This window comes from Drosophila kikkawai, chromosome X, assembly GCF_030179895.1.
Source record: "Drosophila kikkawai strain 14028-0561.14 chromosome X, DkikHiC1v2, whole genome shotgun sequence".
Lineage (NCBI taxonomy): Eukaryota > Metazoa > Arthropoda > Insecta > Diptera > Drosophilidae > Drosophila > Drosophila kikkawai.
Window position 1 is genome coordinate 16,391,206 of NC_091733.1, and position 143,470 is coordinate 16,534,675.

General features: G+C 37.5%; 9 protein-coding genes across 19 annotated transcripts; 4 read left to right on the plus strand and 5 right to left on the minus strand.

The window, feature by feature from the left end:
* The first annotated feature begins 4,607 nt into the window (after positions 1-4,607).
* Positions 4,608-49,213, plus strand: kirre (kin of irre). The gene is made up of 6 exons (XM_017162652.3): positions 4,608-5,482; positions 43,152-44,188; positions 44,265-44,367; positions 44,442-44,569; positions 44,631-45,768; positions 45,845-49,213. Exons 2-6 carry the CDS (start codon positions 43,175-43,177, stop codon positions 46,363-46,365), a joined length of 2,904 nt encoding a protein of 967 aa, XP_017018141.1. The 5' UTR covers positions 4,608-5,482; positions 43,152-43,174; the 3' UTR covers positions 46,366-49,213.
* Positions 49,214-50,176: 963 nt separating this feature from the next.
* N (neurogenic locus Notch protein) lies at positions 50,177-90,663 on the plus strand. The gene is made up of 9 exons (XM_017162564.3): positions 50,177-51,139; positions 64,847-64,937; positions 73,481-73,743; positions 73,810-74,014; positions 77,048-77,178; positions 81,552-87,745; positions 87,821-88,133; positions 88,211-88,651; positions 88,712-90,663. The coding sequence occupies exons 1-9, from the start codon at positions 50,977-50,979 to the stop codon at positions 89,059-89,061; spliced, it is 8,151 nt and encodes a 2,716-aa protein (XP_017018053.1). The 5' UTR covers positions 50,177-50,976; the 3' UTR covers positions 89,062-90,663.
* Positions 90,664-92,307: 1,644 nt separating this feature from the next.
* Positions 92,308-93,023, minus strand: LOC108071716 (UPF0729 protein GD16342). 2 transcript variants are annotated; one of them, XM_017162539.3, is made up of 2 exons: positions 92,911-93,023; positions 92,308-92,851 (listed from the first exon to the last, which is right to left on the minus strand). In XM_017162539.3, exon 2 carries the CDS (start codon positions 92,825-92,827, stop codon positions 92,537-92,539), a length of 291 nt encoding a protein of 96 aa, XP_017018028.1. In that variant the 5' UTR covers positions 92,828-92,851; positions 92,911-93,023; the 3' UTR covers positions 92,308-92,536. The 2 variants fall into 2 exon arrangements, with proteins under 2 accessions (XP_017018028.1, XP_017018026.1); XM_017162537.3 differs by having other exon boundaries at positions 92,907-93,023.
* Positions 93,024-93,656: 633 nt separating this feature from the next.
* Positions 93,657-110,394, minus strand: LOC108071835 (uncharacterized). Of its 5 annotated transcripts, XM_070288108.1 has the most exons (10): positions 110,278-110,394; positions 109,296-109,412; positions 98,897-99,558; positions 98,690-98,809; positions 98,369-98,506; positions 96,822-96,930; positions 96,489-96,748; positions 96,136-96,192; positions 94,779-95,046; positions 93,657-94,722 (listed from the first exon to the last, which is right to left on the minus strand). In XM_070288108.1, exons 3-10 carry the CDS (start codon positions 99,468-99,470, stop codon positions 94,143-94,145), a joined length of 2,106 nt encoding a protein of 701 aa, XP_070144209.1. In that variant the 5' UTR covers positions 99,471-99,558; positions 109,296-109,412; positions 110,278-110,394; the 3' UTR covers positions 93,657-94,142. The 5 variants fall into 5 exon arrangements, with proteins under 5 accessions (XP_070144209.1, XP_070144206.1, XP_070144207.1 ...); XM_070288105.1 differs by lacking the exon at positions 98,369-98,506; XM_070288106.1 differs by lacking the exon at positions 98,369-98,506 and having other exon boundaries at positions 109,296-109,407; positions 110,278-110,370.
* LOC108071836 (rab-like protein 3) lies at positions 103,971-104,903 on the minus strand. The gene is made up of 2 exons (XM_017162748.3): positions 104,747-104,903; positions 103,971-104,680 (listed from the first exon to the last, which is right to left on the minus strand). The coding sequence occupies exons 1-2, from the start codon at positions 104,901-104,903 to the stop codon at positions 104,016-104,018; spliced, it is 822 nt and encodes a 273-aa protein (XP_017018237.2). The 3' UTR covers positions 103,971-104,015.
* A 645-nt stretch (positions 110,395-111,039) lies between the features above and the next one.
* spirit (Serine Protease Immune Response Integrator) lies at positions 111,040-113,668 on the plus strand. Of its 2 annotated transcripts, none has more exons than XM_017162517.3 (4): positions 111,040-111,358; positions 111,566-111,813; positions 112,218-112,535; positions 112,641-113,668. In XM_017162517.3, the coding sequence occupies exons 2-4, from the start codon at positions 111,744-111,746 to the stop codon at positions 113,507-113,509; spliced, it is 1,257 nt and encodes a 418-aa protein (XP_017018006.1). In that variant the 5' UTR covers positions 111,040-111,358; positions 111,566-111,743; the 3' UTR covers positions 113,510-113,668. The 2 variants fall into 2 exon arrangements, with proteins under 2 accessions (XP_017018006.1, XP_070144210.1); XM_070288109.1 differs by having other exon boundaries at positions 111,116-111,130.
* Positions 113,669-114,730: 1,062 nt separating this feature from the next.
* On the plus strand, positions 114,731-115,504 carry LOC108071778 (C-type lectin 37Da). The gene is made up of 2 exons (XM_017162634.3): positions 114,731-114,893; positions 114,947-115,504. The coding sequence occupies exons 1-2, from the start codon at positions 114,761-114,763 to the stop codon at positions 115,399-115,401; spliced, it is 588 nt and encodes a 195-aa protein (XP_017018123.1). The 5' UTR covers positions 114,731-114,760; the 3' UTR covers positions 115,402-115,504.
* A 2,040-nt stretch (positions 115,505-117,544) lies between these two features.
* On the minus strand, positions 117,545-124,949 carry Trf4-1 (Topoisomerase related function 4-1). Of its 5 annotated transcripts, none has more exons than XM_017162630.3 (5): positions 124,754-124,948; positions 121,196-122,435; positions 120,449-121,129; positions 119,608-120,332; positions 117,545-119,355 (listed from the first exon to the last, which is right to left on the minus strand). In XM_017162630.3, the coding sequence occupies exons 2-5, from the start codon at positions 122,193-122,195 to the stop codon at positions 118,636-118,638; spliced, it is 3,126 nt and encodes a 1,041-aa protein (XP_017018119.1). In that variant the 5' UTR covers positions 122,196-122,435; positions 124,754-124,948; the 3' UTR covers positions 117,545-118,635. The 5 variants fall into 5 exon arrangements, with proteins under 5 accessions (XP_017018119.1, XP_017018121.1, XP_017018120.1 ...); XM_017162632.3 differs by lacking the exon at positions 124,754-124,948 and adding an exon at positions 124,579-124,664; XM_017162631.3 differs by lacking the exon at positions 124,754-124,948 and adding an exon at positions 124,388-124,437.
* An 875-nt stretch (positions 124,950-125,824) lies between these two features.
* Rubicon (run domain Beclin-1-interacting and cysteine-rich domain-containing protein rubicon) lies at positions 125,825-129,510 on the minus strand. The gene is made up of 4 exons (XM_017162739.3): positions 129,163-129,510; positions 126,896-128,823; positions 126,684-126,837; positions 125,825-126,595 (listed from the first exon to the last, which is right to left on the minus strand). The coding sequence occupies exons 1-4, from the start codon at positions 129,376-129,378 to the stop codon at positions 126,398-126,400; spliced, it is 2,496 nt and encodes an 831-aa protein (XP_017018228.1). The 5' UTR covers positions 129,379-129,510; the 3' UTR covers positions 125,825-126,397.
* Between the last annotated feature and the right edge of the window lie 13,960 nt (positions 129,511-143,470).

Here is a 143,470-nt window from a genome sequence, read left to right on the forward strand (position 1 = left end):
TTAAATTTATTACCATTAGTCCCACTGTACCATGGCGCTTCCTTCCAATTTTCAGCTGTCATCGGACACAGAATAACAAAAACAACTGCAATCATAACAACACTAAAGAGGCAGAAGACAAACAAAAGCAACAATAAAAAAAAAAAAAGAAAAAGAAAATATATAGTGGGTAGAGGAGGAAGAATGGGAAGATGAAAATTCAAAGTCAAAAGTGCGGCAATTAGAGCAATTTCCCTCTCTCTCTCTTTCTCTATCTCTGCAACCTTTACTCCGCGGCGATCATTTCTCCAACGTCTTCTCTTTCTTCCCCAGCTTTTCCATCTCTTTCAGAAATGTTCGCCTTCTTTTTTTTTTATAGACAAGAATTCATTGGGCTCTTCCGCTTTTCCGCTCTCGATTATCCGCCGAAAGTCAGAGGCTTAACTAAGTAAAAACATAATAAAAGTTTTATTTTTTTGTATTTAATTCTAAAAAAAATAGTTTCTTTAAATGGAATATTATATGTCTATAATACAAAAAATAAAATATATATATTATAATATTGCAACCTTTATTTGTTATACAAGCTCTATTGTTATTTTTGAATGCCCTTAAAATTCCCAAGTTGGAATTCAGATATTTTCTAAACTTGACTTATAAGCTAAAATTAGTTTTGTTTTGTAATTTTTAAAGTGAATTTTTAAATTGCTTTAAGCTCAGCCTCGCAACCTCAAAATTCTGGCTTCCACTTTAAAATTTTTCTGTAAAGTATTCTTAATTTTAAGATTTAATTTTGCATATATTTTTTTAGAAAGTCGCTCTTTATTCCCTATTTACTGTATTGGTCCGCATTTTATTCATCTGGCTCATTGACATTTGAAGCGTCTCGTGTTTCCGCCTGCCGCGGCTTTCCTTTCCCATTCTCTCGTGCTCCTCCCGCTCCTCCCGCTTCACCGTTTGTCGTTTCCACTAAGTAAGTAATCCCGATAAACAAGAGGAAGAGGAACAGCATCCAAAATCCCAGGAAATATGCACAAAAATGTACATAAATTCGTTTGCCAGGCGAAGCAAACTGATCCACACGTGTGTCCCTGTGTCTCTTTCTTTAGACCCTCCCCCCTCTCCCCCTTTTCCTTTTCTCCCCCTCTTTCTCCGTGTCTCTTTACCCCATCCCTTTTGCTCATCTGCCGTTCTTGGTCATTCATTCCCATTCATTCAACGCTTCATTGCTGCGGTAATTGCTTCCAAATGCTTAAACGCTTGCATTGTAGCTGTTCAAAGACACTGCGAGAAATTTTAGGCAAGTTTATGATATATTATAAAAAAATATTAGGTGCTTAGATTAAAAAAAAAAAAGAAGAAAACAAGGCGTACATTTCATGAGAAATTAGTTTAAAATCTTATCAAAATTAGGGTTAGTGAAAGAAGTTATAAAAAGGACTCTTAAAATTCCCAAGTACCTTTTTGTCAAGCTGTTGCTGTTCAAAAAAATGCAGAAAAGTTAGCTATCTATAAAAATATATATATATATTTAATGCAGAGATTTTATTGTTGTTTATTATAATAAAAAAAGAATGAAAGATTTCCTGTTTAATATTATAAATCCCCCACATTTAGCTTAGTGAAAGAAGCTCCAAGTTGTTCCCCTTAAAATTCCCAAGCACAAATTCTGTGACATTCTTATGCATATTAATATATAAACATATATTCCATAAAACTAAAAAAACTTTCAATAATTACTGCCTGATTTAATTATATTTAATTTCCTATTCCAAAGCTTGAGTTGCCTTTTGTAATAAATATAAATTATTATAGATTGCATTTCATTTATTGTTTTTCTTTTCAGTGCACCATGATTCCTTGGTGTTCTCTGTGCCGCTGCAGCCCTCCTTCCTCTCCGGCAGACAGTCTTCCTCCTCGGTTTCAAGTTGGGATGTCCAACATGTGTCGTCGTCATTGATTTGTTGTTGATGGGCATGCGACGGCTGCTCTAGAGGAGGAGGAGGAGGAGGAGGAGAGGCTGCATGAGACGAGGCGCGCCCAGCAGCTCTGTCTGTCTCGCTCTATTGACATTCATCTGTCACAACCCAAAATTCAACTCAAAAATCCGGAAAGAAAAAAACAAAACAAAAAAAGAGATTCCAGAACGAACGAGATTTTTGTTGGTTTCACGTTATCTATCGTTATTAATTTTTTAGGAGGCGTATTAGAGCGTATTATCTATCGCAACTATTTGGGCTTGGAAATAGCTCTTAAAATGCAAAACTAATTCCAATATTTTATTAATTCATTTTAAAAGGTTCATAACTAATATTTAGAAATATAAATGCAATGATTGTTAATTTTAAATAAATTTTGTTGTAGAAATACATAATTTTAGGACCAAATACAAAGATCAATAGTATAACCAAAGACATTAGAATTATTAAGATGCGTAACGTAAGGAAGATTTAGGGTTGCCAAGGAAGCAGAGTTGCATTTTCTTAGGGCTGACAAAAGGTCAATGTTACCACTTTAATATGATTTATATTTCTGTTCTAAATGAGTTTTATATTTATATTTTTAATAATTTTGTATCTAAATGATATATTTCCAATTATGAGGTCAACAACTACGCTTTCAGTACAAATATTCCAAACTGAATATCTCTCTAGTGAGCTGCGCGGTTCTAATTTCCAAGAGCAGAACGGTATAAAGGGTATTATCTTTTATTTAAATGTGGAATACGAAAGGTTTCTGGGTGGCAGCCAGTATGGAAAGTTCTCAGTTTTCTCAGCATTCTGTGCCAGTCGAACGCTCGCTTTTAATTATGAGCCTGGTCTTTGTTGTAGACTTCTCTTTACAGTTGCTGCTGCTGCTGCTGTCTTCTGGAACTCTTTCTGCCTTTTGCCTTTTGCATGTGCATTTTATTTAAATTTTTAACCCCATTCCCAATCGCATGCAACAATAAAAGAGAGTGCGCGTGTTGCCAGCCAGCGGCGTGAATTGTCAATAGTTCTTCGAACTGTTGCAAGAAAGAAGGGGGGCGTTGGGATATGGAAAGGCGTTCTTAAAGTGCTTTGTCCCCGAAGATCGTTGGAGAAGAGAGAGAGAGAGAGAGAGAGGAGTGACTCAGGAGGTCACAGTGACTCGAACTGGGATGCTGTAAAGGCACACTTAAATGTTAAAATAAAAAATAATTAAATTTAGAATATTTTTTATATTTTTCATCAGGGTTTTAAAAATGAAATCTGCAAATATTTTAGCAATAGAATTAAAAAAAAAAAACAATTATTATAAAATTAAAATTAACAATATATATATTAAAGATTCTTCATTATGGTTTTAACAATGAAATCTGCAAATATTTTAGCAAAATAGGTCTAAAAAATATTTATTATAAAATTAAAATAAAATATATATGTATGTATATATTAAATATTTTTCATCAGGGTTTTAACAATAAAATGTGGTTTGCAAATAATTTAGCAAAATTAGTCTAAAAAAATTCATTAAAATAATTAATTATTAAGAAAAAATATTTTTAAGGAATTAATAGAGTAAATTTTCTTATCCTTTATTCATAAACATTTTAAAATAAATATCTTGTTTTGATATACAAATTTGTATAATTTATGTGACAATAGTTCATTTTTTAATAATTTTTTATAATTTTTATAATAATAGTTAATTATTATATATAAATCTTATAATATTTAATAATTATACAAAGGTTAAAGATTGAATCCTGAAAGGTTATAAGATTTTTAGACCAAGACCAAGGTTTAAAATTGTCTAGAAAATCTCTCGATAACCCCTGTTGGAGTCCTTGGTCTTCCTGAAATTTCCCTGATATATGTCACACATACTTACATATATACAAACGTATATGTACATAAGCACTATATATGCATGTTCAATCAGATGTGGGGCATGCCCGCTGTCGCTGTCACCTTTGTGTGGCACTTCCGGATCTTCATTTTTTTTTTTGGGGGGGGGGGGGGGTGGTAACGGGAATGGGAACAGTGACTGTTGCATCTGCCGGCCACCAATCAAGATTTTAATGCGTCGGGGACCCGATGGCTAATTTATGCCGGGCTATAATATCACTTAAGCCGCCCCCCGACTGCTGCTCCCACTACCACTACCACTACCACTCCTACTCCTACTTCTCTTTCTTCCCCTCTCCCTCCCCCCAAGATGCACTGTTAGCGGGTGCCTCTGCTGCTGTTAATATCCTTAACAGTTTGAACGAAGCGACCTGGTTTCGCCTGGCCCTCCGCCGAGGTTGCCTTTGTTCGTTTGACTTCGTTTAAATTTAGTACAAACACACAGAGTCGTCGTCCCCCCTCAAGTGTGGTGGTGGTGGGGGGGGCGGGGGGGATGTGGCTTCGTTGGGGCCTCGGCTGGGTTCGGTTTTTGATGTTCGGCTTCTTTTATTTTTAGCAGAGGCACGCGAACGCAGTTTCGGGAACAGTTTTTCCGCCTTGGCTTTTTTGCATGCGCGTGCCTCTGTTAACAGCGACCGAGACGCCGACGCAGACGGCGACGCTGGCAGAACTGCAGAGGCGAACGAAGAACGAGCGACGACGAATTCCCAGCGATTTTCCTATAACAAGTTTTTAGTACGTGTTCCGCCGTGTCAGCAGACAGTCGTGTGATTCGGTTGCATGTTGCTCCCCACCGCAACAGCCCGCAAGAACAACAACAACAATAACAATAACTACCAATAAAATCACAACAAAAATAAAAACGCAACCCAAAAAAAATTTAAAATAATAATTAATAATAATAAAAAAACACATAAGCAAGTAAAAATCGCAGAAACAAAAATAAGGAGCAGGAATACTAAAAAGGCTTAAAGGCAACCATTATTTTTTTAAGTGATAACCGAAAATGCAAAACAAAGCAGGCTGCATGAAAGCCGCACAACAACAGCAACAGCAAAATATCCCCGCTAAAAAAAGGAAAAGCCCAATTAAAATAAATTAAATCTTTTTTTTTTAGTTCATTTGTGTCTCTGTGTGTGTGTGTCAGTGTATGTGTGTGTGTGTGTGTGTGTGCATTTGTGTTGGCCAACTTCCTGTGCAACCGGTCTGCGAAAATAAAAGAAGAAGGCGACTAAGCATCCCATTCATCCAGCATCCGACACAAGTTGCACCTGCAGCAACAACAAAATATAAAAAATAACCAACTACAACAACAACAACAACAAGAAGAAGAACAAAATTCTAGAAGTAGGACCCCAGCCAGTAAACCCGTTTTCTTTTTTCGAGGGGCGGCAAAGAGCGCCTAGTCGTTGTCGTTTGTTGCCTCCAAGGCCAAACACAAAATCCACTTGGCCATAACAACAAAACACAACATCAGGTCCAGGACAGACCCACAAAAGTCGACAGCAACAACAACAACAACAACAACACATTAAGAAAGCATAAAAAAAATTACAACAAAAATAATACCAGCAAAGAGAAGAAGGCGAGGAGAAAATTCGGCGACATTTATACTTGGACATTTCCCTCTTATGGTAAGTTGTGTCTGGATTTACCAAGTGAAAAATTATCAAAAGAGTCAAGGCAAATATAAGAGTAAATATTATTTTTAATAGGTGTTGAGATTTGGGTAAATAAATATGAAATTTTGTGACATTTTCCTGTGGTAAAAAGAGACTAGGAGTTACCGGGCCAAACTTTAATTTACTTAACTTTTATTCACCTAATTTCTATACTTTTTTCACTGAACTAACAATTAATGGAATTCCTTTTTTTTTGACAAGCCTTTGACTTGAAGGCAGAGTTGCATTTTATGCAAAGAAAAATGCAGAGTTGCATTTTCTAAGGGTTTTTTTAGGGTTTCCAGAAGGTCAATGCTGTCACTTTAATATTGTTTATATTTCGTTACTTTTTTTTATATTTAATTATATATAAATTAATAATATTTATACTTAAAGTTTTTCATAAATATTAATCCAATTATATAAGCTTAACTATTATTATTAACCATTTTTTTTTTTAACCCAATTTCACCTTAATATTCCAAGCAATTCCATCAACTTTTCATTAGAAATTTGAAGTATATATTCAACTTTAAAAACCAACCAAGGCTCACAAGTAGCAAAGAAGGCTTAAAGAGGTTTTACAAAAAAAAAACAAATCAAAACATGTAGAACTTAGCTGCAGGACCTTTTTCCCCAAGACCAAGCAAGTTTTCGCTTTCATATTTCATGCATGCAGCTAAGTATGCTACGTTTTTTTTTGTTCTGCCCCAGGCACCCTGACTTCCATGTTTGTCTTGCATTTAGCGGCTGTTGCTTGAGTGCAAGTGAAATCCTAGCCAAGCCAATCAGTCCGTCCATCCAACCATCCATCCATCAATCAATCAATCAATCAATGCAAAATGACTTGTTCCTTTTGTTCCTTCTGTCCTGGAGAAACATGGAAAAAATGTTTCAAGTCAATTAGCAGAGGCGTCCACGTCATAAATATGGTAAAGAAGAGTGCGGGAGTGGGGGTGGGTGTGTGTAGCTACTGTTGGTGGTGTGAAGTGGGGTCAGAGGTGGTCGTATTCCGCTTCCGGTCTTTGTTAATGGAATGATGGCCAAAAAACGACGCCCTTAACCTGCAGAACTACGCAAAGTTCACGCTTATTGGGCACGTTTTTTTTTCCTAATATTTATTTTTAATTAATAGAAAACTTAATTAAAAATATATACAAATAAAAATATCTAATTTGAGTATATATATTAGTTTTTATTTATTAAAGTAAATTTATAAAGGTGTCATTTTTTTACAAAAGAACAAACGTTGATAATTCTTGCTGATAAAAAGTTGTAATTAATTGTTTCACATACAAAAAATGCTTTAAATATTTAATAATATTTATTGATTATTATTTTTATTTAATTCATAAAACTATTATATTCAAAAATATTCAAAGGATTTCTTTAAGCCGCAAATAATAATTTTTTATATCATTTTTTAATTACATATAAATATTTTTGAGCTCTAAATAATTCCCAAACTTTAATTTTTAACCTAATAATTTCCTTAAAATAGTTCTTAATTTAAAAATAAAATTACTACCATCAATTTGAAAAGTGTTCTTAAAAAATTTCAAAGACAAACTAAATTATTTTGCCTTACCTTGGACAGATTTGAATTTGTTTTGTCTCCGATTCTCTCACAATTTAGTTGTAGTTTCGAAGCGATTCACTTGAGAACTCTGTTAGTACCCCCCCTCCCCTCCCTCCCCTCTATTCTCTACTCCATTAACTTTTAGCCAATTGCCGAAAATGACAAAAACCAACAGGAAAACCAAAAGCAAAAGCAAAAAAAAAAAGCTGCAGCAAAAATCTTGTTTGCCAATCAAATTTTTCAAGTGGAGACCACAACAAAGCAACAAAGCAACTGAAAAGGAAGGGAGTAATAGCGAAAACAACAAGTGCGAGAAGAGGAGAAAAAGTGCGGAAAAAATGGTTGGAAAATTCGGAACAATATTTCTCCATCCATACAATTTTCCATCTCTCTCTCTCGCTTCTCTCTTTGGCCTTTTGTCAGTGGATTCTTAAATTTTTGGCTCTTGAAGTCATAAAATTTCAGATTTTTCTCGTTTATATATATATCTATGGATACTTTTTTTTTTAAGTCGAAACTTTTCTAATCAAATTAAGAGGGAGGCAGGCGGAAAGCCTGGCAGTGCGTTGCTGTGAAAGTGAAAATTATCTAAGTCAATTTAGAGACGGCTGTAATATAGAGTTTACAGTGCGGTTCATGATGAAAATATTGTTTAAATCTTGAAGGAAATAAGTCTAAAATTATGTCTAGATCTTTATATATGAGTTGTATATTTTATTATTATTAAATAAAATAATATAATTACCGAAAATTAAATAAATAAATAGAAAACCTAAAGCTAAAGTTAGATTTTTATAAAATATATACTTCTTTATACTATTTATATATATATTGAAAATTATATTTATATTTAAAATATTTATATTTTCTATTTAAAATATTTATATTTTATATTTAAAATTATTCTACAATAAACCAGCAGAAAAAACATAATTTTAATAGGTAATAAACTTCATAGTTAGTAAAAACTTGTATTTTAAATGAAAGTTTACATAGAAATAATATATACAAATTTCAAACAAGTCTTGAATTATTTAATAATTAATAAAATATACATTTCCCCTACAATGAAAAACCATAACACTTGGATCGATAATAAAATTGCTGAAATAAAATGCTGAAAAGTGAAATAATAAATCCACAGCCAAAGGATATCCATATCCGAATGGAATCCATGAAATTCGCACAACTTCACAGACTACTCAAACTCTGATCCCTTGCCAGTGATTTAACGATGTGAAACGCACTGTGCTGCTCCATAAAAATGTTCATCATCATTTGTTGCTTCGCCCAACTGCAAATGGGCAAAAGTTTACACATCTCAATGACCTTGGGTACTACTGAAACCTCGCAAACTCCCACAAACACCAGCAAAAGCCACGCAGAAAAAAAAAAGAAAAAATAAAGAACGAGAGAAAAACGAAAAAGATATTTATTTATAAATGTGATGCGAAAATGGCGAGAGGTGGGAAATGGGGGGGGAGGAAAAAAATAGAAAAGTTTGCTGCATAAAACTGAATTACCGGAAATTGGCCAACAAAATAAAAGGGAAATAAACGGCAATGCGAAAAAATGCTCTAGCTCTAGCTCTAGGTTCTGCTTTTGGCCAACTCTCTCAAGCTTTTCGGCCAAAAGTAGGTGGCCAAAATGGCGAAGAGGAAACGAAAAAGTTTTTACCTACTTTACAAAAAGCGAGAAGAGGCGAAGAAGCTTCGAAAAATGAGAGGAAAAAATGTATATATATACACATAGTACTTATACTTTTTTTATAAACAAGAAACTAGTGCAAAAACTTGGCTCAAAGGCATTGCCAGAAAATGTCAAATAAACCTTTAAAAGTTCCATTTTTGTAAAATATACATAATGTTACTTAAGGCAGGGACTGGCAAAGAGGTGTGAATATATTTATTAAAATATTTTAGGGATTTATTAAGGGGTAAATTGCTAAATATTCTAATGAAAATTAAGAAATACATATTAAACTTGATAATATTTAAAGAAATATACAAAATATGGGTAACAACTTTAAATTTAAGGCTGAAAAATGTTACCCCTTCCGGCTTTAACTTTACTCCCTTTTGGTCGCCAAAAAGTATGTCATAATTTTTGCATATGCTTCGGTTTTCATTTAAATATTTGCCTGACTTTTCTCTTTCCCTTTGCCCTTTGTTGTTGTAATTGCAAGTGCGCCACTTGCTTTTGACACCTGCTTTTAACCAGGGGCGGAGTTTCTTTTTTTTTTTTGGAGGGGTCATTTATTATGGCCAGCTTCTTGGCTTTTACCGAACTCTCACTCCACTCTTGTGTTTTTGCTGTCGCCGTTTGTAATTGACATGAAAATTTAATGCCATAATTTTATTTTGCACTTGGCCTACCACTCCTCAACCCCCCCCCCCCCCTTTTGCAAGAAAAACTTTACTTTTCACCCCCTTTTTGCCATAGCTTAGTGTGTTGTTTGCCTTTGTGCTTTTTTAGATTAGAAAAGTTTTGTCCTTGTTTGCAATTTTTATTTGTTGTTATTTTTTTATTGTATTTCCTGTATACATACTTCGTTTAAACATATATATGACCTACGCCTATGCCTTTTACACTTTTATGTATTTTCTTTATATTTTTCTTCAAGTGGAAAGTGTTTTGAGTGTAGCAAAAGGGCAGTTTTACGTTTATTATTCAAGCTTCTTACTTGATTTATAATAAATTCAATTTCATTTAATTTTTGTAAGGTTTAATTTAAGTAAAATATTTTTTTTACAATTTTTTTGATGAGTACATTTTGCTTTATTTAAAAACTTTGTTTTAAAAGGTTTAAAATTAATATTTAAAATTCTTTTACAAATTGTAAATATTCTATTTCAGGCTTAAAATACATATTTCATGAATTTAAATATATTTTTATAAAGATTTTGTGTTGAATATATGATGAAATGTTTTTAATAATTTAAAGAAAATATATTTTAGTCCCCAAAACACATTCTAAAGAGCGCACCTACAATTCTTTAGAAAAACCCCCTGAAAAAGATAAACCTATATTTACTTTATTTAGTTATTCTTTAAGGAAAAAACATGGCACTTTAGTTGAGCTGCAATTGAGTTGAGTTCTCCCCGCCCCCACTTTAGTTAATTTTCATTTATTTGCCGTCGAACATTTTCATTTCGTTTGGCCGCCGTGAAAATGTTTCGTTGAAAAACGCCGCCTCTATACGTTTTTCTTCTTATTTATATACCTTTTTATACATATATATATATTTTTTTTCCTGAAGTTTGTGCGCTTCCATTTGAGCAGAAAATCGCGACGCTCTTTTTGCATTTGAATGACCTGCCACGCCCACCAAAAAAAAGAAAACCCAACCAAACGCCCCTTTTTGGCAGCGAGAGAGCATGCTTAATAATTCAATTCATAGGCTCAGGCACGAGAAGGAGTCACGGAATACAAAACAAGACCAACAAAAAAAATAAAGAAAATAAAATATATAAAAAAATAAAGGCAGAACAAAATAATAAAAAAAAAGGCAGCACAAAATAATAAAAAAAAGGCAGCAAAAAACTAAGTTTCCCACTCATCCTTCGTTATCCCTGAAGGGGCATCCTTAAACAGAGTGACACCGTCCAGGAAGTGAGTCCTGCCCTTGTCCATTTCACCTGCCCCCTCCACTCCTTCACATTAGAAGCAAACAAAATGGGCAAAACGAGTAAAAAAAAAAGAAGAAAGTCTTGTTTTTTTCCACCGCTGTCTGTTTCTGTTGTTTGCCTTCATTTGCATATAAAATTTTTATACAACCTGCAAGCGTTTATATGTCTAACCGTCCCGGTTTTGGCCCCCCTTCTAGGCCTGCCCAACTGCCTGTTTCCATATCCTGACCATGTCCCTGTCCATCTTATTGCGCAACGCAGTTCGTTTTTTAGGCAGAAAACCCTGAAGGAAAATATATAGAAACTATGCTTGTGTTTTATTTTATTAATTACCAAAACACACTTAACAAATTTGTTAACAAAATCCTTGAAGTTAAAGTGTTAGCTTGTCTATAAATATTTCTAATGAAAAGCCTGAAAACATTTTCCAAATCATAACTCTCATTTGAGTACACACTGTAGTGCTCTTCTTTATAGTATATATTTTTGTTTTCCTGTTTTTTTTTTCTGTCTGGGAAATTACAAAAGGGATGAAAGGGCCAAGTTAAGTCAAACTGTCTGGTTATAAAAAGTTAGAAACCGGGCCTAAAGCAATGTATTTTTAATGCCAACTAATTAGTAATAAGAACTGGTATTAAAAAGGTTTAAAAGTAAAATATTAATATTAAAAAATATTAATATATTTATTTGTAAACAACTTTGTGACTTAGTTATTCATTAAATATTTGAAAACCATTAAATACCATTAAAAAGTATAATTTTTAACTACAATTTAACTTAAATATTGCTTTCCTTCATACAAGCTCTTCATTTTCCCTTGGAAAATTGCCTCAATCTAAAATACTTGCTCATTTGTAGCTGGAAAATCGCATTGGCTATGCATTTGCAAAAAATTTAATTTGTTTAAAATTGTTAAATGAAGCCAAAACTTCAGCAGCAGACATCCCAGAGATACACAGATATACATACAGATACAGATACAGATACAGCTCTACAGATACAGATACATCTACAGCTACACACACACACACTCACCAGCATGGCTTAGTTTCTACTTATGCTTTGTTAATTTAGTTATGCCCAAGTATTAAAAAGAGATTTTTGAGCTCATTGAGTTTCCACACAAACTTTTCCCTACCCTCTCACTCTCGTTTCAAATTTATTTTTTTGGTTCTTTAGGTGTATTTTTGTTATGTTTTTGCGGTTTAGAGTCTAACAAACTTTTCATGCTCGTACACTTGCCGAAAATGTGTGAGCATTGGAGGTTTTTTTTTGGGAGAGGTGTGTGTAGAGGTGGAAATTGTGGAGTGGAAAATAGCCCCAAGGTGGCAGTCAAATGCTGACTGCCCCAGACAGGAGCATACAGGCAAAAAAAACTCTAAAAACAAAATAGAGAAGGCAAAAGGGTGGGGGGGGGAAGGGGAAAACCCTACTATCCAATCACTTACTCCACTCGTTCCGTTCATTCATTCATTCATTCGCTCATTCATTCATTTCGGACTCTCGGGTCGACTTTGCATTTAAATCAATTTAAGCGTTTTACAGTCAGTTGAACCTTTTGTGCCTCATGTCATGTGCACATCCATACACACACACACACACACAGCCTCACTCGTCCTTTGGAGAACCCACAGGCATAGAAACGGAAAAACGAGTATCTGTGTGTGGGGTCAGGGGTCAAGGGGTACCAACTGTAGACCAAAGCCAACCGCAAATATATAGAGATGGTCAAATAAAAAAATGAGGGAAACTCTTCAAGGGTAATATTGGCAGGTTTAGCAAGCCACTATTTAGTTTAATATTCTGTTAGAACCCGTTGGGAATTATAGTGAAAAATATAGGAATTTACTTTAGTAACCCCTCAAGCTCAACTATGCAAATATTTTTGGAACAACAACTAAGAACTATTTAGAATTTTACTCAAAATGCTGTAAATAAGTTTTATTAATTAAGAAATATTAACAATTAAAAAATAATATAATAATAAAAATATATAAATAAATAAATATAAAAAATAAAATAATAATAATTAAAAAATGCTAATTAATAAACAAAAATGATAATTAAAAAATAGCAATAATTAAAAAATAATAATTATTAAAAAATAATAAAAATAAAAAAAATAATACAAATTAAAAAAAAATATGAATAATTATTAAATTAAATACAATTAAAACTACAAGCAAAACTACAAAATTAACCATAAATCACTAAGCAAAAAATATAAATAAACAATCAAACAATACAAAGTTGGTTATATATACATATATATAAACCAGACTGAATGTTATGAAATCGTTTCTTTATTGAGCCACCAGAAGCTGATTGTTATGCAATAAGGCCAATCCGGCGAACTTTCAGCCAAATGCCTCAGTTATTCATGGAAATTTTCTTCGATTTGGCATTTTGTAATCCCATCACGTGCTCATCTCTAGCACGAAAGGAGGCGGAAGGGGTAGAGCCTGGATACAGAAGCATCTCTTTCTCTTTCTCTCTTTTTTTATATTTTTCCCTCTCTTTTTTTTTGCAACTGTGAAGCCGAGAGCAAATTATGCAGACACTTAAATATGCCATAAAATTATTCGAATTCTGCATCAATTCTTGGCATTTGTATTCCCACATATATCTCTATATATATATTTCTTTTTCTTTGTTTATAACTCGAATTTTATTTATTTTTGCTCAAGTCGTAGGAAAATATGTAAAAGGATGTGTATACATTTCCAAAGGGGGTTTTTCCTGGGCATCCGGAAAACAAAAGTTCATTGGGTCATCGATGTGGGAGAGAAAATCGAAGTAGAAGAAACATTTGGTAAACCAAAATTATGCAGCTGTCAGGAAAAATAGAAATAGTATCATTTCCTTTTCTTTTCTTTTCTTTTTTTGACAAACAATTGACCAAAGAACTTTTAAAACTGGGTATTTGTGAGGATATACTACTATATATACAGATATATATTTTAAAATTCCACCTAGGAGGCAGTGAAATATGTTCAACATATAAATATACAAATTCATTAAAAAGAACAAATTAAAAAAATGAGCAAGATAGACAACGAGCAGAGCGAGTGCTACAGTAAAAAATTACTTTTGTATTTAATTTTGTGCAACTAACAACAAAAATAAAAGAACGTAACGAGTCAACGCTTTTTTGTTGCATTTAATTTCGAGTAAATAAATGTTTTTGCGAAATTTGTTAGTGGACGTGGGCAGCTAAATAATTTACACAAGTGTCCAGACGACCATAAAAATAAGTTGGCGTTGTATCATTATAAATATTTAACAATTGCGACAATTGTTGTTGCCACGGACAACGCATTGTCCCTGCATCCTGTCCCAGGATTCCCTACACACAGCTGCAATTTTCACACGCTTGTTTGGGCTTAACAAAAGCAGAAGCAGAAAAGCAGCCAGCGTGAGCAAAAAAAAAATACAAATAAAAATAATAATCATCCACGCGGCAGCCACAACAACAACAAAAATACTAACAAAAAAAATAATACCAAAAAAAATTGAAATCTGTTTATCAGCGCTTAAAATAAGAATTTAAGTTGACACTTGCCGGGGAAAAGCTTATTATGAAAAGTCAAGTACTAGTCATTAAATTATATTTTAACATTTACCTAAAAATGGCTTAAAATAATGAGCTACTTGGATTTTATTTCAATAATATTAGATTTTTTATGGTGTTATGACACTGCAATGGAGAAGGTCACACTTTTACTTTCCTAAAATCTTTTGCACTTGAAATTGTTCTTCAATTTTATTTTTAAATGTATCTTATGGTTTTAGAAAATATTTTAATTAATATTAAATAAAATGTATGCAGTGTCATAATCCTTTTATAATTTTCTTAAATATCTAAATTGTAATTTCACTATGAATATAAAGTAAATATAAATTCTATCTGTAAATCCCCATTACATTTACAAAACAAATGGATACAATCAACCCATAAAAAAATACCCAACAGGTTAAAGTTCAAAAAGCAACACGCACAAAACCATCTTCACCCATTATCACCATGCAGCTCACATTCAATATTAATTCATTCGAATTCCGCTTTCATTTCGCCACAATTGAATCGATTAGCAATCCCTCAGCACCTTTCCCTTCGCCCCCTAATTGCATTCCCTGCAATATTTAGCAAATTCCCCAGCACACACACATCCCCCAAAATTGCCGAAAGCAAAAAATTGATTTTAATGGGCGTGCATTAATTGCGTGCAAATGTCATTTATATATGAATGCTGATTATGTTTTCGGTTTCGGTACAGAAAATTTCTAACTTGGTCTTCTTTTGGTTGGTTTTTCCGGCGGCTACCGAAAAACCGCCATACAATCGACGATGATTAATATGAACAATCGGTGGAAAACGGGTAGTGTGTGTGTGTGTGTGTGTGCGGTGGCATCAAATTGAAAATCCAATAAAACACTCAATTTATTTAAATTGCATGCGATTGACAATCCGCACAATTGAGAATAGATGCACCGCCCAGGCCACAGCGACCACAGGGAGAAAAATAAACAACAATAACTTTAAAAAAAACTTACATATATTTTTAGAAAAAAAAAAGATAAATTTCCTAGAATTCCCAACTGGTTAAGGCTTTAACAATGTCACAGGCAGACAAATATACAACAATAAATTTAAAAAAAACTACACATATTTTTAATAAAAAATACAGCATTTCCTAGAATTCCCAACTGGTTATGCCTTTATAAACTTGAGAATTTATGGCTAAATAAAGAAAGAGGTGTATATCCTTTTTACGGTTTGTGGAAGTAGTGAAATTTTGTTTATATTCCATTTATTTATTTTTAATGTAACTGATTTTAAATAATTAAAACAAAATTTCCTTTATAAATAAGGAAATAAATATTTAAAAAATTCATATAAATTTCCAAAACCATTTTTATTCTTAAAAAAAATTATAAATAAGCAAAAGCAAATGTACTTAAAATTTTCAGAAATAACTTTACTGATTCACTGATCTATTGTCAATGCAATTTTTTTTTCTCAGTGTATGAATCGTAACCAAAATTCATTTCATTTCATCCCATTTCACGGGGCTCTTCCTTCTCTTTTTTTTCGCTTTGTCTCCTGGGCGTTAGTCTCTGATTAGTTAAACAGGACACGTAACGCTTGCCACAGCAAAAGTGACAACAACAACAGCGGCAGAAGAAGGGAAGCACTCGAATATGAATGACAAGCGGAATACAAAATGGAAAAATGCAAACGAAAAAAATAAGCAAAAAAAATAAAAACAACAAGGAAAAATTGGCAAATAAAAACGTAAGCAAATCAAAAAATTTGAGGCAGTCCGGGAGTGCTTGAACTTTTTTTGTTTGTGTATATAAAATCGAAGCCAAAATCCCTGACTTGTCAAAAAATCAACTTGATCAAGGATAAAAGTGAGAAAACCAAAAAAATATTGTTGGCCTTTTTTTAATAAGTTGAGATAAATAAAAAGATTTATTTAAAGTGAACAATATTAGATTTAAATTAAAATTACACAGCTTAAAAATATATTTAATTAAGAATTTCTCTTATATTAAATTAAAGTTTCAGTTTTTGTTCTCTTTAAATATTTTCTCTTGACCATCTTTCACTTAAGCTGTGTGTCCACCTTTACTTTAAGCTGAGACTTGCTGCCATCACTGTGCAAAAGCGGCAATTGGTGGGCGTGTTGTAGAGCCACCCCCTCGGCACTTAAGACCCACCATCCCCCCCGCGGCACACACACCATTCGTCATAAAACATAACTCAGCAATTGCCCATGCCCCAATGAGCCCACGTACGCCCATCAATTGTCATTTTTATCAGCGTACCATGTCGCGAAATGTTGATTTTTTTTATATACAATATATTTTTTATTCCCCACCACTGGGGGAAAAAGTTAGATAGGATAAGAAATTATAAATTTAAAATTGAATCTAGACAAAAATTCAATCATTTTGATGGTTTACAAGGTTTAAAAAGTATTCAAAAAATAAGCTTAAAAAATATAAACAAGTCTCTATTTTTAAAGGAATTTATTATAATTTTTTTTTGTAATTTTTTGCTAGTTAGTATTAGTTCTATTTATACCTATTTTTCTCAGTGCCCTGCCCTGGCTTTCTTCTTTCACTTTGCTCTGCCTCCTGAAAGTAGGCTACAAAAACTGGTGGGGTCAGAGGGTGGGAACAAAGTGCGTATAATCGACGCCCCAGCGCCCCTGCCTTCCTCTTCCGCTCTCGCTCAGCTGTGCATCTCGTTTATGCGCCAAAATTCATGAATAGGAAATCTATATTATATACATTTTAAAGAAGTTTAAAATCTATAGTAATTTTTATGTCGTTTCAATCGATAGTTAAACCAATAGAATCAATGTTTTTGTGAATGTTTCAGCTGTTCATCTCGTTTATGCGCCAGAATTCACGAATATTGAATAATGCTTTAGTGAAATTAGTTTTTTGTTTTTATTACAAATCTATATTATATACATTTTAAAGAGGTTTAAACAATATAAATATTTTTATATCGTTTTTATCGATAGTTAAACCTATAGAATCCATGTTTTTATATATACCTGAATTGCCCTTGGCATAAACCATATATCTGTTGGCATTGTTGCTGATGTTTCCGCCTGTTACTGCTGTCTGCCGTCTGCATTAAAATTTAAAAATGTGCGCACAAAAATTCGTCTTTTTTTTTTTGTATTTTTCTCCACCCCCCCAATTTTCACCCCAACGCTTCTCGACTGTTGAGTTGCTGTAGCGCAACAATTGCTTATGGAAAAACACAAACAAGAAAAAGCATACGATAAATTATCTACAAAAAAATAAAGTTAGAAAACTACTAAGGGAGTGACTTCCTAAAGCCTTTAAAGTTACTCGACAGTATTTAGTTTTCCCCATTCGTTTCTTTTAGTGTATTTATACGATTCGTTTGATGTTTTTCCTCATTGAATTTTCCTCGATTTGTACCAGGTTGCTGTAGTTTCCGTTGCCTTAGATTTAGTTGCTCTAGGCTTAACTTGGCTAATCACAAGATTATTTGGGCGGGCAGGATGTGTGGGCGTGCCTTGTCTGTCTGTCTGTCTGTCTCTCTGTCTGGCCGATTCAAGTTAAATTCAACATCAAAGCTGGCAAAGCTGGAAAAGTTCAGGTTAAATATATGTGTGGGCTGCATTTGTTTCGCTTGAAAAGATTATTTAAATTCAGGGAAGGGAAAACTGTGTAATACTTAACTTTATGAATTGATCTTGAATTTCAACACTAAACAAATGTTATTTATTATATATATTATATGTTATCTTACAAAAAGCAACTAAAATATAAAGATAAAAGATGTATTTAACTTCTCTCATCGAAGCAGCAGGAAAACTTTAACCGAAAACAAAATATTTTCTTTGGAGAGCCTGAGGCATCAAAGTGGGAGGATAGCCTGTGCGATGAGTGTTTTGTGGGCAGCATATGGTTATTGTCCAGCCACGCCTTCTCCTCATTCCCAGCTTTTATTTCTGCCTTCTCTTTGGGGTTTTTTGCAACTACTAATTTCCCCAGGATGTCCAGGCAGAGAGAGGCATATGTACATTTTCCTGGCTCCTCCTGGCTGCTGCCCTATTTGTCAGCCTGTGAAACAATCATAAGACCAGCCCGAAAAACCCACTCTGCTGCATTCTTCTTGGGTTGCAACAAGCCACCTCCCTCCCTCCTCCTGTTAGCCTTGTTGCAGAACATTCCCCCGGCCCATCTGTGTGTGTGTGTGTGTGAAAAATTCATTGAATCATTTGACAAGACAGAGAACGCATTGCCAACGGGGGGGACGGTAGCAACGGAGGGATAATGATAACCAGGCCTAGAGCTGATAGTGGCGCTAACATTTTAGCTTACCAAACTGGCCAAGTTCCCCCCTCAACCTCCCTTTGGGAATGGTATGCGAGTGTGTGCCTCTTCTGAAATATTGCGTATACGCAGTGTGGGAACGTATGAGAAGAATGGAGAGGCAGGCAGATACACAGGAAAAGTTTTGTTTTCATATTTTTAAAATATCTTTACAATGATTTGATTTGACTTAGCTTATTTCACTGTATTTATGATTTATTTACTTGTTTTGTAATATTAATTTTAATAAAGAAATGTAAATTTTTTAAAATTTTATGTGTTTTTTCTTCAACATAATAAATGATTTGATTATTTTTCATTAAATTATGATCTATGTGAATTAGTTTATAATTTCTTTCGTTATTATTTTGTAATTTTTTAGTTTTCCAATTTATTTATTTATTCCTATATTTTTAAGAATTTTAAAACAAAAACTAATGGTTACTAAGAGGCTTTTTAGAGGATATAAAAAATATTCTAAGCAAAAAAAACAATCATTTTATGGCTTAAATCTTTGTCTCAGTGTGCCTTTTACGAAATATTGCGTATACGCAGTGTTGGGGCCTGAAAATGTGGCAAAAATCGGAGTTGGGTTGGTGGGTATTTTCCTCCTTTTTTTCCCCTTTTTAATAGCGTGCTGTATGGAAAACTAACGATGCCCCAGTCACGACTTTGGACATCCTTATCAGCTGCAGCTGGAAAAGCAACAACCCCAGTGCAGTTACAGAACATAGGAATGGGGGCCAGTCGCAGGCTTTGGAAAATGTTGTATAGATAGTTTTGAGTTTCATGAGTCCCCCGTGAAAGGCTGCTCTATTTTTGGCCAAAAACTATAATTATTAATGAGCATACAGATACCAAGGGAAAGAGAAAAATCAATGGGCAAGCAAGAGAAGATGTTAAGGAATGAGTGGGAATTCTGTGAAATTTTGTAATATATTCCCTAAATTTAACCTTAAATGTACATTAAGGATTTATTAAATTCATTTACTTGACCGACAACGGGGAAATGCCATCAAATTTCCCCCAAGTTAATTTCCTGTTCAATATCCTCTAATCAGCCCCAAAAAGTGTGCTACAATTTTCGTGTTGCCATTTCCTGGATGCCTTTCAAATAATACAAAAAAATATATATATCTATCGAAGCTATCAAAATTCATTCTTGGCACATTTATATTTATCACCGCTTTTTCCTTGGCTTTTCCGAATATTGTTTTTTTTTTTGCGCTTTTCTCTCCCACGTGACATAATTAGGAAGAGCAGTTCAGAGTGCAAAGAGGAGGAGAAACATGTTTCTGGCATTAGGGCGTAAAAATATTAATTTCGACTTAAATGAAAAATTATGCTCCATTTGAGTGCCGACGCAGCAAATAAATTTTGGCACATAAATTTCCACAGCGCTAATAACAATAATAATAATAATCAGCAAACATTATGAGGGGTGTTAGCTATACATATATACATATATATATATATATATATGTATGTATATGCAGGTGGAAAAGTTGGGGGCGTTTAAGGGGGCGGCTAATGCTTGGCTATCGTTGGGCGATTAAATTTTTGTTATTAATTAGATGCGCCTGGGCGTCGTGTAATAATTCACACACGCGTATAGGAATATAATATATTTATACCTACATACCTTATACACATACATATATACCTATATTCCATGCATATGTGCCAATGAGTTGTTAATGTGTTGGGCATTAGTGAAAGTTTATGTATGAATCATTGGGCAATTAAAGCACTAAAGCCAAAATGAACACTTAAATCATGAATGCGAGTATTGAATTTAGCAGTAATTAGAAGCATTTGGTTATCGGATAATCGAAGGGCCATGGAAATCGATAGGCGCTTTATACAAAGACCAGCATAAGCACTTACTTATACAAGTAACATATATGTTTTAAACTGTTCAGGTGTAAATAATATATAATAATAAACATAAGGTAACACTAAGAAACTATCTAATGTAAATATCGATAATTATCGACCGTGCATGATCAGAGAGGTGCGATTAACAAAGCTCCAAAAAGAAGAGGATAAATCTGTTTAATAAAGCTGAATAAAATTAAAGTTTTACATACTTAAAAAATGTTTAAAAATCTTTGAAATATACCTAAAATCACTGTAATCGATATTAATCGTTTAGTAATCGAACTATGATTTAAAGTGTTAACAATTATTATTATAGAAGATATACAAATCTGCACAAAATGTAAAAATTGTATATATAATATACAATATATATAATATTTCAATAAAAATATGTATTTAATCTGTACAGCAAAAAAAAAAGCAAATGGAAATACACTTCAACTTCCAGGCAAACGTATTTCTGCCGCAAAATTGAACAGTTTTCCAGCGTTTTGTGGCATCAGTCTCATATCACACGCGCACACCCACCCCTCTCTTTCTCCCCACAATCCACCCACCTTTCCCCTCTGCCACCCTCCGCCCGCAGCGTCTATCAATTTCAATTGCTGTTACTGCCGCCGGCAGTGTAATCAGTTTTTCGCTTATTGCCGCTAACTTTGCCCGCACACAACGAGGTCAAATCAGACACGACACGCCCACGCAGAGCCCACATCCCACTAGGCACCTCCCACCTCCCACCCACTTCCCACTCCCATCTCCCCCCTACCCGAGGCCCAAAAATCCAACCAATTTCGAAAGGTTCTCATAGCGCCAGAATATGAAATAATTGGGCTATGGGAAAAATTATTTAAATTCTCAACTTCAAATAGGAGTTTTTCACATTTTCTTTTAACAATTTTAGTAAGGATTTTGTAATGTTTTTCTTTTAAAATTTAATTTTTTTAAATATATATTGTTCTCAAATAAAGTTTATTTTTGCTTTATTAAAATATTTCTACTTATTTTTTAGTTATTTACCAAAATTTATTAAACAAATTATCACTTTAAATTAAGAGTTCATATTTTAAAAACTTCTTTTACTGTTTTCCTGCTAAATTTAATTAAAAAAAATATTTTTTTATACATATTTATAATAATTTTACCAAAATATTTCTTATTAATAGTCAGTTACTTTTTTTTAATATATTTTCTAATTTATATATTTTTTTTAATATATTTTTAAATTTATATATTTTTTTAATATAATTTTAAATTTATATATTTTTTAAATTCTTTTTGCCAAATTGTTTATGTTTATACAATTTGGTTGCTGGTGTTTCCGTTCACCTTTTTGTGCCTTTTCTATTGGCGAAAAATGGAAATTAAATCAATTTTTCGTTTACCCATCTCACGCTCGATGTTGTTGTTTTAATTGCAGTTTGTCAATTACTTTGATGTTGTTGTACCCGAGTCTGTTGTGTATTGTTGTTTTTGTTGAGACAACAGCAAAACACAATAACAAAAATAAATACGAAAATAAAATAGAAATTAGCAAATAAAAATGCCAAATAAAATGCTTAAAAAAAATGCTGACAAAAACCATGGATTTCCATTTGCCATATCTGTTTACCTTTCTTTTCTCTCCATTTTTTTGCAGGTGAGTTGAAAAACAGAGATTTCGAGTGCTTTTGACTGTGTGTGTGTGTATTAATTAAATAAGTGGGTATATTTCGATACTTTGGTAATTAAGTAAATGTCACGGGGGAGTTTAAAAATAATATAAAATATATAAAAAATATGCATTTTTTTTGTACATTTGTTCCTGCCTGCCTGCCTTTTCTATTTTATTTCCAAGACAGACAGATGCAGCATGAGGTGAATTCATTTTTAATTAAAAATCTGCCACGCCCACCGCAAAAAAAAGGGGAAAAAAAGTAAAGCATGAGAACAAACTATAACAACTGGCGATAGAATATAAGTATAAACCAAAAATCCACAAGCCCCCTTGTTGTTTCTTTTTTTTTACTCGTCGACTTTTTCATTTTTGCATATTTTTCATCTCCAGTCAAATTCATTTCGAGTAGAAAATATTTTAGCTGCACTGGAAATAACAATTTTATGAATTAATTAAGCAATAATAAATTATAACTTAATTAATAAATAATTTAAATAATAAATTAATAATACAACATTAATTCAGAAAAATAAATAATATTCTGTATTTTTTTTTTTTTTTTTGTTAAAATTTAATAAAAAATAATATAACCTTAAAAAATATCAAATCTCCTAGAGAAAAAATTTAAAATGAGATAAAAAATAACTATAATTAGTAGGAAACCCCAATTCTTTCTTTATTTGTATTTAAATATATTTCTAAATTAAACTCACATATTTTTTTAACAGTGTTCTGTTGCATTTTTTCAAGCATTTCTTCTTTTGGTTCATCTCCTATTTTATATTTTTTTTCTGCGACAGCTTTTCATTTGGCAAGGCCACCCCTTTCTTTCACCACCACCCCCCCCTGGGCCACTTCACCAATGAAGCACTTTCTGGCTTAATACCTTCCTAATTGAAAGTTGCAAAAATTACAGGTGAAACGTAGGTAGAAGAGAGAGAGAGACAGAGAGACGAACTATAAGCAAAGAGAAAGAGCTTGGAAAAAAAGTTCTTTTGCCCAGCAAACCGCAAATAATAACAAGAAGAAGTAGAGTAAAACAAAAGCCAGGTAAAGGGATACGAGGAAAATAGGGAAAAATGGTTAGGTTGGGGGGGAAAAGCCGAGCTATTGACTAGGAAACATCCACAGAAAACCCCAGTACAAGAGCCAATGAAAAAATAAATTAAAAAGAGTTTTGGGAGAAATCATAAAAGAAATGGTAAATTCAAATAAAAAACTTGAATATGAAATAAATTCCAAAGAGTGCTTCAAGTTAAATATTTCAATACAAAGTCAAGAAGCTAAATGCATTTATAAAAATAATTTTATATTTATATATATCTTTTTTTATGTTTTAAGCAAAGTTTTCTAAATCCGATCGCTGCTTTACGTATATAGAATAATGATTTTGGCTTGGACTTACCCGCAGTAAAGGACACTCTGTTGTCTTCCATCTTCAAACAGCAGACTTGGCTGGGATTCATCGATACTTAATTCCTTTGATTGCAAAGATTCTTAGTGTTTTTGCACTATTTATGATAAAGATCTTGCACATTTCCAGCGAAAGAGAACTTTTCCGGGGGTCATGCAGATGGGTTGAGATGCACACAGGTAGCAGGTGAACCCAGGGGGAGGCGCGCACAAATTGAGATTCATCGCTGATTAACTTCTTCGATTCCAGAGATTCTTGGTGTTTTTACACGATTATGATAAGAATTTTCACATTTCCGGGGTTTCGGGGGTCTTTTTAGAAGGATTAAGATGCACACCTGACAGGTGAACACGCCGTCTGCGACTCTTCTAGAAGATTAATTTGATCGCCCGCGACATCGCATTTTGATCGCTTTCCAATCTTCTGTTGGGAGAAAGTGTACATGCGAACGCGACTCTTCTAAGGGAGTCGCGGGGGGCTCTTCAGAAAGAGTCCCAGAGGAGTCTTTTGGAAGACTCGCGTAAGAGACGTGTGGAAGAGTCGCTGAAGTGTCGCCTTAAGAGAGTATAACGCTGCTTTAAGAATCGCCAAATAATCGCCACCGCGATTCCCAGAAGACTCTTCTTCGGGATTTTCGTAAATAATGCCTCCAGCAATCGCCAAAGCGACTCCCTGAAGACTCTTCTTTGGGATTTTCGTAAATAAAATCTCCAGCAATCACCACCACTATTCCCAGAAGACTCTTCTTCGGGATTTTCGTAAATAATTCCTCCAGCAATCACCACCACTATTCCCAGAAGACCCTTCTTCGGGATTTTCGTAAATAAGTCCTCCAGCAATCGCCAAAGCGACTCCCAGAAGACTCTTTCTGGCGATCGGCGATTCGAGAATCTCCAAATGGTTTGCAGAGAGCTCAGCCCTCAGTGTGCGTGCTGTGTGTCTAAGTGTTCGGTTCCCTAAAATTATCAAAGAAACTAACACACACACACTGCTTTTATGAGAGCGCGCTCACAAAGAGCTAAGCTGAGCTGATAAGCTCCGCTTTTAGACGCTAGTGTTTTTCACTCAATCAATCCCTCTCTCAATCAACCTTTTTCCCTCTGGCTACCTATAAATAGAGGCCCCTCTGCCGCCGCAGCCTCAGTCAGCCTCCCCTTCAACTGTGACGTGTGCATCTCAACCCTTCTGAAAGGCTCCTGGATAAGTGTCGCTTCGCTGGAAAAGTGCAAGATTATATTATTATTATTCAAAATCAACAAAAATCTCTACAATCAAAGAAATGTATGTATGTATCTCAGCCAAGTCTGCGGAGTCAAGATAGCAGGCAACAGAGTGTCCTTTACTGCGGGTAAGCCTAAGAAGCGATCGGATCTAGATATTACTCAGGAAATCGGATTCCTAACCTGATTGAAACCCTAACCCATTCTATGGGTTATTAGGCCCATTTAATTAAGTAGGCATGTCAATTGATTATAATCGGTGGCCCTTAAGCGAACAGTAAACAAATCGAATATCCAAATCCAAATCCAAATTGATTGCCAAAACAACAAAAAAAAGACAAAAACCAAACACGCATGCCCTTATGTCGGCCATTTTGTACAACAATTTCTAGTCTCTCTCTCTCTCGAGTTCTAGCTGTTTACCTCAGTCCATAAATAATCTATAAGCAATTTCGATTTTTGGTAGGGCTTATTCCGATTTTCTTTGCCTCGCAATTAATTAATTTGCCAATAGTCATGGCCAAATAATAATCGGAAATTCATTTTCAAGCCCAGCGGCCACAAGAATATTTTCCATAAGCTGCCAAATGCCAAATGGAGTTCATTTCTTGGGTAAATGTGCCGCGGGGAAAGTAAACTTATTCACAGAAAATAAATAATAAATTTAACAATTTCGTGTACAATAAAGTTTAAAATTTATTTATTTATGTGAAATATATATTGAACCGAATCATGGCTCAAATTCTTTCAACTAAACAATAAATCATTTGAAATGCCCAAAATAATTACAAGACCAAATCCTTGAAATATTCTTTATACTTTTCCTAATTTTTGTTTAATTTTACTTTCATATTTATAAACAGTAAAGAATATTTTCCCAATTTTCCTTTCCAACTTCCCATCTCTCTCTCACATCGCCCGGAGTCAAAATTATTTACTTCAGCACTTCTGTTTGGGTTTATTCAATAAATTAAGTGATTAATTGTTGAGGAACGTTGTGTCCCAGGCATTGGGCCTTTTCCATTCCCTTTTCCCTTCAATTGCCCAAAGTCAACATGAATCGAAAACTTTTCAAATTGTCATAATTATTCAAAATTGTTTTCTGCCCAATTTGGAATGGAGAATGGTTTTGCCTTTTGGCTTTTCTAGCCTGATTTCTAGTTGCCGTTTTTTCGTTTATTTCCCTTTTTTTATAGCTCCGTCGTGGAGCTATTCGAGAAATGTTTCCCTTGTTTAATCACGCCTCGAATATTTTGTTGCCTTTGATTAATGGCAATTGTCAACAATTTTTGTTTGTTGTTGCCTTACAAAAAGGAAAAAAAAATAAATAAAAGAAAAACAGAGAGTCGTGTGTTGCCAAGAATTTCTGTGGCTCAGCGAAGAGACAAGCGACAATGAGACAAAATTGTCGCAGATTTTTCTCTTTCTTCCAGACGCCGCTTTTTTTCCCCCTAAAATATGCAACACCAGAGGTTGAAAATAGCTGTGGGTTGGGCTGGGTCAGGAGGAGGCCGAAGAAAATGGGACTAAAGGGGCGGAGGAAAAAGGCTAGGCATGCCAAAGGTAGTTGCCAATTTATTTTCTTGGCTGATTTTGTCTCTCTCAGATATACCCTTGTAAAGAATATTTTGAATTTAGCTAAAACTATAAACTTAAATATCGAAAAATATCGTTTTTAAGATTAAAATATTTATCGATATTATCGATAATATCGAAAATATTGAAACAAATACATGCTTTTTCTATCTTATTTCTAAATATGTATGAAACAGAATATTGCTTTATATATAAAATTATTTCAAAATATATATATAAACTTTCGATTTACATAGATAAGTTCTATCGATAACGAAAATAATAGTGTACGATAGTTAAGAACATATCTGTGAATAAGTATCGAAAAAATATAGTCAATATACAATATTTTTATCGATACTTTATCATAGATATGTTCCTAACTATCGGAACTTATCTATATAAATCCCCAAGCTAAAAACTCTCTGTAAATAATATTCCTTTAATAAACTCTTAACTATTTATTAAAAAATAATTATTTATTTGCTATATATATATGTATATATATATCAAGGGTATTCCCAGCCCTGTTTCTTGTTAAATTTTTCTCCTTGGTCCCATTTTTTGTGCTAGAAATTTTATATATTCCTTTTTTTCGACTTGGTTTCTCTTTATTTTTATCGCGACATTTTGCTGCAGCGACTTATGCAGAGGGGAATGTTGTAGGTTTTGGAATTTCTGCATAAATCGCATTGATACGTTTACAGCGGAAAGGAAAAAAAGTAAAAAAAGTACAAAAAAAAAGGAAAACCGAGAAAATGTGTAGCGCCGAGGAATTTTCCTTTGTGTTCCGTGGTAGTCTTGGCCACGTCTTATGGCCCCGCCCCTCTTAACCCGCCTCTGGCATCTCGGCAGACTGCTTAACCTGCACGTGATGGGGAAGGAATCGCTATCCGCAGCTGAGCCCAGGACGTGTCCGCCCAGCCCCAGGTTTCTCAGCTTCCGAATGCAACTCCAAGCTTGGATCTCAGCTGGAGAACACTTGAAAAAATCACTAACCTAAAAAATAAAATTAAAATACATACAAAGGCTTCAAGTTTAAATGATTTATTTTTGAATTTCTTAAAATAAAACCTTAAAAATATATTTTTTTTGTATGTGTTTATTTTAAGGAAACTTAAAATTTTTGGTGATTATTATTTTCCTCAGTGGTTAATGGCTAGTTTTCCAGGATTCTGGCTTCATGCGAGTTCTTATGACAAATGGGGCTGGATTCAAAATTCAAGAGAGCTGAAAATAAAGGAAATTTTATGCTAGAAGAGTGGGGGGAAAATAGTGCAAGATAGTAGACACAATTTCATAAAAGAAAAATGCCTGCAGAGGGAAAATTCAAACTATATCCTTTTTTTTTGTAAATTTTCTTATTTATATAACCAAATTTATCTTTTAATATATCCATAGATGTAATTATTTAATTTATTCCTATTTCCTTTTTCCATAAATATTTAATTTGTAAACATATTCGAAATTTTTCTTTCATAATCAATTATTTAACGCAGTTGTCGTTTCAATCAATCCAGTTAAAGCTTCAGCTTCGTCCCTGATCTATCCCAATTAATTTTCCTTTAAGCCAAGCCAAGACAAATTTTTCTTTTAGCCAAACTTCCCACCTCCCCCCTAAGCTCCCCCACTGATTGACTGCCAAAAGCGAATAATTCAAAGTTCCTCTCAAACTTTCCCTTTTGTTGCCCCATTTCTTCTTTTCTCTCTCTCTTTCTTTTGTTTATTTAGATTGTTTTTTTTTGCGTTTTCTTTGGTTTTTCTGGAACTGGCCCTAGAATTTATTTTTATGACTCACGCACTTTTGCGGCTTCCGCTTAGCTGCTGCTCCATCAAAATGGAGCCATCAACACCTGCTTAGAGCTTGAGAAAAAACTGGAGAAATGAAGCCGGCAAATCAGGGAAGCAGGAAAAGGGGGGCGGGGGGGAAATTTTCGGGGGAAGTAAAAGTGAAAGGACCAAAGCGAGAAATATTTATTTCGAAGGCTCAGAAAACTTCGCTTTGAGTTATGGCCGGCAGTCGGCGAAACTCAATTTGAATAAATTGTTGAAACAAATTTCGAATGCACACACACATATACTCGTTTACACTAAAAGAAAAATGTAATTCTTTAATTTTAATTAATTTTAATTCTTAAAATTATAATAAAACTTATTTCTCAAAATAGAAAAAGAAGAAAAGGAACTTAAAAAGAAAAGTGAAAACAGTGAAAGAAATGAATATTTTTTAAAGTAAATAAATTTTGTTTAAAAAACAAGGATGTATGCTAAATAATCCTGATCCTTTAAGGATTTTTATATATATTTTTTAAAGCCTATAAAAAATGTTTCATTGTTAAGGGAATTTTTTTTACGTCAATACTTTTTGATTTCCTTTTGAAAATAACCCACTTTTGTTATATTTAAATTCCCTTAATTTATATTATTTTCTAAAATAATATTTATATATTTTAAAATTTAAATTAATATTTATATTTCAACCTAAAATTATTTTCTGTACAGCCATGCAAACCTACACTCAAACAAAAGTCAAACTGAATTTGTTGAGCAAACAGAAGGAAGCTAAAAAAAAGCCATATAAAAATCAAGGGGTTAGGAGAGAAAGGGGAGTCTGGGAGGCAGAAAATGGAGCCCAAAAAGTACCAAAAGAGGCGTGGCAGGACCAATGGGGGGGCAGTGAATTTCTTTTCCGGCAGTCTATCGAGGCTGCCAAAACTTTTCGCGTTGCTGCGACTTTAAAAATGAAATTTACAACATGGAAAAAAGTACCAATTTTTCTTTTTTTTACATTTATTTTATTTTGTTGTTTTTGTTGTTGTACTGCAATTGCCAACAGTTTGAAATGTAAAGTGTATACTGGGAAAAAGGGATGTGTGTGTGTTGAAAGAATCAAGACGCATAAATTTCCCAGAACAGTCAAACAATAAGTACAGTGGAGACTCTGAAAAAAGAGACAGAAAATGTTATAAATATTTATTTTAAAAATTATTATACAGGAAATTAAAAGCAAATTAAAAATATATATTTATGTTTATGTTTTTATTTATAATATAAATTATTTTAGTTTGATGTAAATTTTTTTAATTAATTTTAAAAAAATTTTGAAAAGAGAACAATTTACAATTTAAAGCTATTATTGTATTAGAAACTTAGCCTAATTAAAAATAAATTAAAAAACAATTTCGTGTACATTTTTCTAAAATTTCAACGCCTTTTTAGGCAGTTTTCACTGTAGCTGAACGAGCTGAAGCTGAAGCTGTAGCCGCCCACGCGGCTTTTAAGCTTATTTACTGCTTATATATTTTAACACTCCCCATACACACGGCCTTCGCAGCTCCTTGCGGATATGCTGCTCCCCCCCCTCTCCACCTCCACCTCCACCTCCCCAGCCCCCTGTACCCCCCTTGGCCCTGTTCAATTCGACAACAGCGAGAAATGAAACCAAACAACAACAAACGATTTCCCTTGCTCCCTTCCAATATATTTTATTTTTTTGCCAGTACTTCCGTGCCAGCCTCCGCCCTGCCGCTCCCTTCCCGGTTTCCGGGAGACCCTTCCCTGCATCCTGCATCCCCCTCTGGTCCCACCCCCTAAACATGACAAATGGCTGCAAATCGTCTTCCTGTCGCGACCGCCATTTTCTGTCAACGGTTTTTTTTTCTGTATTTTTTTGGGGAAAAAAGTAAGAGGGCCTGTTGGATGGTATATTTTTTTATCGTTATTTTGCATTATTTATTTATTTATTTAGCATTTCTTGTATATTTTCGTTATATTTATTCCTCAGTCGGGATTTTTTTTTCTCTCTTGTATTTTTTATATTTTTGTACTTCTTGGGCTTTTGCTTGGGCTTCTTATCTGCAACTTTTCCGGGTCCCCAACGCGGAAATCAGAGAGCCGCAATTTTCTTCTTGTTTGCCAAGAAGGAGGAGGGCAAAACTAAAGGCCATAAAAATAGGGGCCAATGGGAGGTGGAGGAGAAGGAGGAGTAAAAAAAATATATAAGAAAACATTAAAGTCTACGCACATTCTATATTAAAGCCAACGAAAAATGTAGCCAAAGATCAAAAAGTCTCTTTAAATTAAAGGAAATAAAAGAGTTACCAAATACTGAAAATTAAAATATTAAATATATTTTCTATGGAAATATTTCATTTATTAAATAATATATAAAAATCTGAAATAATTAAAATTATTTTAATAAAATTTTTTAATTAAATTCTTATTCAAAAAAGGTAGCTTAAAGTATCTTAAGTATCTTAAAGCCTCTGAAATGTCCTTAACCCCTTTCGACTTTGATTTAAGCCACAAAACCGCCCACTCTCAGTTCTCAATTGAACCCAGAATTGAGCCCAAAAACCTCCTTCCTACCAAAACCTTTTCCAAATTGTACAATTTGCGAATTTCAAGCGTTTTGAGGTTTTGCGACCTTTCAACCCCCTTTGACCCCGCCGCGACGCCCTTAACCCAAACCAGAAATATGTCCAGGAACCGCAGTCTTGTCAACTTATTTAGTGCTTGGCCACAAGACCCAATCACAAAACGTGGAAATGAAAATACACTGAGGGAAATGGGAGAGTTCAAAATCTCATTTTGGGTAACCTTAAACTTCAACTATTTTAATTGAAATTTTTGAAAGTTAATTTCAAATTTGTGTGCCTGTTTTAAAACATTATTTTCCTTATAACTTTTAATAAAATTAATTAGATACCCTTTTTTTTCTGAGTGTGCCATGGGGGAGTGCATAAAAACAATGCACTGGCAACACGCAACACGCAAAAGTGGAACCTGCCGAACTAAACTAAAGTTCAGAGGCGGAAATTTCACAGCGACCGCAGCGACCAGAAAACAGGACCGAAAACCAAAAACCGAGACCATGCCAAGAGGGTTGAAAACCTGATGGGTGGGTGTGTGCTTCAGGTGGCGGTTAACGCAGCGCCTCCCACTAAACACTACGCATACGCAATGACCCACAGTTAAGGTTAATCAAATTTATTTATCAGGAATTAATGTAATTTATAGGATAAAAAATTAAAATAAATATCCGGCTCGAAGAACCAAATATTATTTTTATATTTATTTATCAAATAGAAAATATCAGACCTAACTAAACAACAATTTATTTTAAGGTACAAATTTCAAAACTTAAATTAATAAATTAAATTTCTAAATAAAAACATCATTTTCTAATGACTCTTAAAGTATCACTACTAAGTGGGTTTTGACTGTGGAAAATTCAGACCATTTAGCGGACCAGCGGCAGCTGGAAAAGCTCTCACAAAAGAAACAAACAAAACGGAAGGAAATAAGGAGAAAGAGAAAAACGAGAACTATGGAAAAAGTGGGCGACGACCTTTTCACGAAAATTCATTGTCAAGCCCCTCGTGAGTGAGTGTGTATGAGGGAGGAGGGTCGGTGGTTCCCTCTGAAGCCTCTGCACCTGACACGAAACTGTTGACGAAGTCGGGGCGCCACTTCAAACAGTTTTCCACGTTGCCTGCCCCCCCCGGCCGTTTATTAAAACTAATTAAAATGTTTAAAACATTTATAGAACAAACGGAATGGCATGGAGAATGAGAGAGAGGGGAGAGGAGGCCGAGCTGGCAAGGACATCCACAGAAGAGCGGATCCTTAATTGCCGCAATTACCGTTGACGGCAACACTACACTACACACACACCCCTCCCAGAATTTAAAATTAAAGAAAGACCTTCTCTGAAAAATTGTAAAAATATTGTTTTCTTAAACCAAAATAAAGCTAGGAATAATCTTTAAAAATTATTTACAAAGAAAAATTTGGAAATTTTCATTAAAATAAATGATAATAAATAAATAAAAAATAATAAAAAATAATATTGCCTAACAAAGAACTGCCAAATCAAAGCTTTTCATATCTAGTTTTAACTTTTCTTTTACAACCACTATGATGATCTCCATGTGTCCCTTTCGTTGACCTCGTAAAACATTCAGCTGCAGGATTTTCCAGCCACACATATATCCTACGAGAAGGACAAAGATCTTTGTGCTTTCCCTGGCTCTTCATCAATCTAAGTCGCATTCTTGGACTCGGTTTAACTTCCTTTTCCAGGCTTTGGTCGATATCCCTGCCTCAGAGCGAGTTCTTTCCCCATTTAGTTTCAGCGAACCATTCAAAAGCTGCCAAGGAGACGGCGACTGAGACTGCGATAACTGCTAGCGAGATTTTCGTCCTTTTATATATCGCCTTTATCCCGCTGATTTTGTGTTTTCCTCGGTTTTCCCTCGGTTTTCCTTTGCTGCTGCTGACATCGATTTGGCCGCTTTTCAAGTGCACCATTCTCTTTCATTTTTTTCGTGGCTCAGTTTCTTTTGTTTTCTTCGCGATTCTTTTTTCTTTTTTGCAATAAAGCTGCGCGACATTTGCATAAGACCCCGCCGAGCAAAGATGTACATGTGGAGAGTACACTCAAAGGAATATTTTAGGATGTCCTTAAGTGCAATCAATATCTAGCTTTATCTATATAGACTTAGAAGGAGATCTATAGAATTTTGTAAGCCCCGATAAAGGTTTAGTTTAGCATCAAGTGAAATATTTTAGCAAATTTAATATTTAGTAATTAACCCTCTAGTGCCCAAGACCGCCTCTAGACGGGCAATGTTAAAAACACCGTTATTTTATTATTTTCATTCCTTTTCACACGGTTTTCCGTTTTTTCTAATTCAGGAAAGTCCAAAAATTAAGTTCGTTGCGTTTGGAATACATACTAGAGCTAGCGCAAGCTGCTGTATTCATTTGAAGTTGAAAATTTGTGCAAATCGGACAAAATAATTATTTTGTAGGAAATACAACATGTAAATACTTTTTTTTTAAATTCGAAAAAAATTAGAACAAAAAATTGTACTGTGTTGCTGACAGTCTCAATTACATTTATAATAAACATTTTAACAAAAAAAATTTTTTACCTAATTTTTTGTTGGCCTATCTTCCCAGAACTGCCTTCATGCGGTCCAAGGTTTTAGTCGTATAAAACTCGATCCGAGCAAAAGTAAAATTTTTTCCAAAACAAACATTCACTTTTGATACATACTGAATCCAAAAATAATTTTTTTTTTGAAAAAAAAAATTTGGGCACTAGAGGGTTAAAAATTTCCTACGGTGCATACATGTCAGTCCCTTTCTCTTTTTTAATATTTATTGCACCCAAAAAGGACGAAAAAACACCCAACATAGTGTCCTTGCCCTGCTGCTTGCAAGGATAAAATGCATTTTGAGGCTGATTGAAACTTGAACTAATCAATAAGTTATTGAGAACAAACCAAAAAAAATTAAGAAAAATAATTTTTAATAACCAAAAAAAAAGAATTTATTCATAAACAAAGCAATACAAGTAATATAACTTATAAACTATAATAAAAAAAAGATTAAATTCATTATAAAAGCAAAGATTTATTAACTAAGCAATTAATTTTTATTTGTATTTTTTTCTCATTAAAACTCAAATTAAATAAAGCAACTTAAACAATATTCAGCTGCTTACCTTAACTTTCTCTGTTTTCCCAATTTGAACCGTGGCTTTGCTTTCCCTGTTTCCTTTTTTGTTTTTCCAACCGCAGGGCGCCAAAATGTATGCAACATTTTCTCTGTTGTTATTCAACTCTGCACCAAATCATTTCGAAAAGCAACACAAATAAACAAACAAAAAATAGAAACAAAAATAAAGAAAAATACAGAAACCAAATGCATGTCCTAATTGATGACAGGACAAATACGGAGGGTGGCAACGCGGGGGAAATCGAAACTAAGCAAAACAAAAGCTAAAACAAAAACCGAAACACACAGAAACAGAAAACGCAACGAAGTTTTGCACAATTTAGTGCACATTGTTGCCATTTATTGTTGTTATTGTTGTTATTGCTGCTGCTAAAATTGACTTAACTGTACTGCAACAGCAATAATAGCAACCAACACATACCACACCCCTCAGACGCTGCTTTCTACACAGCAAAAAAAAAATGGGTTAAGAATTTATTTCAGGGAATTAAATAGCTTAAAAGGTTCTCTAAATAAATGAAACTACATTTTCTATTTACAAACTCCTTTAACTTTTATAAGAATACTTTTAAGCAAACAAAAAATAATTAATAGGTTACCATGGCAACACTTATTGCTTTATATGTGGCTTAGGCCACACTAATATATTTTTTTTATATTTATTTACCTACCTCGTTTATTATTTATAAGTCTTTTATTTATTTTTTTGACAAAGAAAAATATATAATCCACAGTTAATATTTACATTATATTTATTTATTTATATTTTTGGTGAATAGTAGATTTCTTCGTGTGCAGAAAGGCATTAGAAAATCCCTCCCTCCTATTTCGTTTAACCTAACCCTTTTTTTTTATTTGTTGCTACTGGCTAGGGAACTTTGTGCCCATTATTGATCCATGGCATATAGCATAGGAGAGAGACTACGACTACTATTCCACCTTAACCGAGGGGCGTAACCTCGCTCAACTCCACCTGACCCTCTCCCGGGGCCCCCCCTGTGTGTACCTTCTGTATTTTTAGACCCCCAACCCCTGGCCTCTCTCTCCCATGGGCATGCCTAATATGGGTCTTTATTTAATTTAATGCCATTTTTGCAGCTACGGGAAGGAACGGAAAAGCGGGAGCCAAGAACAACTGAGAATACTTCATAATAGTGACACGAGTAAACAGACACAGACTGAGGGATAGACGGTATAAATTGCATTCCAAAATATCGATGTTTTACTTATACGACTCCAAGATAACCATTTTTGAGGCAGGTGTTTATTATTTTAAGTTTTTATTATTTTATATATTATTTTAATGTTATTTTTTACTTTAAATCCTCACTCAACAGAGCATTAATAATATCTTTAAAATGTTTTCATTTACTTGGCTCATGCACCTTTGGTTGTTTTATTTTATTATTAGTAATGCACTGAGCATATAATGTGGCAAGAAAAAGAAATATAATGAATTTAATTTCTCAAATAATTATTTAAAAATGTGAACTTGTTTACAAAACATATATTAAAGTAAATAAATAAAATATATGTTCAGAGTATGGTCACACTGATTGCTTAAAGCAACGAAATTTAATCAAACTCTACAATATTTTCAATAAAAAAGATTAATACCATGTACTAAAATTCCAAGTCTGCCCAAAAATAAATAAAACCTCAAAAATCATACTTAAAATTATGAAATTTTGCCAGTGTGACCATATGCAGTACTCCGTAAATGATTCATTCGATAGTCGCTGGCAGTTGCTGGCATTCCCATGTAAAAGTTGCAGCACTTTGTGCCCATGTCTGAGTCCTTTTGAGTGTGTGCATCTGGTATATCCGTTGTGTATGTGTTTTAAAAAAGAAATTGTTTATAATACAGCAGGAGGCGGAAGAAGGCCTGCTAGTACACTACTATGTATCTCTCCCCTTGCAACAATAACAAAAATGGGGAGGAGACAAGGAAAGGCTCAAGGAAAAAATACAATAAGAAGGAGCACCCAGAATTTCCCTGATGGCAAGCGCCTGCCTTGTTGCACATGAATGGACACGCACACATATTGCATTGTGTTTCATTCTCTTTTTTTCTGTCTCTTTCTTCTAGTACACTTTGCTTAAACGCTTTAAATTGTTTTCCATTCTGTTGTTGTTGTTTCCTTTTTTTTTTTGAGAAATTCGTACCTAAGCTCATTTGGGGAATTTAAAATCATTTTGTGTGAGCCTTTTGGTAAATCGCCCAGGAGACGTCGACCCTTTTGGTAAAGTCTCCTTTTTTTGGGGTGGGAAAGGCGATACACAGTGGAAAATTGCGAGAGTGAATTAAAGGTATTTAAAAATATTTATTTTAACTTTTTAAACATAAATTAAGGACTTCAAAATAAACATAAATACTTAAACATCATTTTAAATAATTTCTTTCTATTTTTTTTCAGGTAAGCTGAAGATAAATTAAGAAGCCCCACCTAAAGTCAAGTGTAAAATATTTCTTAAAAAAGCTCTACTACGTAAGTCAAACATTAGTTACTTTAATAAAATATATTTGTAATATTTATTTAAGATATTACATTGTAAAGATTATCATTATTATTTAATTTTAATTATTCTACTTTTCTGTTTGTGCGTAAAGCATTCGAAAAAGCCCTTGAATAAATTATAATAATTCACCTTTTAAATCTTTGGGCCAAACAACAAAAGCTGCCCCGGTGGCAGATGGCAAAGTAATGAAATATTTCCCCTGGAGTTAATTACAGAGTTAACTCCTTCATTCGCGCGGCATTCAACGGATTCCGATTAAATCAATTTCCAATTAGAAATTCACAGCGCTCAATCATTTGGCAGCGCCATCTAGTGTCAATATTGTGCAGCACTTACACCAAGGGTCAAGAAAGGCCAACAACCAATAGCAGTGGGAGAGTGTGAGAGAGATGGAGTGCTTAGAGACGTGACAGTGACGTAGTCTTGGGGGGGGACAAGGTTTATTGGGGAAATTATTATATTTAATATTTAAATATAAATAAAAAGGGAAATCTTTTAGAAAAAAACTCAAATTGTTCAAAATTTCATTGAATTTTCCATCTTCTATTAGAATTTGAAATTAATTACTAAACCTTTTCCGTACTAAAAGCCTCGTTTTAACTCATCCCCCTTTGTGACAACGCCACTGACCACCACCTCTTGTGTATTAGAGGTGCCAAAAGGAGGTGGTGAGGCTGGCATGGGCATGGGCATGGAGAGGGTGTGTTTTGGGTGGGAGCTTTGCTTTATTGTTATAGCGCAAACAATTTCGTGTCATCCGCAATTAGGCAGGCTTCAGGCTCAGGCTCGCGTAATATCGATTTAATTGCGCGCCGTTGGCCAAAAGGGGCCAATAGAGGAGAGAGAGGGAGAGGAGAGTGAGGGAGGTGATGAGCTGGGTTAAAAGGGGGCTTTTGAGGGGTCGGTATTCAGGAACAGAGATGACCTTAGGTATGATCAAGTGATCTAGACATGTCCTTCTTTCCTTTTGGACTTATATAAACTAAGATTTAGTTATAAAATTAAGGAAATATTTTGTTAAAATAACTGTTCCATAGCTCATAATAAATTCGATTTAGGTTATGATTTATTTTATTTCTTTTTTTGTGTTTGAACTTTTTGTATAACTTTAATTTGAACTTTAAGGGTTTCCGCAAACAAACAAAAAAATAAAATAGAAGAAGGACACGTTCCAGCTTGGTCTTAATCTGCTCTAGATCCCCCCGGCCAGCCCCTCCCTCTTGCTACATGCATAATTGAATTTAGTGCTGCTTCCCTCAATCCCCCTAATCCCGCCCCACTCTGCCACCGCCCCTGGTCGCGTCCTGTCTTATTCGCACTCCTCGCCTTTGAACTGAATGAGGTTCCAATTTGATTGCATTAACATTTGACATCGGCAGGAGCGCAGTCCGGACTGCTGGCCGGGATATGGAACGTGGCACAATACAGAGGTTATACCAAACACGACATACACTGTGAGAAATAAGGGATATAAATGGGGAAAGAAATTTGAGATGGTTATAGTTTTTGATTTATGTTTTCATTTTACTCATTAAAAAACAAAGAATATATAAATTTACCTTTTTTAATTTAGCATTTCTTCTTTTTGTTTTACTATTTTCTCCCAGTGTAGAGCTATACAGATGTGTGCATATATTAACAAAAGGTCTTCGTCCATTCTGCGGCTGCTTGTGTTCCTGATGTTGAAGTTGCTTTGTTGCCAGCCTCTGTTTAATATGCAGGATTTTGTTATTAATATTCAATTAAAAAGCTTCAGCTGGAGTGGCCCAAAAAGAGGTGGGGGAGGTCCCTTTGACCTTGGTTGCGTGGCCCCACCCACCCCGCTTGGGAAGTGCGAAGGCGGCGCTAAAACTTTTGGCTCAAAGCTCCTCATGTTTTTCTTGCTTATTTGTATTTTTCTTCGGCACCCCCTGAAAAAATTGATGAATTTATTGGCCTGGCCACGCCCACGCCCATACGCCTACACGCCCTTGGACTAATTTATGGCTGCTGCCACTGATGAGCCTCAAAGGGAAAGAAGAATTAGCAGCTGAGCAACATCAATTTGATTAGGTTTTTCTGTTTTTTTTTTTTGGGGGGGTGGAAAGGGAAAAGCCTTTGACTCGGAACTGATGTTAAATATTTATTAAATTATTTAAAAATATTTATATACTTTAATTTAGTTTCTTTACATTTTTATCCTGTTAATTTTATCCCCTGTTAAGATTTCAAATAGCATTTTTTATGTTTGTCTCAAGTTGTTTCCTTTGTTTAAAAAAGAAAAACTTCTCTCAACAGAAAAAGGGTACAAAAAAAAGGATAATGATAATAATAAACACATGACAATCCAAAAAGAGAACACTGCATGTGTGTGTGTGTGGCGTAGTTTTCCGAAAGGAAGAAGGCACAACTTTTGTTTACTCAAATGCTGCGAATGAAAGATATTTCCAGCGAAAATTCCTTCGTGAGGGATCTAATTAACATAATGTCGGGAAACACCCTCGCACACCTCGCACCTCTCTCCCTTACCCCTTCGCTCTCTAGGACACTGCGTTGTGTCTGTGTGTGGGTGTGTGTTGGGGGTTGCTTGGTGTGTGTGTGTCATTAGCGTTTTCGTGGCATGTGTTTTTTTTTTTTTTTAATTTTTCCCGTCTCCGGCTTGGTTGCCGCTATGCACTGAGCAAAAAATAATACAAATACACCTTTAAAAAAATATTTAATTAATTTTTAATTGTTTTAAATTATAATTTATTAATTTAAAAAAAAATATAATAATTTTTCATTGTTTTAAATTATAAATTATTATTATTTTTATAACTATATAGCTTAATTTTTTTTTAAATACTTGAAATTACATTTGTTTTAGTGTCCAAAAGTTTGCAATATTTTTCATTAGTAAATGTTAGCATACCTTTCAGCGTCATTCTTGTAATTTCAAATTTCCTATTAATTTAAGCAAATAAATCTATATATTTTAGTTTTTCCCTGTGCACTTGCTTGCCTTCTCTTTTGCTCGCCAACTGTATCCGTCTCGCTCTCAGCTCCTTCTGCGGTGGCATTTTCAGCACGTGCGTTTCCAGCAACAACAAATGCTAAACTAAAACCAACTAAAAGTAACAAAAACAACAACAACGCTGACAGTCTGCAATTACAATAAACAAAACAAAACGCAGCAAATGCTGGAAAATGCGGGGGAAATGGTATGAGGGAAAAATGTCTGAAAGGGTGAGGGTGGAAGAGACAGAGCACAAAAAGGAAATGGGTTACTCGCACAAGCGAAAGGAAACTAGCTGAAAAGTAAAGTTGGAACTTCAGGTGGGGTCTCGGGAAATGTTTATGTTAATACCCGTATTTTGGGAATAAGAAAAAAAACTAAGAGAAAAACGAAAACCTAAGAGTACAGTTAACAAATGCCCAGAAAATTGAGAATAATGTAAATTATATTTTTTTTATAAATTATTAAAATTTTAAACTCCTGTTACTACTATCTTAAAATTAAAATTGAATATTAAATAAAATATAAACGAAATAAATCAATGTGGTTTTTAAATCACTGTAAATGCAGCTGCAAAGTATGCTACAAAATGTTACTTCTTACATTTAACTGCTAAGTGTAACATAGCATACTTTTAGGCACCATTTAAATAAATTTTAAATTTAGAACTTACTCTTTAAATTATATTTTTTTTAAGAATTTTACATTTTTAACCATTTTTTATCCTATTATCATTACATTTCACAATTTTTTTACCCCAGCGTAGAGCTAATAAAGCCTGGCATATACTATATATTTTTTTTTTTACATAAATTACTTACTATTACGTAGTACTCGCTATTCCACCTCACATAATTCTGGACAATCGTAGTGATTATAGTAATTCATGATCTTAAGGACAATAAAAACCAAGTGACAGAGCAGGATGGCAAGTAATTTTAATGTCTCGCCTGGAAGTACATAAAAGCAAAGTCCCCGAAAAAAAAGAAAGCATGGAAAGCTTCAGCGCACGCAAAAGAAAAGCCAGGAAAATGCGCGGGGGGGGGGATAAACAAGGGTAAGAAGACTATTGGGGAAGTGGTTTTTACTATCCAACGAGAATCTACCGCAACTAAAAACAAAAGTTATGTGTGCACGAAAAATCATGTCCAGTCATTTCCTGTACAACTTTCGGCCCAAGGACCCAAAGAACCGCCCCCTGGGAAAAGTGAGGGGGTTATAGTGGCTACTAGATGGCCCGAGGATTCCCCTCCCCCCCATTGCCAAAGCGGCTTTCGTTCGGTGGCCTTTTATGGTCATAAAAATTTTATTATAATTTTTAATAATTTAGGCAAGCATATTGCTGCCAGCGAAGCGAGCACCGAGCACGGAGCACCGAGCATGGAGCATGGAGCATGGAGCATGGAGCACTCTGAGCTATCCAAAGTTTTTCCCCTTCTTCCCCTATCACCTGGCTCATACGCATGCCGGGCATTTCCGGCTCTATATGTGCCGCCGGACATACACACACAGAGAAGGCGAATGGGCATTACGGACAAGGACCAACGGACACGAACATGGGCACAGACGGACGGACAGTGGAACACAGTCGCAGTCAAAGTGCAAATGCCGTAAATCATGGCGCTGGTAAACAAGCAACAGAAAAGGTAAAAGCACCAAAAGCAGAGGGAAAAGAACAGGTTGAAGGGTACCTTTGAATATCCTGAAAACAGGAATAAAAACAGGATATATATATATAAAAAAATAATATGAAATGAAGGTTTACATTTTTATACTAGATTTAGGTTTTCTAAAAAGTCTGAAATTGTTTTAAAAAGTAAAGCCAGGTGTTTCCCCTTTTTAAAGTCTTTAATTAAATTTTAAAATTGACTATTAAATTATTTTATTTTTATTTTTAAATTACCCAGAAACTAAAAATAATTAAAATATATAATATATAATATATTTTATATATTAAAAAAGTCTAAAAATGAAAGTAAAAATGCTCAGGTAGGGGGTTTTTCGGGTTCAAAGTCTTAAATTATACTTTAAAATTAGCTATTAAATAATTTTATTTATTTATTGAATTACCTACAAACAAAAAATATATTTTATATATTTAAAAAGTCTAAAAATCAAGATACCCTATTCCAAATCGAAAGGGTATCAAATCCACCGATACGCCGTAGAATAGCCGTGTAGCTATAGCCGCAGCTACAGCGATAGCGATAGCGACAGGGATATGGATTGGGTGGTTTTTCTGGCGAATCAGTGTATATATATACATATATATATGAATACATATATATATCCTCACTGGTCAGCCGTCTTTCGGCGCTTTTCGTTAACGTTTTAAGCCCGTTTTTCCAGATACTTTTTTTCGCGTTTTTACAGCTTTCATCGTCTCCTCTTCCGTTTGGTTGTTTCGCTTTTTTCAGGTGTTGTTTTCTTATTTTTCACATTCAAAAGGTGGCGGGAATCCAATGAAATCGTTAGCATTGCCTTTTAGCTGTAAGGTTCAAGTAAAAACAATGCAGCTAAAAAATTGTTATAGCCTTAAAACTAGATTTTTTTAAACTAAAACCAAGGAAAATTCTTGAAAAACCAACTGATTATATTTTATAATAATTATTTATTTAAAATAAATAAAGTTTTCGTGGGTTTTCTGGCATCAACAGGCTTTTCTTTAGGCTTTAAATGTCTTTAGGTACTTTTCAGCCAAAAAAAAAATACAGAAAGAAAAAAAGAGATTGCCGCAAATGCCAAGGCCAAACCCAGACTGACAAGAGTGGATGAACAGTGGGGCAAAGTGGGGTAAAAGTGTGGGAAAAGTGTAGGAAAAGTGTGGAAAAGTGGGGGCGACACAAAGACGCCTATCGCATATGTCATACATATGTTCTGGTGGCCTGTTTGTTTATATGGGAGTGTGTGGGTGTGAGAGTCTATATGTGTGGGTTGCATTCAGTCGCGGAAAATGGAAAAATGGATGTGAGGAAATGTACGCAAACCGAAACGGAAAATACAACAACAAAAATATAGGCGACACAAGTCGGCACAAAAAAGCGTTAAAATAAAGACGGGAAAATGGAAGAAGAAAATAACCAGAACAAGATATTCTTGAAATAAATGTTTTAATTCTAGGAATTTAAAAAAAAAAATACTTACTGAGCTAGAAAAAAAAAAATAATAATAATAATATTTTTAATTTTTAATATATTTTTTCTTTATTTTTCCTAAAAATAAGTATTATTTTATGTGTAAAAATGCTTTTACCGCTTAGCAGTTACTAAAGTTTAAGTCCTGGCAGTTTGCTACGACACAGTTCATGATTTTAAAAAAATCCAGACAGCTGACAACAGCACCCACACACACCCACACACACCCAAGCCCCCCTTTATATATATATATATATTTTTTACACATTTTCAGGTCTTTCATTTGGTTTAAACTTGACCCACAAAAACGGATTTTATTGCATTCGTTTGCCATGTAAGCAGAGGTGAAAGGTGAAAGGGGATCTTTCCAGGGTTTATTGAAGCGAGTTTTCTACTCTTTTTTTCTACTCGCTTGTAATTATTTTCTTATGTCAACTAGTTTTACGGATTTCAGTACTTTAATTAAGCAGAAACTTGAAAAAGATAGTTTAAAGTCGGAAATATAGATGGAAAATATTTTTATATAAATATAGAGAAACATAGAAAATAAAAATATATTAAATATTACAAATTAAAAATATTAAAATCCACTTTAAAATTTAAAATATAAAAGAATCTTGATATTTTTCTTATCTAATTTTCCTCCGTTTTCCTCTCCCTTCCAGCCTAGTTAACTATTTGATTGAAAATGAAGAAAACTAGCGGCAGTCGCCAACTGGTGCTGCCTCTGATCCTGACGCTACTGATGGTCCTCATTCTCCTCCAACCGATTGCCGTCCAAGCCAAGTCAAAGAAGAACAAATCCAATCAGAATTCCCATCACAGTGACTCCTCTTCGAGTTCCTCTTCATCAGCCGGATCCTCCACCAACGAGGAGAACAACAAGCCCAAGAGCGGTGACAATGGTGGCCAGCACTTTGCCATGGAGCCACAGGATCAAACGGCAGTGGTGGGTTCAAGGGTCACCCTGCCCTGCCGGGTGATGGAGAAAGTTGGCGCCCTGCAATGGACCAAAGATGACTTTGGCCTGGGCCAGCACCGGAACCTAAGTGGTTTCGAAAGGTACTCGATGGTGGGCAGCGATGAGGAGGGTGACTTCTCCCTAGACATTTACCCGCTGATGCTGGACGATGATGCCAAGTACCAGTGTCAAGTGGGTCCTGGCCCGCAGGGTGAACAGGGCATACGTTCCAGATTTGCCAAGCTAACGGTACTGGTTCCCCCGGAGGCACCAAAGATCCTGCAAGGTGATTATCTGGTAACCACCGAAGATCGCGAAATCGAACTGGAATGCGTTTCGGTGGGCGGTAAGCCGGCAGCGGAGATTACCTGGATCGATGGCCTGGGCAATGTCCTCACCAAGGGCATTGAGTATGTCAAGGAGCCGCTGGCTGATTCGCGGAGAATAACAGCCAAGTCGATTTTGAAGCTGGCGCCCAAGAAGGAACATCACAATACCACGTTCACGTGTCAGGCGCAAAATACAGCCGATCGGACATATAGATCGGCGAAACTCCTCCTGGAGGTGAAGTATGCACCCAAGGTCACGGTCTCAGTGGTGGGTGGTGCCTTGGCGGGTGGCAAAATACCCGAAGGAGCCGAGGTTATACTTAGCTGCCAGGCCGATGCAAATCCCCATGAACTTAGCTATCGATGGTTTATCAACGATGAGCTAATGACGGGTGATTTTACCACCAAAATGGTGAGTATTTTTTAAGCTGGAAATAACTGTATAATAGGGTTTATATTATATGATTTATATATACATTTTCCACCAGATTATACACAATGTAACGAGGCAATATCACGAGGCCAATGTCAAGTGTGAAGTGCTCAATGCGGTGGGCAAAAGCGAGGAGAGCGAGACTTTGGACATAAGCTGTAGGTTTTTCTATATATTTTTATATACAACTTGATTCCTATTTAAACTTTATTTTCTTTTTCTTTATATACAGTTGGTCCTGTTTTCCGTCAGCGTCCTGTGAGCGTGGAAGCCGATTTGGGCGCCACGGTGAGCATGCGCTGCGAGGTGGCTGGCAATCCCAAGCCCGAGATTGAATGGATCAATGAGAACTCGGATCAGGTAAGTGCCTTAAGTCACCTCAAAATACAGGCCTTAACTTTTGTATATCTCCTCCCCCCAGATCGTGGGTCGCAGTGCCGAGCTAAAGCTCAAGGTAACCAGCGAAAATGCTGGTCGTTACTTTTGCAAGGCTGTGGTCAATGGCTTTCCCGAAATCGGTGCCGAGGCCACAATCTATGTCAAGCGAGCGCCCATCATCACCTCCCACAAGGTTCAGTTTGGCGGTGTTGGTGGACGCGTCAAGATCGATTGCCTAGCCTTTAGTATACCCAAAGCCGAGCATATCTTGTGGTCCTTTGAGGGCAAAGTCATAAATATGAGCAGTGCCGATCCCGATATATATATTTTCGAGGAACATCATTTGCCCGAGGGCGTCCGGGCAGCCCTTATAATCCGGGATAGCAAGGCCTCGCATTTTGGACGCTACAATTGCACGGTAATGAATTCGTATGGTGGCGACTCTCTGGTTATCACTTTGGTCCGTGAGGCAGGCAGCATTCCAGTACTCCTGGTTGTCATGGGCTCCATGTTTTCGGTGGCCATTATCCTGATGATTGTGATGATTATCATTGTGTATCGGAAGCGACGCAGTCGTAAGAAGCCCATGCCAGCGGATGTGATACCAGAGGCATCGCGAGGCGGCGATAAGCTAAACGAACTGAAAAGTGAGCTGCGCTCGAAGGCCTATGATGTGGAATACTCCGAGGCCGGTGGCGATGGTTTGGCCATTAATCTAAATCAATCCCCCATGCCCGATGTCCAGATGAAGGGCGCCACCTTGGGTGTGCCATTGGCAGGACCCGTTAAGTTCGATGAGCGTTTCTCTGGGGACTTTAACGGCGGCGGCGGCGGCGGCGGCGGTGGCGGCGATCGCTATAACCGGCAGTGTCACATCAAGAATCTGAAGAACCAGCAGGAGACTGCCTACAAGGAGAGTCCCCAAGCCAATGGTTATGCCCATTATTTTGAATATGCTCTGGACTATAGTCCGCCTGGAGAGGGTGGTGGTGGATCGCTGTTGGTGGGTGGCAAGGCCAAGAATGGTGGCATGAACTCGGCCACCTTGCCACACTCGGCGGGAGCCTCCGCCGGCGGTGCTGCTGGAAATGCCGCTGGTGGAACTAATGGAGGCGGTGCCAGTCTGCCACGTAATCAGCGACATGAATTGCAGCAAAACCAGCAGGCCAATGGATTTTTGGGTGAGTTTTCATGACTTTTTACTTTGAGAAGAAGATTTTCCTAAGAGTTTTCTTGATTTTGTGTGATTTTTCCCAGGTCAACCCCTGCTACAGAATGGCATTGACAGCCGCTTCAGCGCCATTTATGGCAATCCCTATCTAAGGACAAACTCCTCGCTGCTGCCCCCGCTCCCGCCGCCGAGCACTGCCAATCCGGCGGCCACACCTGCCCCGCCACCTTACCATGCCGCACGGCATGGCCACCATGCCCATCATGGGAGCGGCGGTTTGAGGCACTTTAGCGGCGGAGCAGTGATCACCACGAGTCCTGTTGGGAATCTCAGTGGAAATAGTGGCTCCACGCCCAGTGGCGTGGGCATTATGCCCGGTGGTGGCGGAGCGGGGGGCAGTGTCAGTGGCAGTAGTTCGAATTTAACCGCCAGCAGCAACACCTTGGCGGCCACGCCCCAAGCGGCAGTAGGAGGCGGCGGCGTCAGCGGAGGAGGAGGAGGAGGAGGTAGTGGCGCCCAGTGTGCCCAGAGTCCATCGGGCCAATTTATATTGCCCAACAATGGCAAGGGGCATACGCAGAAAGGACCTCTGGCCACGCATGTCTAAGCGAGAGAGGTTTATCGAAATGTATCGAAAAATATCGAGAAATATCGAAATACCGAAGGATACGCATATACACCGTATAAATATTAGAGCAGAGCCATTAGTAATCCCTAAAATGTATGCTAATTTCGTAAATCGAAAGAACTTCTAGTGTGTAATCGTATTTTTTTTGTCTCACTTAGGAAAATAGTATATTTAAACGAAGAAAAAAACTCTTGTTTTTGCTTGCACTGGGAAATATTCTCTCTGTTTACATTTTAAGATACAATAGGCCAAAATACAAGAGTAAAAAGCTATGTCGTCGTCGATTAAGGTATTCACAATCAATGTTCCAAAAAAATAGCAAAAAATATTCCAAGCAAAAAGGTTAATTCATTAAAAATAAACAAAAAAATGAACTTTTGGTTATGAAAAATATAATTTTATTATATTTTCAATTTTACATCTTAATCAGAGTCAATTATAATTATTTGTTTGTATTGTTTAATATTTTATTATTTTTTTTATTTAAAATACAACAAAAATATCAATTTAAAATTAAAAAACTTTAAAATTTCATTAAACAAAATACCTTAAAAAATAGTTCTCTCAACATCAGAGTAAATATTACCCATGTAGATACAAGCAAACCCTAAAACTTAAAAGAAAAATTAAACAAAAAAAACAAGAAACAAAAACAAAAACCGTATTGTGATTTATAGCGTTAATTATTTTATGGCAAAAAAAAAAATAAAAAACAAAACTCAATGTCGAAGCGGAAAATTATATATCAACTAGTGCAAATTTTAAGCTATTTATCAAGTGGATTTCTCCACCCAAAAAAAAAATACAAGAAAATCTTATATCAAATAAACGAAGCGTATCGAAAAAAAGCAAAATAAAAAAAAAAAAAAAAAAACAAGAACAAGAAAACCGACTACGAAACTTAAAAAGTTTATTTTAAACATCGAGTTGCATACAATTTTTAACAAAACCGAAATCAATTCAATTAAATATGAAAGTAATTATAAAATGCCTGTAGTTAGATCCAACTAAATAAAAAAAAGAAGAAAATACTATTAAAAGCAAGCTAAAAAGAATTCGAAGCCAAAATTTATTAAATTTTTAGACTAATATATATATGTACGTGTATATAGAAATATACATATATATATATAGGAAAGAAAAACTAACTAAATGCAGTGAGAGAAATTTTAGAGCAATTGCAGTATTTTGACCCGATCAAGAAAATTAAAAAAAAAATATATATATATATATATATAACATTCTTTAACACGTTTTGGTTTTTTATTAAAAAAAATACATTTTTCAGTTTTAAAATGTTCAAATATTGTAAATATTATATTAAAATTCTTTTAAAACCATATTTTCACCAGAATTCCAAGACAAAACAAAGTCCAAAGCACACAGGAAAGCCTTTTCAGCTTTACTAGGATTTTCAAGATTAAAAACAAAACGATAAAAAACGATAAAAATCAATAAACGAACCTAGAATATCGTGGAACTGAAGAGGATCCTGACAAGATCGGATAGAACCATATTCTTTAATATTTTAGCTGAAAAACAAAGTCCAAAGTACACAGGAAGCCTCTTCAAGACTAAAAAGATATCGATAAAACCGATAAACGAATCTAGAATATCGTGGAACTGAAGAGGATCCTGACAAGATCGGTTAAAATCATATTCTTAATATAGTTCTGCTCCACCACAAATTATAATTTACAAAACAACCAACAATGTCCCATATTTAATTTTATTAATTATTTAATAATTTATATACACCCACACTATATATCCAAAAATCAAAACTTGATCGGGTTCTGGAACACAGCATTAAGCATCCATGTGAAAACTTGCAAATTTTTTTGTCTAGCCTCTAAGGAAAGTAAATGAAATTTAACTTTAAATCGATTATGTAAAGAAACAAATGAATTATTGTATATCGTATATATATATATATATATATTATACATAGAGCATAAATGTGTATGTCAACGCTTAAATTAAATGACTAGCTAAGGATTTAGAAGCGATGAGTGGGGAAATATTAGAAATATTAACAATTTTTTTGTGTTTTTTTTTCTCCTGCCTAGTGGTGTAAGCCTATTTGTAAACAATGTAAGTGTAAACAATTTTAAAAAATGTAAAATTACATTTAAATATATATATATATAAAAAACCAAGCTTAGCAACAATTTGTAAAACATTTGAGCGATCTACCAAAAACAAAAAAAAAAAAAAAGAAAAGTGAAACGATATGAGAGGAAGGGAAAAGCGATAAGTAAACCTTTTTTTACACGAGAAATGCTGCCTTATGATTCCTTGTTGGGTTCTTAATTCATTAAGCCAATACACTGTAATTAGTCTCTTTTTTTTTGTGAAACATATATACACACAAATATACATGCATATTTACCTAGAGAGTAATACATAAAATGCTTTAAATGTTTTTCATTTACCTTGATTTCCACGAGTCTATTTTATTGTTTCCTTGAGCTACGCGCAGAGCTTTTAACGAGAGATAATACATTTTTCACGTAAATTGTCAAACGATTCAATTAAGAGTTCAATTAAATAGACGTTAAAAACAAAAGTAAAAAAACAAAACGAAAATCCTATTAAGCCAAGTAAATTATAATTATTACAAACAAAAAAAAACAAACAAATGAAAAATGTAAAGCGCAGAAATGCCAGAAAAATGAGAAGAAATGGCCGGCAAATGAAAACTAAAAACTAAAAACGAATTGCGTGCAAGAGGAAAGAAAACAGAAATTAACTTTTAAGTCGAAACCAACTCAAAACTAGTTGAAATAAAAGGAAAATACAAGAAATAAGATTGAAATAAAACATATTTCAGAGCGTACAGTGTTCTGAGTCGTTTTTTATGTGTCAGAGTAACCGATGATTCGCCGGAAACTCGCGATTTCGACCCATATCGGTATAATTCGCGATCAGCCATAGATAGCTGATTTTTCGAAAATGCGCGCCGAAAAAACCGCCGCTCGGCGAGGCTGCCACCTTGCCGCCAGAAACGGCTTTAAAACTGTTGAACTGCTTCGTTTTTGCCAGCACTGCTCCGTGTCCCGCCAGAAACTGCTTTGTTAAAACTGCTTGCTGCTGTCAGAGATCTGGCAGCCCTGCATTGGGGCTTTCCAGTCCGCACCCGTTTCCTATTCCCTACTCCCACTATTTCATTAAAGTTTCTCACCCCTTTCTAATAATTCCCAAACTTTTCAGCAAAGTTATCCACCACGTTCAGTTTTGTTACCGATGAACGCAAAAAATGGTTTGAGTATTAGATGTGGTTTGAGTATCTGGCTATATAGCTATCGATATTTGGGCAAAAAATTCACTGGCAGACTTTTCATTGATGTTAACAACTCTGTTACTCTCATTCTGTTCTGATCGAGTATGTTAACTAACATTTTTACATTTTAACATTCTACATGTACAACTTTGTTTTGACAATTTAACATTTTTCTTTGAAATTCAAAGTGACCAGGAAGAAAATATCAAAAATTTTGGATCTTTTTCACATCTCTAGTGAGGGAGCCGATGTCAATTTGGGAATTCCATAAGCAAAATTCTGTTAACGAGCTGTTACTCTCATTTTGGGGAATTCCATAAGCAAAATTCTGTTAACGAGCAAAATTCTCTGATCGAGAGCATTTCTATGTTAACTAACATTTTTTATGTTGATTGGCATTTTCATGAAAATATCGATGTATCGATATATCGATATATTGATATATTGATGATTATCCTCAACCAATCGTCTATCGTTTTATCATGTTCAAAAATTGTATCGTCGGAAGCGGTTGTGCTGCGGAAAAACGTAGAAATTGAAGCCGAAACACAATTTCACTCTATGCCGCGGAAAAATTTGAACGCGTTGAATTAAAAAATCTACAACGAATAAGACTCAATGATCGCGAAAAACGAACCACAAAGAGGAGAAAAATAACACAATGGCAATAAATAACAAATTCTTTTTTTGAAAGTGAGTGCAACGAAAATCAGGAAAAGGGATAAACACACCTGAAGGAAATGTACGAAATGGCGCTCGACAACGCCGAAACAAAAATATGCCACAAATAATGCCGCCTAAATCGTATACATTTTTTTGTTCAAAAGGATCTTGTTAAAACTCGGATTTTACGAAAATAGTGTCTACCTCGGATCTTTTTTGTGCAAGTGTGCGACGCGTGTGTGCGAGAGAGAGAGAGGGAGCTAAGAGATCGAGAGAGCGAGCGCATGTGGCGTCCGTTTGAAATTTGAATTTCAGCCCCGATCCTCCTCCTGATTCTTCTTCTTCTTCAACAACAAATACGAATACAAAAGAGAAAACGAAAGAGCATTATTTTTTTGCAATTATTTTTTAATGTTTGAAAAAACAAAAAATGTCGCCGTCGTCGGGCAAAGAACTCCTTTTAATTTATGAAATATAAGAAAAACGAGTAAAGGAGAAACGCACAGCTTTAAACAATCGAAAAAAAAGCACTGACCAACAAAAATAGTACAAGATCAGTTAAAGAATCTAATCGAAAATCCCTCGAAAAACTTAGTGAGTGAAATACAACAAAAAAACTGGTAAACTTGGTAAACTGGATTACAATGCAATCGCAGCGCAGCCGACGTCGCAGTCGCGCATTAAACACACGGATTTGGATTTGGATTAACAAAATGTACGCTCTGCCGGCGTCGCTGTCGGCGTCGCTGCCACTGCTGCTACTGACGCTGGCGTTTGCGAATTTGCCAAGCACCGTCCAAGGAACTGGTGAGTAAAAAGGAAACGCGAAAACGCGATCACGAAACGAACCAAAAAAGGGGGAGAAAAAGGGTGCTAAAGCTGGGTGCAAAGGGTAGGTGGAAAAACCACACGCTCATTGAGGAACAGGAACTCGGAAAAGTAATAATAACTACAGGAAGTTTTTCAGCTTTTAAAACAGCTTAAAAATGACTATAATTCGATAATAATTGATTTATAACATCAAATAAGGTTTAGGGAAAGCCTTTAAAGAGTAGTTATTGCCAACAAACTTTTTGTAAAATAAAACTTATACTATATTTTGTTGTTATCTCCAATTAAAGTACTTAAAAATAGTTTATGCGCTTTATTTTCTGGTGAACCTTAAAAAATATCTTTCAAATGTGCTGTGCACTCCAAGCATATTCCCACTCCATTCTTATTCCATTCCACGCTACCTCCCTTGTTCGCTGCTGCCACTCTTCCTTCTTCTTCGTGTTCCTTTCCTGGCTTGCCTTTTTCTGGTTCTTTCGCTCGCCTCCTTTCTGCTGCCATCCTACGCTCCGCTTTGTTGTCAGTTTTCGGACAGGTGGTCGCTCTTTCATTCCTTCGCTTCTCTCGCTCTCTCGTTCTCTCTCTCTGCCGCCCTCCAACTCTCTCGCTCGCTCGCGCGCTTGCCCGCTTGCTCTCTGCTGACTGCGCATGCTCTCTCAGATTTGTAGGCCCACCTTTTCGAAAAAAAAGGAGGAGAGACAAAATGAAAAGAAATACTCGTATGAAATAAAAATGAATTTTTACCGTCGGCAAAAAGGCGACTTTTCTTTGCCAACGTTTATTTTTCCTTTGTTATTTGCGTTTCGATTGGACGACAACTTCCCTTCCAACGGGTACTTTTGAAAAATGCTATATACTTATGGGTTATTTGGACAGCTAGAAAAACGATGGCAAGATACACAGAGATGGCACAGGAGGTACTTGTATTTGCATATGGGAACGGCTCTTGTCTAATCATTAAGTAAATATCGGGTCGGTTGTAGGTGTACCCAGTGGAGAATGTCAACCTTTCGGGGAACTCGAACATTTTTAACTGGAATTCCGGCTTAGAGTTCGAAAGAAGCGGGGAAATGCACAGCCCACAAAAAAAATACAGATCTTTTTCGATAGATTTTTATACATAATATATGTATAGTTTTTGGAAAATATCGCCAGTCTAGAAATTTTATAGATTTTTAGTTAACTAGCAAAGCTGGCAAGTTTTTAAGAGTTGTCAAATCGAGAAACAGCTAAAATGCAACGCTACTGATTGACTGTCAAATACTTAAGAATGTCAAGCGGCTTTGTTTTTCCTTTGGGAAAATTTTGTATCGTCAGTTGTCCCATAATTATTCAGAGCCCCTATAAAACAAATGGATCAGCCGCAGTTTTCCTTGGACAACATGCTAGAAGATGTCTCCGACACCGAGCCTGAACCTGTACCAATACGTAAACCTAGACCTAAACGCCAGCAAGAAGAGGAGCCTTCTTCGCCTTGGGAATCGATGCATGCCCGGCCATGTGATCCCTCGAAACCGCTGGACGAACTAGAAGTCCGTCTGGTCAAGGCCTTTAAGAAGAACCATGTCATGAACGCCCCCGAAGCCACCAAGAGAATGGATGTGATCAAATCGGGATCCATTTGCAAGAAGTGCCTGCTCTTCAAAAGTGTCTGCCAGGTCATTGGACGCCATGTGGAGGAAAGGGAATCTCAAGGCAAATAGCTGCAGAGACATTACTTATTCCAGTTAGGCACAGGCTGCGAGTGCCTCTTCCAAAGAACTTCCTAGTCAAATTGAAACTCAAGACACTAAACTAACACCATATTGCTAGGACAATGTCTGTGATAATAAATATTGTTCGTTAATGTTAAAAACAAAATTAATTTGGATATTTTATACAAAAACAGTGACGTTGAAGAAATAAGAATAGGAAATCTCACGGATTTACAGGAATTCGGATTTACATTATTTTCAGTATTTCAGAATCTATGAATGTTAGGAACATTCACATTAGGTACAGGAATATAAGGTACATTACTATTAGGTACATGTCAAATATTTCCAACAGTATTTCTTTTTACAGCTGCAACTGAGATCGTTGAACTAGTATTTTAATAACTTTTACCTGGGCATTTCCTGAGCTCTCAGGTTTCCGCCTCCTAAACTCTTTCTTTTCTCTCTCTCCATATCTTTTCTTTTCGATTTTTTCACTGGGTTTATTGGCCATGTGTGATGGATCGTGTGATCATTGTGAGCGACAAAATATTTGCATTTTTTTCGTAGCTGCAAAGAAATTAGCCAGCCCAAAAGGAAGTTGGTAGTAAAAAGTTTCATAATTGAACGACAAAAAAGAGCTCATATTTACGGGTTTTACACAGTACAAAAAGAGGTGAAGAAATTAAAAAGAATTTTAAAATATTTTTGAAAAAAAGAAAAACATTTATAATATAGTAAAAATAAGGAAAGAGACATATTTTTAATGTTTTCCTTTAAATTTCCCACTTGGGTCCTTGAAGTCATTTTCAGTGTATCGTAATTTCTCAATTCTCTGCCCCATTAGCTCCAATCCTGCAAGTTCCTTCAACTCTCTGTGGGATCATTGCCGCCTGCAGTTGGCCAGACATATTTTTTTTTGTTGTTCCTTAACTTCGCAGGTTTAATATTATATTATAGGCTCGTAACGGTTTCGAGGACCAACCACCGCATTCGATTTCATCACATGGCGGCGTCATCTATATGGATAAAACGACAGCTGGGCTCCTGGATCCATAAGCGTAGCGAAACAGCAGGAGCAGGAAGAACAGGAACAGGAGCAACCCCTGAATCCTGGCATATTGCACATGCGCGTCCTTTTTTGCTTGTTGTTTGCTCAAAGATCAAATTACGATATAGGGGGAGCGAGCAGGAGAGAGATACAAAGAGTGAGAGAGAGAGAGAGAGAGAGAGTATGACGAACTCCTACCTAGAAGTATCGCTCAGATACTTTAGTATCTTTTCACTCAGCCGCGCTCTCTCTCTCTCTCTTTCTTTATAGCTATTTCCTGTATATATCCTGCACCCTAAAACTATATTTCTTGACTTTTGTAAGTCACGCACACGGGCGGTTCCTTTATTAGGAGAGCCCTCTTTGCCTAGTCTTTCAGTAAATACAAACTATATGGCATTATAAACTCCGGGCATAAAGTGGGTACACATACCCATGGTTATGGGTCGTAAAAATGAGCATTTTATGATCAGCAATTGCAACTTCATTTAATGGAAATAATTAAGAGATGGGTGCATTTTAAAAATTTAAGAATAACTCTAGGATTGTTGAGAAAACTAAGGGAATTACGATTTTGATTTATGGGAAAAGGAAAAAAATGGATCTTAGGACTTTAAATTATATTATATCTGTGCTGGAATTTGTAAATTTCACATTGTAATTATTATAAATAGTTAAATTTTTTAATATAAATATATAAATTATATAAATACCTTTAAAGTTTTATATAAAATACCTTTTACACCCAATTCCCACGCCTAAAAACCCTTTCCAAGGACGCCGTTCCGTTTAATTGTGAAAGTCAGTCTCTCGGGGGAACTCAATTAATTTGAGACAACCACTTATCGACCATTTACTGTCACATTTATTAATTAATCGACACCGCTGCCGTTGGCCCAGAAATGTATATTATCACTTGAAAAATATATAACTTTCCCATCGAGTAACTTAAGAAGACTTAATTAAAAAAAACTGTATATGAAATCAGCTAATTTTTCAAGTGTTAAATCTGCTGTTACTCCTTTCCTTTCGAGTTAAAAAAAAAAACCTGTAATTGATAAACAAAAAGAAAATAAAAATAAGGCGATGAAGAATCTTGTTGTTGGTCACTTGATAGCCCGCTTTCGTATATATACATATACACGGCATTGGATATCTGGCAGAGCAGTTCCGTTCGAGGCCTCTGCCTGATCCTGTTTTTATTTATTTTTTTTTACTCATTTTCGGGACACACCTTGAACGAATGGCAGAGCAGAGAGAATGAACAAGAATTGGCAATGTTTTATATATGAATTTTTGCAATCAGGTAGAATTTTATTTCAGTATACAATATTTTTAGGAGATTTTTTAGGGTTTATTTTTTAAATAATAATTTAAAAATGTAAAATATCAAGCATTTATATTTTTAAATTTTTTTCCCCCTCAGTTTTCCCTTGTAAATCTCAATAAATCATTGGATTTTCTTATGTTTCTTTTCCAAACCGTGTGTGTGTGCCATTTGTTCTTATTTGTCATTCCCAGAGTCATTGCATAAAACATGAAAATCCATTTTCCCAGACCCCCCCCCATCTCTACTCTTTCTCCTGTATTGACAACTTTCCAAGTTTTGTCTTGGGAAAATGCCTCAAATGGTTTGCAGTGATTTTTTATATATATATTTTTTTTTCATTTATTTTCCTTCTGTTAAACTAATTATGAAAACAGTCAACACTTGTCGGTTAGCAATTAAATATGACTAGAAAAATGCATGGATTCTGTGGATTCTAAATCTCGGTCGGCTGGGAGAGCGCCTTTATTGACTTTTAATGATGGAGATGATGGGAGAGCCTCGAAACCTAAAGCCGATGACTGCGACGAAGCTGAGAGATGCTGAAGCCGAAGTCGAAGTCGCGGTAAATTAGTGCGCCCTGGACTTACTCTTTCTGCCTTGGCCAGTTTAATGAGTTTTCTTTATGGCAACAATACACACACAAACACACCGAACCCGAAGTCGGCTCAGATACAGATACAGATACTCGCAGCGGCCGCACAGATACAGATGCAATTGAGCCGTTGCGATACAAGATACATACAAGCGGACAGACGGACGCACTGGCCGAACAAGTTTTGAATTTTTTTTTTTCTTCAATTTTTTCTTAGTTTTGCCTTCTTTTCTTTTCTTGGGTTTCTTCTCTTGGCTTGGCCTGGCCTGGGCCTCTCCTTTGTGTGTTATAGCTGGTTCTTGAACGCGATCGAGGAGGCGTGAGGCGGCGGGTATATGGTAGAGACACTCCATGGACGGTTCCAAAAAGGCTGACAACCTCGAAGAAGACGAAGACGAAGACGAAGACCAAGACGAAGACGAGAACAAATGAACGAAGCAAAGCGAAATGAACCGAACGAACCGAACCCCTCTCCTTTTTTTTTCGACCCAGACCAGACCAACAACAATTTTTATAGATATTACCCAAAGTGTCTTGTTGTTTGGTTTGGTTTTGGTTCGACTTGGTTTCTTCTTGGCCAGGCTTTTACACTGGGGGCCCCCCCTTTTCGGCCACGCCCCTCAAGATTGTTTCCCGTCCGTCCCCCTTCTTGTCAAGATGCACGCGATCTGGCCATGGGATCCGATCCGTTTCTCTCCATACAAAACGAGAGACAATTGGCTGCAAAAGTTGGCTAAAAAGGAGTATGGTTTTTAGGGAAAATCTAGGGGGAAATTTTTTAAATATAAATATTAGAAAAATAATTAAAGAAATATTTTTCTAATATTTATTTAAATACTTTACTTTGCCCTTTTTAATTAAATTTTATTTAGAAAATTTTATAAAGTGCAAATATAAAATATAAAAAGAGAATAAATATTAGAAAAATTATTTAATATTCGTTTATATATTTAGATATTTCACATTTCCAATTTAAATTAAATTATTAAATAAAATTTCATTAATTAAAAAATTAAAAAAAAAACGATCTACTAATAATATATACAATTAAAAAGATTTAAGAAATTTACTTAATTTTTTACTAAAGATTTCCCATTAAAAAAATTTCCCATTTCCTGGGCAAACGCAATTAAATTAGAGTTGGCTTAGAAACTTCTTGGCCCAAGCTTGTCTCAGACGCTCTGCTCAGTCTTAGTCTCTTTTGTCTCTCGCTGCCTACTCCTTTATCTCCCATTTCCTTCTATTCCTCTCTATCCTGTTCTGTATTTTTTGTCTTGGAGGGGGCAATGAGAAATGACAATCATCATTATATACACTTGAGCGGGGAACGTCTTCTCAAGTTGAAATTGAAATTGCTCCGACTTTGTCTCGATCTCTTTCTCCATCTTGTTCTTCCTTTTCTCCAGTGCGTGTTTGAGAATCATTTGGAGAGAGAGTAAGGGGAAACAATCCATAGATACTTATACAGCTTGCATAATAATAATCTATCTATAGGATACGAAAGATGAACCAAAGTATCTTAAACTGTCATCTCTCTTAAGATAGATTTGAAATTTTTCCTAGGTATTGAATATTTTCTGATCATTAGTGTTTTCCTATATCTTTTATGCAACCATCATTAGCGACTGGGTTCAACTTTAACATCTGTGAAGAATGAAGTTCAAATGATCACTTAGCATTGATTAGGCGTATCTTACGGATACTGGGCCTCTGTTTAGGAGCTGTATCTTCATGGTCTTTCTCTTTGACTTTTCTTTTAGCACTTGCAAGTCACAAATGGACATTCTCTAAACACCAGGAAAAGAGAAGAATACGAAAATATTTAAAGGAAAAAATATTTTTAAAACTTTTAAAATACGTATGAATTTCATATTAATTTTTAAAATATTTTTAAAGATTTTTTTGGTTTTAGTTATTCTGGAAATTTGGTTTTTCTAAATTTTTTTCTTGTGTTTGGCGCCAGTTATCTTCTCTGGTGACAAATTAGCAGGCTCAGAAAGTAAATATGAATCGGGGTTTTGTTTTGTTTTCTTTTTTTTTTTAGTATCTTTGGTTTTTTTTAGCTTGAACTAAACATTCACACGCTGTCGAAGCTGCTGTTGTTGTTGTTGCTGTCTGCCGGAAGTGTTAAATGCTTCAGTTTATTTAAAGTACACAGAGGAAGAGCGCGACAAAGGGACGGCGGTCTTCATATAATATCACTCATATATGCCATTATTATTATGGATTTTCGAGCAGCGCAACAGCAACCCTTTTTTTCCCTTGGTGTTTGAGTATCTGTGTGTGCGTATTTTGTATTTGTATCTGCGTCTGCGTGGCCTTTTCCTGAGTTTGGCGCGCATTTCCTTTAGCCTTCGACCCCTTGAACTCCGCCATGAGGGTGTTTCTCTCTTACTCTCTCTCTCTGTAGTCACTCTCCCTGTCTCTGTTCCCACGTTCTCCAGGCGATTCTTGTGCTCTCTTTGCTCCAGCGAGGGCGGATTTTGTGAAAAGTGTCGCATATGTTTTCAAGTGCACTTCAATTACCCAAAAATAAAAAAAAAAAGGAAAGAGTGCCTCTACTATGAAATACCCGGTGGTGCTCAGCAATATGTTCATATGTTTCTTCAAATACCATAGCTAGTATCTATTTTATATCTATAAAAACAAAGGAAAGGTTTAGGATCTATAAGATATATTGTAAAGTAATTCCAATACTTTGAAATTTCCAGATACTTTAGTATCTTTATAGCTGAAATATTTGAAATATCTACTTACTGCAGCTGTAGTCCGCTTCCAGGGCTGTGTTTATCGTAAACATTTTCCACCCCATCTCTACCGCTTATCATGCACTCAATTACATCGTAGGGTAGGTCATCGCCCATTGTCAATTATTCCCCTAATATTATCTTTTTTATTTTGGTTAAGCATTATGCTAATCATCCAAGCCTCTCATGTAAAAAAACCGCCATGGTAGAAGGTGGAAATAGGGAAAACCAGACTAGAGTCGGAGCTGATCATCAAGTGGAAGCTCTCAACTGTGAAAATGTATTCGGTTTTTCTTCTTCAAGGGGGGAGTTCACTTGCAATGTAATTGGTGAAAAAATTCATAAGACTAGGCCTTCTTAAGTCTTAAATATTTGTTTTTTTAATTTAAAGAAATAATAATATATATTTTTTTAAGTTCTTTATAGACTGGTAAGCCTCTATATTTCTCTATAAGATTGTTTTTTTCCCGCAATGTTCTTACAAAACGCGTCTTATCCTAAATCTATTCCAACATATGTTGCAATAAACAGATATTTAGACCGCAGAAACCACAAACTTCCTCCATCAAAATTATACGATTGAAAAGGCCAGTGGCAGCGGCGGCGGAAAATTGTATAGATGGGGGGACCCTATAGTCTGATTTTTCCTCTTTTTTCTATTTCTATTTCTATTTCTATTTTCTTATTTCTTTTATGCTATTTGCTATCTATCTATACGACGACAGTTGACTGTGGCCTATTAATCTATCAAAAAAGCTGCAGACGCCGCTTCGGACCAAACAAAAGGGGTTAGGAGCGGCACCGATAGAGGGAGATGGAGAGTTGAAAAAGACAGAGGGAGAGAGGAGAGGGGAGAGATTGGGAAGCCGCGGCTAAATTCCATGCCACATAACCCAAAAAGACCAAAAGAAAGAGCGAGACCGTGTTTTGTTGTCGTTGGTTCCCACACTCGTTTATTCGTTTTACGACTTGAGCTCTTCCTCCCCATCCTACCCACTGTCTACACGCCCCCTTTCGCCCCCCTTTTTACCCGACGCCGCCCAGCTACCACATCTCGCGTCTCTTGAGCTTCTCCAGCGATCGCGCGGCTACTTTTTCATTAACACTTTACAATCTTTCCGCATTTTGCTGCCCGTTACAACGCCTCTGCATTTTCTTTACTTGGTTTACCACCCCACCCCATCCAAAAGTTTTTTTTTATATATAAGTATGCCCAATTGTTGTCAAAATAATTTAACAAATAGGTTTAGAATTGGTTTGAGGAAAATGTTTATATTTTCTACAAATATCTTCGGTATTTATATTATATTTTGTCATATATTTTTATATATCATTTTTATATTTTTTTATATCTTTTTTCATATATATTTTTTTATATTTTTTAAATATTTGTTATATATTTTTTATATGTTTTTTATATATTTTTTATATATTTTTTATATGTTTTTTATATATTTTTCATATATCTTTCATATATTTTTTATATGTTTTCTTATATATTCTTGATATATTTTTTATATATTTTGTATATAAATTGTATATATTTTATATATTCCTCATATATTTTTATATATATTGAAATGATTTGCATTCTGATTCTTTGAAGGCTTTTCAATGCTTGCATTTTTTGCGACGCAAATTTGCCTTATCATCTTGCATTTCATTACTCCAAGAATATATCTATACTTATACATAAATAGTATATATATTTTATATAGTATATGTATATGATATATCAACAGACTCCTTCAGATCAATGACAAAATGGTTGAAGTATCAAGAAGACCCCCAAAAATAACAAAAGACACAATTTTTGCGGGGGTTAAGCACATTCTCTTAATAAACAATAAACAATTGGGAGATGAATTTGAGAACTTGTTGCTAGAAACAGTTAAATGACAAAAAGAAAAATATATATATATATTTATAATTATAATGGTAATTGTATTTGATCTATTGTTAAAAATATGGCAAGGTTCTTTAATTGTTTAAATTTTAAATTGATAAAATTCAATCAATAGAAGCCGCTTTCTTAACATCAATTTTCTTAATTGTTTAAATTCAATTACAAATTCTATTTCGCCATGACTTGTAATTGAATTTATAAACAAATCAAATTCATGAATAAACTTGAAGAAACAAAAGCCTGAGAATACTTTGGAAGCCCAAAGATAAGAAGAGCCAGGCCCCAGGGAATTTGTTTATGGGTAGTGATAAGGCCCTTTCATAAGATTTAAACCCATGGAGAATTGCTGAATGGCAGTTAATGATTTATATTAATATCTCTTTCTCTAGTTTCCAACTATTTTCCATAATTTCCATAATTAGCTTTAATTTTTTGTGCTATTTTATTAAATATCTCCACTTGTTGACATTCTTGTTGATATATTTTTTTTATAAATATATATATATATATATATATTTTTTTTTTTTGCTTAGAGAAAAGCGTGAGAAATTTTTGGCCGTGGTTTGGTTTTTCGTTGTTGTTTTTCTTGTTTTAGTTTGGTTTCTTGTTGTTGTTGTTGTTTGGTGTGGTTGCTTTTTGTTTTAGTTGTCGCAGCTGTTGTTGCTTATTATGCTGATAGCGTTTGCTACTTTTTCATTGTTGTTTTTCTTTTTTTTCGTTTTTTTTTTCCTATGTGGTAATGCGAAAAATTTAAATTCGATAAGCGCAGCCAGCTGAGATATTTCATTATTGTCTTGGCTTCATTTTTTTGTATAATAATGTTGCTGTTGTTGTTATATTTATGTGATGTATTTAAATTGTTTTTGGGGGGTAATTGTGCTTACAAGTGGTTCATTGTTCCCTTAAAAGAGAAACAAATTGGGAATTACGATGACAGTAGCCTGGTTTGGGTACCCTTTTTTTCAGGGTATACTAGAGTTTTTCGAACCTTTTAAATATAATCATCACCAGACAGGCAGATCTAGCTAGTAATCACACAGAATTTGAAAGATGATCAGCATCTTCTACTGATGTATCTTTGTTATGAAACCCTGCTTTTGGCATAACTTCATAGCTAGTTTCATCATCTTAGCCCGAGGATTTCATGCCATTTTCATTGATCACAATCACGGGGTATTTGCAAGTCACAGTCACGCCTGCTTTCATCGTTGATTGTGTGGAATGTCGTGACTTTCGGCGCTATTTCCCCCCTGATCTACCCATATATTGTGTTTTGCCAGCCATCTCTCTATTACACATATCGTTGAGCAAGTTTAATTAGGTCTTAACTTGGTTTAGGCCAAGCTCTTCAGGCAATTAACAGCTCATTTGTCGGGGCTTTGATGAGCCAGAGGAGGGGGGTTAGCGGAAAAGCCAAGAGGCGGAAAAGCGGAATTGTGCAGGCATCTGTTTAAGTGGCGCATAAATACCAACCGAGCAACCAAATAATTTCACACAATTTTGCTCCACGCTGATTTTTACATGTGCGCCACGGCACAAATCACACGCAATAAAAAAACAGACAAAAAAAAAAAGGCTACAGGTATACCTCTACCTACCTGAAAAATCTTTTCACGCTCTGTCGATGAAGCGTTGAGTGCTTGCTTTCAGGCCCCCCCTTCTCTCGCTCTCTCTCTCTCTTTGCTGACAAATTAATTAAACACACCTCTAAAACTAAAACTAAAACTAAAACTCAAATCACCATTTAGTCGGTCAATCGGGGGTGCCACTTTCGTGTGATCTAGCGTGGAAAATCGTACACTTAACGCGGTTATTTGTTTTAATTTATTTAGTTTCGATTTACTTAGATTTTTATATTAAATTTAAGTATATTTTAGATAAGCCAAGTGTCATAATATACTCAAATTTTTGGATTTACTGGATCTTTTACGATTAAACATAAAAAATATTATCAAATTATCGTTATATTTCTTTAACAAATTGAGAAAATTCGTTAATTTTATTTTCTCATGTTTATTTTTTAATATTTAAACATAACATAATGCTATTTTGATTATCAAATAATAGTTAAAATAATTATTATTTAATATATTTCTTTTAAATTAATATTAGAAACCATGCACAACCTTATAGCTTCTAGTCTCTGTTATATTTTGTCTTTTTTTCCACTCTTTTTTACACTAATTGAGGTCAATTAGTTTACAAAAACAAACACACACACATGCACACCAGCAAAGACAATCAAATGCAGAGCAAATTTTGCAACATTTTTTTTTTCTTTTGCATAAATTTTTGCAATATTATGCACACATTGGGATGTGACTCAATTTGAAGTTGTTTCTCAGTTAATTATGCACCATTTGATATTTCTTTAAATACATACATATAAATGTAGCTATGTATCTGTATCTGCATCTGAATTCATATCTGTATCTTTGGGATGCGCCACGTATCTTAACCACAAGTCACATCGATCATCAATATGAAAAGGAGACGAAAGATGACGCATAATGTATGCCAAGAAATTCATAAACAAAAATTAATTTTTATATAAAAATAAGGTAGAAAATAATTGAATGCATTTATATATATATAAAAAAAAAAAAATAAAAGAAATTTATTCAAAGCAAAAGAAACAAAAATAAAATGAATTTAATGAAGTTTTGTTCATTTTTAAAAGCATAAGTTACCTTAAAAAAATAAAAAATACTATTTAAAGAATTCTTAAAATACCAAAAATTATTGTTAAATTATTAAATTAACATTTTAGCCATCAATAAATTATATTTTTCATTAAGTTTCGATTTGTTTTTATTTTTTTTTTTAATTTTGCACTTAATTTTGTGCCTGTGTGCCTAAGTACAGTGGGCACTCATTGTACTGCTGTGTGTGCGTGTGTGTGTGTCACCCCCCAAATATACATGCCCCTGCTCCCACCTCTCCCCACTCTCCTCTCCCTAAACAGACAAAGCGATTTATTTATCTCCGCCTGACGGGGGCAATCAAAACTTATTGTCGTCGCCGCAAACCAAAGCCAACCGAAATGAACCGAGTTCAGTTGAGGGACCCCTCTCCCATCATATTTTTATTTATTTTTATTTCAATTTTTTTTTTCTTGCTTATTTTTTATCCAGCGCAGGAAATCGCCACACGCCCAATTAGCAAATACATATTTCTACAGTGCAAGTCAAAAAATTAGCAAGAAATTTACTAAAAATAGTCAGAAAATTAGCTAGATATTTACTAAAAATAGCTAAAAATAAACTATTTAAAATGTTTAAATATATATATTATAATTTATAAATAATATTACATAGAAAAATCTGTTTTAGAACATTCAAAAATAATTTTAAAATTACTTTTAAGCTTTTGCTAATTTTTAATATTTTTGATAAACTTTTATATATATATATAAAATCATTTAAAATTCCACTAAAACAATTTGTTTAAAAGTTAAAGTAACTATTATTTTGACCCTGCTTGTATATGCAATTTTTGGTTGACAGAAACCCAGAGGTGAGACGAAATTGGGGGGATTGCTTGTTTGCGGCTTCGTTTGTTTAATTTTGTGTGCCAGATATTTTTCAATGGAATAAGCATAATTTTGTGTATTTTTTTGTCAACTGCCCCTCTCTGTTCTCTTCTTTATTCCTACATAGCTTTATTATTATTATTTAATTTCTTTTTATTAAAAATTTTGATTTCATTGCAAAAGTTTCGGTTTTCTTATCAAATACTATTTTTCTGCATCGCTGGACAGTTCAAGTGCATTGAACTTTGTCGTTTGCGATTGGCAACAATGATGATAACGAACGAAGACAACGACTACAACGACGACGACGACGATGAGGATGACGATGTTGACTTTGACATGCCGCCCGTTTGCCCTTAAAAGGCAGATACATATAAGATTCCCCCGATCTTTCCTCCAGGAATGTTTTCCTCTTCCCAGGCCTTGGCTTTTCCCTTGGTTTCCTTTTATATGCGGCATGTTAAGTAGGCATAAATGGGCGACAAGTTAGCCTACGATCTACGACGATGGGGTCTCTGGGGGGTAGATGATGATTGACCATTGGGAAAACAGCAAAGATGTAGGGGCGAAAACAAGGAAAATCGGAAAAGGTGTAATCTCTAAATAAAAGGAAGCCATTGCCATGTAGCATAAGTGTGAGCAATCTATTATGAATATGTACATATATCGATAGTAAGCAAGGGAGATCGACAGAAGGATATCAGGGAACTGCGATCTCTACTTCAATGTAAAAGCCTTAAACTATTATATATTTGGGTTTCCCTCTAAAAGTTCTTTTAATTTATCAAAAAAGTAATTTTTATTAATTTTTCCCATTTTCTTTTCTTACAGACACTGCTCTCATTTCCGTTTCCTGCACGAGTGTGGGCTGCCAAAATGGCGGCACCTGCGTCACACAGAACAATGGCAAAACTTATTGCGCGTAAGTACACTTCAAGACATAAATATAAAGTAAATAATAAAAGAAAATATACAAATTAATAATTTTTAAATATACAAATACACCTTGTAAATTTCCCTTTTAAAATTCCTCTTAAAATATTTCTAAAATCTTTGAAAGTTTTCATAAAAAATGTATATATTTAGCTTAATTTTGCCAAGTGTAAAGTAAAGTAAAGTGGATTTCGGGCCAAAAACCTTAAATTCAAGGACACTGGAGTGCCATCAAGGGAATGTGTACTTTGTGTACTTTAATTTAACTCGAAATTCGTCTAGACAAGAGGACAAAGAATAAGAAATAAGGGAAGTTTAAGCTTTGAGTTCTTGCCAGACGACAACGAAAGCGCCCGCACAATTCTCAACGGTTTTGCCGCAGTCTACAGTCTACAGTCTTCAGACTCCAGTCTTCCGACTCCAGTCTTCGGTCTGTGCCTGTCTACAGTCCTCCGTTGGTGGATCGAATCAAATCGGGCTCGTTGTCGAGCGACATTCCTGGCAAATCGGTTTGAACCTAAACGGAGAGTCTGGGAGTATATATTTCTGGTTCGTGCCTTGGGCCTGGTTCGCATGATTTTCACTCGCCTCGTTTTCGGTTTTCTACGTATTTACCTCCTCCTAAACTACCTCTCTTTTCTGTCTCGTATCTTTGTTTTTTTTATATTTGTTTCTCCATGTTTTGTTGTCTATTTTATATATATATATTTGACTTGTTGTTGTCTTTGCAATAAATCAAATGCGGCCCAAAACAAACGGCACGTACGCAACGCATAACTTTGTTTGAGTTATTATAAATAGAGAGTCGGACGGTGAAACGATCGCTATATCCATATATTTTGACAGACTGTCGTCAACAATTTTTACGAGTCTGTGAAGCGGGCCAGCAGAGCACACAGAAAGACCACATATGAGATACGATCCGATGTACATACTATATGTATATGTTCCTTGAGACCTGGCATAATTAAGAATCAGAATGAAAGCCATGATTCAGTTGCATTCCAATGGACGACTCATGGCTGATTGAAATTTTAGGGGTTTCTTCTCTCCTAGATTACCTTGGAATAGTTGTTTATATATTATTTTTAAGGATATAAGATAATGTACTTCCTATTTAGTTAAACCTCTAATTAATTAAACATTATTTCATTTAATTTCTTTCATCCTTGTCTTATACTAAATCTATCTTCTTGTTGTTTACCCAGTCTGATCATCAGTTTGCTGCCTTTTTGATCATCAGCACAAGATCCAAGATCTGGTTGTAAACATGCTTTTTCCTTCTCCCTCATCAGCTGGACTACACATGTCAACCGATCCTCAGTTCCATCCTCCCCAGCTATCTCTCTTTTTCGCTTTGCAACTATCTTTGTGCAATTACATAAAAGCGCTTAGCTTTTAGCAATGCCTCTGCTGCTCTTTTTGGCTTTGCTTTTATTTGTATTTAGTTTTCCTTAAGGAAGCAAGATCCGTGGGTCATTTTATTTTGCCTTTGTCGTCGTCGTCGTCTCTGGGCTTTGCGATCATCAAAGGCACGATCATCAGGCCAGGCCAAGCCATAGACAGTGTGGCCATGTGTGTATGTGTGTGTGTGATATAGCCTACTCTTTCCTTTGCCATATGACTGGCTCTTTCTAGCTGTACTATCAACACTGTTTACAGTGATCTCCGGGAGTTTACTGTAAATATAAATTTAACAAATTATCCAATACCATATTATATGGGACTTTTTAAACTTGAATCTTGGAGTTCTTAGATTTAATATAAGAAAACAGTGCAAATCATGCCTGAACCTGTTGCTAGTGTTTACTGTACTGCTTTTATTTTGGTCTTTAAGTTTGGTTTTCTTTTTTTATTTTCTGTGCGAGATAAGATCGCTTTGAACTTTTGTCTTGAGCTATTCGAGCCGGATTTTTCTCTCTTTCTGGGTTTATCGTTCCGTTAGTGATCCTCGAACCGCTGATCCATTTACCACATCATTGGCTTTATTTGGAATCGCTCTGGTTCGAAGCTCAATGATTATGTTTCTTTCCTTTTTTTTTTTTTGCTTGCCAAAATCTTTGATCAGTTTTCCTCAGTCTGTGGCTGTGCCTGTGCCTGGCCTGTCTTCTTGTTTGTTTAATTGACTTGATTGCTACAGTTTGATGCAGCTACAGAGAGAGAGAGACCACGAGAAACGTTTATGTCAGTCAATTTTTGTGGCTTTTCTTTTTGCTCTTGCGTTTATGTGGCTTTTGGCCATGTCAAATGTCATGTAGTGGTCCTAGGCTTTATGTTACTCCGATCAGAACAATGAGTTTGATTTATATGGCAAATAGGGGGGGGATTTAGGGGAACGGAAATGACAGCGGCAAATGCTTAAAAGCCAGCCACAAAGCGAAATGAAAACGTATAAAAAATAAAAAAGAGCTAAAGCGTTTCTGAATTGCGGTTTATGACATGTTAATGAGCACAGCATTTGGCTCGCATCCCCCGAGCCAAATCTCGTAACTCTTTGGCGGAAATCGCCTTTGATGTATGAAACTATCGTTTCTCTAACTGCTTTTTTTGTATATACTTTGCTGATGAGTCAGTTTAGCTCACTCAGCGAAGAAAATAATAATACAAAAAAGGGAGAATTCAATTTAAATTTCGTTTTGCCCGCATTTAGTTTGCATTACTAAAATCTTAATAATTAAATAAAATAATTGTAATAAAATAGAGACCATTTAGTAGCCAGAAAGTGAATTAATTCACTTTGCTGTGAGAAAGAAAAAAGTTGCCTTTGCCTCAAGTTCGTTGCCTAAGTCTTTTGTTTAATTGCTTAGTTGTATGTGTAATTCTTCTCCTGTATGTGTGTACACATGCATACATACACACATAGATAGCCAAGAATAATTTAAGTTTTTTTTTTTATTTGAACTCTTCTTCTGGCTTGGCTCACACGCTTTGCACTTGAAAACGTTCTTTGCTTTCTACCTTCCGTTTGCTCTTTCTTATTATTTTCTTTTCTTTGAAAAAAAAGAAGAAAAAAGTGAAACAAAAAAAAGAAGAAAGACAGAAAGAAAATGGGAAGAGGGGGTAGGGTAGGATAGAGCATTTCCAAGCTGCAATTACTTTAATTAACTGATCATTAAGCACATTTGCCATGGGGTTCTACGGCTTAGAAGCATCTTTTCCCAGTTCAAAGGAAATGACATTGGAAAATCGACCAAGTTTTCATTGCATTTCGTTTGGTGATGACACATTAAACTTGCGGCGGCCATTTTTATTATACTATCACACACATACTTTTATAAATATTTATATATATATTCCCCTTTTTGTACTTGGCATCCTTTAGATGTTCGAACCCAAAAATGAGAAAAAAAAACTTGTTTGCAACCTGCACTGATTGCTTTTCTGTGTTACACAAGCTCTCCGAAGGGGAAACAAGAGACAAAGATCCATTTCGAACCAGAGGAGCAGTGGCCCAGGCCCATCCCGTGAGATCTTGGCTAACCAAAAAGCGTAGCGTAGCGAATATTTATTGTGCATTCCGTTTGCATTTTACATTCTTCTGTTTTTTTGGCGGCCCTTTCTGCTCCATTTTTTGTTTTCTTTTTATTTTGTTTTTTTCTTCTTTCTTTTTTTCTTTCTTTTTTTTGATCTTTTTTTTATTTTTTTTTCTTTTTTTTCCTTTTTTTCATTTTTTTTTTTCTTATTTTTTATTTATTATTATCGAAGGCGTTGGCGTACAAAATTCCTGTAGCCAGCTTTTTGCTTTTCTCTCTCCCTGCTTTGGTCAAATTAAAACGTTTTATTGATACTCAATTAAGTTGCGCATTCTCACGAAACTCACGAAAGCAGCAGCCCCACCAAGACCAAGTCAAAGTCTTCGTCTTCGATGATCATTAACCTCACCATCTTCATCGAAGATGATGAAGACGACGACGACGTCGACGACGGGCAGAAATGTTAATTATTCAAATGTGGAATGATGCATTACATAAATCCATCTGAGCTGTGTGTGCCTTCTCATAACTGAAAATGAAAGATTTTCCCAGGCATTACAATCTCTTAATGATGCCTATATGGGAAATACCTTATGGTTTTTCACTCTTCTAGAGTTGGTGTAGATATGTCATTTCAACACAACTCTGACAGACAATCCACATCATATTCGGTGAGAAGAATGCATTATTTATAATGCAATATCTTGGAAAATTGATGCTTAAATTGAACTAGATTTTATTTCAATATTCTTTAATGTATTCAAAATGGTATACTATATTTTTCAATGATAAAAGCTCAGACTTTATGCTGCTTTGGGTTTCAGTGTGACCACATTTGGCTTAGTTCGGGGAATTCTTCATGGTTTGTTTTTTTTTTTTTTATGATGATGATTGACATCAATTTAAAACCGAGTTCATAAAGATAGTTTTTATGGGCTCGATAGCTTAACGTTATTTATAATTTACATAAGACAAACACGTTTTGTCATAAACTTTCAGAAAAAAAGCTATATACAGTGCAGTGTATCATAAAACCAACCGTTTTTTTTATGAATCAAATCAATAAAAATAAAAAGAAAAATGTTGTTCAGCTTTTTTATTAATCGATTTGAACACTCAAATAAAAGCTTAACAAAACGGCTTTTACAATTCTTGTAAATCTTTCACGTTGCGCAATGGGTTGTTTCCTCTCTACCTGGGAAACCATGTGGAAGTCATCATTTGACGGAGCTGTGTCAGAAAAATGCATTTTCTTTACCTGAGCAAGGTGGACAATGGAAAATGAAAGATCAAACAAAAACCTTAAATCTCTCTTGGAATGGATGGATGGTAACAGAACGGAAAGAAATAAATTTGTTGGGTGTAAAATTTGTTGTTTAGGGAGCAGCATCGGCGGCTGTGGCGGGGTCACGCATTTTGTGGCCGTTTTTCCACTTCGTCCTCCCTTTACACCATTTTCCATTTTCCATTTGCCATTGTTCTCTCGAACAGCTAAACAAATACCGAATGTCTGGGTGAAAGGAACATATAGATAAAGGCTCAGAGAGTGCAGAAAGAGAGAAAGAGGGACGATAATGCATTTGGGCGTGCTGCACCTGCGGAGGAAACCAAAAACAGAACACCAACTTTTCACGTGAAAAACATGCTCAACAGAAGTCGTAAAATCCGTATAAAAAAAAACCAACCATGTAATGCGAGAAGTGTGCTCTTCCCTCAGTCCCTGAACCTCTTTATTTATATTTCTCTTCGCTTTTCTTGAAAACTAAATTTATTTTTTTAACAGAAAATAGAAATTAAAGAAGTAAAATGCTGATAAGAGCTTAAATTCTTATCTGGGAACTTTTAAAATCGCAACACCAAGTCTCAGTGATTTAATGAGCTCAATAGGTTGAAAGTTCAAGCTAAATTAGCCCGGAAACCCCTTCAGTTAATACAATGTAAAGCATTCATAATCCATAAAATCGATCATTAGCAAAGTCTTATCAGCAAAAACAAAATCTGGAATTCAAAAAACATGACAGAGATCTGTGAGAAATAAACTCTATAAGCTTTGTCCCACTGTTTGTGCTGTGATAAGCGGGTTTTTCGATCCCTTTTTAAAGTGCAAAGATCAGCAAAAAATGAGATACGAAGTGTATACACAACCAAGAAGATGTATCTTCATCAAAGAGGCTTTACTTTTTAGTAGAAAATTTCATGAAAATTAAAAGGAATATTAATTTATAAGTAGAAGAATCTATGAAATCTAAGAAAAGTTCCCTGTAAAAAACTATGTTGTGAATTTCCCTACAGAAATTAGATAGCTCAAAGAGTGCCAAAGAGGGAAAGGATGCCTTGCGAGCTCTGGAAGCCATATGTCAGCGGTCCGAGTGGCTGAAAAGATGAATGATCATCGGCCGATGACATTAAATCATTTGCGTGTAAGCATTATAGCCCAGCCTCTCCATCCTAGAAAACCATTCGATACGATGGAGCTGCGCTCCTACTGCTGTGGTTACCCATTCAATCCGGAATGATCGTGAGAAGCGAAATGCAAACAAAAGTATATATATGAATATTTCTTTCATATTCAACTTCAACTCTCAGGGCAGTCAGTCATTTCTGTTTCGATCGCCAAAACCGCAAATTGAGTTGCAAGCGGTGGTACGAATGCAGATGCAAAAGATACAGATGCAGATATACGGTGATCTGATCCGATCTGAGATAGATTTGCGCTTGATTTTCTCACGGCTAACTTGGGGTTTAAAGTGATTTGGAAATTAGATAATAATTGTTGTATACAAAACTGGGCTTAAAGTATGTCAGAATTAGAAGTGCCATAGTGTACAAGGGTGTTAGAACAGAATGAAGTTTTTCCAATATTAAAATATATACAGATTCTTGAACTGCATCATCAGGCGAATCGATTTGGACAAGTCATTTCGTTTCTCTGGGGGAAAAACTTCAGAAAATATATCATTCAAAAGTATCTTTCGTTCTTGATTTGTTCCATTTGATTAAAAACCATTTATTTTCCTTAGTTCTAGTTGTTTTTAAAAATCGGTTTTTAAAAGTAAAGTTTTGTTAATCGAAAATCTTGTATATAAATTTACATTTCACTGAAAATATAAAAATCCCCCTCTGCTCCATTTAAAACCATTCATTTCATTCCATTTCTTTGACGTTTCGAATAATAAAAAAAAAGGTGACTCATTCCCTTTTGGCCAACTTGATGGGGACGGCTTAGACTTAAAGAAGCTAGGAGGGGTAGGGGGGTTAGGGACAACAGCCAGCAACTGCCTCAGTTCATTTGCCAATGCAAGTCACGTTTTCTGCTGCTAATCCCCTCCTTCTTCTGCCTCCTCCCGGATTCAAAACAAGTTACCAACGAGCGACTTTGTCCAACTCGAGCTGAAAAACTCGGCTTGTGTATATTATAATTTATATTACATTCATTTTTTGTGTTGTTTTTTACTCTGTGGGAGAGGGAAATGTCCAACACCTAATTTCTTTTTTTTTTCGAAAAAATTTTAAACACTTTTTTAAGCTGGCTTCTGTGCAGCCTGCATCCTGTCTATCCGGCTCGAAGTACTCTTTTTTTTCGATTAGGATCACCGATCGACAGACTTTGGGGCTAGGCAGGGCCCCAGCCATTCGATTTGCTATAAATTAATGCTAAATCTAAAGTATTTTCACACACTTGTAACGGGAAGTAGCAAAAAAAAAAAAAAAAAGTGGAGAGAAAGAGAAAAATAAGAAAAGCGGGTTTTCCTCTGCTGGACGACCATCCTCAGACCCCTTTTCTGGTTGGTCAGCCAGCAGCCGCCTTAATGATTATTCATTGCCTGATGCTGGGATGCTGGATGCTACTCGTTCGGTATGTTGCTACTGCGATGCTGCTGCAGCATCAGCATCAGCATCAGCAATGCGTGTAATTTTCTCATTGCAGTAGCAGCATCAACAGCAGCAGCAGCAACAGCAAAAAAAAAAAAAAAAAAACAAAATTTAATATGCAATCAAGATCGCGCACAAATTACCGTACATAAAAATTGTTTTCTCAAGGGAAAAGTAACAACAACAACAATAATAATAATAACAACAAATACTTGGGGAGTGGAGAATCATCAAAGAGAGAGGAGGAGGAGGAGGATAGTGTGCCATCATTGCATTACTCAACTAATTTGTTGTAGTTTTTGTCTCGATTTTGTCACTGTTTTTATGCCGAAATAAATATGGCTTATGGGAAATTTATCGGTTTTATCGGGTTTTCCTTTGATTCGATTTTTTACAGCTAAAATTCTCAAGTAAAAATTACGGTAACAAATAAAATTAGAAATTAGAAAAAAGTAAAATGGAGTAATTATAAGCAATTTTTGTCCCAATTTTGTCACTGTTTTTATGCCTAAATAATAATGGCTTATGGGAAATTTATCGGTTTATCGGGTTTCTTTTGATTCCTAAAATTCCCAAGTACAAATTTCGGAGAAAATAAAATGTAGTAATTAAAAGAAAGAGATAGATTTTCTTATCCGCAAGAATTTATTTTTGCATTAGCCCCCAGAGAAGACACACGCTCTTCCAATGAGATATATATGTGTATATATCTGAACATATCTTATCTGACGTCTATCTGGGGCTGCTGTGCCTGCTTGGCTGTTTGGCTGCTTGTCTTGTCAGTCTGCTAAATTCCAACTGCAATTCAAACTCCAATTCAAATCCGAATCCAGTCCTGTGAAAGTGGTCCAAAGGAGCCAGAGATCTGGGCGGAAATGAGGCTACTTTGTCAGCTTTAACACTTTGGAGTGTGTGTGTTGTGTGGTGGTGTGAGGACTTTAGCGGGTTTATCAGGCGGCGCAGATCTATACAAATGCCGCTGCATTTGATATTCCCGTCGAATGACTTGCTAAGCAGACCGAGTCTATAAAACACATGGTGAAAGATACAAAATGTGGGAATGCACTGTACAAAAAATTAGAAGAAATCATATTGAAATAAAGTAATTAAGTATAAAATATATAATTATTTTTCCTGTATCTGTATCTTAATCTATAAATGTATGTGCTTTTTTTTCCTATTCCAGTTGCGATTCGCACTTTGTTGGCGACTACTGTGAGCATCGCAATCCATGCAACTCGATGCGCTGCCAGAATGGAGGCACCTGCCAGGTGACCTTTCGCAATGGCCGCCTTGGTATATCCTGCCAATGTCCATTGGGATTCGATGAGTCCTTGTGCGAGATACCGGTACCAAATGCCTGTGATGAACCTAGGTGCCACAATGGTGGAACCTGCCAGCTGAAAACGCTTCAGGAGTACACGTGTGCATGTGCCAACGGCTATACAGGTGAGATTTTTTAAGGTTTAAGGTGCATTTTGAGATGTATCTAAGCTTAAATATATTTATCCACAGGTGATCATTGCGAGACGAAGAATCTGTGCGCAAGTTCGCCGTGTAGAAACGGTGCCACCTGCACCGCCTTGGCCGGTAGCAAAACCTTTACCTGCACCTGCCCGCCGGGCTTTACGGGTCCCACCTGTTCCGATGATGTCGAGGAGTGCCAGTCGAATCCCTGCAAGTATGGCGGCACCTGTGTCAACACCCATGGATCCTACCAGTAAGTGTATTTGAAAATATCCCCAAAAAATTAACCTTAATATAAATATCAATATATAAATGAAGCAATTAACAAACCAAAGCGATTTTGCATATCAATTGATTCGCCGATTATCAATAAATCCAAATGTCAGCGGATGTTATAACTCAACTTCCAGCTGACAAGTGCAAATTGTTTTCTCTGTTCAACAAAAGATCAAACACGTCTGATTCTGTCAAAAAAAAAAAAGACCACAAATCGATAACAAATCATCATCGTTTCGGGTTCGATTTGCATATTAATCGAAGGCGCTTTTTCTTTGGTAGCTGGTGGCTTCCTTTAATTAATGGCCATTTAAAACTAATAATTTATAAAATCGCATTCAAAACTTGTGGTTTTATTTTCGATTTGGACCGATTTGCATAGCTTATTGATTTTCGTTTAGGCCAACAACAAATTGTCATTTCCACTCTAATTAAAACACACAAAGAAAAAAAAAACGATCGAGTCGGACAAAAGATCTCAAATTTCCGGCGATCTTTTGTTTAGAAAACAACAAATTTTACTCTTGTTTTGGAAACTGGTTCGGTTTGTTCATGTAAATTAAATTATTTTGTTTCGTTTTTTTTTTTTGCTGGCATCATTTGCATTTTTAATTTGAAACACACAAATTATCCAATGTGCGGAGGTGTGTGTATATATCTTTACTAAAAAACCATTTGAGCTGAAAAGTGCGATGTGAACATGTGTTTGCCGTTGATTTTGGTTTAGTTTGAGTGTATTTCACCTGGCTGACATTTTCAAAGTAATTAGCATACACTAAAAACAATTTATATGCCTTAAAATATAATATATAGGGATAAAAAATATACTATAATAGGCATTAGTATTTTGGAAATTTTATTTAAATAAATTTTGGAAATTTAAATATTAAAAATATAAAGTGCAGTTAACGAAATATATCCTACTCTTGCACTTCAAAAATAAACCTCATAAATTGCAATTAAATTAGTTTAGATTTCAGTTTCGCTTAGCAAATAAAAAACTTCAAAATAAATGGTCTTTGAGGGTAGCAAATGGGGGGCCCAAATGATCTTCTGCCACCGTTGAATGGCTGGCAGAGCAATTTGCATAAATTTCATATTCGATTTGTGGATTTTATGATGTTTCTATGCTAAATCTCTGTTTAAAGCTTAGTCATAGTTTAGTTTATGAGGCTTTCGATTTTTTGTTTCGTTTTTTTCTTTGGTTTGCTTTTTTTTATATTTTGGCAAAAACAGCAATTTTATTTGTCAACTGTCAGTTGGTGGGAATTTATTAATGGAAACAAACTGTCGAACACACAAAACGAATAATTAAGCGAATAGCCAGGGCATTCGATTTAGGAGATATTCGTGATTATTCCGTGGGGCCATTGAATATTGAGTGGAGTTAAATGGATGAATATCTCGGCAGCACTCCATTTAAGTGGGTTAAAGGTGAGCTGAATTCTTTAGCGAATGCAGAGGATTGACATTGATGATGAAAATTAGGCATTTTAGCTAATGGTATTTCTTTGTTATTAAATTTTTTTTAATTTAATTGTATTTATTTGGTTTTTTTATTTAATTTTTCATAATATGGTAAATGCTTTTTTATCTATTTTTTATCCATATAAGGGTTAATGCATTATTCGAGACTCAAAAGGAATATGTTTTTTGCAACTGAATTCGTACTTGGGAATTTTAAGCTCAAGAGATAGATGTTTTTTGCAACCGAACTCGTACTTGGGAATTTTAAGCTCAAAAGGAAGTTTGTCTTTTGCAACCAAATTCGTACTTGAGCTTTTTAAGCTCTTACTTTGCAATGACTTTTGTTGTTGGTCCTAGGCTTTTTTATTCCATACAAAATAAAATTATAATAATTGGCATCTGCTAAGATTTCACTTGCTCATTAATGACCCCACTCTCTTACACACAGACACCCAAAAAATTTACCAAAAATTCAACGAACCCAAATTAACCAAAAAAAAAACCTAATCTTCATCTGAATGTGAGAAGAAACAACAGCAACAAAAAAAAAGTGGCCCTTGGGGCTATTGGCCTGCTGGATTTCACATGTCAATCAAAAATCAATTTTTTCGTACACTCGTGCGTGTATTATTTTGTTTTTCTTTTGTTGGTGGACTCGCAGGCCAATTTCAATTTAATGTAATTTACTCGAAAAACCTTTTCAAAGGTAGAAACAAAAAATAGAGGGGTCTTGGCCGAATCCAAGATCTGTTCTGTTTTTTGGGGACGGCGGCGGCGGCATTCGATGTGTTGACTATTTAAAGAGTTGCGGTTGGTGCCTTTTAATTGTTTAATTTAATTAAATGCTCTTTAATGGTCTTAATTAGCGCTGGGAGGGGCGTGGTCTTGTCTTATATTGGCCTTTTAAGGTGCTCCCGGCCAAAAAGCAAACCCGTTTTAATGGCTGGCTAACCCAACAACAACGAGAGCGAGCTGGAAACATTTCTCAAGAATCTCAATGCAGTTGGACTTTCGGTTCGGCTTACATGGCACAAACAAATTAAGTTTAAATCACATTAAAAACAACGTATGTATAAGACTGAACGAAGAAGCGGCAGTACAAAATCAAAGTGAACAAAAACTCGGCCCATAAAAGAGAGTCCCAGCGAGAGATACTTCCACTCCATTGGGGTTTTTTTTATATTATATTTTCTTGTTTTTTTTTTTGTGCTGTTGTTTTGTGGTAACAACCAAAAAAACCGGTTGAAACTCCTCTAAGCAATTGTGGCAAAGCCAGAAAGAGACAACGACGACCAATCCACACATACTCACGAATCTCTGTCCTCAGATTGAGATACAAATCCAGATCCGAATCCGAATCCGAACAGCAAAACGGAAGTTCAAGCCAGAGAGACAGATTTTATGGTTTCTCTTGAACTTAATTGCATACTGTGTCGTTGGTTGTCCCGATTTCATTATTATTGCCGTTCTATTTTGTAGTTCTTACTTCCTTATCTATTATAAACAATTTCTTATATCCCCTTTTTTACTTCCTATTTTTCAGATGCATGTGCCCCACGGGCTATACGGGAAAGGATTGTGACACCAAGTACAAACCCTGCTCACCATCGCCCTGTCAAAATGGTGGAATCTGTAGGTCCAATGGTCTGACCTACGATTGCAAATGTCCCAAAGGTGAGTTGTCGAATATTTAATTAAATATCTGAAATTATAAAGGTTATAGTTAATCTAAAGGCAACTTAAATACAAATATTAAAAGCCATCTTCTTCCATCCCAAATTTCATATGTGTATTTCTTATATAAACCAAGTTACTAGGGAGAGCTTGATAAGAAGATTAAAACATCCAAGAATCCATAGGTTGTTTAGGCAACGATACTGCTTACCAATTGTTAAATTGTTAAATTTAAAGTTTAATTGATTATTTTCACATTTTAAGCGAAAACTCATCTTGTACAAATAACTAGTTAACCCCATACCTAAATTCCTAGCTTTACCTCTACTCAAAGCCAAGTTACAATAGGTTAGTACCAGTCTTTCCCACCAAAAATCCACCGTGTTTCTTTCTAAGTAAGCATTTGCTTACCCCCAAGCAGCAAATTAGATTTGCTTACCTTACGATATATCTTCCTCTTCACTCCCCGGTTATCAGTTATTAGAGCTTGATTCTCGATTTGAGCAAGCCCAACCCGAGGCATCAGGTTCTCAGCAATCAGAGGAGAAAATGGGTTTTCGACTTTCCGATGAGAACGTTTCTCAGCGCTGCCTATCGATAGCCAGTTATCGATTATGGTGAGTCATGACTCCATGACAGGCCACGAGCCAAAAGAGGTTTTTGGGGGAGGGGAACTAAGAGAAAAAGGCGCCCACGCCAAAGTATCTGAAGTAGCTGGCTGCCACAAGGGGCAAACTCGTTTGTCAGCATCAACAAAAAAAAAAAAAAGGAAAAAAATATACCTCCTTGGTTTGACCAGCCCAGCAGCAGCATCATTCATCAGTTTGCAACTTTTACATTGCAGCTCATTTCCATTTCCATTCCATTCCATTCCGCCGTTCCGCGAGCATTACAAATTTTAAAAGATCGTGGCCTCATCCGCGCGCGGCTTCTTTCTTCGTTTCTTCAGCTCCCAGCTCCCTCTCTTGATTTTTCTTCTGGCGGTTTCTTCAGCTTCCTTGGTTGCTTTATTGGGTTTCCTTGGCTGATAGTGTTGCATGACCTCCTTAGGGCGTATCTCTGTGCTTAAGCATCCAATTCACCCTGAAGATCATTGCAGAAACGAGAAAGACATGGGATAAATTACACTCGGGCGGCTATAGGGAGTTGTGTTGGGCTTGAAATTGGCGTAATTGTCCCCGATACTTATAATATCTTGCTGGTAATCTCTGTATATTCAGGGATATATTTCTTGAAATATAAACTATCTGGAATTTATTTAAAGGTTATACTTTAGGGTGAGAAAAAGTTCTCTCTATCAACAGCATAATCGATCTAGATAGCTCAATCTTTGACCTCGTTTTATAGTTATTCTTAAGCTACAAGGTTGAAAAAAAAAACTTGATCCCATAGATTATAATTGTCTGATCAGTTGTATCCACTAACCTCTCCCCCTTTTTCTCTACAACTTTTTAACCTTCTGCCGTCAATTGTCGCCCATTCAGTGTTTTTCTTGTTGTAATTCTTATTCATCATGTAAATTGCTTGGATTGCATACAATCGCATACACATGTGTGCATGAGTCTGTATATGTAGGTATGTATTTGTGTTTTGTGTGCAATTTTCAATTAATTCATTTCAATTGATGCGAATTGCACACGACAATTTACAAAAAGCTGCAGTAACTGCAGCAAGGGGAGATACAGCGATGTGATAAGTCTGGCCTTTTAATTGCGGCCAATCAAAAATTCTAATGACACAAAACTCAGCGGAAGAATTGCAATAAATAGATTGGGGATCAACCAAGGATCGTGCGAAAGTATGGCAAAACCATATTTATTTATATGGGAAATTGAGCTGTATATTGAGGAGATTCGTACCTGAATTAAAAGTTTAAATATTTTGTATCTTAGATTATGTTTAATCACTTTAAAACATGATCTTAAGCCTAACTTAAGATCGTGTGAAAGTGTGACCCAAGTCAGAATTTGCTCTCAATTATTGCACTGGGAAAATGTACGCCTTTTCGTACTTTTGGTAGTTTTTTGTTGCCCATTGAGCAATCTTAACCGAATTACAAAAGCCAGCGAACAAGCCAACAACGAAACCGACACGACACGAATCGCCCTGTGGACATCACGTTGCAACTTGCAATAAGAGCAAAAGAAGAATACGAAACAAAAACAATTTGGAATTTGGGTGGGGTAGAAGGGAGAGGGGCACAGGTTGAAGTTGCACTCATTATGCAAAATAGGGAAAGAACAAGAGATGTTGAAGATGTCGTTGGCTGAGAGAAAAATTAACTTAAAACATATCAACAATATTGAAAATACGTAAAATGTAGATTATTTTTTGTCCTTTTAAATTTTCTATTTGTTTCTGTTCCCCGCTTCTTTTTCGTTTTCCTTCCTGTTGTTTTGTTTTTCCTTAAACAGCAACAAGTTGTAGTCGCAAATCAAATAAAAATAATAATAACAAATGCCGCCTCTCGACACAAGCAAATATTTTCATGCACTCTTACACATGTACACACATATGTACATATGTATTTATGTACGGATGTATGTTTGTACATTTGGCCCTTCTTTTGTGGCATTAAAAAACCGACCAAGCAAGAAAAATTATAAAGAAAAAACAAAGCTCGTGGGCGAGACTGAGAGAGAGCTCTACATAACAAATATCTGTATGTCTGGATGTATGAAGGAAATACCATTGCAGTGCGATTTAAATCCTCCAACACACACCAAGATAAATAAAGCGCAATGAACGAAGTCCAAAACTCGATCGCTTAAGAGAGAGAGAGTAATAGCGTGGGGAAGGAGGAATAGGGAGAGCGTCGCGAGAGCGTTTCAATTTGGGAGAGCGAAAAAAGCGAAGCGCGCGCAGCATAAACAGCATTTTTTCATTGTTGTGCGAGAAGGACAGTCCTAAAGAGAGAGGGAGATAGCTTGGCTTGGGGCTCGCGAGATATGAGACCGTGGGAAAGAACAACCAAAGACGTGTTGTGTGCTGACTGTGTGTGTATGTACACATGTATGTTGGCACAGTGGCGTTCGAAAATGTAGCACACAATTAATATAAATAAAATATTTTTTAATAGGTTTAAAGCAGGTTTAAAAAAATATGTTTAATTTGTTTATACTTTAGCAGAAGTTTAAAGATTTTAAGGTTAACTAAATTGGAATCTATCTCTAGATTTGAACTTTTAATTTTAAATGTTTACAACATAAAACATAGTCTATCGAACAAACTTAATGTTTATATTGTTTTATGGGTTTATTTTAATGTCCTGTCCTGTTCGCATGTGTGTTTATATGCGGTTGCCTGTGTGCGTGCTTTTGCCTTGCCTTGTCTGTTTTCACATTACATTTTGTTTGCCCATTCGCTTCGCATGCGCAGCCGCCAAAAGCGAAGCGCAGGCGCAGCAAAACCAAAAGAGGTGGGGAACGAAACCGGAGAGGGAGCGAGAGAGTTTATCAGGTAAACGGAAAATCCAAGAAATAGAGAGGGAGAGAGAGAGAGAGAGAGTGCGACGCCGGCTCTCTCCCTCTCTGAAAAACAAAACAAACATGTGCAGCACAGCTGCAAAGCATTCCTTAGCAATAACAACAACAGCAACAACGACGAAGATTGAAATACAAGCAACAACTTTAAGCGGCCGTTGCGTTTTGTGCGGCTGCTTCGCCCTGCTCTTTACGTTGTTATTATTGTTGTTGTTTCTCAACCACTTTTTGTTGCCTACTCCATTCCTCCTCGTGTAATTTGTTGTTGTTGTTGTGGCTGTAAACGTTTTCGTTTATTGAAGCATTTTATGATGTTGCCATAAATCTGATTATGCACTCCATTGCACAGTGAAAAGAGGATGTAAGACAAGGGAGCGGTAAAAGAAATAGAGAAGAACTTGAGAAAGAGAGAGAGAAGAAAATATCTCAAAGATAAGGCGTTGTTGTTTATTATTAAGAAATGTTCTATTAGTTATTAGATTTACTAAACTTTCTCGAATATTTTAGCTTGATCAAATGATTAATTTTATAGGGAAATTTTGGGAATTTTATTTATCCTAGATGTGTAGGTTTTGTTTTTTTATGAGCATTCCTCTTTTTAAATAAAAAACTATAAAAATGTTATTATTCTAATGGAAAAATCTTATTCTAAAGAAAGAACTATTTAACATCGTCAATACATGATGGAACTTGCAAACTTTCTTTCCATTTTCCTTTCTATTCGAATTACCATGTAGGAAAAGGTACTAATAGAGCCGCCAAAAAGTAGGCAATGTCCAATATTACTCGCTTAAATTTGTTTAGCGGTGCAACTTAAATCTTTAAATAAAAATTCAATTAAATTAATACATTAAAAATTAATAAATAATACATTTCTTTATCCTCTTGCAGGCTTTGATGGCAAAAACTGCGAACAGAACTTCGACGACTGTGTGGGCCATCTTTGCCAGAACGGTGCCACCTGCATCGACGGTATCTCGGACTACAGCTGCAGCTGCCCGCCAAACTTTACCGGTCGCTACTGCCAAGTGGATGTGGACGAGTGCGCCCAACGGGAGCATCCCGTCTGCCAGAACGGAGCAACCTGCACCAACACCCACGGCTCCTACAGCTGTATCTGCGTCAATGGCTGGGAGGGACCAGACTGTAGTGTCAACACCGATGACTGCAAGCAGGCGGCCTGCTTCTACGGTGCCACCTGCATCGACGGAGTTGGTAGCTTCTACTGCCAGTGCACCAAAGGCAAGACGGGACTGCTGTGCCACCTGGACGATGCCTGCACCTCTAATCCCTGCCATGCCGATGCCATTTGTGACACCAGTCCCATCAATGGCTCCTATGCCTGCTCTTGCGCCACCGGCTACAAGGGTGTGGACTGCTCCGAGGACATCGACGAGTGTGGCCAAGGGTCACCGTGCGAGCACAATGGCATTTGCGTGAACACGCCCGGCAGCTATCGATGCAATTGCTCGCAAGGATTCACCGGACCCCGCTGCGAAACTAACATCAACGAATGCGAGTCACATCCGTGCCAGAACGAGGGCAGCTGCCTGGATGATCCTGGAACCTTCCGTTGCGTCTGCATGCCCGGCTTTACCGGAACCCAGTGCGAAATCGATATCGACGAATGCCAGTCGAATCCCTGCCTGAACGATGGCACCTGCCACGACAAGATCAATGGCTTCAAGTGCAGCTGTGCCCTGGGCTTCACCGGAGCCCGGTGTCAGATAAATATCGATGACTGCCAGTCGCAACCATGCCGGAACAGAGGCATCTGTCACGATTCCATAGCGGGCTACAGCTGTGAGTGTCCACCGGGTTACACCGGCACCAGCTGCGAGATCAACATCAATGACTGCGACTCCAATCCCTGCCATCGGGGCAAGTGCATCGACGATGTGAACAGCTTCAAGTGCCTGTGCGATCCCGGCTACACGGGCTACATCTGCCAGAAGCAGATCAACGAGTGCGAGTCGAATCCCTGCCAGTTTGATGGTCATTGCCAGGACCGAGTGGGCAGCTACTTCTGCCACTGCCAGCCCGGAACCAGCGGCAAGAACTGCGAGATCAATGTGAACGAATGCCACAGCAATCCGTGCAACAATGGAGCCACCTGCATCGATGGCATCAACTCGTACAAGTGCCAGTGTGTGCCCGGATTCACCGGTCAGCATTGCGAGAAGAATGTGGATGAGTGCATCAGTAGCCCGTGTGCCAACAATGGTGTGTGCATCGACCAGGTGAATGGCTACAAGTGCGAGTGTCCGCGTGGCTTCTACGATGCCCATTGTCTCAGCGATGTGGACGAATGTGCCTCGAATCCCTGCGTCAATGGAGGTCGCTGCGAGGATGGAATCAACGAGTTTATTTGCCACTGCCCGCCTGGTTATGCCGGCAAGCGCTGTGAGCTGGACATTGACGAGTGCAGCAGTAATCCCTGCCAGCATGGAGGCACCTGCTACGACAAGCTGAACGCCTTTAGCTGCCAGTGCATGCCGGGCTATACGGGCCAAAAGTGCGAGACGAATATCGACGACTGTGTGACCAATCCGTGCGGGAATGGAGGCACCTGCATAGACAAGGTCAATGGCTACAAGTGCGTCTGCAAGGTGCCCTTTACGGGCCGGGATTGCGAGAGCAAGATGGATCCCTGCGCCAGCAATCGTTGCAAGAACGAGGCCAAGTGCACGCCAAGCTCCAATTTCCTGGACTTTTCCTGCACCTGCAAGGTGGGCTATACGGGTCGCTACTGCGACGAGGACATTGACGAGTGCGCTCTGAGCTCTCCGTGCCGAAATGGGGCCAGCTGCCTGAATGTCCCGGGCTCCTATCGATGCCTCTGCACCAAGGGCTACGAGGGCCGGGACTGCGCCATCAATACGGACGACTGTGCCTCGTTCCCCTGCCAGAATGGCGGCACCTGCCTGGACGGTATCGGTGACTATGTCTGCCTCTGCGTGGGCGGCTTCGATGGCAAGCACTGCGAGACGGACATCAATGAGTGCATTAGCCAGCCCTGCCAGAATGGAGCCACCTGTAGCCAGTATGTGAACAGCTATACCTGCACCTGTCCGTTGGGCTTCAGCGGCATCAATTGCCAGACCAATGACGAGGACTGCACGGAGAGCTCCTGCTTGAACGGCGGCAGCTGTATCGATGGCATCAATGCCTACAACTGTAGCTGCCTGGCGGGATTCTCCGGTGCCAATTGCCAGTACAAGCTCAACAAATGCGACTCCAGTCCCTGCCTGAATGGTGCCACCTGCCATGAGCAGCGGGACGAGTACACTTGCCACTGTCCCAGCGGATATACCGGGAAGCAGTGCTCCGAGTATGTGGACTGGTGCAGCCAGTCGCCCTGCGAGAATGGAGCCACCTGCAGCCAGATCAAGCATCAGTTTAGCTGCAAATGCTCGGCGGGATGGACGGGCAAGCTGTGCGATGTGCAGACCATCTCCTGCCAGGATGCGGCGGACAGGAAAGGCCTTAGCCTGCGCCAGCTGTGCAACAATGGAACGTGCAAGGATCATGGGAATAGCCATGTTTGCTACTGCTCCCAGGGCTATGCGGGCAGCTATTGCCAGAAGGAGATCGACGAGTGCCAGTCGCAGCCGTGCCAGAATGGAGGAACCTGCCGGGATCTGATTGGAGCCTACAAGTGCGACTGCCGGCAAGGATTTCAGGGTCAGAACTGTGAGCTCAACATTGACGATTGTGCCCCGAATCCCTGCCAGAACGGTGGCACTTGCCACGATCTGGTGAAGAACTTTAGCTGCAGCTGCCCGCCCGGCACCCTGGGCATCATTTGTGAGATCAACAAGGATGACTGTGAGCCGGGTGCCTGTCACAACAATGGCAGCTGCATTGATCGAGTCGGTGGCTTTGAGTGCGTCTGCCAGCCGGGCTTTGTGGGTGCGCGCTGCGAGGGCGACATCAACGAGTGCCTGAGCAATCCCTGTTCCAATGCTGGTACTTTGGACTGCGTCCAGCTGGTAAACAACTATCACTGCAACTGCCGGCCCGGGCACATGGGTCGCCACTGCGAGCACAAGGTTGACTTTTGCGCCCAGAGTCCCTGCCAGAATGGCGGTAACTGCAACATTCGGCAGAGTGGCCACCACTGCATCTGCAACAATGGCTTTTATGGCAAGAACTGTGAGCTGAGCGGCCAGGACTGCGACTCGAATCCCTGCCGCGTGGGCAACTGTGTGGTGGACGAGGAGGATGGCTTTGGTTATCGGTGCGAGTGCCCCAAGGGCACCACCGGTGAACACTGCGACGTGGACACATTGGATGAATGCTCGCCGAATCCGTGCTCCCAAGGAGCTGCCTGTGAAAATCTTCTGGGTGATTTTGATTGCCTTTGTCCCAGCAAATGGAAGGGCAAACGCTGCGACATCTATGATGCCAATTACCCAGGCTCTGGTGGTGGCAACGACCGTTACGCCGAGGATCTGCAACAGCAAAGGGCCATGTGCGACAAGCGGGGATGCGCCGAGAAACAAGGCAATGGCTTTTGCGATACCGAATGCAACAGCTATGCCTGCAATTTTGATGGCAACGACTGCTCCTTGGGCATCAATCCGTGGGCCAATTGCTCCGCCCACGAGTGCTGGAACAAGTTCAAGAACGGCAAGTGCAACGAGGAGTGCAACAATGCCGCCTGCCACTACGATGGCCACGACTGCGAGCGGAAGCTGAAGAGCTGCAACAGGTTGTACGATGCCTACTGCCAGAAGCACTACGGCGATGGCTTCTGCGACTATGGATGCAACAATGCCGAGTGCAGCTGGGATGGTTTGGATTGTGAGAACAAGACCCAGTCGCCGGTTTTGGCCGAGGGTGCCATGTCCGTGGTGATGCTAATGGAGCTGGAGCAGTTCCGGGAGATCCAGGCACAATTTCTGCGCAACATGAGTCACATGCTGAGGACCACGGTGCGGCTGAAGAAGGACTCCATGGGTCGTGACATTATTATACCCTGGAAGGACAATGTCCGCGTGCCGGAAATCGAGGATACGGACTTTGCCCGCAAGAACAAGATCGTGTACACCCAGCAGGTCTACCAGACGGGCATCCAAATCTACCTGGAAATTGACAATCGCAAGTGCACCGAATGCTTCACCCATGCCGTGGAGGCGGCCGAGTTCTTGGCTGCCACTGCCGCCAAGCATCAGCTGCTGGACGACTTTCCGATCTACAGTGTCCGGGGCATTAAGAATCCCGGGGACGAGGACAACGGTGAGCCTCCGGCCAATGTTAAATATGTAATCACGGGCATCATTCTGGTAATTCTTGTCCTGGCCTTCTTCGGCATGGTTTTGAGCACCCAGCGTAAGCGTGCCCATGGTGTCACCTGGTTCCCCGAGGGATTCAGAGCACCGGCCGCCGTCATGTCACGTCGCCGTCGCGATCCGCATGGCCAGGAAATGCGTAATCTTAACAAACAGGTGGCCATGCAGTCGCAGGGCGTGGGACAACCCGGTGCCCACTGGTCGGACGATGAGTCCGATATGCCGCTGCCCAAGCGACAGCGCAGCGATCCCGTCTCCGTGGTGGGACTGGGCAACAATGGTGGCTATGCCAGCGATCACACCATGGTCAGCGAGTACGAGGAGGCGGATCAGAGGGTCTGGTCGCAGGCCCATCTCGATGTGGCGGATGTGCGTGCCATTATGACCCCACCAGCCCATCAGGATGGCGGCAAGCACGATGTGGATGCCCGTGGTCCTTGTGGCCTGACTCCCCTGATGATTGCCGCCGTGCGAGGCGGTGGCCTGGACACTGGCATTGAGGATATTGAGAACAATGATGATAGCACGGCTCAGGTGATATCGGATCTACTGGCCCAGGGTGCTGAACTGAATGCCACCATGGACAAGACGGGTGAGACATCGCTCCACCTGGCGGCACGCTTTGCCCGGGCAGATGCGGCCAAGAGATTGCTGGACGCCGGAGCGGATGCCAATTGTCAGGATAACACTGGAAGGACTCCTTTACATGCCGCCGTGGCTGCCGATGCCATGGGCGTGTTCCAAATACTCTTGCGCAACAGGGCCACCAATCTCAATGCCCGGATGCATGATGGCACCACACCCCTGATCCTAGCCGCTCGCCTGGCCATCGAGGGCATGGTGGAGGATCTAATCACAGCGGATGCTGACATCAATGCTGCCGACAATTCCGGCAAGACGGCGCTGCATTGGGCAGCAGCGGTGAACAACACGGAGGCGGTTAACATTCTGCTGATGCACCATGCCAATCGCGATGCCCAGGACGACAAGGACGAGACGCCACTGTTTCTGGCCGCTCGCGAGGGCAGCTACGAGGCCTGCAAGGCTCTGCTGGACAACTTTGCCAATCGCGAGATCACCGATCACATGGACCGGCTGCCCCGAGACGTGGCCAGCGAGCGGCTGCATCACGACATCGTACGGTTGCTGGACGAGCATGTGCCGCGTTCCCCGCAAATGCTCAGCATGACACCGCAGGCCATGATCGGATCTCCGCCACCGGGACAGCAGCCTCAGTTGATTACACAGCCGACGGTTATATCCGCCGGGAATGGCGGAGGATCTGGCGGAAATGGTGGAGCCGGTGCCGGGGGCAAGCAGAGCAGCCAGGCGGCCAAGCAGAAGGCCGCCAAAAAGGCGAAACTCATCGAAGGCAGCCCGGACAATGGACTCGATGGCACCACCGCTGGTGGTGGAAGTCTGCGACGCAAGGCCAGTTCAAAAAAGACAAGTGCGGCCTCAAAAAAGGCATCGGCAGCTGGTCTGAATGGCCTGAATCCTGGCCAGCTGGCGGCGGCGGGTGTACCGCCAACATCGGGCCTACAGGGATCAGCGGCAGCTGCAGCAGCAGCAGCGGCGGCGGCACAAGCGGCGGCAGCAGCAGCAGTGGCGGCAATGTCCCACGACCTGGACAGTGGCTCACCGGTGGGCGTGGGCGTGGGCATGAACGGGAATCTGCCCAGTCCATACGACACCAATTCGATGTACTCGAATGCGATGGCCGCACCGCCGCCGAACAGCAATGCGAATACGGGGGCCAAGCAGCCGCCGAGCTATGAGGATTGCATCAAGGTGGGTTTTGGGTTTCCCATTCAAAGAGTTGAGAGAAATATTTACATTTTTCTTTGGTTATTTTTGGTTTTCCAGAATGCACAATCCATGCAATCTTTGCCGGGAAATGGCCTGGACATGATCAAGCTGGATAACTATGGCTATTCCATGGGCTCGCCATTTCAGCAGGAGCTGCTCAATGGCCAAGGACTCGGGATGAATGGTCAAAGGAATAACAATGGAGGAGCTGCCGGTGTACCCGGCATAGTGGGACTCTGTAATCTAAGCGGCCTGACCGCAACTGGCAATGGGAACAGTCACGAGCAGGGCTTGAGTCCGCCGTACTCCAATCAGTCGCCGCCGCATTCGGTGCAGAGCAGTCTGGCGCTGTCGCCACATGCCTACCTGGGTGAGTCATCTACATTTTGTATATATTTTTTCTTTTTTGTTAGCTTTATTTATATAAATAATGTTTTCCTTTTAAAGGCTCTCCATCCCCGGCCAAGTCGCGACCCAGTTTGCCCACCTCCCCCACCCACATCCAGGCCATGAGGCATGCCACCCAACAGAAGCAACAGTTTGGCGGCAGCAATCTTAACAGCCTGCTGGGTGGGGCCAATGGTGGGAGCCTAACCGGTGGCGGCGGCAATGGCATGGGAGGCTCACCCGTCAGCCTGGGCATCATCTCGCCCACGGGCAGCGATATGGGCATTATGCTAGCCCCGCCACAATCCTCGAAAGGCAGTGCAATAATGCAAACGCTATCACCCCAACAACAGCAGCAGCAGCAGCAACAACAGCAGCAACAACAGCAACAGCAACAACAGCAGCAGCAGCAACAACAACAGCAGCAACAGCAGCAGCAGCTTGGAGGCCTGGAGTTCGGTTCAGCAGGCTTGGACCTGAATGGATTTTGTGGATCTCCGGGTAAGTTTCCAAAATATAAATCCTTCAACCTACACAGAGCTAATTTTCCTGTTTTTCCAGACTCATTTCACTCGGGTCAAATGAATCCGCCCTCGATACAAAGTTCTATGTCCGGGTCATCGCCATCGACTAACATGCTGTCGCCATCGTCGCAGCATAATCAGCAGCAGGCCTTCTATCAGTACCTAACGCCACCCAGCCAGCATTCGGGCGGACATACGCCGCAGCATTTGGTCCAGACGCTGGACAGTTATCCGACGCCATCGCCGGAATCGCCCGGTCATTGGTCCTCCTCCTCGCCCCGTTCGAATTCCGATTGGAGTGAGGGTGTACAGTCGCCGGCGGCCAACAATTTGTATATCTCTGGTGGCCATCAGGCCAATAAGGGATCTGAGGCCATTTATATTTGACCATAAGCAGGGACTGGAGGGGGGTGGGGTGGGGATAGGGAAGGGGTAGGGAAAGGGTAAAGGGGGGGAACTGGGAACTATAGGATCTAGAGGATCTGGGGGATTCCAGGGTTTGCAAAACAGGGACTCTTAAAGAGTCCCCCAAGGCTACACACACACACACGCGTTCTATACCCTTCAGTACCAAACTTCAGAAATTCATCAGGAATTCCCGAGGATTTAAGCCATTTCGAAAGGAATTCCCTAGGATTTTCGGAAGGAATTTGTTCAAGAGCATGACTATGAAGGGGAATTCCAAGTTCCTGAGGAATTCCTTAGGTATTTCCCGCAAAATTCCCTAGGAAGTTCTTTGGGAATTTCTTAGGTATTTTCTGCTAAATTCCCTAGTAAGTTCCTTGGGAATTTCTTAGGTAATTCCTGCGAAATTCCTTAGGAAGTTCTTTAGGAATTTTCCTTAAGGAATTCTGGTACTGCAGGGAAGCTATCTATATATATATAAACATGTATTTGTAATTCCCTATTTTCTACGATTTATGTGACTTGTTCTTTTTTTTTTTTAATTAATTTAATTTAAATTTTAAACAAAAGAAACAAGAAAAAAGACACGCAACTTAATTTAAATTATGAATATTATTATGCTTGTTGTACAGTGCCCCGATCACGTAGATATATCTACTCACAATGAGTTGAGAGCTCGTCTTGTGGCGCATTTTATTTAATTGTCGTAACGTCATCGTAGCTTCCAGTAAACCGAACATATAGCATATAGTAATAAGGATAAACTTAGCGCAAATTCTGATTGATCAATTGAGAGAACGTTTCTAATTGTAAGCGTCGCATTACATAACACTAAGACTAAGGTTTTTTTGTAACGAATTCTACATATATATTTATAGTGTAGTTCTGTAGGTCTCGGAAACTGAAGTGCTTATATAAAAACAAAATTGTCAAACGAACGAACTATTTTTTTTACACTACGTTTTTTTTTTATTATTACTATTACTATTATTATTACTATTACTATTACAATTATTATGTATTATTACATAGTGACTAAGCTAAACTGTAAAAAGATTCTCACAACTGTTTGATTTAAGTCGACAAAAAAAAAAAAACAAAAAATGGCAAGGAGAAGAAGAGATCATGGCCGTCGTATAATTTAATAATAATAATAATAGCAATTAAAAATTTTAAAATTTTAAAAAAGGGACGAGTAAAATACGGTACCGACTGGCCGCCAAGTTTTTTATATATATGTTTAAGGCAACGCACCCTTTTATACGATCTAAGCTTATAGATATTAATATATTTTCAAAAAATATACAAAAGACAAAAAAAGACACTACACAAATTAAAAATATAAAAACAATTTTCTTGTTCCCAATTTTATTGAATTTTTTTTTTTTTTTTTTTTTTAATTTGAATTGTATACTTTCTTGTGTTCCGTCTATACGTATATATATTATTTGTGTACACCGTTTTTTAAAGTGTAAATTGTAAAATTACTTGTTTTCCTAATGCAAAACTCCAAGACAGCAGAACGAAAATGCGCAACCCCCTTTTTGACATAAATAATAAATATTAAAAATTATTTTAAAACAATTTTATGGGCATTTTTTATTATAATTTGTAAGGGGAATGGATTTGAGAAGTATTATTTATTTATATTATATGTATAAGTTGGAATAATACAGATCGGTCTACCAAATCATATAGCCTTTGGCGAGATCGATCAATTTGACCTTTGTTTTTCTTTCTCTCTTTCTTTCTTTCTCTCTCACTCTTTTATTCCTCCTATATTTATGGGTCTATCTTCCTCTCTTTCTAACTCTTTTACTCCACCATCTGTTTTCCTCTTTATCTATCATTCTCTCCATTATATATCTTTCTCTATCCCTTTTTCTTCTCTATCCAGCTCTCCCTATCTCTTTCTCAATCTCTAATTTAAGACAAAAGTTTGCAAAGCAGAAGAAGGAGTCATTTCCGAATCATATATATTCTTGATCAGCATCCATAGCCGATTTAATCTAGCCATGCCAGACAACAAAAATGTTTTCTAATTTTTTTAGATTCAGAAGAACATTATCTCTATTTTTATACCCTTGCAGGGTATCATAATTTCAGTCAGAAGTTTGCAACGCAGTGAAGGAGACGTTTCCGACCCTATAAAGTATATATATTCTTGATCAGCATCAACAGGGGAATCTTTCTAGATATGTCAGGAAGAAATCGATTTTTTGGCCATTTTTGCGAAATTTGATAAGGGGTTACACATCATTAAAAATTTGGATTTTGATGAAAAATTGAATTTTCAAAATTTTTAAATGAAGTATGCAGATTTATTAACTGTAGAAAATCTTGCACAGAACAGTTTTCCGATTTAAAATTTATGCTCTTTTGGTCGAGTTATGATATTTTTAATAAAAAAAAATCAAGAAGTTTTTTAATATAAAAAATCCGATTTTATAATACAAAATAATATTTTTCTAAGTCAAGGAATCATTTCCGACCCCATAAACCATATATATTCTTGATCAGCATCAACAGGGGAATCTTTCTAGACATGTCCGGAAGAAATCGATTTTTTGGCCATTTTTGCGAAATTTGATAATTTTGATAATTTGATAATAATTTTACATCATTAAAATTAGCAAAAATGGCCAAAAATTTTGATTTCTTAAAATTTTAAATTTGGTATGCAGTTTTTTTTAAATTAATAAAAACTAACACAAAACTGCTTTGCGAATCGAAATTAATGCATTTTTGGCTTAGTTATGATATATTTCAATTGTTGCCTGCAAGGGTATAACAAACTTTGACTGGCCAAAGTTATCTTTCTTTCTTGTTTAATATGATAAAAACTAACACAAAAACGCTTTCCAAATTAAATTTAAAGCATTCTTGGCTTAGTTATAGATTTTTTAAAATTTGTTTTTTTCCCAAAGATTATAAAAAAATGTTAACCATTTTTTTTATATTTTATAAGGGGTTACATCGTAAAAATATTGAAAATTTTTAATTTTTTAAGATTTTAAATTATTTTAAAGTATGTAGATTTTTTAACCTAAAAAAAAAACTAACATAAAAAAGGTATCCGAATTAAAATTAATACATTTTCGGCCAAGTTATGAATCTTTTTAAATTTTGATTTCTCGACATAAACTTAGTATTTTTTTATTTTATCATTACAATATTATTAATATTAACCTTTAACCCCGTCACAAGAAACCATAAAAAAACACTATGTTTATGCAGTGGTCAGTGGACAATTCTTTACATTTAATTAATTAATTAATCGTTAAGCGTAATTAGTTGCTGTTCCTTAGATAACGGTACTCCCTGGCGACCTTGTCCCCACCTCGCCACCACCTCACACATCGCGCGATGATGACGATGACATTGAAGTTAAAGCGTGTGCGTGCGCTTTTTATTAACAAAACAAAAAAAAGGGTAGGTGATAGTGGTAACTTTTCGACTAGATTTCTTTTTTGGTTTCCCCTGTTTTCGTCGTCGTTGTTGTTGTGGTGGTTACTGCCTCTGAGGTGTCAGGATTGGCATCTGTCGATTCAGGGGATTTCTTGGACCCCGGCACATAGGGACAAACGCCGCCCTTGCACTCGAAGGGGAACTCGGGCCCCTTTTTGATGACATTGCCCTCGGCATCCTTTTTCTCCCAGGGATTCCAGTAGCGCAGCAGAATCGGCTGGACGAACTTATGCCAGATATATAGGAGCAGGGGAATGATAAAACAGGGCACGCACACCATCTTCTTGTCCGTTTATGTATAAAACTGCCAACAATAAGGAACAATAAATACATGAGTTAGGAAAATATTTGTCACTCACCTGCCTGCTTCTCAATTTTCTAATGGGAATGCTTTGTTTTTCTCTGTTTTAATTATTATGATTTTTTTCCGAATAATTTAGGTGTGATTAGTGGGACCAAAGGTGAGAACTTTGCTGACATATGGAAAATAATTATCGATATCGATACCCTGGACTCAAACCTTATATGGGATCCACATTGAGAACAAATATGTAAAAAGGTGTATGAAAAACGATTTAATTTTAAGAATTCCCTTATTTTTCACATTTTTAATTAACAGTTTTGTCAGTTTAAAAAGTTTTTAAAATTTTTACATCAATTAATTTTTAAATTTCTGCCACAGTTATTTTTGGTAATACCCCTAAAGCTTTTCTGAAGACTTTCCTTAAAGAGTTTTACATTTTAAATACATTTTTTTAACGTTTTAAAATTAAATTGCGCAAATTAAATTTGATGACATTAGTTATCGATAAACATTTACCATAGACTCGAACCTTAGATAGAATCTACAAAGTCCACAAAAATTATAATGGGAATAAAACAATTTAATTTTAAAAGTGAAGGCAGTTTTCACATTTTTAATTAACATTTTTATCAATTTAGAAAGTCTTTTGTAAGTTTTAAATCAAAACAAACCCTTAAACAATGAGGTTTTTTAAATCTCTGCCACAGTTATTTTCGTGAATGCCCCGTAAAACCGTTTTACATTTAAATATTAAATATTTATTAATACTATTTTTTAAGTTTATTAATGAAATTTCCCAAGTTAATTTAGTTTTTGCAAACTTAGTTGCTTTATTTATTTATTTGCTGTTGTATATGGGTCTACATATATACGTCATGTGTTTGTGTTTAAATGAAATAGTTTGTAGTAAAAAAGTTATAACAAAATAAATAACAAGAAATCATTTTAAATACAATAATACGCGAAAATACAATATATATGTTTGTATGTACATCAAGTTTGCTGAAGTTTAGTGCACGTTTTATATTTCCAAAAGGTTCCGAAATGGTGAAGACTCAACTCTCAACCTTTACTTTGAATCTCGTTTATAGCCTGCCCGAAACCCTTGGCCATATTAAACCCTGCACATTTTGGTTTACGAAGAATGGCCTCCCCAAGACCCTAGCCCCCACTGCTCCGCCTCATCCTCCTCCTCGACAGACATCTGCAGGTTAGGGGTTTTAGATAAATCAAGGACATAAAATCAAATGCTAGGAAAAAAAAGGCAGAGATCGTCTCTTGATCCCTCTGCCTACACATTCGTGGGCGCATCCATGCCACAGATGACCGACTTGACAACGGAGGCCGCCGACAGAGCCGCAAAATTCTGCCACTTCCGGGTGGACATGCCGTCCTTGTAGTCAGCAATGCCCTTAACCAGAATGAAGCTCTCCCTGCAGTTACCGATGATGCTGTCGAGCACACTGCTCATTTCCACATCGGTGGCCAGCAGGCCATACTTTCGGGCAAAATCGGTGCGCAGCTCATCGCTGCGTACCAGATCCCTGCCGGAGCCAATGGGGCCCAGGTGTAGGCGCAATCGTGGTACACCGTCCACTTCATCCGCCGCTATGGGATGGGCCACCTCGATCACCTCATTGTTGCCAATATTCATGAACAGCTTGTCCGTCCTGGCGTCCGGCCGATTGAAGTCGCTCTCTGTTTTCTGGGCGAGCGTCTGTTGGGCCTGGCTCAAGTAGGTCTCCCAAGGCCGCTTCACCAGCATGTTGGCCTGCAGGCTCTCGGCAATCAGTTGCAGTGAATCGTTGATGGGGAAATAGGTCTTTACATCCTCGCCGCTCTTGTAAACGTAAACGTAAGGCTTCTCCTTGCTAAAAAAAAAACAAGAATTAGAATCTTACAAATTGAATTTATTAAATATTCTTACCTATTGCTAATCAATGCCCGCTGCTTGTCCACATACGAGATCACTACATCGCCTAGTCGCACATGCTTTTTGTAATCCGTGTAGTGCGGCACGCCGCCGGCCACGCCCACAATGAAAACAAAGTCCACCTTTTGGAATGTGCCCAGCAGACGGGTTGTGGTGTTGCCCGTTGCTGTCATTGCCTCCCGTGTGCTGCCCACCGATGGCAGCTTGGTGCTCACAATCCTGTGGGCCCCAATGTTGCCCAAAGTGTAAACGTTCGATTCGCCTGCGAAAGAAGGTGTATAATAGATATAGAAGGATATATCTTGGTAATCAGAGGAGGATACAATGTACAGAGGATATTTACAGGTGCTTAAATACACATTTTGCGGTCTTTACAAAAGGGAAATGTAAAAAATGTAAAAATATACAAAATGAAACAAATGAAACAGTTGACAGAAACTTATTTGGATAATTATTTAAACCACAAACCAGTATCCCATATTTATATGGCATATATTTTGTGCTTAACCTTCGGCATGAACCCCAGTGCGTGACGGATCTAATCAAGTGAACGTTATAGGTGCGTTTACAATAACAGGTCATGTAGCCTAGGACAATCCTTTACCATAACAACAAAGCCAACAAAACGAAACAAAACCGACGACACAACCATAAAATACAGACACAAAAGGCAACACGAATGATACCACAAATCAAGGAATTATTCTAGGCCAAGTTCAAAACATTATTCGTAACAAAGTTTATGGGAAATCATTCAAGTACAGGACACACTGGCTAGAGGGGAAATGCTGTGTGAAATGAAATTAATTTTTTTTTATTTATCAGTAAAGAAAAGAAAAATGTATTTTATGAAATATTTTTATGTACTATTTTCATGAAATATTTTTATTCAATATTTATACTTAAATATTTTTACTAAATATTTTTATAAAATATTTTTGAGTTTTTATAAATATTTTAATTAAATATTTTTACTTAAAAAATTAATATTTATCAGTTTTAATATTGTTAAAAATAAAGCCAATAAAAGTTATTTTTCTTGTAATGAACTTGACCTAACTTAATGAGTGGATGCTACAAAGCTGCAAAAATATCTAGGATTTCGATATATACAAAGGAAATCTAATTTTTCGATGATTTTAAACATAAATATCGATATATTTGCACTAAAATATATCTTAATTATCCAAGTTCTCAATGACTTTATAAATAAATCCCAATGAATATATAATTTATCTCAGTTTTCTATGAGTTAACAAATAGTTATCGATATATCGACATTTAAAATAATTTTTTTTGCAGCTTTGTTGGGCGGGACAAAATTTAGATTTGGATTCAAGACATTGCTTACCGAATCTTCGTTTCTTTTTGGACTTTCTTAGTGAGTTCGTTAGATTGGGATCGGAATCTGTTACATGGGGAACGGGGGATAGCATTCAAGTATTGGTTTTTTTTCGTGGAAATGATACAATGTTTTTGTTTTTCGATTTTTTTTCATTGCAGGCAAGCGTTTGGAAAATCATTCGATAACCGCAGAATTTTGTTTGATTTCAAAATGGGAAGGAGAGAGAAACAGAGAAAATAGAGAGTTAAAGGCAAGAGAGAGTTTCGATTAGTAAAAGAGTCTGGTTTTGGGGGGGGAGGTTGTTCCATTGGGCAATGGTGCTATCAATCGATCAGTTATCGATCTCGTTATCAACATACCGACTGTTGTGTATCGAACAAACGTCTCTTTGTTCTCGAGCATCGCATCCACGGCCAGCTTCTCGCAATACTGAGCCGTTATGATGGCAATGGTGGGTTGCTTGTTGGAGGCAATCGTGGGCATCTGCTTGACCACCTTGATCTCCTTGTCCTCGTGGTGGATGCGGGTGTACGCATTGTATTCCATTGATTTGATCAGGCCACGCTCCTGCAGCGATTGGATCACCAGCAGGACATCCTGCTCGCTCCAGCCATAGTCCCTGGGCAAAGTAAAAGTTGAATTATTAGTTTCAATAATAAATTACTATTAATTATAGTAATTATTCAACTCACTTGGCCAGATCCTCGGGCGAAACGGGATTGGGATAGGCCTGTTCGATGAGCTCCAGCACCTTCTCCTGTGTCAATGGCGGAGATTCGAACTGGGATTCTTCCAGGGAAACTGCGGGTATTTAAAATATTTCAAAGAAATTTTAAGTAATTTAAGCACACAAACATAAGGAGGGGTAGCGAACCCTTGAGGGGCAATTAATGCGGCGGAGAACTTGGCAGCAGCCATTATCCTTTTAGCAAGGCAATGACATCTAACTCTGAGCGGTGGGCGTGGCTGGTTAGTTACAGAAAGACACATAGTAAAGGGGCGGGGCTGCAACGGGCGGAGGGCGTTCAATGGCTCAATGCTCAGGCGGCGTATTTTAATTGCAGGCGACAGACAAAATTGGTCCTTGAAAAGAGGGGGGCAGAAATGGGTACTAGGGGGTGGTGGGAGCAATCCCGACTGCAGGGCAATGCACTGCTTTAGTTTGACAGCAACTGAGACTTGGGGTTTGAGAAATCAACAAGCACTGAAGTTTGGCTAGCACTGGTTATAATATCGCCTTTTAGGCAAGTTAAGGGGTTTTCTAGGAATTTTAATAGTCGTTCTCAAATGTTAAAAGCCTTTAGAAATGACTTATTAATTGTTCTAAATTTTGTAAAGCCTTTGGTAATGATTAATTAATTGTTTTAAATTATTGAGAGACTTTTGTAATGAATTATTAATTGTTCTAAATTATTTAAAGCCTTTAGCAATTAATTATTAATTGTTTTAAATCATTTTTTGAGTCATTAGTAATTAATTATTAATTGTTTTAAATTATTTCAAGCCTTTAGCAATTAATTAATAATTGTTCTAAATTTGGTAAAGCCTTTGGTAACGAATTTTTTATTGTTCTAAATCATTTAAAGCCTTTGGTAATTAATTATCAATTGTTCTAAATATTATAAAGCCTTTAGTAATGAATTATTAATTGTTCTAAATTATTTCAAGCCTTTAGTAATCATTTATTATTTGTTCTAAATTCACTAAAGACTTTGGTAATGAATTTTTAATTATTCTAAATAATGTAAAGCCATTAATAATTTATTATTAATTCTTCTAAATATATATTGCCCGCAGTTAAATAATCCTTAGTGTTTAAGCCAACTCAAGAAAAACATCTACCTAGTTTATGAACCACCCAAAAAACCATAATCAAAAGTTTGGAGAGCCATTCCAAAAATCTATACACTTTAGGAACTTATAAATCTGATTTTTTTCTCATCTTTTACATTTATTAATCATTATCATTTTCATTTTAGAGTGCACAACTCCATTTGTTGTTCCATTTTGGTTGCTGTGAGATTTTTAGTGCGTGCTTTTAGTACGAAAATAAGAAACGAAACGAAATCAAACAGATTAACAAACAACAAGAACAAGAAGGAAAGGCGGCGGGAAGACCAGTGCAACGAAGCGAATACAAAACGGAATTCTTGAGCGGATTAGATACGAGTTAGTTTTGTGGAAGCCGAGGGAGCTGGTCGAAAGGTTATCCTTCCTCGCTCTCATTTCCGGCGGGCGCTCAGCTGCTCGGTGTACATGTCCAGCCAAATGGCCTTCATCAGGTTGTCGCCATCACCTGTCTTCCGCTGCGCCATTAGCGCCTCCTCGAACTTCCGGTTGCAGTCGCCATAGCAGTAGATAATGTAACCATCCCGGGCTGATCGCATACCATTTAACCACACGCACAACCCAGAGAAGAATAAGTCGATATATATAGATAGATAGATAAATATAGGGTTTAGATGTTATGCCTCATAGCTTGGGTCTTGAGGAACTAATAAATAATATTTCTCAAACACAACCCTATTGATGGGAAAATCATAACAAAAAAAATACTCACGTGGTCGCGAGGGGGGTGCCGAGGTCTCCTCCAGGATGCGTAGCTCAATTTCAATAGACTGGATCTCCGAATAGCCATGCTGCATCAGCTTCATGATCTTCTTGATAAAACCCACATAGTCTAAAAAAGAAAATATATATTTTCAATTAATTCCCAAGTTTGCTTACCCCAAACAAGTATAAAACAAGTTTTATTGATAACTCTTACCTCTGGGAAAGTCCTGCGGACTCACAAGCTCTTTGAAAAAGTCCTGAGCAATGTGTGCCTGCTTCTCATCGTTGGTCAGCCAATCGCGGAACCAGAATCTCAGTGTTCGTGACTCCTGCGAATGTTTGCCCGTATTGGCGCTGACCAGAAAGACTCGAAACTCTAAGGACAATGCTGCCGCCTTGGTGCCACTCTTTTGGCCCGCAACTGTGTCCTTATTGATAATGATTCCAGTGTGATCGCCGCCGGCCACATGAACCCGATCATTGATCTCATCAATTAGCTTCCTTTCGATGAGGATCACCGTACTGTTGGCGGTCTTGCCTCTGGGTGTCATCACGACCTGCTCTGTCCGTGGTGGCGACTGGCTTCTCTGGTTGCCGCCAGAGTTCTGAGTCAGTTTGCCCGGTTCCTGGTCTTGGCCTGCGACAATTTTTGTGTAGCTGTTATTGCCATTCGGCAGGATTCCGTTACCGTTGCCATTTCCATTTCCATTTGCCGCTGTCTGCGATTTATTTGGCTTGGGGGGCGGTGGTGGCGGCGCCATCTGTGTATGACTCCTGCGCTCCGACATGCTCCTGCTCCTGTTTCGTGCTCCTAGTTCTCCTGCTCCTTCAATCCGATACGATAGCGCTACGTCCTTGAGCCCAAACTTGGTGGGGCTGCCGAAAGAAAAGCAAAAGTCGACTGTCATTAGTGACTGGGTTACGGTGGAACATGCTTAGGATGGTATTTAGATATACACAGTAAACAATTAAGAGTTAGATTATTAAAGTATATGTTTTTAATATAATATATTAAATTATTTTAAGCTTAAAATTAAGAAGATATTAATAGGGTAGAGCCTTAAACCTTTAAGGGAACTTTGAAATACTTGTACATATATAAAAATATGAATTATCGCTAATATCGTCTTTTATACATCGATACAAAGATGTAAATTTGTTATCGATAAACTTTTTAGTAAGAAATCCATAAATTCTAGCCTTCTTATATTTAATTAAATATTAAATACTATTATTTATAGACAACAAACTTAATTTTTGAGTTTATTTAGCTTGCAACTAATTTATATAATTAAAATTCGTATAATATTATTATTTTTTCTATTTTATCCCTTTTGCAGGACTCTTTACTGTGCCTTTATATTTAGCCAGGTATTCGCATTTTCATATTTCCCCCCCGCTTCCTATCAGGCATATCGAATGTTACCGTCTGATTTCGCGGCTTCTTTTTCCGACTTTCTGTTTGTCTCCCTGGCCGTTTGTTGGCAATGATCCAAACAAATTTAGAATTCATAAATAATTGGTGTCATAAATCCAGCCCCCCTCTCTCTCTCTTGACAGCTACTTGCTGCGACCCAGTGACTTGGTTTCGGGCCTACAAAAAAATCATAACAATAAAAGAGACCAAACCAAAGCGCAAGAAGGAAAATCAATAAGAACTTGGTTACGCCAAGTGCCTGACAACCAGATATACACATAGACTATATATATGCGTATATTTATAAAGGAAAAATGGAAGCAATGTGAAAACCACCTGCCACCCCCTGCAATTAAAGGCCAAAGCAAACTTCCGCCCAAAATGTCACCAAACCGCCGCAAAAAGGTTTTTGACCCCACGCCACCCCGGGGAAATGCACTCAGAGAAAGTTTCTATAGCATTTATGTGTGTTTTGAAAAACTAAACAGAAAGCTGGGTGAAAGGGCCAGCGACTTCCTGTTGAAAAATTTGCATACGACAAACATAAGCCCCTCGGGGGTTAGAGGTAAGTAAAAACGGATGAAAAACTCCAAGGAGAAGGCAAAGGGAATGAACTGAAGCGGCAAAAGAAAAGCCAACGGATGGAAAATGCAGAGAAAATGCAAATTTACATATTTTTTCTAAGGCAAGTCCTTGGAATTCTAGGACACAAAAGGTATAATGTGTCTAAATAACTTTTTTTGTAAGTAAAAATAATTTGAAAGTAGCTTTAAAATTTATGAAGTTCATGTGAAAATATTATATTTATAAATATAATAATTGATTTTTATAATAATACTAATATTTATATTTAAAAAATTAATAAAACCAATGATTTGTATTTATTAAAATAGATTTTAAACCAAAACCAATAGAAACAAATGAATATTAAACAAGCTTCTTAAAAAAAAAAAAGCATTATCCCAAAAATAATTGAAAATTGCATGCCAAAAATTGAGACAATATCCATTCATCCCATTGAGTTAATTAGATTAAAGAGCTTCCTTCCTTCCTCTTCAAAAATTTACTGGAAAAAAAGGGTGGGTGCAGGCACTCGAATTTCATGACCGGAAATTATTTGCCGTCTGCAATTTCAATTAAAAAAAGTAAATAAAAAAAAAGTGCACCAAATATGGCACAGTACATATCATTACAAGAGTACAGTCTCTCCCTTTGGAAATGCATTTCTTCACTTCCGCCAAGAAATATTTATTTTTTTGTGTGCTTTTCGCTTTTACAAAATTGAAATTCCTATGGCGGCAAGTGCCTGACGATGCGTAACTCCCCAGAGTTACAGGGTAAAGGGGCTTGGGCCCCTAGACGAAGAAGGGTTTGGCCCCACGGCGTCATCACGGTTGACAGAGTTCCAGTCACGTGTCTGTCTTGACAAAAAACAAAACAAAAAACACGCTTGAACAAAATTACATTTCATATTTGGCGAAGGCAAAAAAAAAAAAAACAAAAAAAGAAGCATTTTTGGAGTCGAGGTTTACTGCGTGCAATTTCCGCCCTCACACAAGTCACTCTATTTTCGATACCCTGCCAATGGGTGTTAAGCCTGAAAGAATAATGAAATTACAAAGTATTTAGAGACAAAACGAATTTGAATAAATTCCCTATAAAAGAGAGAAAATAAATAATATATTTTCTATATTATAAATATTTTTCTGATAATGAATATAAGCTTTTCTTAGTGTGCTTGGCGTAGACAAATTGCCAACAGTGTCATGCAGAAGGTGAGCCCACACATGGATATAGCATATGTAGCTAGCTCTTAGCCAGCCGTTTCCTGTGGCTCACTTAATGCGTGGGGACTGGCCTGAAATTGGCCTAAAACTATGTTTCGCATTCAAGTCCACAAAAATAAATAACAAAATAAACTTCATAGAAAGAAGAAAATTCTAAAGAAAAACGAGGGAAATGGAATTTTACATACAGTGTGAGTGGAACTAAAATTGTTTAATTTAATAAAAAAAAACATAAACTGATTTCGTTCACTTAAAAAAAAATGTTAAATACTATTTTGAGCAAGTGTATAAAGAATTTAACCCAATAAGAAATATAAGGTATGACACTGAACATAAAAAAATTAATGTGACCGGAACTCCACAACTTATAACTAAAAAAAGTGCAAACTAAACAATTTCGATCACCTAAAAATATGTTAAATACTAATTTGAGCAAGGTTATATAGAACTTAACAGAAGATAAAAAATTAAAAAAATGTGACTGAACTCCACAAATTTTAGCTAAAAAAAAGAGTTTAAAACTAAACAATTTCACTCTACATATATAAGGTATGACACAAGGTTTTTTTCAAATAAAATTATTTACTTAATAAATAATTTTCTGTCACAATTTTGATGAGCTTAGGTGTACTTTTTTTATAATTTGTACTAAGTAAGAATGAGGTTTTTATTTATGTGTTAATCTTTATAGACCTCGACTCTAGATAAAAAAAAAACCATCGCATATTCACAAAGTGTATAATCAATTGGTTTATCTACCCACCAAGTAATGACGACAGATAATTACCACATCATTTCACGTATACGTATTTTTAGCTTTGCCTTAATTAGACGAAGGGGCGAACGTGACTCAAAGTCATAGTTGCTGAACCGATTTACCCTGTCCTAATAAGTGAACTTATTGTACTTATTTAGTGAGTCAGACAGAGAGGAAACGTGATTCGATCGAACTTTGTTGATATTTTTTGTAGTTTTTTTTTATAGTTAATTGACAATCAACTGCGTTTGTTTTTGCCCCGGCAATTAGCTGGATAAAAAGATATAAAGCTCGCTTTTTTACACAGGGCTCTCTGGGTCTACTTAGGGCTCGGTTCTGCCCGATTAAGCAACTCAATGGGCGAATGTCTGGGCATTGCTGCTATATGACTCTTGCCCCATCATCATCATCCATCAGATTATAAATAAACTCAACTCGAATGGTTCTGGACATTTTCATAATTTCGTTGTTCATGTCAAGGTTACTCTCGGCTCCTCCTCTGGCAGCAATAGATACACTGCCTCCCTCAATTGTTTTGTTTACAAAACAATTTGGGAATTCTTTTTAGCAATATTTTGGCTGCTTATAATTATATTATAGTTGAAAAATCGAGCAATATATTTGAGGAAAAATCAACAAACAGCTAATCGTGCTAGATTCTTAATCTCTGTGCTAAATTTGTAAGCATTAAATGAATATTTTAGGATACATTTTCTAGTTCTTTCTAGTTTTATATATAATCAAGCACTATGATTTGGGTTTCAGTCTTAAATCTAAAAAATAACTGCGAAATATACCTTTATTCTTGCCATGAACTTTAACTGCCAATCGAATTTGAATACGAGTTCAATCAGAATTAGCATATTTGAATAGCATTCCGAGTCGTTTTGAATTTGTTTTTCCATTTCGGTTAATTGAGTTCGTTTTGCTTTTTTTGCGGTTTTTGGTTGGGGTCTCTGGAGGACTTGAACGCGTCGATGACGTCAGCGGGGTATGATATAGTATATAGCGCATTGCGTTATGATGAGTTTTGAACGTTCCCAACCTCTGACGCCATGTTTGTGATTATTTAAATCGGCAAACAAGTTGGGAATTTGTCATCGCTACTTGGTCTGACCTTCGTGGCAAACAATCTGAGCTTAAAAAACAAAAAAAAAAAACCCTGAGAACTTTGTGATATAAATATTATCTATCAGGCAGGGCAACTTTTGATTACAACATAATTTGCAATTAATTATATTCTACTTTGCTATATAAAATCCCCATCATCAACTCAGGTTCCAAACCAAAAACTATCCAATATTGTTTCCTCAATAAATATTATTGAAAATCAACAACAAAATCTATAAAATATATATAAAGTATTCAAGTTTCAAAAAGGACTTGGTTGCGCGTTTGGTTTACGCTCCTTGAATTCAACCACGCGATTAAGGAAGCCGCACAGCTTGTTGTGATTGTTGCTCTTGTCCGCAAAACTCTTGGGATCCTGTCCATTCACCAGAATCTCCTCGGCGTTCAACTGCTGGGCAATGCTACAGCGACGCAGCGGTAGGTGTATCAACTTGTCCAGCCTGGTGGCCACCACCACAATGGGCACGTGATTGGTCTTCAAGATCGAATGACGTCGTCCGTGGCGACGCTTGCAAATCTGACGCAACGGCTCGTATAGATAGTCGTGCAGGTTGTCCTGCGAACGGGGATCCTGCAGATTGTACACCAGGACAATGCCATCGATCTTCTGGAACATGGCCCTACGTTGTAAGCGCTGCATGCTACATGGGCTATTCATATCGATGAATTCCACGAAATACAGGATATCGGATGTGAGTGGCATGCGCCGGGGGAACTCTGTTTTATCCAGATACTCCGACGAGGAGTGCGATGTCCAGGTGGGCGTTGGCGGCAATTCCGCCGTGTTGGGATACTCGTGCAGCCGTACCTGGATGTTATAATAGGGATGGCTCACAGATCTAGAGGCGACCGTTGGCGTATCAACTGTGCAGGCCATCAAATTGGTCACGCTCGTCTTGCCCACACCTGGCAGTGTGGGGGAAGTGAAATGGTTAATTCAATATATCCAATGGCATGAAAATCATTGCGCACCTTTATCGCCCAACATAAGGATGCGGACCGTGGGCACATCATTGAGCTGGATCGGTTTCTGTGTCATTTTCGCACAACTTGTCGAAATTTCAAGATTAGGAACCGAAATTCTAACCAACTTAGTACTAACTCCTTGCCTACTCTGTTTCAATTTCATAAATAACCTTGGAGAGGATTTTTCCAGTATATTACCCAACTAGGTTTTATGTAACAGGACCTACAATTTGAGTTTTAACTAAAATTTTTGAAAAAATCTACAAAGCTTAACAAAAAGTAAACAAAAATCAAAACTTTATGCTATCGACAACTTGATAAAATGCCGCTTCTCCGATAAATCAATGATGGCTTCTTCTTCAAAACACATCAGCTGTGGAAATTCATTAATAACTTTTCTCTAACAAAAGAAAACTGTGCATGTTGGTAGTGGAATTTTGGAACAAGGATAAACCGTATGTTTTCTATATTCCAAACAATCCTTGCCATCTTTTTTTGTTTACGTTTTCAGTAACAAGAAGAAGAATTCAGAGTTGCCCCGAAAAACAATTGGAAAAACTATCGGCTAATTAGGCTTTATTCAAAATTGGGTGAAGAACGAACTTAAAAACTCTGGGGAAGGTCAAAGAGTAACGAAAACCCTATGAAGGAAATTTCTAAATATACGTATAATGTGTAGTCAAAATATGCGAGTTATATGGATTTTCTTTTCAGCCTTTGGTTATAATAATTTTGATCAGAAAAGCTTCCCCTTTCCCAATTTTGTAATTTTCTAGTTTCTGTTTTTACAGCAGATATCATTAAAGTATTTCCCCGTCAGACTGTCTGGCCTTTCTTGCGCAAATTGAGCAAATATTTATACTCTCTGTTGATATTTCAGATATCAAGATTTATCTCTCTTCGGCCACAATCTTTCGTCAGATGCCTCGCGTGGGCGACAAACAAAAAAAAAACACTATAGTGTTTCGAGAAATGAGCAAGATTTCATCATAGGTAGCCATGCGTCATGCTGCCCCTATTCTCCGGTTATTCAGAATTCCACGATTGGATCATTTGATCAATTAGCCGCGGATCAATACTTATTGCAGTGCGTGGGGTTACCCCACATTCCTCCCCACTATCCCTCTCTGTCTTTTAGAATGACCAATTATAAGAACGTTCCTCATTCCAATTTTCCCCATTTATTTGTCGTTTTTTTTTCGTATCTACTTTGTCCACGTAATGGAGAATCGCTTGTTTCTTCTGTGAAGATATAGATCCGACTTTTTGGTACCCTTGAAAAAAGCATACTAGTGTGAAAAGTTAACAAATAGCGGTTTAAATATGATTTTATTTAGGTTTAGATAAAGATATTTTTCGAAATAACCATGAATTGACAAATATATCGTTTCCAGTTTAATTTTCTCATGTAAATTTGTAAATTTAAAATGCTATTTGATTTTTTAGATCATTTTCAAGCTAGTCTTGGAAAAGTTAATTAATTTTCAAGTCGATTGAGTAAGGAAGAAAGCTTAAATTAAAAATGAAACCAATACACTCGAAAGGCAACCCATTAAAAAGTAAGGGAACCACCAACTCAAATATGAAGGCACGCAACAGAAGAAAAGTCGGCGTTCTTGGCTGACATTTCCCCGCCTTAAAGTGGGAATTAGCGAGGCAAAGTTCAGCAGCACAGAAAAAACAAAAGAAAACCCAGCCCATGAGGGTTGCCATGACTTGGGTGGTGGTGGCGGTGGTGTGGTGGTGCTCCATAAATTAGAGCGACTTGGCAATATGGGCAGTTGGGACAGTTTTATGGCCACGAAGCACACACATCGAAAAAATGCAGTTTACAAATGCCCAAAGCACACTTTTCTCCCTTCCAACCCCCATCAGGCCGTTTTGGCTCAAAGGGTTTTCCTCTTTTACAAAATGGGGGCAAGTTTTGCAGTGTGTCAGTATGGTGGGTGGTTTTGGGTTCGAGAAGGAGTGCCGATTATAGGCTGATTAGGGCGTTATTTGGTGACCTATATAGCGGCTAATGTGAGGAGAATGGGGATGCAAACAAAGAATATAACTATCAACTTTTAAAATCCATAGAATAAAAAATATATACCATCTGCAAGGGTATAAAAATACAGACCCAGTTAACACTAATCCCATTCCCTAACCCCCCTCCCAATTCTTAACGATCTAAAATTACAAAACAACTTTCAAGTAGGCCGATCAATGCATAGAAAGGGGTCTCGGCAAGAGTGAAATTCACGGCTCATCTCGAATTGCATTTGTTTATTGGCAAAACGCACGAACAAAGTAGGTTAGCAACTTTTCATATCAATTTTCACGACGTCCATTGACACCTCTTCGTTGCAATGCCTACTTCATTCCATTCCACACATCCATTTAAAATCATTAAAAATAAGGCTACAATTTAGAAGAAAAAACTGTGGAAGAACTAAAATCAAAACACGAAATAGTGGAAATTATTTTTAACTGAAAGGCCGGACGACTGACCGGCAGCAGGGGAGATCGAAATCCGGGAAAGGAGACGACGCTCCTCAAAGTTGAATGAACCATGCACACCGGCAGCGACGAGTATCGAACAGATAATTATAATAAGAGCAGATGGTCTCGGTTCTCTGTTCTCGGGTCTCGACTATGTTATTCCTTGGAAACAAAGGTGTCTGTCTGGCCAGCAACACTCAAGAAATATTAATATTTCTCTGGCAAAAATAAAAATTAAATAAACAACTTGAGCAACATATTATTTTGAGTATCTTAAGCTGTCTTGGTCTATGAATTCCATTAACAATTAAGTTTTCCATATATTTATATACAGAAATTTGTTATTGAATTAGTTTTAATACTCTTATTAATATCAACAATGCTCATAAATTTTAAAAACATAAAATCGTGCCAAGAAATGTAATATTGAGGCATAAAAGTATGCCAACCGTTAAACAACTCTTTTGTTCGCATGTACCATAAATATGTTCGAGATGCATTAAGAAGGATCTTAAATTTCCCAAAATAATAAATTTTATTTACATTTTTCCAGAATTTTCCAAAAAGTGTGCAACAAAATTGCGTTGGCATAAAAACTGGACCGATAAAAACAAAAACAGGAAAGGAAGCTAGAGTTGACAAGTCGAAGTGTGTATACCCTTTAAATAAGAAATTTATACAATCACTTTTGTGATATCTAAAAGGTATAGATAAAGCCTTTGAATTTAAATTTTTAAATTAAAAATTTGTAGGTTTTGTTTTAACTATGGGATACAGTTGTTTAATTAATATCAAATCAAGATCTTATTGATCTTCCAACTAAAAACTCCTTTTAAATATCTAAAAAAAACAAAGGAACCGTTCTAGATCGACTTGTCTGAAGATGCAAATCAATAAAAACCTCTTCTTCTATGTTAAAAGCTTCTGTAAAAAATTAAAATACCCGTCAAAGGGTATTAAAAGCACGGCTAAGTCAGCAACAACAAATTTTGCTGCGATAGCCACCAAGAATGAGATCATTTTTAGACTTCTCTCACGTTTTTCGGTTTCTCTCCTCTTTTGTATACATTTTGTTAACCGTAAAAATTGTTGAAATTTCCACCGACTGGAACACAGCGGACATGATACAAACAAAATAAATAAAAAACAGAACAAATGCAGGTCAGACAAATGAAATAGAGACGCTGGGAATAAACCGCGACATTGCAAAGTGGCAGCAACGGAAACGGATTTAGATAAAACCCAGTAAACATATGTATAAATATATATATTGTACGTACATATATAAGGCCAGACAAACAACAGAGTTATCAAAGAGCGGAATATATTGCAAAACTCACTTATAAAGGGTAATCGGTCCGGTTAGTTCTATGGAGGTCAGTATCGTTAAATTCACTTAGCCTTGCCGCCGACTCAAATTGCTCAAATTTAAATTCAAATGCAGGCAAAAAATATAAAAAAATAAAGGCAAATTATTTAGCATACCCTCGGAAATTGGATGTGCACGAATTGTGGAGAGCTTGAACTGTTTTAGGAATTTTGCCACCTTTAGGGATTTAAGTGGCTTTTAAGTCTGTTGTAGTTCTCGTTATTAGCTCGTTATTTGTTTAATTTTTAATAGCTGAACAATTAATAATTTTAAAAATGTATTGCTTTTATATAAAATTAAAAATGTGCTTAAAAAAACTTATTTTGGATATAGGAAACACTTTTAATATTTAATTTTAATATTCCAATAAGATTAATTAAGTATAAATTGAAGTCTATAATATTTTCTCTCATATAAAATAGACAATATAACTTAAGCCTCTTAAAATATAAATAATCCTATATAACATAATAATCCCTAAAAATTTAGCTTATGAAAGCAAGAAAACTGTTGTTATTTATAGTTATTTTGTAGAAAAGTGCCACAAAAAAGTATTTTATCAAATAACAAAAAACCTTTTTAGGTATTTATAATTAAGAAAGGTGAAAGTACGTCGTATGTATAAGAAACATTTTCACCCACTTCACCATGCTACACTGTACACTATAGACTTACTCTATTCACTACTTACTATTCACTCACCTGTTGCTGGATCGGCAATAGACAAACGGCGAAAATAAAATTACGTGTTTTGCAACCGGTTTTTCCTTTTATTTTTAGTTTTTTGGTCACTTCTATTTGGTTTTTTTGGTCACTGCTCTAAATAAAAAAAAATCATTGATGTTAACAACTTTTTCACAGAACTCTGATTGGATGCACAGCGCAAAAAAAATGTGGAAAAAAAGAATGCGAAACACGCGGCGATAAAAAAAAATCGTGTGTTTTTATCTTATCGGCAAAGAGCGTGGCGGAAGAGGGAGGGAAGAGTTGAGCAATAATTTCCATTATCAACTGATAACACTCGCGGAGTCGTTGATACATACACTTCCAGCTCTGTTTGTTGTTTGCCCTTGTTGCTGTTGTTATTTCTATATTTGCAGTAAGTTTTAGTCACCAATGAAACCTCTCCTATGAATTTTCTGCAGTGTACTTGAGTCATCTGATCGCTAAACACGCTCAGTGACGTCATAGTGCCAAAGAACAATAGAAGACAGAGAGAGAAGAAGAGACAGGGGGTTGCGTGCACTTGAAATAAAACGGTAGAAAAGGCCAGGCAACAACAAAAACAACGACAAGCAGCAACTGGTTCACCTTCAGCTGATCAGCCAGATGATGCCATCTCCCTCGCTCACTCCATTCAAATTTCAAACAATTGCTTTTTTTACTTGCTACACTTGCTAGAAGAACAACAAAAACAAGAACAAACAGGATAATAACAAGAACCGAACGCAAAAACTGTGACAAACAGCAGCCAAAAAAAGCAATATAATAAATAAATATAAAAAAACAAAACTTCCGCCGTATATTGTCTCTATAAGAGTACGTATTAAATTAGACTCTCTATTTATATTAATAAATTGCACTCGCTGCGTATATTTTCACCGAAAGTGCGCGCGTCGCTAAGCGAAAGGGCGGAGAGAGAGAGAGAGCGGGGAAGGAGTAAAAGGAGCGCGCGTACACTTACGCCAAAATGCCGGCAAAATAAAACAAGGGATAGTTAGCACTTTTTTCCAAATGCGTCAGCTGCGTTCCGTCCGTTTCGTTCAAACTTTTTCGACTGACTGACCAGATTCGACTTTCGGTTGCGCGGCCAAAAATACCGAAAGCCAGGGGCAGTGTGACCAGCAGCACAACGAGCTGATAATATTAAAAAGCTTAAAATGAGGTAACACCAATAGGGTGTTTCGATAACAGATTTATTTATTTAAATTTTTAAAGTATTTGTTTGAGTGGAGAACTTTGTAAATTTAAATTTAAAAAAATGAATAAACAAACTAATTTATGCAAAGTTTAGTTAATTTAAATATACGACCCTTTGGACATAAAAGCTGGTTTTTAGATGTTATCGATAGATTAGCAGGCGCGCAAGTTTAAAAAGCTTTAAAAATAAATACGTTCTTATGGTTTCTTATTTTAGTAAAAATAAAAATAATAATTTAAAATAAAATCTATTACAAAAAAAAAAACACAAATAAGAGAAAAAAGGAAATTGAGTTGATTTTGTATATATTTATAATTAATTTTTTATTCATTTTCATTTTCTTTTTTAAAAACAATTCAAAAAATATTAGTTTTAAGCTATCTCAGACGTGACTTTCCAACACTGAGGGGTTGCACATACATATTTACGTTAATTATATCGACAAACCCAAGCTTAAAAGGCACTTAAAATTATTACTCAAACCCAGAAGCGGGATTAATCATTTAAAAGCTGGCCACGCGCTGTCAAAATAAAATACGAATCCATAAATATAATCGAATATATGAGCACGTGAAAAATAAACCAAGTTCAATGAGCCAAAGCCGAAAGTGAACAAGTATTATTAAGAGCGAGAACCGGTCGTCGCAGTTTGTTTTTATTGTTTTTACTTCATTTGTTATTATTTTGATGTCTCTGAGGCTTACTATCAGAAAAGCCCAAATCGTGTGTCATAGGTGTCAAGACGCATTTGCTGGGAGATAATACATCGTCGGCTCAGGGAATAACAAAAGCCATCGATTGCTTCTATTATAATTCGTATTTTTGAGAGACCAGTTTTTGAAAGGTTTTTTTAAGAAAAAAAAATACATATATTCTATTAAGTTACTTTACAAAAATAATTTTAAAAAAAGTAACACATAAAAAATATATAATTGGAAATCTGTAGAGTAATTGTTCAAATATTAAAAATTAATCTTAGACTTCGGAAAGCCTTTGTATGCCTTAAAGCTTACTTTTCTCAACACACAATTCCCTTAATTAAATCTCTCAGTGTGACTGGCTTGGCTTTTGGTTAATTGGCACTTGGGAAGTTGGAAGTTGCCCGGCTGGTTTCTGCGATCTGTGATCTCGCGCATCGCCGATTGCCGGCCGATCTCAGCGTTTTTAGCCCCACTGCATTCCCCATCTGGCGACGAGCAAGGAAGGAGATTCCCCATCCGAGATCCGAGATGAACGCTCCAGCCGCCGGCAAACATATGTATCAGCTTCTTCTCCTCGTGCTGCTGCCCCTAATTGCAGGTGAGAGTAACCTAGACTAGGCAATTTTAAAAGGTATGATTAAGTTAAATCAAAAATAAAAAACTAAAAAAGCTATAAAATACATTTTGTGACTGTTTCAAATTATTTAAAGTCCATAAACTAAAGTTTTACGTTATTTTTATATCAAAGTAAAGCATTTTTATATCAAAGTAAAGCACAAAAGCTTAGTTTTTTAATATCCAATTTATTTTATTTATGAAATTTGTCTTCAAATATTAAAGTTTTTAACTAATTTGTGTATTTCTCACAACTTTAAACCCAAATAAGCAAACCAAACGCTCTTCCCAATTCTCTAGAACTTTTTAAAGGGGAATTTTCTTGAATATTTCTCACCTTTTTTACTCCTGTGACTCTTAATTTGTTTTATTTTTTTCAAATTTCAGTTTGGGCCACGCCTGCCATTAGTCCACAGTCTCAGCGCGGCATTATCTTTCCCAAGGAATCCTTTGATGACTGCTACCTGGATGATGTACAACGGACGAAGGGCACCTGCCGTCGCATGGAGGACTGTCCCTCCGCTGTAAAAAGCTGGCTAGAGAAACGAGAGTCGCCCAAGACCTGCTACTTTGTGAAGTTTGATCACTTTGTATGCTGCAATCCAGAGACTGAAGTTCCAGAAATAACCACCGATGAACCGCCCACGCTGCCACCCACCCGTAAACCCTATACAGCGCCGCAGGTCCAAAGGCCAAGTCTGCAGGGTGAGAGAAAAAGAGAGAGAGATCCTAGTCACTAAATTCTAAGTTAAAGTGATGTAATCCTATGACTAACCAGGGTTTCCCCTTCTATCTCGCTTATCTGTGTAGCTTGTTACGATTACAACAACGTCAAGGTGACTAACGAGAATGACCTGACCTTCGTGATCTCAGTGGTGGGCGGTATGCCAACACGTTACCGGGAATACCCCTTCATGGCGGCCCTGGGCTGGCGCTCCAGCTTCGACCAACGGATATATTATCGCTGCGGCGGTGCCTTGATCTCCAGTACCTATATCTTGACGGCGGCTCACTGCGCCGACTTGGGCGGCGAACCCCCCAGCCAGGTACGACTCGGTGGCGATAACCTGACCCTAACCGAGGGCGAGGACATGATGATCCGGCGCGTTTTGGTGCACCCGGAATATAATGCCACCACTGCCTACAATGACATTGCTCTGCTGGAGCTGGAGGCACCGGCCAAGCCGGAACTCCGTCCAACCTGTATTTATACGGAAAGCGAGGTGGTCAACTCGCTGGTCACGGCCATTGGCTATGGGCAGACCAGCTTCGCCGGTCTCTCCTCCGCCCAGTTGCTGAAGGTGCCGCTCCGGCGGGTGAGCAACGAGGAATGCCAGGTCCACTATCAAACGGATCAGCTGGCCCAGGGTGTTCAGGCTAGCCAGATGTGTGCGGGGGATTTGATTGGGGAAAAGGATACCTGCCAGGGTGACTCCGGTGGTCCGCTCCTCATGCAGGACGAACATCTCCTCTATGTGGTGGGCATCACGTCGCTGGGACAGGGGTGTGCCAGCGGCCCGCCATCGGTGTACACCAGGGTGTCCAGCTTTGTGGACTGGGTCGAGAGCATTGTGTGGCCAGCAGGATTTCAGTCGCAGCCGCAACAGCTACAGGACCGGATGTCATCGACACCTAAGGATATGACTGGACCCGAAGTCGATCTGAGAGCCATGATATAATTATAATTTATTTCGAGATTTTATTGAAACAAAATAAGAATCTACAGGATATCAAATAAATAACCAATTTGATTTGGTTTTTCTTTAGTATACTTTAAGTTTATTTGTTAAACAATAAACAATGAAAAATCACTGAAAAAATTACTGTTTGATGCCATTAGATATTTTAATTTTTCTATATATTTTATTTATTAATTTATAGTCTAAAAAATATATTTATAATAAACAAAAAGTCAAGGAATTTTAATTGGTTTTTTGAGAGTCGATAAATTTTGGTTAAATGAAAAAAACTAACTTTACTAAGGTTTCAATATTTAAATTTAATATAAATTATAAATGTACCTATAAAAAAACGTTTAAGTAATGAATTTAATGTATTTTTGGCTTAGTTATAAATTTTTTTAATTTTTTTTTTAAATATGTAAAATAAAATTTAAATTAAATTCGGTAAGCAGTTTTATTAACCTTATAAAAACTAACTCAAAACAGCTTTTAAAGATTAATTAATTTACTAATTTAATTTTTAAATTAATTAATTCATTTTTTTTTTAATTTCGTGCATTTTTAAACTTGTTTCAAATTTTTTAAATTTTGATTTTACCCAAAAAAATATCCTAAAAATTGCTACACTTTTTCAAAATTGTATCGTACTTTGATAAAAATATTGTTCTATATTTAAGAAAAATTACCCTAACAGAAACTCGTATAATAGTGTTATAGCCGTCCGATCTGGCCTATTTTGATTTACTATAATAGCCTGTGAGGATACTAATAAAACTCAGAAATCTATAAAAGATACCTTAAAGTCTGTTTTTAAGCTCTCCTTCTTCCAAATAAATAAATATTATAAATAGAAATAGAAATATAATTTATAAATATATATATATATATATAAATATGTATATAATTAAATATATATTATAAATAAATATATTAATTCAATAAATATTAACTTAAAGTCTAATATAAAAACCTAAATATTACTTACCTCATTAATTTCACTTTCATACACCTTAGTGTGCATATATAATTCCAAGTATGTTTACAATCCGGCTGCTTGAAAAATATGTGCCTGAATAAATAATAATGAACATCACCTGGGTTTCAAATTTCTGATCGAATAGATGACATTCTATGGAATCCGTGGCTGATTCAGTTGCCCGTTCATACCATCCGAGAAGCTAACTGGGGGCCATAAAAGCGTCCAGAATTGTGGACATTAACTAGTTGAGCTCCAGGCATTGAACAATAATGATGAAAATGTCGCAAACACAGGGAAATGGAGTAACGTTTCTGCTGATCCTGGCCAGCGCCTGGACTCTGTCATCGGCCTATCTGCCCGATGTCAATATCTTTACCAATTACCGCACCGAAGTCTATAATGGTAAGCTATATTCCAGTTTTTTGTTGAGTAATTCTACTGGATTTTTGTGGCAGGCATTCCCTCGGAGATCGACACCACACCCTTTGTACGGATCGGGGACAACTACTACTATATCGAGCCGATGAACAAGGTGAATTGGTTCCAGGCAGCCGGCGCCTGTCGCATGATGAACGCCCACCTGGCCTCCATTGAGGACAAGCCGGAAATGGAGGCACTGATCAAGTACATGAACGCCAAGGGGTTCAAGAACAACGATTACTTCTGGATATCCGGCAATGATCTGGGCACCGAGGGCGCCTTCTACTGGCTCTCCAACGGCCGGCCCATGACATATGCCCCCTGGAACGGACCCAAGCAGATGCCGGACAACTACGGTGGCAACGAGAACTGCGTCCACATGTTTGCCACCCGTGAAATGATCAACGATGCCAACTGCAAGATCCAGATGCTGTATGTGTGCGAGGCCACGGAACCCAAGACCTTCAAGTTCACCTACATCAAGTGGTGAAAGATTATATAACATAACTTTAGATGCTCAGACCTAAGTTGATATATATACATATAAATAATATATAATATTTATAATCCAAATAATAATTTCATTTGTTGTAGTTTTTGCCGGCTTTTATTTGTCGCATCTTTTTGCTTATCGCTTTCGTTTCATATTTTTCACTAATTATACAATTAGTTCGATTTAGCATTGTCTCTCATTTGGTTTATACTAAATTATTACGATTCCGATTCCTTATGCTCCTTAAACAGCTATTAAACTCTATCATATACACGTTATTCATCGATCGATTCACTTGAATTGAATTTAGTTGCGTTAAATGTAATTAAATTAAATTTCATTTCATTTATAAATACCCACTAATATCGCGACGACAAAAAAATGTATTTCGAGTATATGCATCCTACATACGGAGAGTAAACTAGAAAGGAAGCGTTCTTCAGCAAGCCGAAGATGTTGATACCAAAGACCCAATAAAAACAAGATGCGTAACGTGCCTCTTGTCATTATAGGGTATCTCTTAATACCCTTGCAGTTACAGGCAAGTTTCTTATGGTAGGTGTAAAAAATGATCGCTTCTATATGGCAGCTATAAGGTGGAGTTGACCGATCCAATAGGTTTTTAAACCTAAATCTCTTAAAAGATAGTTTGAAATGAATATCATTTGAACTGATTGCTTAGGAACAGACACACGGACTTGGCTAAATCGATTCGCCTGGTGATGGGCAAGGGTATAAAATTGGATTGAAGCTATAACGTAAACGAAAGACAAGACAAGAAAGAGACTGATGGAATTCAGTATAGAGATGGCGTTATGTTTTACAGTTAGTTTTCAGTTTCTTTGTTTTTTTTTCAGCTTACTTCGCTAGGCTAGAGGTGAACAGTGATCGGATATTGAAAAATCTACGACATAACCTCAACAATTATAGCGATTATGCGTGGTGTGTGTGTGTGTGTGTGAGAGTGCTTACATATGTATGTATGTAGGTATATGTATGCCCTGGTAGTCTAATTAGTTGTCGATTTACGATGTACGGAGTCTTACGTGGCTAGATTGCTAATTCTAAACATTTGTTTGTCCACAGTTATGCATATAAATATTGTATATTTATCAATTAGTTAATATTAGTAACTACATACATATAATTTATATAAATATTCAACAGACGAGTGCATAAATTTAATAATTCTTACATGCTACTCTCTCTCTCTCTCTCTGTCTCTCACTTTTTGCTCTTTTTGTTTTACCAGTCTACGCTAAATCTACCGTATCTCCTCTCTCTCTCTCTGTTATCCTGTGCTGTGTCTGTGTGTGTTGAAGTGCTTCTGGATGCGCCAGTGTGAGTGAGAGAGTGCGCGTGTATGTGTAAGTAAGGTGGGCTTCAAAGCTCTCAGCTGCAAGCTTGTAGGAGTCTCGTCGTGCGAAAGGGAGAGAGCACTTTCGATCATTTGCCAACACTGGGCATCGGGATTGGGACTTAACACTAGACAGATTTTTGAAAACTTTTTGATTCAATTATAATTATAAACTATTTCTCACCTGAATATAGCAAATTAAAAGAGCAAATCCATTTCTAATCTCTTCACAACAAAAACTTAACTAAAAAATTACTGCCAGATGATATTGTGAAATAATCAGTGTTTTTGTCTAGTGCCGCCACAGATCCCGAGTCAGGTTGCTAGACTCGCTTATTTTTGTATAATCGTTTGACAACACACACAAATCGATAAGCTATTTTCTGGCATAACTTTACAATTAGTTCGATTTCTTCTTGCTTGGTTTTCCTCTTACAAAATGGAAAGAACAGCCTAAAAAATGTTATACATGTACAAAGTCTAAATGTTTTTTTCTTTTTGTTTTTTTTTTTGTTTTCTACTCATCTCTGCTAGCTCTCGTTTTTTTTCGACGTTTTTCTTTTAGAAAAAAACCTTTTTCGAAATGGCAGTGCGTTTAGAAAGGGGGTGGCGAGGGGTGTGAGGTTGTGTTAACTAAGTATTTACAGAAAGCGCTCTCAAAACTAAATTACAAAAAAAAAAAAAAAAAAAAAAAACAATGGCAGGAATCGATGAAAGCGCCTTGGCATACTCATAATCATAATCAACATAATAATCGTAAATAATATCAAACAAAAGTTTCATTTCTTTTTTTGTAGGTTTCTTTTTTTTTGTAGCTTTTTGTGTGGTTTTTGTTTTTTGTTGTTTTTTTTTTTGCTTTTGCTTTTTTGTTTTTAAAACACAATTGCTTTTAGACTTGGTTTTTTTCTGTTTTTGAATGCAATGTGTGTTCTTACAATGTTTTTAGTTTAGCAGACGTTTCGCTTAAAATTATGTTTAAAAAACTACTAATAAAAATATTAAGCATCATAAGTAATAGTAAGTAAATAAATCATAAAAAAATTTACATTTCAGGCATAAAAATTACAGTTAGCAATCATCTTAATTAATGTTTAACAATGCAGGGGAGGGATGAGGGGTAAGGGTAAGGGTACAGGGGTTCTTTTTGATTTTTTTTTCTTATTTTTTTACATTTTCTGCGTCTTCAAAAAATTGTATTTATTTTATTTTTAGATAAATTATGTTTGAAAATGTGAAGCACCTTAGTATTTTTTTCTTTTTTAGTTTAAAAGGTTGGGGTTAGGGTGGTTTGGTTGTGTGTATATATGCATGTGTGTGTGTGTGTTGAGCTCTAGAGAGATTTTAGAAACATACGAATGCGGTTTGTTCTTAAAATATTTCATATTTACCAGCTAATTTCACACTTCATTTTATCGCTCTTTAAACCATTATTACAAACTAATTATGAGTTTACTTTATATATATATATAAATATATATAATACATATATATATATATATATATATTTATATTTATATTTTATATTATTTATCTTCTATAATATATTTTTATTTTTTTTTTTTTCTTTGCTTTCATGTTTATTTTAGAAACAAAATGAAATATATTTAACGCAATCAGAGGCAAAGTGTTCCTTAATATTATGTTGTTAGTAGGTTCCTTTTGTTGTTTTGCTTTTCTAGTTCCGTTTCTAGATTCAAGCGAGACAGCGCAATGTTAAAAATAAATCTAAATATTACCTTTTAGGAGGATTCAGAATCAGAATCAGGATTAGGATCAGGATTCAGGATGAATTAGAAAAATGCAGCATACACACATATTTGCAGTTTTGAACCAGAGAGAACACTATCTTCTCTTTCTTATTTGCTTATTCCTTCCTATCGCTCGTCCCGCTCGTTTTGGTGATGCTGCCCATCTTGGCCAGATCGCGACGAACTGGAGCTGCTGCTGGCTATCGATGATTCCGACGATATGGAAATGATTGATATAGCCGACGATGAGTTCACCAGCGTGCCCCTCAGCGGCGGCAGTCGATGGTTGTTGTTGTTGCTGCTGCTGCTGCTACTATTGCTGCTGGTCGACGACGTACTGCCGGTGCCAATGGTCGGGGATCCCACAGATTTTTGGTAGCGACTGCTGCCGCCGCCGCCTAGCCGTAAATGCTGCGGCCGCTGCTGCTGCTGGTGGTGATGATGCTGCTGGTGCTGTTGCTGCTGCTGTTGCTGGTGGTGATGATGATGATGATGATGGTGCTGCTGTTGCCGGTGACTGTGACTATGATGCTGCTGCTGCTGGTGATAATTCGAGGATGAGGAGGAGGAGTTGGACTTGCTCAGCTGCTGCTGTTGCTGCTGCTGCTGCATGGGCGGTGGCACATAGTACTGCTGGTGGTAGTAGCCGCTGGAATTGTGGCCGCCGCTGCCGCCACCGCTGCGCTGGTTGTAGTTGCGTCCTCCACTGCCGCCAGATCCCGTTCCGAAGCCAGTGCCTCCTCCTGAGCTGGCGCCGGTTGAGGTCTCAGCCGGTGGCGGCGGTGGCGCCTGAAGCTCCAGCTCTGGGTCCATCTCCTGGGCAACGACGATGTGGGCAGTTTCCGGCTGTTTTGGTGGTGAAGAGGTTATACATGGATGCTTGTTGCTGCTGCTGTTGAATCTAGCACGCATGCTGGCTGCAGTTGCTCCCAAGGTTTTCGCATGGAATTTCGTTTGGAGCTTCGGTTTCGGATATAACCGGGCAGCAACTGCGGCCAGCATGGGAGCATAGCCGCCGGCCACCTGATGCCGCATGGGCATTAGGCAGCCGGCCACCACCAATCATCGTGTGTCTAGGCGAGGGATTGTGTGCATTACCGACGAGCCCGTGGATGAGCTGCTGTTTCCGTTTCCATTTCCGCGTCCGCTTCCGCTTCCATTCCAACTGCTGCTGCTGGTCGTTGGCATACCAACAGCGATCACAGGCAACGGCATGGCGGGCATGGCGCCAACCATTCCATTCGGCGGCGACAATGTGATGTCAATGATCTCCGGCGACCCTTCAACAATCTCACAGTCCTTGCTGTCCTCGGAATCATCGCCGGACGAGGTGCTGCCACGTCTGTGACGCGACTGCGATTGGTTCTGCGATTGCTGTTGCTGGACCTTTGTCGCCTGTTGTTGTTGTTGTTGCTGCTGCTGCTGTTGGGCGCTATTACCAGGCGCCGACACCCCCACCACTGCCACCGCCGTGGTGGTCGTTGTCGTGGCCGATGAACCGGTGACAAACGACTGTCCCAGATGGCCGGGATGACCGTTAGAAGTGTGCCCGGCATGGCTGTGCGAGTGACTGGTGTGGCTGCCGTGGGCAGTGGGCATTTGCACCGGATGATGGTACAGCTGCTGGACAACGGCGCCCGTGGGCATAATCACATATTTGGGTGCACCATTTGTGGTGGCATACGCCGCAGCGGCGGCAGCGGCAGCGGCTGCAGCAGTGACGGGCAGTGGCGAGATGCGCTCCACCATCACAAGGTGTTCAAAATTCTCTCGGATCCATTCGCGATAGTCGATGACGTCGTCGGTGATGTGGATGATTCGACCTATGGAAAAATCAAAATAAAAAATTAATAAATTTTAAAATAATTATATAAGGCCTCTTGGGGAATTCAAGTTTTAAGTGTTGAAATTTAACATAAATCTATAAAAAGTCACTCACCCAGTATGGAGTTAAGGCGCGGATCGATCCCGAGGAGATTGAGCGGACTAACGGCAAGAGCGAGAACGCGGTAGGCGCACTTGAAAGCCTGCTGCACTTGGAAGACCCCATAACTGCTCCGTCCAATGTCATTGCCCGGCGTCAGCGGATCCTCAATGCAAAGAAGCGATGGCCTGTGGCCATCGACCATATCCCTCTGCAGGTCATCCTTGGGCATATACCGACCGCCGTTCTTAATCGAAATACCGATCTTCATATAGTTAAACCGACGACCGTACAGTTCGAAAAATTCGAGCAGTAGGACACCCAGATTGGCCGTCTCGTGGTAGATGGCACGCGGATGCAGCTGCAGGAAGCTGATGCACATGAGGATCAGCGAATAGGAGGAGATGCCGCCGGTGAACACCTCGTTGAGATCGCGGAGCAGCAGGAACTGCTTTAGGACCAGCACCAGCTTCCCCAGCACCGGATAATCACGCTTGAACTTTTTAATCAACTCCGCTGACTGAACGCCGCTTTGCATATTGAACGATATGTCAACCTTCACCTGCGTCTCTCTATCCGTCAGCTTGATGATCGGCACAGATGCCTTGTCCAGTACACGGACTGTGCACGCTTCCGCAATACCACGACCCACCAGCTCGGATTCCAGCGTGCGCAGCGGCAGCTTTTCCCATAAACCTAAGCGGGAAAATTGATAGTATTAGAAGAATTTCTATGATTATCAAAAGGTATCATATCACTCACCTAGCACAACGAGATCAATGTCGGAGGTGGGCAGAAAGAGACCGGTGCGAAAGGAGCCAAAGATCTCAACCACCGCCTGCGGCCAGATGGAATGGACAACGGCCTCGATGCGCTTGACCACCTCGTTGCGGATGGCGTGCTCGCAGGGCGTGGGCAGGACGTATTGATAGAAATGCTCGATCTCCTCATGCAGCCCGATGACACCTTCGCCATAGGGGAAGTCTGGCTTTCGCCAGGGCTCACCCTTGTACTTGGCAATCATCTCCATGTGGTTGTTCATGTAGTAATGGGCCCCGCCAGCCTTGTTCTCCGGCCGTTTCTTTCGCGACGGATTGTAGTAGATGCTGTTCGTGCGACTGGCACCACCTGTCGTCGTCGTGTTCGTGGTCGTCGTCTGTGACGTAGTATCGTTCATACTGGTCGTCGCTGGCGGTCCAGTCGCTGCAGTTGCAGCGGCAGTAGTTGCCCCTGCCGTGCTTGCTGGACTGTTCGTTCCGGCTCCGTTTGTAGATGTGATGCTGCTGCTACTGCTGTTGGCGGGTGAATTATTGTCCCGATTTGTTGCGGAATCCGAGGTGGCCGAGCTGCTGTTTACACTGCTGCTGCTGCTACTACTGTGCCGCTGCTGCGTGGTACCGTTAAGGTGCTGCTGCTGCTGCTCCTGGGAATCCGCCCGAAAGTTAAGAACACGGCCCAGTGAGCTATTTGGCCGTGATAAGTAGGGTTTGCCCGTTGAATTGTTATTAATATTAGTGTTAGCCGCGTTACTGTTACCGTTACCGCTGCTGTTATTGTTGCTGCTGCTGTTACCGCTGATATTGCTGCTGGTGCTGCTGCTGGTGGTGCTACCGTTAATCACCGTCGTCGTCGTCGTTGCTTGCTGTAACTGCTGATCAAGCGATGCGCCCATCTCCTGGGCATTCGTCTCCCAAATCTTTAACCATGTGCGCAGCGATGGTCCCTCCTGTTCCTTCTGAAACCAGCCAACAAATGGATCCATTCAAGACGCTTTCACACGACTGTTGGCTGGGATGGGAAACGAGGGGCCTAGCGTCTCTCCTTCGCTCCTTCTTCTGCCACTTCCTTTATTATATTTATATTCCCTGCTACGTCCTTCCTTCCTTTATAGATGTGATGATCTAATAGTTGTGGCTGCGCGCATATGTGATCCACGAGGAAAAGTTCTCGGGCTTTTTGCCTGGGGAGTGCGTCTTCACCCTCTAAAGTAGTCACTCACAAACTAAGGAAAAAATATACAAATAGTATTACGTTTTAGTTGGCTTTGTTTTAGTAGTTAATAAATATATAATAGGGTCTGTCTGATTTCTAAAAGCGATCTGTACCGAGATTGGTCGCAGTACCTTACATTTTTAACTCAAAGAATTACTACGAACCGACCATAAATCAAACATAAAATCAAATAAACAATAAGTGTAATTTATCGCACAGCTTGGTATCACATATCAAGCTCTCTGCCAGCCTGTAACTAGCGTAAAGCCCGGCACAATCAGCCAAGTATTTCCTCGAAAAACTCTATGACTGTGGGAAGGATTAGAGTCTAGAGAGTTCTGGAAAGCAGACCCTACGCAAGTCTTCTTGAGTTACTGCTAATTTTGCTTAGTGTAACCTGTTAAATCCTTAAAAATAGGTTGATCTCAAATCCATGACTCCCTTTAAATATATAAAACGATATTAAGAAGTAAATTGAGACCTTGCAGACCCCTCTAAAGATCTAAAAATAAATTACAATATTGTGACAAAATTCTGATCAATAAATACAGCTTTTTAAGACATTTCTTCAACTTCTTTATCGACTGGGGGCTACTTTTATTTATAGATTATCGATAAATAAACACGATGTGGCGCAATGTGGCAAGAAATAAAGCCGATATATGGGTTAAATCCAAAATACGGCAACTTGGGGGGGCCGACGTATGAATAATAAACAAAGAGAGAAATGGAAATAATAATAAATACAATTACATACATACAAACAGTATGTACAAATGTAAGTTGCCACTCTCCAAAAGGCGTTTGCATGCATTTTCATTTCGCTCGAATGGAAAGCGTAAATGGCAAACTATTGCAAATTATGCGCTCTTTTCTACAAATAGAAATGCCGACCTCTCTCGCTCGCACCCCCTCTTTCTATGGCTCCGCTAGCGCTCCCCCTCCCCCTCTCATTTACACACGAGCCAACTGCAGCTGAAGCGTTTAAAGGCGCCAGGCGAAAATTGTTTTTCAGAGCGCAAAAAAAATAATAATAAATAAAAAAAACTCCAACACACACACATTACAAAAAAACACCCAAAAATGGGGCAGAAAAAAATCGACTCACGAGACTTTGCAAATAAAATGACTTCCAAAGTGATATTATATCGCACACCAACACAATAGCAAGTACTCTAGTTTTGTGCATGTGTATGTGTATATTGCCCGTGCGTGTGCCTGTGTGCAAGGGCGTACAGGTGGCCGTAGTATGCGGGGGAGCGGGACAGCAGGCACATGCACATGTACCGAAAGGCGGCTGAGATTATGCAAAAAACAAAATGAAATAATACCCACACCAAGGCACCGCTACTCGAACGTCAACCGGAATGACTTTTCGTCGACTTTTTCAACGCTTTCATTAGCTAAACCGAGATATTCAAGCAACTGAAGATGCATTTTTCTAGAGGAAAACTTTACTACACACACACACACGCACCCACATACACGCACGCATGAACTTGTACATTTTAGGCAAATTAACACTTTCTTAATGTTGGTCAGTGTTGGTTAACACCCAAAGGGGGAGATGGAGACGGCGAGAGAGGAGGCGGAGTGAAGGAGAGGTTTGAGCAATGAAAGAGAGGGAGCGCGTGCTTTCCTTTGTAATTGTTTTATACCGGCAAAAGTACTTTTTTTTTAATAAATCTTCTGCTGAATTGACAGTGCCGCACTTATCGATAAGCCTCGCAGGGTTGCCACCTCTGGCAGTTGGACGAACTTTACAGCACTAGTTTACGCAAAATGTAAACATTTAATTTATGCAATAAAAAATAAAAACGAAAATCAATCAAGAGTTTAATCTTCCGCTCGCCCTCACTTTAACGCACTCACGTGTGCGTTCTCTTTTTAGATTTCTCGCGTAATTACGTTGGAATTTTTCACCTTTTTTTTCGATTAAAAAAATTGTTGTTGCTCTTTTACCTTGACAAGTTTTGTTCTCGTTGTATTTCAAGTTTAGCACACATACGGCTGCCCGCACTCAAAAACACACGCACACACTCAACGCACACACCTGGACGTGCATGAAATACATACAAAAACATAGTTATAGTATGCAAGTTGTGGGTTTTTTCTGCAGCTCAAAACCCGCCCAAAAATTAATGGAAAATTACAGTTGTTGTCGGCGTCGCCCGCTCTGCTCTTTCCCTCTCGCTCTCTCCCTCGCGGCTATATCCTTATAAGCAGTAACAATTTATATCGTTCTTGCTCACTCTCACACACTGTCACTGACACACACACACACACGCGAGTACACTCACGATTCCTTCGAATCGAATCGAGAATTACCGAAAGTGGCTGCGCTTTGTTGCAACTGGCATTTGCAATCGCCGATTCGCATGTCCTGTGGATCGCAGGCTCTTAGCCGCCGTGCGATTGTAGTTATTGCCCTTTTTCAGCGTCTCCTGTCCGTTTTTGGCTCGATTTTAACGACGAAAATTGCAATAATTCTGCGAACACGCGACTGGTAGAGATGTCGATATTTTTGCCCAAATATCGAAATCGCGATATTTTGTTTGATATTTTTTGATATCTTGGTCACTCTGAATTTCAAAGTAAAATGTCAAAAGAAGGTTTTACAGGCTTGGGGTCGAATTCTCATGTAGAATGTCAAATGTAAGTAAAATCTAGTGTTATAGTGTATACTGAATTATTTGCCCAAATACCGAAATCGCGATACTTTTGTTTGATATTTTTTGATTCTCCTTGGTCACTCTGAATTTCAAAGCAAAATGTTAGTTAACATAGAAATGCTCTCGCTTACAGAATTTGGCTCGTTAACAGAATTTGCTTATGGAATTCCCAATTGAGAGCACTTGGTAGATGGTAGAGATAGCAGAATACCGATAACAGTGTTCATATCGATGGCTTGTGGGCCGGCACTATCGCTTCTACTTCGCCTCGTTTCCATTGCGACAGCATTTTCCATCGGTCCGATGTTCACCATATTTTCATTATTTTTACTTTCTTGCCGAAAGGCAAATGTTTGGGTTTAAAAAATAAAATAAATAATAAAATAATTAACCCTAATACCCTTGCATTATAAATTTAGTCAGAAGTTTGCAACGTAGAGAATGAGACGCTTTCGACCCTATAAAGTATATATTTTCTTGATCATCATCAACAGCCGAGTTAATCTAGAAAATAATTATAACTTTCGGCGGGCCGAAGTTAGCTTACTTTTTTTTTCAAATGATATATACACATATATTTTTTTGTTTCAAATGGAATATATTTGATAATTTTCTAAAAAAAGAAAAAATATTTTTACGAATGCTTAGTATTTTCGGTGCTTTGGATTTTATCATCTCCTTTTGGAGGCCAGGGACTGTAGCTAGAGATTTCTATGATGCCCAATGTCAGATTTGGTTTAATAAAAATACAATCTTTAATCATTTAATTCGTTACACAATAAATATTCGATATATCGTTAGTGTTAGTGTTATATATGTATAAAATCAACATGTTGCTCTCATCCTTCGCTTGAGGTACACGATTTTCGTAACAGTTTTGGTAATGTACATAGTTATTTACAGTAAAAATATACACAAGTACCAGTTAGATATCTTGAATTTGCTTAAACTTAAAACCTTGGATAGCGTCAAAATTTTTGAATGGAGAAAATGGAATTACTTGTGGCCTCTTAATTTAAAGTTTTTCTTCAAGTTAAAGTTAAAAGGAAAATAAGAAATGACTCAGATATTGGAAATATTCAAGTTTGCACAGTTTTACAAAGTTATAAAATATAATAAACTGGTTAGCATCAATAAATAAAATTATAAAATAAAGACGAATATTAAACCAATTAGTTACCAAGGCAAAGTTCATAAATCAACTCTTCGAATATTAATATTTAAATAAAGACTACGATTAACTTCCATTTCGCCATTGTCTTTTGCACAGACGGAGGGGTTCTAGCATTTTAACCGAATGCTAGCTGGCCCGATTCTGTAGACGAGAGCACCTGGAGCAAGGGTAGCTATTGAAGCTGCGACTGCGGCACCGACTCTTCCAGCAGCTGTGATGGAAGCAGGCGCCACAACGATCGCAGCGATAGATTTTTCGCTGCCAAGGGTAGAGAAGCTCGCCGCCCTTGCAGTGTTCACAGACGAAGGCACGACCCGTACAGAGCTGGAAAAAGTTAAAATTATAATTAATTATATTTCTTAAATATTTGTTGTACAAGTAATTTTTTTTAAATTTTGATTCAACAACTCACCACACAGTTTCGGACGTGCTGTTCACTCAAAGCGATCACCTCTTTGATGGAGCGACTCATGCTGCTGTTTTGCACGTCCACAAAGTCGCACATGGACCACATGTCCGGATCTTGGGTTATGTGGGCAGGGATAACATTGAAGAAGGCTTGCTCTCTGTACGGGGAAAAAAGAGGATGAATTTAAATTTAACGGAAAAAACTGGCTTACTTACCTCTCTGCAAACCGACAATTGGCTATGAAACCCTTGACCGTCTGGAGCTGCAGCCTCCTCCTCCTGGCGGTGGCCAGCTCCTTGTGCTTATACAGCTGCGCATTAAGATCCGGGACATGGAAGAGCGGGAAGGCGTACATCTGCTCGATCAGTTTGTATGCAAAGGAGCAAACCGGATAGCAGCGAAAGTCCCAGGAGCGTAGAATCCTTGCCGGAATGGCGGATATCTGATTCCGATGACAGCCAGTGCACATGTACTTCCCCAGGTAGCTGCAGTAGCGAAAATGCTGCTGCAGATGCTTGGCCACACGCATGCCGCAGCCGGCACAGCGTTGATTCTGCTTGGCCAGCAACTGGGAACGACTCGCCGAGGGATGCTCGGTGAATATGATCTGCTGGCGGGGCGGTGCCCAACTGGACGTGCCCCTGGTCAGGCTAGACTGCTCGTCGTGGTGATCCTTCTTGGTGGGCATGGGCAGCGGCAGAAGCTTTTGCGGTGCCTCCTGCTCGGAAACAAGCCACTTGAGATGGCCCAAGCGGGGCAATTGCTGGTCACTGAAGCGCGATATCAACTGCAGACCCACTGCCTCGGCACTGTGGTTCTCCATTCCGCCGGCAATCTGCTCGGCATAGGGCATTAGATTTGGTTCCATGAGATTTTCCTGCCTGCCGACACAGGTCTGGGGGTGATCTGGTCTGGTTTCCAGCCTCCGGCTCCACTTGACATGCTCGATGGCCGTGATGCAGGCCTCCGAAATCCGAAAGTGGGCATTCTCCTTCTCCAACTGGGTGTTGTTGTGCGTCTGCCGGGACATTTGGAGGAAGGAGGCCAGCGATTGCTGGTCCAGCTTGTCGCTGCTGCCAGGAGTAATGCTCACCGAACTGGAGGCGGTACTGCTGCTGCTTGCCGGGGATCTCTGGATATCCCAGGGTGCCGATGCCATGCAGGGAGCCGTTGCAACCGCAGCAGCGGCAGCCTCATCCAGCATGCTAACGCCCTCGAAAAGGGTCTGATGCTTCTTCAGTTTCCTGCCATTTATGGGCAGGAAATTGTTCAATACGCCACCCTCGCCGGCGGCATTCAGATCCTCGCCCAGTCCCCTCTGGAACCAGCTGGTATAGACGGGCGGCGATCCAAACAGGCTGCCCAGAAAACTGCCCACCAACAAGGAGGAGGGGGAGGAGGAGGAGCCTCCTGCTGCTGCTGCTGCTCTCGGTATCTCCTCCATCGACTGCTCTTGGGGCGTCGTCAGATCCGTCCAGATTTTGATGTCATCACAGTTTATAAGTTGTATCCGTTTATTTGGGCTGCCGCCGCTGGACGAGCAGGAACTTGTGGATGGCGCGGCATCCACATAGTCCTCCCTTCGGCTGGAGCTGCTAAAGGTTTGGCAGCGTCTTCGACTCAAGCCCGTGCCCTCTTCTGGCTCCTCGTCCTCTGGCTTTAGATTCGGCAGACTCTTCAGTCGCCGCAGGAAGCTTCGCTTCTGCAGCTGCCTCTCCTCGGGCACAGCCTGCAGCTTGGGCGAGATGCTAAAGTTCGGCTGGGAGCAGGTACGCCGGTGGCGCAGCTTGTTTCGTACCTCCAATTGTCCCAGCAAGCCGCTCTGATTCAACTGGACGGCCGTCAGGCACACAAACAGGGCGGTGGCATCGCCCGAATGACGCAGAAAGGCCTCCTTGCTGGGATAATAAAAGTCCATTAGCTCCGGATCGGAGACCAGGGTTTGCAGGCACTGCGTCAGGCACTGGGCACGCAGGCAGCGCTCTGTCCACTGCACAAGGAACTCTTCAGCACCGAACACACCAGCCGGATGCGTTGGCGACTGTGGTTGTGATAGCGTCCCCAGCGATGGCGGTGGTTTGCCCGCACTTGCCAGTAGGAACTCAAAGTCATCCGCTAGTCTCTGCAGCTCCACTGGAAGCAACTGATAAGAGAGAGAGAGAGAGAGGCGTTGCATAAATAAAATTCGATTGCAAAACAATGGGAGAATTATAACTGTTATGCAGGGAAACGAATAGCTAATACCCTTTGCTTACTACATTTTACACAAAATTGCTTTAATGTTGGGTTATTTTTAAGAATAGTTTCTATTTCAAGTCTTGAACACTTTAAATAACTCCTAAAACAGCTTTAAACCACACGGAGCCAGGCTAAATCGACTCGCCTGGTGATGCGAATCAATAATTACATAAATATCAACATCACTGGGACTCCCCAGACTGACTCAGGGTAGACTTCTCCCGCTGATCTTCGTGCTGCTTACCATTCCATGCTGCAGAATCCGGGTGCAGCTCTGCGATAGCAGCTGGAATCCGTCCGAGGATTTGGCCCGGAACCAGAAAATCGTCGATCTTCGCAATTCCGACAGCAGGGAATTTCTGGCCAGGCGTTGTTGTTGCTGTTTTCGCTGCAATTCCACTGCGCTTTCCGACGCAGCTGCTGCTTCGGCGGCCCCGAAAGTGGGGGCAGGCATGGCCATGGGGCTGCACCTGAGTTGTCAGTGGGGCGGGGCGCTAGGTGGTCGCATTTCCACTTGGTGCATTTGAATGTTTTGCGAATTTTGCTTGTTTTTATTATTTTTATTTATTGCCACTAGGGATGTGCAACATGTATCAATATATCGAAATTTTTGTAGTAAAAAAGGGTATTTTTAATCGTTATAGAATATCAGCGTTAAGAGCAACGGTCACTCTAAGTCCTTTTAGCCGGGTTTTAAACTTTATGGGATATTTTGTAGTATAACAGCTATTAGCTAAGACTCAGACCAAAATCGGTTTATAGCAGCTTTGGAAACTTATAGCAATAAACTGACCATAATTAATATTAACAACTATTTTTTGTTGCTTTTTTTTATTTTATTTTTATTTGTATAAAAAATATACATTTTTAAAAGTCTTTATACTGAATTAGGCTTTTCTTAAAATAAATATTTTTGGAATTTTCTTAAAATTAAATTTCTGGATTATAATTTTTACTTGGGCTAATTAAAACTGTATCTGTGGATTGGGGTTTATGCTCCTTTCCTTTTTAAAGTCAAAGTAGGCAAACACAATTCGTGTGTCATTTTTGATCCTTAAAGAGCAGAAATCTGGCCAAAATGGATGGGGGCGCGGTGAAAGCCATGTAAATCGACAGCTTTGGATAACCGCAGACAGCGGTGGCAATATGGTGAGCATTGGAACACGTGACTTGAAGTGAAGTGTTGGTGCAGCGAAGCAATTGAATTAGCCAGCCAGCCCTCCCCAGAAGGGGTCCCGTCATTGCTGCAAGTACACTGGGAAAAATATATGAAATAAATTAAGCTAATAAAGTAATTTCCCTTGAATTAAGAGTTACTGTTGGGGTAAGTAACTATGTAATAACACAAACACACAACACCACACCTGCTCCCCAATATCACTTCACTTCAGGAATGTCAGAACCAGTTGAGAATTATATGTGCACAGGTGTGAGATTTTTCAACGTGTGATTCTTAGGGCGAATTCTTGTTTTTTTATGAAAAATTAACCAGCAAAACAATTTCAATTTGAGCTTATTTTAAGAAAGGAACAAATGGTAATTTCAAAATAAACAATAATTTTTTAAAGTGCATGAGCAAAAGGACTCTGTGTACAGGAACAGGAGCAGCAAAAGTCAAATGTAATTGGTTGTGACCTGACCCGTTGACCTGTTAGCTCTCCATGAGTACGAGTGCGAATGAGTTTACAGTTTCGATTACAACGCTGCCGACCTGGTCAACAGCTTTAGGGCTTACTTTACCGCCTCTTTAGCCAGCTCGAGTGGCCGGCAGAACAGGATATGTAGGCGGGCAGGATTCACATACAGTAAAGGCCGGCATTATCAATATTAATCCAACTAACAAGTCACAGCCACTGAATGGTAAATTAACAATAACAAATATGCCTCCTTCGCTGTGATTACCATGCCAGAATGGCTGTCAGATTGAAGTTCACATTAATTAAATTATCTTACCCACAATTGCTCCGTGAAACGCGATGAAACTCTTAATTTTAACTATTTTGAAATTAATGCGAGGAGGCTGAGAGGGTGGAGCTGCCGTGCAACGTGACCTGTCAGTCGTTGACATATTGACTCATCAATTGCTGGCTAACAGCTTTGACAATACTCAAAATGGTAATGACAATTTTCAGACTCGTCTTGGGGACCCGCAAACCAGGCAAAGGGACTTGGGCTGTGAAGACACTTGGAGAAATTAAAATAAGCTACTATAAATACAGTTTTAAGAGTTATTTTTTTTTGTATTTTATGTACCCGGAAATTAACTCAATTTTAAATCAAATCAAATTCTTAAAACAATTTATTGTTGATATAGATTCCACTTGTATCTTTATAATTCCCAACTGGTTCTGACTTCAAACTAGTTATAACCCAAAAAAGGCTGTATAGTCAACTTGTTTTGTATTGTGTTAATTTAATTTAGTCAATTTAATGTTAATGAATACGTGTTGATTTAAATGAGTTCATTTTTCATATTGTTTGTTTCAGTAGTTTCGACTGCGATTTTAGGTTAACAATTTATTGAGTTTATAGAAAATAACTGATATAACTCACTGAAAATGAAATTTAAAAATTTCAAATAATTTTGCATAATATTTCTGAGTGTACCATCAGAGCGGATTAAGGCTGTAGAAGAGGGAGACAAATTTGAAGCGACGGACGACGACCATAACAATGGCCAATGTAGTGGAAGAAGCGAAATTTTTATGTTAATGAACACAATTTTTCTCTGTTTACTTGCGCTTGTGTTAAGTGTCGCAAATAAATTCATTAAAGTGACATTTTTCAATTTTAATGAACCTACCAGCCCTCCCCCCACCGACCCAACCCCTCTCTCCGGTCGAATAGAGTCGTAATGTAAATGAACGCAACGTCCAAGGAATGAATACAAATAACACCCATTACGATGAGTCGCAGGATAAATGTTAAAATTAAGAAATGAATTACGGCTTATTTATGAAAATCATCAGTGGCCGATTATCGCTGTCGCAATCGGAAAACAACACACAAAAACACACAGTTTCATACCCATTTATGGCACAATTCTGCTTTATCCGCTTTATCTGCAAAAATATACTCGTAAATAGTTGAGTGTTTGGACACTTTCCCACTGCCTAGATGTTATCGATAATGCTTTTGTCATTACGCTGCGAATTTATTCGCCCCGTTGTGCAATTATCAAACGTCATTGTTTAATTGCTAAAGTTTTAATTGCTCGCCACTGTGAGAGCTGTTACTATACTATTTTGACCGGTTCAAAGGGTACAAAGGTATTGTGATTTGGTGACATTTTCCATCATGTTAGATTTAAGTGGTTATATCCTGTGAAATTAGAGAGGAATTAGGCAAAAGGATGACTCTTTTCAGTAAGATTGGTTACTAGGGATGTATCATAATAATTAAAAATACATTTAAATTTAATGACGCAGTCCGATATATTAAATGGAATATTGATTAATCATTAATAATCGTTTAAAAATCGTTAATTATCGTTAATAATCGTTACTAATCGTTAATTAAATATAGATTTTTGTAAAGCACTTTAGACTTTATTTCACTTTCAATCAATAAATTTGAATAATTGCAATTTTTTAAACTGCAAAGTATGTTATGTGTTTAAAAATTACCATAGCATACTTTTCAGCACATTTTAAGCTTATCTTAATGTTGTTTGATCCTCTTTTACCTTGGAAGGCTTGCTGGTTATAACGATATCTATAGCAGCTTTCAAAAGACTTCTCCTTAGTTTCTGGCAAAATAAAATCTTTAAAGTTTCAAGTGCTTTGCTTGCTTGTAATTTACATTTTTAAAAAGTAAAACTGCGGGGAGCTGAGAGCGAGAATGAATGAAAATCACCGCACAACAAGGTACGTGTGACTGTCTGTGTGGGTTTTACATGGCAATGTCTGTAAACACACACACATATACAGACACGTATGCACTTAATTTTTGGCCATTTGCCGGCTTATTCTTCTTCGTCTCTATGTGATGGGCTACCCAATTATGAGACATTAAAAGTACGCGCATATAAATCGCTTCATTTTTATGCGCAATTACACGGGGGAGATGACGGTAACCTTGGCTTTCACAGTCCTTGTTTTCTCCTTGGTCCTTTTTCACACTCTCTACTTCTCTTTTACCCGTTTAAAGAGCCGCAGTCACAGCCACCAGCCTATGTATGTGTATGGCTGTATGACACCTGTAAGAGAAAACATTGTCAATGGTCCAAAGCATGATCTTCAGTACACAAGAAAAAATCTCTTATAAATACAAATAGATAAGAAAATCATTAAAGCTTAACAGCAGTTTTACAAGAGAGTGCAATGAAAGTCGTAAGAGAAGAGGAGGAAGAGTGTGAACAGTGAGGGGAGATTGTACTCAAGTGCCAAAAGCTCATCCATTCGCCATTTATCTTTCATAACAAAAAGAGAGAGAGGGAGAGTGATCTCTCTTAAGTGACGAGCTCTTTAACACATAATGACTATGCCCTTTAGGGAAAAAAAAACACACACAATTAGTAAGTTTAACTATTATTTATTGATAGCGGTTAAAATTCAATGGATCTCAGTACAGACGTTATCGAATTTTATTAAATTCGGTGAAATTTATATACAAAACAGATGTTTTGAAGTGAGTTTTAGTAAAAAAGAGTGTCCTTAAGGTTTTTTCTTAACTCGCTTTAGTAAGTCGCTAAGCATAAGGATTTCCAGTATCTTTCCGGTGCCAAAAGGAGGAGTAAGAGAAGGTCCGCTTTACCCTAAGAGCGTGAGACCTCCAGCCGGTGACCACTAACTGCGGACACGTACTCTTCCACGATCCTTGCCCATGTGCAATGCCAGGTTAAAACAGCATCTACCTTGGAGACTTGTGTAATTAAAATGCTAAAAAGCTAACAAATTAATACATGTTCTTTGAAATCTTAGAAATATATGTTATTTTATAGAATTTCACCGTGTGCTATAGGCATTCTCCACTACACCTCCTTCGCTGTCTCGGTTTCACGGTTGTGTTTCTGTGCTTCTCTGTTGGCCGTACTCAATTAAGTTAATTCCCGCTTGCATAAACTGCGGAGATGTTTTCCAGCCCCCCCCCTCGTCACATTTTCCGGACCTCGAGTCATGTATTTTGTATTTATTTTGATTTAAACAAAATTTAGGCCACTCAACCGTGTGCACTTTTGGCCTGAAAAGTGTCAGCCTAGGCCCAACGCCACAAACACCCAAAAAAAAAAAAAAGAAAGAAAAAGAGAGAAGCGAACACTTAAATACACAAAACCTTAAAAATTCAGCACAAAAAAAAAAAGGAAAGAAAGGAGAAATCAAGTCTTTAAGGGTCGCAGACCAAACTTTCACCGGAAGTGGGCCAATAAAAAACAGTATATACCCAGGAGATATATGTACATATCTACCAACTGGCTGGAAGTGCGTTGCCTCGCCTCACTTTGCCTAATGCGATTATGCTGGGGCCTCCATTCCACGTCATTGTCCTGCGCCCTGCGCCCTGCTCCTTGCGCTCCCCTCTTCCTGACAGCCACTAATTTTTCGGGGCGATGGCAATAAGCGGATAAAGTCATCTTTGGAATTAGCATTTATTTATCTCAAATCATAAGCCGCATGGAATATATTGTGTGTGATGAATGAGTGAACGGATAAGTTATTTTGTTAAAACTTTAAATAAAAATAGAGAGAAAAATATTTAAGTCAGGTTTCTTCAGATTCTTAATTCACCTATTTATAAGAGGAAATTTTTCATTTTTTCTTACTAAAACAAAATTTTAGGCCTTTGAAAATTCAAACTAAAAGCAGGAAATAACTGCCTCGACTTTGACATACCCTGTTGTCAGAAATCCGAACATTCGAGTTGTTTTAAAGTTCTTTCACAGATATGTACTATAAATATTAATTTAAAAAAATTATACAAAATATAAAAATTATATATATATATAAATTATAAATTTGTAGTAAATTTATTTAACTGATTATTAATTAAATATATTATTGTAACATTATATTATTATAAAGAATTATAAATTAATATTAATTAAATAGTTTACATAAATAAACGTAGATCTACAAAAGTTCTAGCTCATAGCTTAGGTTGTTAATCAACATATCCCATATTAAAACTTTAGAAAAATCAACTAAAATAAAAAAAAAAGTGAAAAAAAATTCACCGGCCGACCGACCAGCAAAAGATAAAATGAGAAAAGTCCACGTCGACTTTGAAGCTGATTATCTTGCCGCGCTGTCAGCGGACCCAGCGGCCGGGGGGGCAAGTGGAGGGGTAGATGGCAACCGGGGGCAGTTTATGGTAGCCACATTTAAAGGACTTTGGACTTGTACTTTGGACAGTGGAGAAAAGTCAAGAAACTGATTGTAGATATGTGAAATAAAAAATACACAATATGGGTTACAAAAAATCATAAAAATAATAGAAAAACAATACATAAATCCAAAGTTTTAAGAGAAAAAATATATGCTAATTTTGTAGTAATTTTGTAAGTTTTTAACCACTGTGCCATAACAGCAACGAAGGCGCAAAAGCCAAGACAAGACGTTAATATTATTATACGCTTTGTAAACAAATTATGAATTATGTTGGATAAATAGAAAAACTTAATAATAACTTGATTGCGGCATTTGGCCGGCTGTCTGCCGTGCCACCTTCGTTAGCCTCCTTGGGGCTATTGGGTCCTTTAATGGGATGTTAATAATAAGTACACTGAGCACAATATATTGAAGCCATGAAAATGATGGTAGAAACCTGAAGCTGTTTGTAATAAATACCTCAAGTGTTCATACAATTTAAGATTAAATCATAATCATATTATATTTTGAATTGTTTTACGGAAATATATAATTCTTTCAGTGCTTTGATGGACGCCAATAGCTTAAGCTTGGTCTGAGAAGAACCCAAACTCACCGCTGGCCTAATTGAAGGTGGCTATAATGGTGAATGCCCAACTTGATGGACACTTTCTCCTCATCTTTAGCCTTCTGCTGGTGTTCTTGGGTGGCAAGGTCATGTTAGTTATGTCTTAAAAATGGTATAAACTAAAGATCTTTTGGGTCTTTAATGATTTGTCTTAATTCCTTAAAAATTGATTCATTGCTTAAAGCATTTTAGTTTCCTTCTTACTTTTGATTTCTTTTGCCAAATTAAATTTTAATATAATTTCTGTCCAGAGTGTGCTCCTAGAGCGGGGGAGGAGGTACGGGCCAGCACAAAAATGGCTTAAATCGAAAAAGTTTTCCTTCTTTTTTTTTGCTGCGTACTTGGGATGCTGCCGCGCTGTTGTTGTTTATAAGTATACACTTCTCAAGGGGTATATAAGCTAATCTAACCGAAAAGTACAACTTTCAGGGGTTGATTTAAACCAAAAGTCCCCTAAGAGGTCGTCAAAATTATTTAAAATTATCTTCAGGCCCTATATATTATGTAAATCTTTATTTAACAAGCTGTTTTTTCATTGTAAACTTGATTATCTATTGAAAGGCCTATCTTAGCCAAGAGTATCTGAAAGTCCTTAGATTCTTTTGTGCCTTTATGTATCTTATTTGTTGTTCACTCTGGCGCAGCGCGAGATTCGCGACTAGGACCAGGCAGAGAGGGGGCGGTCAGGACACCAGCAGAAATACAAAGGCGATAACGAAGCCGAAACTCCGAGCTGACCGTTGAATGAGGTACTCGCATCCGGCCGCCAACAACGAGGAATACAAATTTATAACAAAAAAAAAAAAGATATATATATATAAGAATACAAAAAAAGTGTGCACAAAAACAGGGACAGCTGTTGTTATCCACCACCTCCCCTGCTGTTGTGTTACCTTTTTGAATATTTATGAAAAATTGAAACGTTTTAGCGCCGCGCTCCAGGATTTTTGGGTATTCCTTGGCATCTACATATATACCAACCATCCTGTGTCCGCCTCATTTATCCACCTTTCTGCCTGTGCCTCGTTTGCTCGCTTGTTAACTAATTGTATTTTTTATACCTCGGCCCTTGGATCAGTCCAAAAGTATGCCCATTCTATGTAGCACAGGGGAAGTTTGCTTATTTTTATACCCTAGCCAGGGTATTCTAATTTTAATTAGAACTTTGGCTTTCTTTCTTGTATATATAGTTTATAGTTTTCCTTAAAATCTTTGAAAAATTAAAATAAATAATATAAAAGATAGCGCAGTAAAGGACACTCTGTTGGCTTCCCTCTTGACTCCGCAGACTTGGCTAAAATTTATCAATGATATATTGCTTTGATTGCAGAGATTTTTGTTGATTTTTAATGAAAATAATATGAACTTGCACTTTTTCAGGGGTCTTCAAGAAGGGTTGAGACGTCACAGGTGGACACGAGGGGGGAGGCGCGCACCTCTATTTATAGGTAGCCAGAGGGAGAAAGGTTGACTGAGAGAGGGAGACACACGTCAGCGTCTAAAAGCGGAGCTGAGAGCGGATCTTATCAGCTCAGCTTAGCTCTCTGTGAGCACGATCTCATACAAGTAGCGTGTGTGTGTGTGTAATAGTTTCTCTGATAATTTTAGAGAACCGAACACACATACATACACATCACGTACATTGAGAGCTGAGCTAGGATTATCAGCTCCGCTCTAAGCTCCGCTCTCAGCTCCGCTCTCAACTCCGCTCTCAAACGCTTACGTGTGTTTTCACACGATCAATCTCTCTCTCTCTTTCTCTCAATCAACCTTTCTCCCTCTAGCTACCTATAAATAGAGGCCCCTCCCCCTCCGCAGCCTCAGTCAGTGCCTCCCCCCTCGTGTTGACCTGTGACGTGTGCATCCCAATCCATCTGGATGACCGCGGAAAAGTGCAAAGTTGATGGAATTCCACCAGTTATAATAATAATCATGCAAAATCATCGATCATCTCTGGAATCAAGCAACTTAATCAGCGATGAATCTCAATCTGTGCGCCCCTCCCCTCGTGTTCACTTATCAGGTGTGCATCTCAATCCTTCTGGAAGACCCCTGAAACCCCGGAAATGTGCAAATTCTTATTATAATCGTGTAAAAACACCAAGAACCTCTGTAATCGAAGGAATTAATCATCGATGAATCGATGATGCTAAGTGAAGATGGAAGACAACAGAGTGTCCTTTACTAAGGGTAAGTCCAAGCAAAAACCATTATTCTATGTAAATAAAGCAGCCTTAGCAGCGATTGGGTTTAGAAAACAGCTAACTTTGGCAACAGATAGCTCCTTGATTCCTTCATAAAGTTGATTGATTCAATCAAAAGATTATTTACAATATATCAGGTTATATTTGTGGGTTTAAGTGGTGAGGTTACCATCCTAGATGATCTCCAATTGTAGATAAGCTCTGTTTATATATGTTATATTTTTGCATTTTATACAAATAATTAAGTTTTTATGGCAACTTTAATTTTAGATATTTTCAATTCATTTAAAACTCAAAAAAATTAATGTAACTGCTGGGTATTTAATGGTCGACCAAGTCGAGTTAACTTTTTTTTGTTGGTTTTGGGTTGATGGGTATTTTGTTGCCACGCACAAAAATGATTTAAGTGCGCTTTCATTAATTACATTTGAGGTGGGTGGGATATGAAAGTGTATGTGTGTGTGCGTGGGTATCTCCTGAAACTTTAATAGACCGAATTTCTGGATAATTAACACGCTAAGCGTATGAAAGATGCATGAAAAGGGATAGGGTTTCCCCGCTTGACAGCGCTAATAATTGCCGGCGCTTAAATTTAAACTGAGATTGAGTTAGTCCAACCCTCATCAGAGCATCATCAACAGAAACCCAATTTTTATTGCCAGCACTCATAAAATATACTGACAGGTGTGCTGCTGTGAAAAAGGGTTAAGCATGAAGAAGAAAAAAGAGCCGGAAATAATTTTTTTAGAGGATAGAAATTTTGCTTAAATAGGGGTCGATTTACTACTGTTTATAAACTTTTAAAATTATATGGCTTTATTTTTATTGCAATTTTCAAGTTCAAGCTTTTAACTTACTAAATATTTTATATATTTAAAGCCCAATTAATGTCTTACTATTATTATTTTAAAGATATCTCCGACATAGTGTTTTCTTAGGGCCAGTTTACATATTAAAGTAATGATTTCTGTGTACACATACATCAAAGTTTTGTGTTTTAAACCTATCAATTTAGTTTGCTCTCCTAATCCGTCCGTTGAGATCAATTAGTGTGCCAAGAGGGAGAGGCTCACAAACTTAACACTTTTACTTACACACTTTTCACTTTCCCACCCAGCACACACACACACACACACACACATACATACATACACGAGACCCCGAAAAAGTTTCCTCTTCGAATTTTAACTTTGTCCCATGTTGGGAAAATTTCTGTATATTTTCCTTTCCACAACAAACCTTAAAAAAAATAAATAAAAGAAGTCTCTCTGCCACACGTGACAGGCTTGACTTTGACGAAATTAGGAGTGAAGGCTGTTTAAATTGATACAAACTTAAGCACAATTTAATTATTGGGAAACTAAACTAGGCCCAAAGTCAAATTTGAATGCCTCAAAATCGTAGTTCGTAGTTCGTATTTTGTATTTATTTTCTGTAGCTTTTTGATCGATAAAAGGTTCGCGTGTTCCTCCAAAGACCACAATCAGTCGAGTTAAAAGGCGGGGGGAAAGGATATCGTCTGGGACTTGCAGACAAATGACTTAATTACTTTTTCAAGTCGGTTAATTAGTTCTCGGGCCAGCAGCCAAATGGAACTGGTCAACGGACGATGACAGAAATAGCAACTAGAGAGAGAGAGAGGAGAAAAACGAGTCAGAAAGTTAAACATAAATTACAAGAAATTGAAATGCCTCTTGCATTGACACCGCTCGAGTTCAAGGCTTAATAGGGGAAGAGGGTAAGAGAGTTTCAACATTTATTGGAGGCTGTTAACACTATTAAGTTTCAGATTCCCTTCCCCCGAAAAACTAATTTATTTTGTGCCATTTAGCCAAAAAGACAAGCAACCGTGGGCCAAAAGTCATTAAGACAAGTTTGGGGTCCAAAAATTGAAATCAGTTTTGTGTGCGCGACAAATAAAACCTAATTTATTTTCTATTCAATTTGTGTAATTTATTTTTAAACCAAATGCATGTCCTCCCTGTTTCAGCATTCAGGCATGAATTATTAAGCTTATTTCGCTAATTGTTTGGCCATGTTTGTGAATGTGTCTGTTGTGGCTGTGTGATTTTTCCAATTGAATTTATTTGCAACGCATAAATTTCCATTGTTGACCATTGTGCGTGCAATCAAACATAACAAAAAAAAAAAAAAACTGAAATACAATTTATACATAAATTAATGGACTATCGATGGGCGTGGCTTGGCCTTGCATCCTTGAATTTTATTATTATTATTCCGGATCTGGACTGGGGTAGTTGTCTGCTTTTTGCTGATTTTCCCTTGTTTTCCCTTGCCTTCGTTGATTTTTCCGCATTAACGCCCTTTCACAGCAGCAGCAGCTTCATAATGGGATAAAAATGAGGGGTATTTGAGGTAGATGCTAACGAAAATACCCTGTAATTATGGGCTGAAACTATAAGAACTTGTTGGTAATTTCAAATATTTTTAAAGTCCGAAAATTATTTATTAAATTAAAATTCTTATAAAATTATTTTCTTTATAATTAACATCTACCTATAGAGCACTTTGCATTCGACTTTGGTATTCAGAGAGCTCTTTTTGCTGGCATTGCGTGTTTTATGGGACTATTAAATGGCCGAGGAGCTTTTTCTTGGTGCAGTTCCGTTCAACGTTCAACGGAACGTTTGCTCCTCAGTTCGGCTCAGATTAATTGCTTGCTATCTTCAAATTACTCATACGACCCGTTGTCCCGCTCTCGCTTTTGTTCATCTGCTTAAGCGAACAGCTCCTGCTGGCCCGTGTCATTTACATTAAGCGTTTCAGTAACAGTTCAGCCGAGATCCCTTCCTCCCAAGTCCTGGGAACGAGAACCGAGTTGCCGGAAGCGACCGCTCGTAAATTACCTGAATAATGCAAAATAACAATATTTACCCATTGTTCTCGGCCTTAACCCTTTTCTCCATCGTAGGTGTTTCTTATTTTATTTTTGTTTTTTTTTAAGAAGGAGATAATCAGCTCTCCCGGGCTTAAATGGAACTTTAATTATTCCAAAGCAGCGGGGGTTCTCTTTCAGTGTGCAGAAAATTGTTTCTCTGCAGATTTATTTAGGTCGTATATTTCAGGTTAATTCTCAAAGAAAAAATAATCCAAAAATGAGGTATTTTAATGTGTAAATAAAGAGCTTTGCTATGTTATTTAGTTCAGAATTTAAATAAATTATTTTTACTTATTTTTTTTTATATAAAAAGTGGAAATATGTAAAGTATTGATAGGTTTGGTGTTCGATTGGCTTCGATATATAATTTTAATAATTGAAAAATATTGAAAATAAAAATTATATAAAATTTAAAAATATATTTTAACAAAGATTTTAACAACTTTAGAAAGTTTAAATATGTTATCGGCTTCGATATATAATTTTTAGTGCAAAACCAACCTTAAAAAATATTAAAAAAAAAAATTATATAATTTTTTTAATAGTAAATTACTTTAAAAATACAAAAATATATTTTAACAAAATTTGTAACAACTTTAGAAAGTTTAAATATGTTATCTACCGATATTCTCTCTATTTTTAATCGATAACCTTGATTACTTTCAATATCTTACAAATATTTCTTACCTTCTTTGCCTTATTTTCTCTCTGTGTATGCATTTATATACATATATCTACAAGTAGTTGTATAAATACGAATATATATGGCTGGGTACATCGATAAATGATGATGTTCATTATGTGCGGCGCGTCTTTTGCGATTTAATTAAAGCTCCAGCCCGGCGAAAGGTGTGACGTTGCGCGGGTGTGGACCGGGGAGGCTAGGAAATTGGGAGGCTTCGCATGCTGGCCAGCGATTTTTCAGCCATGAAGCACGGAGATGGCACGGAGATGGCACGGAGATGGCATCATCGCCTTCATCGATGAATTGACGCTGCCATTTAATAGCCTGATGATGTCGACCGATTGCTTTCCTCAAGCCCCCTCCCCCCCCCCCCCCCCCCTCAGTCTCGCTCTTTCTCTCTGCGTGTGTGTGGGTGTGCATCGCTTTGTCTCTTTCGTTCCTGGCGCTGCACACGTTCCAGTTTGTTGCTGCCGCCATCGTTGTCGTCGTGCACGTAATTTCCGCTTCCGTTTCAGCGAACGGCAGCCGGTGACACGCGACAGATGTTTGCACATACTTAACGCACACACACGCATCCAAAAGCATACGCACACACACATGCACGCAAGCACACAGAGAGAAATAGTGCATTAAATAAAATTATTAAATTATAAAATTTGTCGCCCAACAATGAAAGATGCCTGTAATATATTTATTTTTTATTTTAACAAATATTTAATGAAATTTCATAAAATTTTCCTAAATAAATAAAATTTAAATAAATTTCTTAAATATTTAAAAATATTTTTAATAAAGTTTATTAATATTTAATAAATATTTTATTAAAATATAGCCCAATTTAATATTTTCTGCAATTTCTGTGATATATTTATCTTTTTTTGTAAAACCTTTATATATTCACAGCTTAATTTCTCTCAGTGTATGTACACACACTGGCACATGGATGGGTAGGCTTACATGTCCCTGGGTTTGTTTGTATTTGTGTTACTATGCCATTGACTGCGAATCAGAGCGTGAAGGCCATTACAAGTCTGATTATATTGAATCAAGAATTCAATATTTAAAATTGCACGCACACAACTCACCCACGCTTCCCCCTTCTTGGCCGCCTGCCGCCTTGAACCCCGATCATCAGTTCCGCTCGCTGTTAACAGTTTTTGTGGCACAGACAGACAGGATATATATATATTATATGCATTTCATACATATATATATTGTAAATGCTTGTCTGTGCGTGTCGTTCTCTGAAGAATCGAGGTGGAAATGAGTCGCTGCGTTTGGGGGGAGGACAAATTAAATGAAAACGAGGCGGCAGAAGGACAGCTTTTCCGAGTCAAGCGGAAAGAGCAAACAATTTTAAATTATTGCTCAAGCACAGCCAAGTGACTATTAATAAGTTAACAAATTGGTAACTTCATTTTCAGTATTTCAAGTGATAATGCTTGTGGTTTCGAAAAAGAAAAACGAATGATGTGGGAAAAACTATTAAAGGCAGGAAAATGTTTAATAAATAAAAAAACAAAAAATAAGGAATTGCAAACTAATTGAATATATTTTTTTTAATTAATTAAATAAATTGAATAAATATAATTAGATTAATAAAAATAAATAGAATTAAATTAATTGAAAAATACATTTAAATTAATAAAAAAAATTGAATTAAATTAATTGAAAAAGAAAATTAAATTAATTGAAAAAATATAATTAAATTAATTAAAACAAATATAATTAAATTAATTCAAAAATAAATTTAAAATATATATAATTAAATTAATAGAAAAAATATAATTAAATTAATAAAAATAAATAATAATAAAAATAAATTTAATTA

Coding starts and splice junctions, on each gene's coding strand:
- kirre (XM_017162652.3), top strand. CDS start 43,175: ATGAAGAAAACTAGCGGCAGTCGCCAACTGGTGCTGCCTCTGATCCTG. Junction 44,189..44,264: donor GTGATTTTACCACCAAAATG/GTGAGTATTTTT, acceptor ATTTTCCACCAG/ATTATACACAATGTAACGAG. Junction 45,769..45,844: donor GCAGGCCAATGGATTTTTGG/GTGAGTTTTCAT, acceptor GATTTTTCCCAG/GTCAACCCCTGCTACAGAAT.
- N (XM_017162564.3), top strand. CDS start 50,977: ATGCAATCGCAGCGCAGCCGACGTCGCAGTCGCGCATTAAACACACGG. Junction 64,938..73,480: donor AATGGCAAAACTTATTGCGC/GTAAGTACACTT, acceptor TTCCTATTCCAG/TTGCGATTCGCACTTTGTTG. Junction 88,652..88,711: donor TGGATTTTGTGGATCTCCGG/GTAAGTTTCCAA, acceptor CTGTTTTTCCAG/ACTCATTTCACTCGGGTCAA.
- LOC108071716 (XM_017162539.3), bottom strand. CDS start 92,827: ATGGTGTGCGTGCCCTGTTTTATCATTCCCCTGCTCCTATATATCTGG.
- LOC108071835 (XM_070288108.1), bottom strand. CDS start 99,470: ATGTCGGAGCGCAGGAGTCATACACAGATGGCGCCGCCACCACCGCCC. Junction 98,507..98,689: donor GGCACCCCCCTCGCGACCAC/GTGAGTATTTTT, acceptor GTATGCGATCAG/CCCGGGATGGTTACATTATC. Junction 96,193..96,488: donor TGTTCGATACACAACAGTCG/GTATGTTGATAA, acceptor CCCATGTAACAG/ATTCCGATCCCAATCTAACG.
- LOC108071836 (XM_017162748.3), bottom strand. CDS start 104,903: ATGAAATTGAAACAGAGTAGGCAAGGAGTTAGTACTAAGTTGGTTAGA. Junction 104,681..104,746: donor CCTTATGTTGGGCGATAAAG/GTGCGCAATGAT, acceptor CCACACTGCCAG/GTGTGGGCAAGACGAGCGTG.
- spirit (XM_017162517.3), top strand. CDS start 111,744: ATGAACGCTCCAGCCGCCGGCAAACATATGTATCAGCTTCTTCTCCTC. Junction 111,814..112,217: donor GCTGCTGCCCCTAATTGCAG/GTGAGAGTAACC, acceptor TTCAAATTTCAG/TTTGGGCCACGCCTGCCATT. Junction 112,536..112,640: donor CCAAAGGCCAAGTCTGCAGG/GTGAGAGAAAAA, acceptor TTATCTGTGTAG/CTTGTTACGATTACAACAAC.
- LOC108071778 (XM_017162634.3), top strand. CDS start 114,761: ATGATGAAAATGTCGCAAACACAGGGAAATGGAGTAACGTTTCTGCTG. Junction 114,894..114,946: donor CCGCACCGAAGTCTATAATG/GTAAGCTATATT, acceptor TTTTTGTGGCAG/GCATTCCCTCGGAGATCGAC.
- Trf4-1 (XM_017162630.3), bottom strand. CDS start 122,195: ATGGATCCATTTGTTGGCTGGTTTCAGAAGGAACAGGAGGGACCATCG. Junction 121,130..121,195: donor CATTGATCTCGTTGTGCTAG/GTGAGTGATATG, acceptor TTTCCCGCTTAG/GTTTATGGGAAAAGCTGCCG. Junction 120,333..120,448: donor GCGCCTTAACTCCATACTGG/GTGAGTGACTTT, acceptor ATTTTTCCATAG/GTCGAATCATCCACATCACC.
- Rubicon (XM_017162739.3), bottom strand. CDS start 129,378: ATGGCCATGCCTGCCCCCACTTTCGGGGCCGCCGAAGCAGCAGCTGCG. Junction 128,824..129,162: donor GGATTCTGCAGCATGGAATG/GTAAGCAGCACG, acceptor CTCTCTTATCAG/TTGCTTCCAGTGGAGCTGCA. Junction 126,596..126,683: donor AGCACGTCCGAAACTGTGTG/GTGAGTTGTTGA, acceptor AACTTTTTCCAG/CTCTGTACGGGTCGTGCCTT.